The sequence below is a fragment of the Herpailurus yagouaroundi genome, unplaced genomic scaffold (assembly GCF_014898765.1).
Source record: "Herpailurus yagouaroundi ecotype Mexico unplaced genomic scaffold, PumYag 216, whole genome shotgun sequence".
In the NCBI taxonomy this organism is placed as follows: Eukaryota; Metazoa; Chordata; class Mammalia; order Carnivora; family Felidae; genus Herpailurus; species Herpailurus yagouaroundi.
Window position 1 is genome coordinate 15,832,587 of NW_024412447.1, and position 117,800 is coordinate 15,950,386.

A 117,800-nucleotide genomic window follows, 5' to 3' on the forward strand; every position below is an offset into this window, starting at 1 on the left:
AAATAAATAAACATTTAAAAAAAAATAACCAATGGTTTAAAGAAAAATAACCTGAAGTAGGAATAGGAGGAAACTTTCTGAACCTGAGAAAACGGGATCTATGAAAACCTGACTGTAGTGGATGGAATTATGCCACCACCACCCATCCCCCTGGAAAAATATATTCAAGTCCCAGCCCCCCTAGGACCTGTGAATATGACCTTATTTGGAAATCATATCTTTGCATTGTACTCAAGTGAAAATGAGGTCATAATGGATTAGGGTGGGCCCTAAATCCAATGACTGGTATTTTTCTAAGAGAAAAGGAGAAGGAGATTTGGATACAAAGACGTAGAAGAGACACTGGAAAGAAGGGCATGTAAAGATGGAGACAGAGATCAGAATGGTGCAACTACAAGTCAAAGAATGCCAAGGACTGGCCGGAATCACCAGAAGCTGGGAAGAGGCAAAGAAGGCTTCTTCCCTAGAGCCTTCAGAAAAAGCATGGCCATGCCGGCACCTTCAGTCCAAACTCCGGACTTCAGAACTGTGAGAGAATAAACTTCTGTTATTTCAAGCCATGACAGTTTGTGGTACTTTCTTATGGCCATGCTAGGAAATGAATATACCTACATCTAACACCATACTTAGTGGTAGAAGACTGGATGCTTTTCTCCTAAGATCAGGAACAAAGTGAAGATGTCCACTCTCATCACTTCTATTCAAAATTGTACTGGAGGGGGGCACCCTGGTGGCTCAGTCGGTTAAGCTTCTGACTTTGGCTCAGGTCATGAACTCATGGTTCCTGAGTTAGAGCCCCACATCCAGCTCTGTGCTGATAGCTCAGAGCCTGGAGCCTGCTTTGGATTCTGTGTCTCCCTCTCTCTCTCTGCCCCTCCCCTGCTCGTGCTCTGTCTCTCTTGTCTCTGTCTCTCTCAAAAGTAAATAAACATTTAAAAAAATTGTACTGGAGGGACTAGTCAGAGCAATTAGGCAAAAAAAAAAAAAAAAATGTATTCAGTTTGGAAAGGAAGAAGCAAAACTATTTATTAGCAGATGACATGACATTGTATGTAGAAAATCATAAGGAATCCACTAAAAAACTGCTGGATAAACAAATTCGACAGATTTCGAGATACAAGATCAATATACAGAAATCAATTGTATTTCTATATATTAACAGTGAACAGTTGGGAAATGAAATTAAGAAAAACAATTCCATTTATAATACATCAAAAAGAATAAAATAGTTGGGAATGAATTTATTAAAAGTAGTGCAGGGGGCGCCTGGGTGGCTCAGTCGGTTAAGCGGCCGACTTCGGCTCAGGTCACGATCTCACACTCCGTGAGTTCGAGCCCCGCGTCGGGCTCTGTGCTGACAGCTCAGAGCCTGGAGCCTGTTTCAGATTCTGTGTCTCCCTCTCTCTGAACCTGCCCCGTTCGTGCTCTGTCTCTCTCTGTCTCAAAAATAAATAAACGTTAAAAAAAAAAATTAAAAAAAAAAAAGTAGTGCAAAACTTGTGCCCTGAAAATTACAAAATATTACTGAAGGAAATTAAATAAGATCTTATTAAATTAGAAACATCCCGTGTTCATGACTGGAAGACTTAATATTGTTAAAATATCAGTACTCTCCAAATTGATCTACAGACTCAATACGTCATTATCAAAATCCCTACTGACCTTTTTTTGCAGAAATTGACAAGTTAATTATAATATTCATATGAGGATACAAGGGACCCAGAATGGCCAAAACAATCTTTTTTTTTTTTTTTCAACGTTTATTTATTTTTGGGACAGAGAGAGACAGAGCATGAACGGGGGAGGGGCAGAGAGAGAGGGAGACACAGAATCGGAAACAGGCTCCAGGCTCTGAGCCATCAGCCCAGAGCCTGACGCGGGGCTCGAACTCACGGACCGCGAGATCGTGACCTGGCTGAAGTCGGACGCTTAACCGACTGCGCCACCCAGGCGCCCCAAAACAATCTTGAAAAGGAAGAAAAAAGTTCGAAAACTCAGTTTCCAATTTCAACACTTGCCACGGTACTACATTAATCAAGATAGTATGGTACTGGCATAAAGTAGACATACAGGTCAATGGGGTAGAATGGAGTATCCAGAAATAAAGCCTTACATTTAGGTCAATTGATTTTTGATCAGAGCATCGAGATAATTCAAGGGGAGAAAACAATAGTTTTTTTCAACAAATGGTACAAAAATAACTGCATATTCACATGCAAAATAATAAAATTGGATGCCTAAGTCACACCATACAGAAAATTTTAACTGCAAATTAACAAAGTAAATCTTCATGACTGAGTAGGGTAATATTTTCTAAGATATGACACCAAAAGTGCAAGCAACAAAAGAAAAAAATGGATGAATTGAACTTCATCAAGATTAAAAACATTTCTGCTACAAACAATACAAACAAGAAAGTGAGAAGACAATCTAAAGAATAGGAAGAAAATATTTGCAGATCATATATCATACATCTGATAAGGGACTTGTATCATCAAAATTAAAAACTTTCGCTCCAAGAAAAATGCTGTTAAACCAAAGAAAAAACAAGATAGTACCTCACCAAAGAAGATAATACTTGGATGGCAAATAACCACATGAAAAGATGCTCAGCATTAGTCATTAGGGAAATGCAAATTAAAGCATTAATGAAACATACTATACACCCATAAGAGTGACTAACATTAAAAGACTGACCATTTGAAGTGTTGACAAGGATGTTCAGAACTGAAACTCTCATATACTGCTGGTGGGAAAAGTACACCTGTATGACACTTTTCAAAACTATTTGGTAAGTCCCTAAAAATTAAACATACACCTACCATGTGGTCCAGACATCCCACTCATAGGTATTTATCCAAAGGAAATGAAAGCATATGTGCATAGAAAGACTTGCCATGCGTTTTTTAAAAGTTTTATTTATTTATTTTAAAAGAAAGAGAGACCACAAGCTGGGGAAGGGTAGAGAGAGGGAGGGAGGGGATCCCAAGTAGGTTCCTCACTGTCAGTACAGAGCCCGATTCAGAGCTGGAACTCACAAACTTGAGATCATGACCAGAGCTGAAATCAAGAGTCGGGCACTTAACCAACTGGGCCACCCAGGCGCCCCTGTACGTGCATGTTTTATTTGTAATAGCTAAAAATTGGAAGCAACTTAAATGTCCACCAATAGACATCGGATAAACAAACTGGGGCATATCCATACAACGGAATAAAAAGAATTGAGCTATTGATACTTGTAATAACATGGATAAATCTCAAAATAATTATGCTGAGTGAGAAAAGCCAGACAAAAACAGATTAGATAGATAGATAGATCGGGAGAATGCTAACTAATATGATTGCAAAAAGCAGATCAGTGGTTTCTCAGTTATGGATGGGGGAGAGGCAAGAGGAAGGGATTATAAAGAGGTATAAGGATCCTTTTGGGTATGATGGATACATTCACTACCTTGATTATGGTTAATTTCATGGGTGTAAGTATATGTCAAAACACATCAAATTGTACACTTTAAATATTTTTGTATTATTGTATATCAGTTACATCTCAATAAAGCTAATATATACACTATATATATGTGTATTATATAACACACACACACACACACACACACACACACACACACACATATATACACACACACATACCTTTGTGTATATCCAGGTCCATTAGGGTTTTAACGGTGGGATTGTGAGCATTTGTTTTGTTTTGTGAGCATAAGTTTTTATTTATTTATCTTGAGAGACAGAGAGAGTGCAAGTGGGGAGGGGCAGAGAGAGAGGAAGAATCCCAAGCAGGATCCACACTGTCAGCTCAGAGCCCCATGTGGAGTTTGAACTCATGACATGTGTTCTGAGGTTATGTTTTAAAAAGTTCTTAGATTTTAGGGGTGCCGAGGTGGCTCAGTTAAGCATAGGACTCTTGATTTCAGTTCAGGTCATGATCTCACCATTGTGAGATTGAGCCTGACATCAGGCCTGATTGGGATTCTCTCTCTCTCTGCCCCTCCTCCTGCTCATTCTCTCTCTCTCAAAATAAATAAATAAACATAAAAAAAAAAACACCACACATAACTTCATGTCATTATCTATTGTAGGTATTTTCTAAAGTGAATGTGAATGGATTTTGTAATATATTCTTACTGAAATTTTTCTTGAGATAATTTTAGATTCATATGCAGTTGTAATAAATGATCAGAAATATCCCTTTACACTCTGCTCAGTTTCCTCTAGTGGTAACATTTTGCAAAACTATAGTATATCACAACTGGGATATTGACATTAATATAATCCAATGATCTTACTCAGATATCCCTATTTTACTTGTACTCTTTTTATGTGTGTGCCTATATATGTATTAAGTTCTACACAATTTAATCACCTGTGTACGCTCATGTACCCATCACAAAGTTAAGATACTGAAAGTCCCAACACCATGATGATTCCTCATGTTGTCCTTATATAACCACCTCCCCACCATCCCTGACCCCTGGCAACTGCTACTCTGTCCTCCATTTCTAAAATTTCATCATTTCAATAATGTCGTATCAGTAGAATCATACAACATGTAATCTTTTGGGACTGACTTTTTTTTCCCCCTAAGAATAATATCCTGGCAATTCAGCAAAGTCATTGCATGTATCAATAGTTCATTTATTTTTATACCTTGAGTTATATTCCATAGTATACATTTATACTGTAATATATTTTTAAGGGTCATTTTTTACATACAAAAATTATCATCATCATTCTGCTGCTTCCAAAGGGCACTGATAATTTATTTTGCCATTGTTGGGTGGCATGTTCTATAAATGTTAATTAGGTCATGTTACTTGATAATTTTGTTTAGATCACTGATACCTTTCCTGATTTTTCTGATACTGGTTCTGTCAATTATAGAGATAGGGATGTTAACATCTCCCATTATAATTTTGGAGTTATTTATTTATCCTTAATCTTTGCTTCATATAATTTGAAGCTGTGTTTTTAGGAACATACTCATTTAGGATTGTTAATACTTAATGATTAATTGATACTTTTATCATTATATAATGACCCTCTTTATCTCTGGTAATAGTTCTTGCCTTAAAGTTTACTTTGTCTTAAATGGATACAGCCATTCCAGATTTATTATGATTAGTGCTTAAATGGTATATCTTTTCCATCCCTTTTATGTCTTTATGTCTACGTCTTTATGTTTTAAGCGATTTTTTTGGTATGCAGCATACAGTTGGATCTTACTTTTTTAAATGCATTCTGCCTTTTATCTCTGCCTTTAATTGAAATGTTTAACCCATTTACACTTAATGTAATTATTAATACAGTTGTTTAAGTCTATTATCTTATTTTTTCTATCTGTATTTGTTTCCTTTTTTCTTGACTTCCTTTGGATCAAGAATATTTTAATATTCCATTTTATGTCATCTTTTAGGTTTTTAGATGTATCTTTTTTTGGTGGTTGCTCTAAGGATTACATTATGAACCCTTAACTTACTCCAGTTTGCCCTGAATTGATATTAGTATATCTTTTCATGTATAACATAACCACCTTACAGCAGTATAATTCCATTAGTATCCTCTTCCACTTTGCTATAAAACTAACAATACATTTTTGAAGTAATTTTTAAGTAATCTCTACTTAAAAGTAGTGAGTTGGGGATCCAACTCACACCCTGAGATCAAGAGTTGCAGGCTCTACCAACTGAGCGAACCAGGCTCCCCTACTCATTTGTCTTTAAGGAAATTAAGAAGAGTGAATAAAGTCTTCAATACATAGTTGCTCTTTCTGGTGTTTGTTTGTTTGTTTGTTTATTTTCTAAGTAGGCTTCATGCTAAGCATGGAGCCCAATGTGGGGCTACCCTGAGATGAAGACCTGAGCTGAGATCAAGAGTTGGGCACTTAACCCACTGAGCCACCCAGATGCCTCTTCTGGTGCTTTTCATTCCTTCCTGTAGACCCAAGCTTTCATCTTAAGTCATTTCCCTTCAGCATGAAGAACTCCCTTAGCCTTTCTTTTAGTCTGGGTCTTCTGGCAGTGAATTTGTGCAGCTTCATTTATTAAGGCTTGAGAATTTGATCCAATCTCAGTTACCATTTCTGCTGCATTATAGGATTAGGCAACCCTAGCAATTCCCTTGGAATGGACTCACCCGGTCCCCAAACTCTAGCAGCCACACTCTGGAAGTCTGAAGGGAAGCTGAGTCTGCTGGTCATCAAAGAGGCCCCGGAGAATATGGCTCTTGCAACTGATTTCCACCATGACCCATGGCCCAGTCTTCCTTCTAGTCATGCTCCTACACCAACCTTAGGGTCCCCTAAACAGCCTACTTGGGGCAGGAGTGGTAGACTATTGTATGGACTGAATGTTGTCTCTTGAAAGTCTGAGAGCGTCACTCTTCAGATCTCTTGTCTGACCTCTCTATGGACTACAGGTAGCAGATGATGGCCTCCTGGTGGTTAGAGAGGACCTGTCCTTCCTATCCATCTTCTCTGTGCTGATTATAGACTGGCCACTGGCAGGCACATTTCTCTGAGCCTCTCTCAGGCTCCCCAAAGTTTTGTTCGGGGATCTCAGCTTTTTCTAAGAGAACTTGGCTGCTCTGCTCTCATGAGTCCTAAGTGCCAAGGACATTTCCTCAATATAAAGGGTCATGCCCACTTTAGTGTCTACCGTCAGGGTCTTAGCTGCAGACTCTTTTGATTCGTCTGGGTTTTTTTCTTCACAAGCCCTCATGCTACCTCTTTGTCTTCCTCCTTCTCCTGAGTTCCCTTCCCCAACCCTGCAGGGACCTCCACACAGGACAAGCTTGCTATTTGCTGCAAGCAAACCTGGGGTCACAGTCTCTCTTCTGTCATGTGTGGGCAGCCAGACTGTCTCCTTCTAACTGGTTGCCATGGGGCATGTCCACTAATCCCTAACCCTTTGCAGCTTCAGCCTCTCCATCTATAAACAGGACTGTTGTGAAGGAAGATCGATCGTGTAAAGGCTTTAGCACAGTCTGGCACCAGTCAAGCCTCTGTGTTAGGTGTTATAGTTACAGTACTACCTGTGTTATGCATTGTGTTTATAGCCCTGCTCCCAGACGTCTTCCCTGACTCCCTTTCCAGCCTCAATTCATTTGCCAGAGCGTTGGTCCATGCGTGTCACCTGATATTCAGGGATGTGAGCTCATGTTTGCAGAGTACTGCTGGCTTTCACACTTGGCCTCCCAGGAAGCCACGTCAGGCCTCAGACCCCAGCAGGTAGATGCCAGGGACGTGCCACAATGCTGTTGCAGTTTAGAGGACCACATGGCTCAGAGCTGGTTTCATGGGCTTCCACATCTCTGTCCACCTGTGGCCCGATGCAGCCCAGTTATGGGACTTCTGTGGGAGAAGACAGGAAATGGCTGGGGGTCACAGGGATAAAGGGGATGAGGCCTTGCTTCCAAGGAGCTCTCAGTTGGGTAGGGAAGAAGACCCAGAACTCACAACTACAGTGCTCCCAATTTAGGGAAAGACTACTAGATGCATCTATAGGATCCAGTGCGACCACAGAGCTGGATATCTGGGTCATCTGGGAATCTCCCTGACATTGATGACATTGATGATGCTTGGCTAGAATACCAATGAATAAATGGGAAATAGTGAGACGGTGGAGGAAGGGCATTCCAAGCACAAGAAAGAGCATTTGAGAAGGATTGAATCAGCCTGATACATTCTAGGAACTGCAAGTGATTCCAGTCTGTTGGTTTCTATGATCTACGGCACCAAGACCAAATTGTTTCCCTTGACATGCAAAGCCTTTCGTAATCTTGCCCCAACCTACTTCCCACCGCTCCTGCCCACCCCACCCCTGTCCCTTCGTTACAGCCGCTCTGACCTTCCTGTTCTCCAGGCAGGCTATTCACATCCTGGCCTCCCAGGCTTTGCCCAGGCTACTCCCGTTGCAGGGAAAATTCGAATCCTCTTCTTTGGGGAGCTAACTCTCCTCTTCCAAGACCCAACTCAGGGGACATCACCAGAAGCCGTTGCAGGGCAGAAGTTGGATGCTGTGCCACCAGCACCTAGAAGCCGGCTTGTTGTTTCTGTTGAATAGTTGATCAGATCAAGGAAACCTTCCCCGAGAACCCCAAGCAGACACCCTTTCCACGCTGCCTTAAATGCTCCCAGAACACCTGTCCAAGCTTTGTCAGGGCTTCTTGAGGCACGTATCATTTCTTTTTCTTCAGGGTCTAACTCTACGCCCAAACGAGTTGAGGTGCCAGGCACGTGTTTGTTGAATGAATGAATGACCGGGCAGGCCTTTTCACCTTATGTATCCTGTGAGCCCGCTAGGCCTAGCTCACTGTCTCCAACGCCTGGCACAGTTTGTTGCCCTCAGCGCTGTCGCTCGGGCACCACCCTCACTGCCCCTACCCGGTCCTGGGGGCCGCCCTACCCTAAGCCACTCCAGGGAAGGCTCCGCCCACAGCCGGTGTTGGAGGGTGGAGGCAACGCCCACCTCGCCAGGCCGCCTGGGATTGGTGCGGCCGCCGCCAGGAGGCGGGCAGGGGCCGGGCAGGGGCTGACGCTCCTTGGGCCAGAAGAACCCCGCCAGGCGGCTGGCTAGAGGGTGACCGCGCGGCCAGGAGGTGGTGAGTGCCGGGCAGGCGGGACGGGAGGGACGCGCGCGGCGGGCGGAGCGGAGGACGCCGAGGACCGTGGCACGCGCCCCAGGCACTGCCCACGTCCGCCTCCCCAGGGCTGCGTTGGGTCCAGCGCCGCGCCGGAGCCCAGAGCCCGCCCCGCCCGAGGGACTCCACCCAGGGGTCGGAGGAGGTCGTCAGTCCCGGCTTGTCTTCCAGACCCGAACGACCGAGGCTCCTGAACGACGAGGAACCGCCCAACATGGCATCGGAGGTGAGTGGGACCTCGGGGACCCAGGTCCTCCGAGTCTCCAAACGAGGGGGAGGGGCGCTCTGGGACCCAGCCAGGGCCCGTGACCTGCACACGGGATTTCCCCATGCCGGACGCGCCGCCGGCCACCCTGCAGGTAATTGTCTCCTCTGGCTCCAGGCGGTGGGTTCCTCCTGGAGCACTTGCTAGAGCCTGGGAAAGATCTTTGCGCGGACTTCTACTCTCCCCCTCCCCGCTCCCCAGGGGCCTGTGTGGCATTCACCAACCCACACTGCTAGGGAAGGTGGCCTTGGCCTGACAGCGCTTCCGGCGAGGGGGCAAGAAAGGAGCTGCGCACTGATTCAGCCTCCTCACCTCTTCATTCCTGCTTTCCCGATGTCCTTCTGTCAGTCCCCACCCTGCGTCCCTTCTCCTGTTGTAGCAATTGTCATTACGTGGTAGAGTCCACATGACTATGGCTTGTGGAAAGAACCAAGAGGTAGGGGACCATGCCCTGTGGCCCCAGTGGCCCCAGTGCCTGGTGGCTTCCTGTCTCACTGGCCTCTCTTCTTTAGAGCCAGGGGGCTCCTGGGTTCTCTTCCTGACCACTGAGTGGCAGGAGTCCTAGGTACAGGTTCTTTTCCTTGGGCCTCAGTTGATTTATCTGGCAAATGGGAATAATAATAGATTTCCGCCTCCCTCTGTAAGGTACTGGATCATGAGGTCATTGTTTTGAACCCTTCAGGTGAAAGGGGCTGTTTGCTTGATGCCAATGAAGGAACCTGGAGCCTGGGAAACCAGAGATCTAGGTTCCAGTCCTTTTTGGTCCTCATTAGCTAGCAAGTCACTTCCTCTCTCTAGGCCTCAGTTTGTCCATTTGAATAGACTGGATAAGAATGCCTGCCCTGCTAGTTTCTGGATCAGGGCTTGGACTTTGGAGGCAAACAAATTTGGTTTCTGAAGCAGTCACTTGATCTCCCAGGGTAACAGTGCCCACCTCATAGGAGGGTGTAATAGCATATGTAGAATGCCTAGCACAGGGCCAAGTTGTTGGACTATAGTAGGTGCTCAATAAATGGTGGCTAATGATACAGTAACAACAGGTTATTTCCCTTGTGCATTCTTTTTTTTTTTTTTAAACGTTTCATTTTATTTTTTGAGAGACAGAGTGCGAGCAGGGGAGGGGCAGAGAGAGACGGAGACACAAAATCCAAAGCAGGCTCCAGGCTCTGAACTGTCAGCACAGAGCCTGATGCCGCGCTCGAACCCATGAACATGAGATCATGACCTGAGCCGAAGCTCAACTGACTGAGCCACCCAGGGGCCCCTCCCTTGTGCATTCTAAATTGGCTGTTGCTCATTCATTCCAACCTCAAGCAGTCCTGCTCCAAAGGTATCACTCTGGCCCTGATGTGTCCTAGCTTAGAGGAGTGCTCTCTCCCTGCACATTAGCCACCCCCCCCCATCTTCAGAGCCCAAATGATGACACCTCATTCTGACCTCCATCTGGGGTCTTTTTAAGCCTGCCAGTTGGGTGGGAGCTTGGCCCCAATACAGAGTGGGCTGCCTTCAGGAGGCCAGAGCATCAGGTGACTTTTGCTGGCCCCAGGCCGTCCTGTGGGTTGGTACTAATTGGTTTGGCTGCAGCCCCACTTGTTAAGTAGTTGTTATTACTAACAACTCAGGCAGGGAGTCCAGAGGCCTGCTGGAAGAGGCAGTGCCAGGTTTCTGGCTGAGGGGGGTGGGCTGGCTCTCAATCCTGGCTGGTTGGCCCTGGCCTGCTGGCCCCACTAGTCAGGACCAGGGACCCACGTGGTGCTTTGTGGAGATCTAGGCTTGGAGGGTAAGGGATGGATCTGGCTCAAAAGGTTGAGGGGGGTGGAGGCTGCTGCTGCAGGTCAGAGTCCTCTGGCAGCCAAGGCTGCTGGGCAGTGAGGAGGTCAGCTCACAGTCTGGGGCCAGAGCACAGTGGAGGCCCCCATGGTGCACACAAGAACCAGGAGTGGCTCTAAAGCGCCGCCTGGCTCTAGCGGCCCTCAGCCCCTCCCTTACTAAGAGAGGTTACTGGGTGCCAGGCACTGTGCTATGTATGAGCTTAGTAAATTTAATCTAATGAAATACTCACAAGTCTATCAGGTAGGTACTACTCTTGACTTTATATTATAGAGCGGTAATCCCAAGGCTTAGAGAGGTTGTATAACATGCCCACAATCAGGTGGCTGGGAGAGGTCCTGGACATTGCAGGGGGACAGAGGAGGACATAGGTCCCCAGAGGCCATTATAAACTCCCCCTCCACAGGAAAGTTGGCAGAGAAGTGACATGCCTACCTTCACCCAGGCAACACTCTCCTAATCCTTGGCATTTTGGGAGCTAAGGCAGCTCCCCATGTGTTCTGTACCCCTCCCCCATCTGTCATATGCTGTGGCCTATGCCCTCTTTCAAAACAGAGGTGTCTCTGTCCCACCCCTCTGCCCTTGGCTCCTGGAGGGACAGAAGGTCAGCTAGTGACCCTCTAGAAAGCCAATGATAACAAATGTGTCAGAGGTGCTCTCCAAGGGAGTGGTGGGGGTTGGGATCTTAGGCCCCACCCCAAGCTGTGGTAAAGAGATGCTGGTCATTTGAGTCTGATGGGGCCCCTCAGGTGCTTCTTGCCTGTCCCTGCCACAAAAGTTCAGGGTATCAGGGCTATCAGAGCAGCCCTGGTGGAATGTGGGGTTTAGAGCCTGCATTCTGCTGCAGATAGCTGGGCCACAGTCCTGGCCCTACCGCCCCCAGCAAGGGCAAGCCGTGTAACTGCTCTGTGCCTTGCTTTTCCCCTTGTTTCCCCAAGGATACACTTGGTACCTGCTTCACAGAGTTTCCGTCCGCGCATGCCAAGCAATTAAAGTTATGCCTGGAACACAGTGAGAATGCACTACATGTTAGCCAGGATTCTTATCGTTAGCGCTGGAATATCAGCTGGATTCAGACTCTGGACTCCAGAGTGACTTCTCCCCTTGGTCAGTGACAAAAGGTCCCAGAAACTCTGCTGTGGTCTCAGGGTGTCTTGTACCCTGCCATCATTTCCTTAGCGAAGTGTCACATGGTAGGAAAGAACCCTAAGTTCAGTGTCCAGCCACATTCCCACACTGACTCCCTGAGTGACTTCAGGCAAGTTCCCGATCCCCTCTGAGCCTCAGTTTCCTTGTCTGCCCAGCGAGAATAACCCTGCCTGCTGGTTCCCACTGCCATCAGACTTCATAACTCTCCTGCAGGCCCTTTGTGAGAGTCCCTGTCCTCAAGGGTGGGGAGGAGACTAACTGCTCCTGCTCTCCTGGCCAGAGCGGGAAGCTATGGGGTGGCCGGTTTGTGGGAGCAGTGGACCCCATCATGGAGAAGTTCAACTCATCCATTGCCTATGACCGGCACCTGTGGGAGGTGGATGTGCAGGGCAGCAAGGCCTACAGCCGGGGCCTGGAAAAGGCGGGGCTCCTCACCAAGGCTGAGATGGACCAGATACTCCACGGACTTGACAAGGTACTCTCTCCACCCTAAGGGCCACCCAAGAGCTCCTCCCTGTGGTCCCAGGCCCCTACCAAGTCCTGAGCACAGGTTACAGTGCTCCCCGTGCACGTCATTTCCTGTGATTAAATGTCGAGGTGCCCTTTAAACTGTCTCTCTTCATCCTTTAATGCCCGTGGCTCATGGGGGAGGGAGGGCTGGGCCTGAGCTGCTCCCTTGGGGGCGGTGACTGCACCCCCTGTGGAGCACTCACTGTTCCTGTAGAGCACCCCCAGGACTCAGCTCCTATACAGAGACAGTCAGTGATCAGAGTGGGAGTGCAACCAGGGATGGGGCCCTTTGACTATGGATGCCTGGCCCCTGGGATCATTGCCATCTGCTACAGGTGGCTGAGGAGTGGGCTCAGGGCACCTTCAAACTCAGCCCCAATGATGAAGATATTCACACGGCCAATGAGCGGCGTCTGAAGGTACGACCCCCTCAGGTCCCCCTGGCCTCCCCTCTTCACCTGGCCCTTGGTCACTTGGAGCATAAGCGCCATCATTCTGTTCCTTTCATCACTGGCAGAGTGCAGGCCAGACCCCAGAACAGGCGGCCTGGGCGGAGACGGCAGGGACCAGGAGTAGGGAGGGAGGAACCAGGGCGTGCCTGGGCTGACCCCACTGGGCCACGAGCAGGCAGACCCTGACCCCGTGCCTCCCTCCACCCCCAGGAGCTCATCGGTGAGACTGCAGGGAAGCTGCACACGGGACGAAGTCGGAATGACCAGGTGCTGCTAGCTCTTCTGCCCCATGCCCCATGCCTTCCCAATCTTGGGGGACCCAGGAGGCAGATTTGGGGCTCGGCAGTGGTCTGGTTCCCCAGTGAAGCAACACATCTGTCTCCCTGAGTGCTGCCTTCTCCTCCCCACAGGTGGTCACAGACCTCAGGCTGTGGATGCGACAGAACTGCTCTAAACTTTCTGCCCTCCTCTGGGAGCTCATCAGAACTATGGTGGATCGGGCAGAGGCGTGAGTCTCCCATGGACACCCAGGTGGCAGAGAGGGGCATGAGGGCAGCCGGGGGCTCCTCCCCTAAGACCTGCAGATCTAGGTGGCAGAGGTGAAGAGGGTCAGAGAGCCAGGCCTGGGGTTCATGGCATCCTGGAACTCCTAGACTAAGTGAGGCAAGCAGCCAGGAATGGGGGCATTTCTTGCTCTTTGCTACTCTCATGCCAGCCAAGCTCAGCAGGCAGGGCGAGCTCACCCTTTGCGGCTTCATAAGCAGGAGGCTAAGGCACTAGGCAGGTGCCCTGAAGCCTGAGGAAGGGGGCTGGCTGTGCCTGGGGCAGCCACAGTCACTCTTTAGCCTGCCTATGCCCTATGTCCCCATTCCACCCCCCATCCCCAAACCTGCTTCCCAATGGCCTCATCCCAAGCTTTGGCTTCTGTGGCCTCATGTCTTTGGCGTTGGCTTTGTTCCTTGCAGACCTGGCTACTTTGCTGCCGAGAAGTCCCTACCTGGTGTCAGAGATAGGGTTAACCCTTCCTCTTTCCCAGCTCCCTGTGACCTCTTTTTCACAGACCTTACCACCTGGGGGAAAACAAGGGCATAAGAACTGTCACCCTGGGGGTGCTGGGAGAAATAGGGAGTGACTGCTAATGACTACAAGGTTTCTTCTTTGGGATGATGAAAATGTTCTAAAGTTGATGTGGTTGATGAGTGTAGCTAAGGTGTACAGTTTAAATGGGTGAATTGTATGTGAATTATATCTCAGTAAAGCTGTTTATTAAAAACAAAAATAAGCCAGCACTGTGTGCCCTGCCTTACCCACTTTAAAGTGCCCCTGGCTCGGGGCGCCTGGGTGGCGCAGTCGGTTAAGCGTCCGACTTCAGCCAGGTCACGATCTCGCGCTCCGTGAGTTCGAGCCCCGCGTCGGGCTCTGGGCTGATGGCTCAGAGCCTGGAGCCTGTTTCCGATTCTGTGTCTCCCTCTCTCTCTGCCCCTCCCCCGTTCATGCTCTGTCTCTCTCTGTCCCCAAAATAAATAAACGTTGAAAAAAAAAAATAAATAAAGTGCCCCTGGCTCTTCTAGAGTCCTTGGGAGCTACTTGAGTGCGCACAAACATGACTCCCCGCCACGTAGCACCCACCATGTGTCTCCTCCTTTGCTTTCACCTCTGCTCAGCGCTGAAGACTTAATCACCTTTGGTCCTAGCCAAAGTCCTACTCCTGGGAGGCCCCATGGCACTGGCCTAGTCCTTGGATCGCCCCACTTCTGGCTGCTTCTTTTATGATGTGTTTGTCCCCAGGAGATCCCTTGCTTTCTTGTGCAGGCAGATCCCCAAGGATCTGGGGCTTGCCCTGCTTTTCTTTGTAGGGGCCAGGCCTGCAGGGTCCCAGGTGTCACAGGCAGTCCTTGCCTGAACTTCCTGTACCCCTCAGGCCCTGCCCTTATTCTTCCCCCACAGGGAACGTGACGTCCTCTTCCCAGGGTATACACACCTGCAGAGGGCTCAGCCCATTCGCTGGAGCCATTGGATCCTGAGGTGGATGGGTCGGGGGGGGGGCGCCCCCCATCAGGGAGGGGCTGTGATGGAAAGGAGGGCCCAGGATGCCCTGACCCTCTTGCCCCCTGCCTTCCTACAGCCATGCCGTGGCACTGACCAGAGACTCTGAGAGGCTGTTGGAGGTACAGAAGCGAGTCAACGTCCTGCCCCTGGGGAGGTGAGTGAGGCCCCAGTGCTCTGAGGGCCTAGTTGGGGGTAGTGGTTGCTATGTCACATGGTCCCTGGGGATCCACAGAATAGGAGGGACCAGGAAAGACAGAGGAGAACAGAAAGGCAAGTAACTGGCTTCCCTGTCCAGGGTTCTTCCGCTGTGGAAGGGAGGGGACCCTGCATGGAACCTCCCCCCCCTCCCCCCCCCCCCCAGCTCTCTCTAAGATGAGGACAAGCAGGCTAGTGAGTATGTCAGAGCTTAACCTCCAGAGAGGTTCCAGAGAGCCGTCCAGCTGCCCACAGCCCACCATTTCCCCACCGTGGGGACAAGTGTTCTGTCACCCGTACTGACTCGGTGGCAGCCCTGACAATCAGGGCTTGGCTCTGGGTGTGCAAGTGTGTATGTGCCAGGGCCTGCCTGCCAGGGCCCTGGTCACCTGGAATCGCCTATTTTTGCAGTGGGGCCATTGCAGGCAACCCTCTGGGCGTGGACCGTGAGCTGCTCCAAGCAGGTGAGGTGCCCTGCCCCTCCTCCCCAGGGAAATCCCCCTCAGCACCTGCCAGGTCCCACACACACTTGGAGAGGGCAGGAGTCTGGTTGAAAACTGCGTTTATTACCCATGGACACTGAGGCTAGAGAGGCCAGAGAAGGCCTGTGGCCAGGGTGCATTGTGCTGGGGAGTCTCAGGGCTCTTGCTTCCTTCTTGCGACCCAACCCCCATATCCTGCCCCTCCCTACTCTCCTCCCTGAAAGGGTCTTAAGGAGGGGGTGGCTGGGCAACCTGGTTTGGGGTAGAGGAGGCCCCTTCTTTCCCTCCAGCCCAGCCCTATTGCCTTCCTCATTTCCCTGTCCGCCAGAACTGAACTTTGGGGCCATCACTCTCAACAGCATGGATGCCACCAGTGAGCGAGACTTTGTGGGTGAGTCCTGGGGGCCAGCCCGCTTGTCCCCTGGGGCCACCCCCCTGCACTGTGCTCTAATTTGTCCTCTAGCCTCCTCCCACCCCAAGTTTGGTCCCACCTGGGGATTCTCCAGACTGAGCGAGGAACAAGAGAGGCCTGGTGACCAGAAGGCCTGCTCTCCCTTTCCTCCCACAAGCTGAGTTCCTGTTCTGGGCTTCACTGTGCATGACCCACCTCAGCAGGATGGCTGAGGATCTCATCCTCTATGGCACCAAGGAATTCAGCTTTGTGCAGCTCTCAGATGCCTATAGGTAAGTCCGGGCCCTGCCCTACCCCAGCTCTGCACCTGGCACACGGCTTCCCTCCTCCCCCTGCCACCCCCTGGGCACACCTGGACTGCATGCTGCTGGACATCCCCTGATCCAGACAGCACACCAGCCAAGAGGCAGGGGAGCCCTTTCAGCCTCAGCATCTCTGTCCCCAGCACCGGAAGCAGCCTGATGCCCCAGAAGAAAAACCCAGACAGCTTGGAGCTGATCCGGAGCAAGGCGGGGCGCGTGTTTGGGCGGGTGAGCAGGGCAGGGAGTGGGGGCAAGGCTCTGGGCTGACCCGGAGGGTCCTGAGGTCCAGCCTCCTGCTTCTCACTCTTCCTTCAGTGCGCTGGGCTCCTGATGACACTCAAGGGACTTCCAAGCACCTACAACAAGGACCTACAGGTGCGAGGCTGGGGCTGTGGATGAGGGGCCCATCCACACACAGCACATACACCGTATCCCAGTTCTCAGGGCCCCGGCACATCCAGGCAGGGGTTCACAGAATTGCCACCTTCTGTCCTATGTACCCAGCCCTTGACTGCCCTTGAGAGCTCTCTCCTCCCTGCTGGTGTGGGTTGTACGAGGTGCTGAGTGTTCCCAGTGGAAGGCAGTGGGCATGCCTCGGTGGGGGACAAGGCTGCTGGGCTCTCACTTCCTGCCACGTGCCTCCCAGGAGGACAAGGAAGCCGTATTTGAAGTGTCAGACACCATGAGTGCCGTCCTCCAAGTGGCCACTGGCGTCATTTCTACACTGCAGGCAAGCCACCCCCCCACTCCCCTCGACCCCTACACTCTGGGATGGGCATGCCAGGAGGCCATCTTGAGAGGAGATGAGAGTTGATGTGTCCAGAAGATCTGAGGCAGGGGGAGGTGGGTATGTGTTTGTTCCTGCCCCTGGGAACACTGAAGTGACAAAAGATGCTAGCTACAGTAGAATGGAACTGGGTTAGACTCCAGGGGTCCCATCAACTGGCCTGACCAGATTTCTTTTTTCGTCTTTTACTATGGGAAATTTCAGGATGCGCAGTTGAGAGAACATATCATGAACCCCTATGGACTAACATGCAGCTTCAACAATAATCAACTCATGGCTTGCTTTTGCTTTGGCTATCTTTACCCACTACCCACCACCTCGTTATTTTTAAGCAAATCCCCATCATATCATTTCATTCTTAAATAGTTCAGGATGTGTCTCAAAGCTGTGTTTCTCAAACTGTAGTCCCGGGACCAGCAGCCTCAGCAGCACCTGAGAATGTAATAGAAATGCAATCCTAGGTCCCACCCCAGACCTGCTGGATTCGAGACTCTGGGGGTAGGGCCCAGCGATTTATACAGCCCCCTGGTGGTTCTGATGTGTGTTAAAGCTAAGGACTCCAAAAAAGGGCCGGCAACCCCTAGTAGCACACTGAAACATTATCAATAGTGATGACAAAATGGCTCGAGCAGAGAGGGCAGAGTAGGCTGGATCAGAGTGGATCTGCCCAAGGCTGGGGACATCCTGGCTAATGGGGGTGGTGGTAGGCCGTGGGCCTGGGGCTGGCAGCTTCGCCACCCAGGGTCCCCAGGACTCACCACCGCCACCACTGGCGTCCCCCAGATTCACCGTGAGAACATGGCACGGGCTCTTAGTCCTGACATGCTGGCCACTGACCTCGCCTACTATCTGGTCCGCAAAGGGGTAAGTGTGGAGTGGCAGGGGTGGGGGTGGGGCCAGGAGATGGGGGTGTTGCCCAGGCTGGGGCTGGGGGTCGTGGGGGAGGACATGGACAGAACAGGGAGCAGAGGAAGGCCGAGTCAGTGCCGCCCTCGCCCTGGCTCCCCCAGATGCCATTCCGCCAGGCCCACGAGGCCTCTGGGAAAGCTGTGTTCATGGCAGAGACCAAGGGGGTGGCCCTCAACCAGCTGTCGCTGAAGGAGCTACAGACCATCAGGTACAGCCCCCTTCCCTCTGCTGCCTCCCAGGAGGTGGGCCTGGGCCCCTGAGGCCCCCGGTGGCCCAGCTGGGCCCTGGCCCATCTCCTCCTCCTTCCCCCAGCCCTCTGTTTTCAGCCGATGTGAGCCACGTGTGGGACTACGGCCACAGTGTGGAACAGTATGCTGCCCTGGGTGGCACAGCGCGTGCCAGTGTCGACTGGCAGATCGGCCAGGTGCGAGCACTGCTGCGGGCCCAGCAGGCCTAGAGCCCTCCCCACCCTGCTCCCAAATAAAGTGGGCCCAAGAGGAGACTGCTGCTCGTGTCCTGCCTAGCCTGTCTCTCTCAGCAGCAGGCTTCCAGGGGTCTGCTGAGCGAGCAGCGGGGGCCATCAAGATAGTGGAGAAAATAGACAGGGATGACAGAGTCACGGGAGGGGAAGGAGGAGAGGGGATTGTCCTCATTAGAGCCCCTACCCTGCTTGGGCCCCACACCCTTCACCGCAGGGCAACACAGTGACCTCCCGTCTAGGGTGTCTTGGGAGGCTTGGCCTCCTTGGAACCTTGGTGGCACCTGATGGGCTTGGTTAACTCAGTCCTTGTTCATTGTCCTTCCTTCCAGTGTCCCCCAGGCTCCCCTGCTCACATTCTCCCTGTGCTCACCCACCCTTTCCTGAACAATCAGGCATGATTACAGGGTGTCCTGTGTTCTCGTGGGGGGAATGATGTATTTGGTGGTAAAATCAGGCATCCAGGTAGCGTGTGATGCCACACACTAGGTGAGCTTCATACACAGGTGAAGATGTCTCCTTCACCCTAGAGAGTAATGTACAGATAAACTCCCAGCACTGACCATGAGGTGAGGGCCACAGATAGGAGGAGCCTGCCCTGTGTTGCAGTCAAAGATTTACATTTGGTCTGCAAAGGGCCTGAGGCCAGGCCTGGCACACAGTAGATGTTCAATAGCAGTGAGTCCCCAGAGCCGGCAGAGATCTGACCAAAATCCTGGTAAGAAATATCTAAAATTTATGTTTTATTAAGAACAAAGCTAAACTGAAGGAAGAATGAATAAGCCCTCCCACGTGTTTCCACGAGCAATGGAAACACAGTAAACTAAAGAACCAAAACTCTAGCAGTGGGGACACAACACCAAATTCCAAAAAAGGCCAAAGCCATGGGTCACAGAATGTTCTAGAATAGTGGCTCTGGAAGTGTGGTTTCTCCTCCCCACCTCCTCATCTGGGGATTTGTTTAAAAATGCAGACTTTCAGGGGTGCCTGGGTGGCTCAGTCGATTGAGCGTCTGACTTTAGCTTAGGTCATGATCTCGTGGTTTGTGAGTTCAAGCCCTGCGGTGGGCTCTGTGCTGTCAGCTCAGAGCCTGGAGCCTGCTTCAGATTGTGTCTCCTTCCTCTGCCCCTCCCCCCTCTTCTTTCTCAAAAAAGAAAAAAAAAAAACATTAAAAAAATTTTTAAATGCAGACTTTCAGGCCTTAATGAAACCTATTAAATCGGATTCTGTGTGAGGCCCAGCTGTTTTCATAAGGCCTTCAGGTGATTCTGATGTGCGTTCAACTTTGAAAAATAACTGGTCTCTAGAATCTTGTTACCCAGAGTTGCTACAGACCAGCACCTCACCTGGGTCCCAACCTGACCTGATTCAGAGTCTGCATTTTATTTTATTTAATTTATTTTTTAAATGTTAACTTATTGGGGCGCCTGGGTGGCTCAGTCGGTTGAGCGGCCGACTTCGGCTCAGGTCACGATCTTGTGGTCCGTGAGTTCGAGCCCCGCGTCGGGCTCTGTGCTGACAACTCAGAGCCTGGAGCCTGTTTCAGATTCTGTGTCTCCCTCTCTCTGACCCTCCCCTGTTCATGCTCTGTCTCTCTGTCTCAAAAATAAAAACATTAAAAAAAAATTAAATGTTAACTTATTTATTTTGAGAGAGAGAGAGAGAGAGAGAGAGAGAGAGAAAATCCCAAGCAGGCTCCACACCGTCAGCACAGAGCCTGATGTGGGGCTCGATGTCACGAAGCCTGGGATGATGACCTGAGACGAAATCAAGAGTCAGCCGCTTAACCGAATGAGCCACCCAGGCGCCCCAGAATCTGCATTTTAACAAACTCACCAGATGCTTGTTGCACATGCTAGAGTCAAAGTGCTGATCCAGAGAATGCCTAAAATCTAGTCTCAGAAATGAAGGGATTTATGTCCATCAAACAGCAGATAGGATTAAAATAGTAATTATAATACATCCTGCCATACCACCTCCATCAGTGGGGCACACCCCAATCTAAAGTGGGAGCTTTACGTTCAGACACTCCTATTAAAAGTTTCTCCTTAACTGGAACCAGCCTTCCACATGTGAGCCTAGACACATGCGGTCCAACTTGACCAGAAATAAGGAGTCTCTCCTGTCTCAGGGAGAGCAAGAATTTGTGTAACTTTTCTCCAGACTGTCCATACGTGGTTGAGTTACGCCCTGTGTCTGCCTCTTTCTATTCTGGCACCAATTGGCTATTTACACCAAAGCTCAGTGTGACCTTGTATTGGGTTCCTATTGCTGCTGTAACAGATTACCCCATATGGTGGCATAAAACAACATAAACATTTATCTTACACTTTGTGAGGTCAGAGTCTGAAATGGGTTCTACTGAGACAAAATCAAGGGTCAGCAGGGCTATGCTTTTTTTTCCCCAGAGATTCTAAAGAAGAATCTGTTTTCATGTAGTTTTCAGTTTCTAAAAACCATCTGTGTTCCTTGGCTTTGTGGCCCTTTCCTTCCACCTTCAAGGCCAGCAGCATAACTGCCATCTCTAACTCTGACCCTCTGCTTCCTTTGTCACATCTTCTGACTGACCTCTCTGCCTCCCTTTTATAAAGACCCTTGTGATTTTACTGGATCCATCTGGATAAACCAAGATCATTGCTTCATCTCAAGATCCTTAATCACATCTGCAGAGTCCCTTTTACCATGTTAGGTGACATATTTTGGGGATTATGACACTGGGGATTCATTCAGTCTACTACATTTTGTTGTCTGGCTCTCAAGGATTAATGTCCATCCCACATGCAAAACATTCATTCACTCCATTCTATGTTCCCCCAAAGTCTCAACCCCTTATAGCCTCAATGCAAGTTCTAAATCTTATCAGCTCAGAAGTCTCATATCTCATTACCTAAGTCATCTAAATTAGATACGGTGAGACTGGGTCTGATCCATCCTGGGGCAAAATTCCTCTCTATCCATGAATCTGTGAATCTCTTAGATTGTGGTTTGGATTAGAGTTCACACATACAAACTCAAGAAACAAATAATCTAATCCCAGAATATAACGCTTGTTTAAGCACAAGATAATACTTAGAGGCATTTCAATTTGAAAAGGAAGAAAATGGAAGGGAAAAAGGAATCACTAGTTCCAAGCAACTTTGAAATCCAACCCAGAACACTCCATTAGGTTTCAAGGCCTGCGAATATACATTTTCCCTGGTCTCTGAAAGTACGGTGTTCCTATGAAACTTTTCATAAGCCAAATGCTATAAAGTGATAAAGCAATTACCATTAATTTATATGGAAAACTTTTAATCATTCCCAGGCCCACCAAAATAACCTCTCCTAGGCTATTCTGATACCTTACCACGTATCTTGCTACTGGATGCCCAAAATAAATGAAGGCAAAGCACAGATGCTCATAGACACAGTTCAAAGCTATGGCGGCTCGATGCTGAGATGCTGAGTGTAGTTCTCGGGGAAGGAGCTTGGTGATGCCACTCTCACTGCTCTGGGTACGTGCTACCTCTGTAATGCTCACAGCAAAACAAAATGCTAATTTTGCTTTTTTTTTTTTTTTTTTGTCTTCTTGAAAGCAAAAATCTTTGGATTTCTTTTGGTTAGTGAAAACAGGTACTAAAGTAGGTCTTCCATAAAAGAGAAGTTGGATACAGGGGTGCCCGGGTGACTCGGTTAAGCTTCTGACTCTTGATCTCAGCTCAGGTCACCATCTCACAGTTCTTGAGTTTGAGCCCCGAGTCAGGCTCTGTGCTGACAGCGAGGAGCCTGCGTGGGATTCTCTGTCTCCTTCTCTCCCTGCCCTTCCTTCCCCCAATCGCTCTCTCCCTCAAAAGAAATAAACTTAAAAGTGAAGTGGCATAAGGCAAACTTCTGAAAAGCAGGGGATCCCTGTAATCCTCTCTGCCCTTAAGCTCTGTGCCCTGGGCCTGTACCACCACCTGCGGAATGACCGTTCCTTTTTCTTGAAGGGTAGCGCATCTTTACCATTGAGTAACATGTAAATATATGACCCTGTTTCCTGTTTGAGGAAAATCAGAAAGCCTTCCTTAATTTCATTTTCTCTCTTTTCCTTTTAGGCCTCGCTAGCAGTGTTTTTGCTGATGTAACATTCTCAAGAGCTTTGTATATGTCAGGGGAGTTCACTTCATGAGACAAGGGATTTCTCTACAGATCTTTCCTAGATAATCACATCTCTATTCCTGACTTCTGCTGAGATATCTGAGGGGATCTGGGAATCATGTGCCAGATCTCTTCAAAGAGCACTCTTAACACCAGAGTGCTCTGGTCTTTTGATCTCCAGGCACCAGCAAAAGGTTCAGCCACACCGTAGGTTTTCTCCCTAAAGCATGCTTGCCTGACAGTGAATCTTCTAATTTCAGAATCTTTTGCAATCTAGATAGACTGAGAATTTCCCAAATTATCAAGTTCCTTTTTGCTTAACAGTTCTTTTTTTTTTTTTTAAGGTTATTTATTTTGAGAAATTGTGAGCAGGGGAGGGGCAGAGAGAGAGGGAGAGAAAGAATCCCAAATAGACTTTACACTGTCAGTGCAGAGCCCGGTGCAGGCCTTGAACTCACAGACCATGAGATCATGATCTGAGCTGAAGTCGGCTGCTTAACCCATTGAGCCACCCAGATGCCCCTGCTTAACAGTTCTTACCTCAATTTATCTCTCTTGCATTCTATACTCTTAGCTTCCAGGAATGCTGAGAAAGCAAGTTCCTTGCAAAAGGGAAAGAGGTTGTCTTACTGGCTCTTACGCTAAACTTTAATCATCCCTTGTGGATGGGGGCAGGCCCCACATCACTGAGCCTGTTGTCTTCTGAACAAAATCCAGGTCTACAAGGAAGAAAAGAAGGGAGCAATGGCTGTGGGTTTAGCAGCCACTGATGTCCAGAACATATGATTACTGTTCTTTTGAACCAAGATTGCATTGACATCTACCACAAAGCAGGTAGACTCAAAGTCAAAACTCCAGAGTTATGTTCTACATGAGCACTGTGGAACTATGTCTCCTGTATTCTGTAATTATTTGAAAAAGTACAAACTAAAATTTTCCCTTGTAGAATTCATCCAAAGTTGGCTTGGTTCTCTGACTCCTGCAAGTTTGATCAGGATTTTATCTATTTTTCTCCTCTGAAATCACCAATAAAAATGATGAAGAAAGTAATGCAGATGACTGAAGCCCTATGGCATATAATCTGAGAACTTTTTCCAGCTTACTTTTTTTAAGTGTTTATTTGTTTTTGAGAGAGAGAGAGAGAGAAAGTTCAAGCAGTAGCAGCTTGACAGACAGAGGGAGATAGAGAGAATCCCAAGCAGGTTCTATGCTGTCAGCACAAAGCCCAACACGGGCCTCTATCCCACAAACTGTGAGATCAGTAATGCTGTCATCTGTTCTAGATTTTTCAAATATCTTACTGAAATCCAGATAGCCTTTGTTAGAGCATTCCCTCACCCAGGTCTAAAAGGGATTAAGAACGTTATCAAAATTCTGATAAAAAACTTTATCAAAAAGGGAGATGAAGTTATTTTTATAGGATTTGTATTTAGGTGAAACTATATTGGGTCCCAGTATCTATCAATTCTTTTTCTTTTTTCTTTAAAAAATTATGTAATGTTTATTTTTGAGAGAGAGACAGAGCGCAAGTGGGGGAGGGACAGAGAGAGAGGGAGACACAATCTGAAGCAGGCTCCAGGCTCTGGGCTGTCAGCACAAAGCCCAATGCAGGGCTCGAACTCAAGCTGTGAGATCATGACCTGAGCTGAATGCTTAACCGACTGAGCCATCCAGGTTCCCCTATCAATTCTTTTTCTAAATGCACATTCTCCACTCCTTTTACTCATTCATTCCTTTATTTTTTTAAATAATAGCACTATTGAGTTATAATTCATATGCCATGAGACACACTTTTAAAGTGTTCGGTTTAATGGCTTTTAGTATGTTGGTAGAGTTGTGCAATAATCACCATAATCAATTTTAGAACATTTCATCACCTCAAAAGGAAGCCCACCAGAAACTTTTGTGCTTCAAAGGAAAAGAAAAGACATTCATAAATGGGAGAAAATATTTGTAAATCATATACCTGACAAGGGTCTAGTATCCAGAATATAAAATGAACTTTTACAATTCAACAATAAGTTGAATTTTATTTTAATTTTATCTATTTGAATTAAAAATGGGCAAAGTATCTGAAGAGATATTTCTCCAAAGGAGATACAAAAATGGCCAATAAGCACACTAAGCAATATTGAACATCATTAATCATTAGGGAAATACAAATCAAAACCAAAATGAAAGATCACTTCATGTGCACTAGGATGTGAGTTACTTTTTGTATTTAGTATTAAGGAAAAGGTCCAACTTCATTCTTTCCCATATGGAAATCTATGTGTCTGAGCACCATTTGTTGAAAAGACAATTCATACCCAATTGAATTATCTTGGTACGCTGGTCAAAAAATAGTTGACCAGGGGTGGCTGGGTGGCTCAGTCAGTTAAACGTCTGATGCGGGCTATGATCTCACAGTTTGTGGAACTGAACCCCTTGGGCTCTGTGCTGACAGCGTGGAGCCTGCTTGGGATTCTCTCTGCCCTTCCCCCACTCATGTGCACTCTTCCTCTCTACCTCAAAAATAAATAAATAAAAACTTAAAGACAGTTGACCAATACAGGGGATGAATTGTATGATATGTGAATTATACCTCAAAAAAACTGACACCCCTCCAAAATAATCAACTATTATTTCTAACAAATAAGTATTGTATGGAAACCAATTTGACAATAAATTCATATTAAAAAAAATAAGTATTTTCTACATGGACCAGATATTGCACTCAATGTTTTAAGTTTATTTAGAGCTTGTGGAACTCATCTTCTTCCCTTTCTCGAAAATTTTCTGTTTCTTCCAGTCTCACCAGCATCCTGCTATCAGCCACCACATCACCCACAGAAATTCTACAAACTCACCTTGTTCTCAGTAACACCAATCTCTTACCAACTCCTGTTGCATCTGAATGTGCAAGATTGGGCCTAAAAGCTTAGCCAAATGTTCAGTTTTTCACTTATTTTTGCTCAACTTTCCCTCCCCTCCCCATGGCACCTAGACCAAAGCTTTCACACTTTCTTCAACCTCCTAACCTGATCTGAGCATTTCCCCCAAGCCCCTGGAAACCATTAATCTACTTTCTGTCTTTATTGGCTTGTCTACTGAATATTTCATATACATGGAATCATATCATATGTGGCTTTTTGCGCCTGTCTTTTTTCACTTAGCATAATGTTTTCAAGGTTCATCCACATTGTAGCATCTATCAGAATTTCATTCCTTTTGATGACTGAATAATACTCAATTTTATGATATAAAACATTTTGTTTAACCATTAATGATAAACATATGGGTTGTTTCCACCCTTTGGCCATTATGAATAGTGCCACTGAGAACATTCATGTACGGGGTATCTGGGTGGCTCAGCCAGTTAAGCATCCAACTTCAGCTCAGGTCATGATTACATGGTTTGTGGCTTTGAGCCCCACATTGGACTCTGTGTTAACAGCTCAGAGCCTGCTTCAGATTCTGTGTCTTCCTCTCTCTCTCCCTCCCCCACCCCTGCTTAAGTTCTGTCTGTCTCTCAAAAATAAATAAACATTAAAAAAAATTTTTTTAAAAAGAACATTCGTGCACAAGTTTAACAAAAACCTCTTAATAACTAAATCCCTCAGTCCTTATCCTACTTGACCTCTCTGAGATTCTAGACAGTGTTGACCATTCCTTCAAGAAATCCCCCCTTTTTAAATTAACCATAATATGTCACAGTTCTGAAAGTAATATTAACATATTAAAAGGATTGTACACTATGACCAAGAGAGATTTCCCCTAGAAGGCAAGGCTGGTTCAACATACAAAAATTAATCAGTGTGATATACCACATTAACTGAATGAAGGAAAGAAACCCCATATGATTATTTCAATAGATTCAGAGAAAGCACTTGAAAAAACTCAACAAACTAGAAATAGAAGGAAACTAACTCAACATAATACAAGCCATATATGAAAAACCTACAGCAAACATCATATGCAGAGGTAAAAGGATGGAAAGCTTTCCCTCTAAGATCAGGAGCAAGAAAAGGATGCCCACTTCTTCAACATAGTCCTAGAAGTCCTACCTAGAGTCATCAGGCAGGAAAAAGAAATAAAGAGCTTCCAAATTGGAAAAGAAGACATAAAATTATTTCTATTCACAGACAATATTGCCATATACGCAGAAGATCCTAAAGATTTCATTAAAAAACTATTAGAACTTGGGGTGCCTGCGTGGCTTAGTCGGTTAAGCGTCCGACTTTGGCTCAGGTCATGATCTCACGGTCCGTGAGTTCGAGCCCTGTGTCGGGCTCTGTGCTGACAGCTCAGAGCCTGGAGCCTGCTTCAGATTCTGTGTCTCCCTCTCTCTCTGACCCTCCCCCATTCATGCTCTGTCTCTCTCTGTCTCAAAAATAAATAAACATTAAAAAAAATTAAAAAAAACTATTAGAACTAATAAATGCAGGAAATTAGCAAGATATGAGGTAACACACAAATACCAACTGCAGTCCTACACACTAACACTGAACCATCCAAAAAATAAATTAAGAAAATTTTATTTACAACAGCATCAAAAAGAATAAAATACATATGAATTAACTTAGCCAAAGAGGTGAAAGATTTATACAATTATAACTACAAAACACTGCTGAAAGAAATTGAAGAAGACATTATAAAATGGAATGACATCCCAAGTTCATGGACACTTAGTGATCTACATGTTTAATGCAATTTTTAAGTCGAAATCCAAATCGTGTTTTTAGAAAAATAGAAAAACTCATCCTAAAATGCGTATGGAATCATAAGAGACCCCAAATAACCAAGACAATTGTGGGGGGGAAAAAAGTTGGGGTCTCATATTTCCTGATTTCAAAACCTACAGCAAAGCTATAGTAGTCAAACCAGTGTGAGGACACCTGGGTGGCTCAGTCAGTTAAGCATCCAACTTCAGCTCATGATCTCACCATTGTGGGTTTGAGACCCATGTTGGGCTCTGTGCTGACAGCTCGAAGCCTGGATCCTGCTTCAGATTCTATGTCTCCCTGTCTCTCTGCTCCTCCCCTGCTCATACTCTCTCTCAAAAATAAAAAAAAGCATTAAAAAAAAAAAAAACCCGGTGTGATAGTGGCATAAAGACAGACATATAGAGTAACAGAACAGAGTTCAGAAACAAACTCTCACATATATGGCCCAACGATTTTCAAAAAGGTGCCAAAACCATTCAGTGGGGAAAAATAGTCTTCACCAAATGGTGCTGAGAAAACTGAATATCCATGTGCAAAAGAATGAAATTGGACCCTTACTGAATACCATGTACAGAATGAACTAAAATGGATCTATGACCTAAATATAAGACCCAGAACCCTTGGAAGAAAACATAGGGTAAAAGCTACAGGACATTGGATTTGGCAATGATTTCTTGGATATGATGCCAAAGGGAAAAAAATAGATTGACTTAATAAAAATTTAAGAATTTTGTGCACCAAAAGACACTAGCAACAGAGTAAAAAGCAACCCACAGAATGGGAGAAAATATTTGCAAATCATGTATCTGTTAAGAAAATAATATCCAGAGGCTATAGTTAACTCCAATTCAACCACAAGAAAACAAACAGCCTGATTCAAAAATGGGCAAAGTCCTTGAACAGACATTTATCCAAGTAAGATATACAAATGGCCAATAAGCACATAAAAACATGTTTAGTATCACTAATCAACAGGGAAATGCAAATCAAAACTACAATGAGGTGGGGGGCACTTGGGTGGCTCAGTCTATTAAGCATCCAACTCTGGATTTCAGCTCAAGTCGTGGTCTCACAGTTTGTGAGATCAAGCCCATGTTGGGCTCTGTGCTGAACTTTCTTGGGATTCTCTCTCTCTCTCTCTTTCTGCCCCTCCCCAACTCGTGTGCATGTCCATGCACATGTGCTCCTCCTCTCTATCTCTCAAAAATAAATAAATAATCATTTAAAAAAACCTGCAATTGAATATCACCTCACACCCAGTAGGATGGCTACTATCAAAACCTATAAAATAGCTAGTGTTGACAATAATGTGGAAAAGTTGAAGGCACTTCGGTACTGTTGGGAATGTAGAAGGACATTAGTCACTGGATTTAGGGCCTATCCTAATCCAATATGACCTCATCTTAACTAATTATATCTGTAAAGACCCTGTGTCCAAATAGAGCCATTCCTATGGGTTAAATTGTGTCACCCCCCAAAAAATTGAGGAGAAAAATCATTGAAGCAAAAAGTTGATTCTTTGAAAAGATTGACAATATTGATACACTTTCAGCAAGACTATCCTAGTCTGGTCAGGTTGTTAGAACAAAACACCACAGAGTGGATAGCTTATATAAAACAAATCTGTTTCTCATAGCTCTGAAGATTGGATGTTCAAGATCAGGGTGCCAGCATGGTCAGATGAGGGCCCTCTTCTGGGTCACAGGTTTTTCATTGTATCCTTGCATGGTAGCAGGGGTGAGGTTGCTTTCTGAAGCCTCTTATATAAGGGCTCTAATCTCATGAATAAAGACTCTGCCCTCATGACCTAATCACCCCCAAAGGCCCCACCTCCTAATACCATCACATTGAGCATTAGGATTTACCATATGAATTTTGAGGGAACACAAATTTTTAGACCATGGCATAGACTTACACAGAAAAACAAGATATAAGTAACTAAGATCAGAAGTGAAAATGGGAACATTATTACTAAGCTTATAGAGATAAAAAGGATTATAAGAGAATACTATAAACAGTTGTGCACCAACAAATTAAATAACCCAGAAGACACGGACAAATTCCTTGTAACATGCAAATGACCTGAAGTGACTCAAGAAGAAATGGGAAATCTGAACACACCTATAGCAAAAGATTGAATCAGTAACCAAAAAGCTCCCAACAATGAAAAGTCCAGCACCAGATGGCTTCACAGGTGAATTCTACCAAATATTTAAAGAATTAACACCAATCTTTCTCAAATTCTTCCAAAAAATTGAAGAGGAGGAGACAGTTCCTAACTCACCCCATGAGGTCAGCATTACCCTAATGAAGACATCACAAGAAGATTACAGATCAATGTCCCTTATGAATATAGATGCAAAGATTCTTGACAAGATATTAGCAAATTGAATCCAACAACACATTAAGAGAATTATTCACCATGACCAAGTAAGATTTAGCCCAGAAATGCAAGGGTGTGATTCATCGTAAGAAAATCAATCAATGTGATACATCACATTAATAGAATGAAGACAAAAGCATATGATCATCTTAATTGGAGCAGAAAAGGCATTTGACAATATCCAACATTGTTTTATGATAAAAACTCTCAGAAAAATCATGTTTGCTTTGACAAGTAAAATTGGAATGATATAGGGAAGCTAAACATGGCCCCTGTGCAAGGATGGCACGCAAATTTGTGAAGCGTCCCATATTTTTGTCAACTATACTTTGATTTAAAAAAAAAAACAAACTCTCGGGACACCTGGGTGGCTCAGTCGGTTAAGTGTCCAACTTCAGCTCAGGTCATGATCTCATGGTTTGTGGGTTCAAGCCCCACATTGGGCTGTGTGCTGACAGCTCAGAGCCTTTAGCCTGCTTCAGATTGTGTTTCCCTCTCTCTCTGCCCTCCCCTGTTTGCACTCTGTTTCTCTCTCTCTCAAAAATAAATAAACATTAAAAAAAAAACACCCCTCAGGTGGGGCGCCTGGGTGGCTCAGTCAGTTGAGTGTTCGACTCTTGATTTCATCTCTGGTCATGATCCCAGGTTCTGGGATTGAGCCCGGCATCAGGCTCTGTGCTGAGTGTGGAGCCTGCTTGAGATTTTCTCTCTCTCTCTCTCTCTCTCTCTCTTTCTCTCTCTCTCTCTCCCTTTGTCTCTATCTCTTCCCCTTGGCTCCTCCCCTGCTCACGTGTGCACACATGCACACTCCCTCTCTCTCAAATCAAATTATAAATAAATAAATAAATAAATAAATAACTCAAAAGTAGGAATAAAGGGAAATTTCCTAAACATAATAAAAGGCATGTATTTATTTATACAATTACGATAATCTTTTTTATCGGTATCATAATACATTGGCTTATTAATAACTAGGGCGTTCTGCATATACAATATCTCATTATGGACAAGAAAATTTTAATGTTGATTATTTGCTAGATAAAGGGCATTTATGAAAAACCCACAGTAAACATCATATTCACAGACTGAAAGCCTTTCCCTTAAGATAAGGAACAAGACAAGGATGCCTGCTTTTACTGCTGCTATTCAATATTGTAGCCAGTGCAATTAGATAAGAGAAAGAAATAAAAGACCTCCAAACTGGAAAGAGATAAAACTATGTCTGTTCATGGATGGCAGGATTCTGTATTTAGAAAATCCCAAAGAATCCACGAGAAAGCTGCTAGAGTGATAGTGTGTTACACCAACCCTAGAAAACTAATACAGTCACATTCTGAAGTTCTGGGTGAACATGAATTTGAAGTGGGGAGAGGCACATTCAACCCACTACACTGGGCTTTCAGATTCCTTTACTGACATTTATTCCTTTATTCCTTTTTTTTTTAAGTTTATTTATTTAAAGAGAGTGAGCGGGGGATGGGCAGAGAGAGAGAGAGAGAGAGAGAGAGAGAATACCAAGCAGGCTCCTCACTGTCAGTGCAGAGCCCAATGTGGGGCTCGATCAAAACAATGAATGAGACCATGATCTGAGCCAAGACCAGAAATCTGATGCTTAATTGACTGAGCCACCCAGGGGCCCCTATTCTTCCATTTCTAATCTGAAGATCACTTTCCCAGACAGCTGAGGTGTAAGACAAGCTGCAGGCAGCCAGTCACTATGTTCTTGTTCCAAACACAACTTCAAAGCCTCTTATGATCACGTTAGCCTGTTTTTGTGTTTCCCCCTCTTGTCTTCTTATTGTAAACCAGGTCTCCACACGGCACTGGACCTGTTTGCCTTGTTTTCTGTTTCCCATCTGCTCCAGTTCAGCCAGAACGACTCCCCCTCCCCCACTCATTTGACATTACCCAGTAGAATTTGGATTTTGAGGTTTCCAGAGCCACCCTCCTCCTTAGAGCATCTACTGAACTCCGTGAGTTCAGCCACTCACTTCTGGATCATGTCTTAGAGTTGTATGCTTCCTGCCCAATATTCGAGACTAGGGATTGTCATTTTTGCTAAGGAAAGGGACTGTTGTGGGAGCAGGGACCTGGTTGATCTTCCCTAAAGGTGAAATCAGGAGTGGATCAGTTTGACAAGCTCCCTCCTCAGGGTCAGGACCCAAGCAGAGCTTTCATTCGCTGCCTTAGCTGATGCCTGTCCTGTGGCTGACCTTGAAGAATGCCCTCTGCACCCTGAAGTACCCGATGGCTCCCCGAGCCAGGCTTAGAGCTGGCCTGGGCTGTTGGCAACTGCTTCATCTTCAGTCCTTGCTCTGATAAATCCTCCCTCCTCCAGACAACGGGACATTCATCTCTTTTCTCTACTCTTACCCCTTTGAAAGTCCATCTCTGGGATGTCCTCAAGCATCCTTCCTATCGGCAGAGCAGCTCTGCAGTCTGGAAATGGGAGAGGAGGCAGCCCTGACCCATCTCCCTGACGTTTGCTCCTCAAAGGTGAACTCAGACCCCACAGCAGGCAGAGCCTGGAGATCAAGGGCCTGGATAGCGAGAACTTCAATACAAGTTCAAAACTTCCTCAGGGGCGCCTGGGTGGCGCAGTTGGTTAGGCGTCCGACTTCAGCCAGGTCACGATCTCGTGGTCCGTGAGTTCGAGCCCCGCGTCAGGCTCCGGGCTGATGGCTCGGAGCATGCAGCCTGTTTCCGATTCTGTGTCTCCCTCTCTCTCTGCCCCTCCCCCGTTCATGCTCTGTCTCTCTCTGTGCCAAAAATAAACAAAAAACGTTGAAAAAAAATTAAAAAACAAAACAAAAAATCAACCTCCTGACTCCCTGGGTTGTTATTTTTTCCTCCTCTTCCTTTTGTTTCCCCTGGAGTGAACTCTTAAAGAAAAAACAAAACAAAACAAAAAACGCCTCTGGGCATTTTTTTTAGGGAAGGGAGGAGAAAATGTGATTCCATATTTTCCGTAATGTTCTGCTAATCTTGAAAAAAATGTATAAAGTGACAGACCTAAAAACACTGATTTCGTATTCTCAATTCACAAAGCAGGATTATAATATAGACACATTTATTTTCAAACATTAAGAGGCAAAAGCCCAGGGGTGCCTGGGTGGCTCAGTTGGTTAAGCATCCGACTTTGGCTCAGGTCATGATCTCACAGTTTGTGAGTTCAAGCCCCACACTGGGCTCTCTGTTGTCCGGGTATACCTGCTTCAGATCCTCTGTCTTTGTCTCTCTGCCCCTCACCCACTGTCTCTCTCTAAAAAATAAATAAGTATTTTTTTAAAAAGATGCAAAAGACCACATATTATATAATTCAACTTACATAAAACATCTGGAATAGACAAATCTATACAAAATCTAGACAAAAAATAGATTAACGGTTGCTTAGGACTGGATGGGAGGGATAGAAGGATAGAAAGCAAAGAGCACAGAGTTTCCTTTTGAGGTGATGAAAATGTTCCAAACTTGATTGCAATGATGGTCACACACATCTGTGAACATACTAAAAATTATTGCATTGTATACTGTAAATGAATGAATTATGTGGTGTTTGAATTCTATTTCAATAAAGCTGTTGAAAAAAATAAACATCAGGGGGTGCATGGGTGGTTCAGTTAAGCATCCGACTCTTGATTTCAGCTCAGGTCATGATCTCATGGTTCATGAGATCAAGCTCCACGCTGGGCTCTGTGCTGATAGCTCTCTTTGCTGAATCCACTGCAAGAATGGGGACCATTTATCACTAGCCAGACTGTCCACATTCCAGAAATGTTATCACTCTGAAAGACCAGGTATTGTGAAAGCCCAGAGGAATCCTGTGGAGGGACCTCATCACTTTAGAAATCAGCCTCCTTGGAAAGAAAAGCAAGAGATTCTGGGTTGACAAAGAGAAACTGGTGACAGTTCACACAGTCTGTAGTCAAATATAGCACATGATCAAGGGTGTTCCACTGGGTTTCCATTAGGAGGAGGTCTGTGTGTGCTCACTTCCCCCATTTATATCTGTATTCAGGAGGGTGGGTCTCTTGTTGAAATCTGATTTTTCACGAATGAAAAAAATCAATCTGCTGGGTAAAGTGAGGCCCGGTATTACTTGTTCAGTATCTCAAGCCCAGAAAGTTACTGGCATTGAACTTGTACCAAACTCAGCTTCTTTGCTTCAGCAAGCTACAGCAGTTAATCAATCACAGGCTATCAGAAAAATTTTAGATGTTATCTGTCTCTTAGAAAGGAACTGATTGGTGGGCTGATGAAAAGATCTGAGGTCGTTCAGCTACAGAAGCAAGAAGTTGCCAAATGAGTCCCAGGACCTATTTGAGATAATGTTTAAATGCAATAAAATTTATCTATTGGGGAGCAAAATAGGAAGTCTCAGACTTGTGCTCTGATCAGCTGAGTATCCTGTGACTTGCTTATTAAATTCAAAGCTGTGACCATACAATCTTTGCAGGGACATTTTGTGTTGCTGCACTAGACCACGAAGGGAAAGCATTAGTATTTTCCTTCTTAGACATCAGACAGTCCTTTGGATGTAGGGTAATTTGGGAAAAGGAGTGAATGTGCCATCAACAATGGTAAATGTAGTTTTGGGTGTATTACCTTGAGTAAGTCATTTTACCTCTCTGAGCCTTAATTTCCTCATCCGTGATAGAGACAGAATAGTCATTTTATAGTCTTTCAGAGCCATAAGGATCCCTTAGCAGAATGCCTGCTCACAGGATTTCTATCGTTATTGTCATCAAGTGATAGGAATCCAGTGGGCACCCACACATACCTCACCTTTGCCCCAGTGATGCTCTGTAGGCTCTCACTTGGGGGTCAGGGACCATGTGATGGTAGTCATGGGACAAGGAAGAGGGTCAGCTGCCAGTAAGTCACAGTCTGGCGAAAGCCAGACAGCCAGGACTCTAGTGCTGTCCCCTGAGTACAAATGTGCTGACAGCTGCCATCCCAGGAAGAAGGAAAAGGGAGAGGAAACGAAAGACTTGGCATCTGAACCACGCTTAGAAAGATGACCCGGAGATCAGCCCAAACAGTGCTACAGCCTCCAAGACAAGCCTGGGAAAGTATTTCTGGGCCCAAGAGGCCCATAAGCAGAAGTGTGCTGCGGGATGGGAGAAATGCCCAGAAAAGTAGCTTAAGACAGACCTACAGTCAAATAGCAAAATGACTCCATGTTTCAGATACAAAATACCGGTGAATAAAGCACACAAAGAAACAGACCCGGAAAGATCTAGTCAAGATTAAAGTAAGCGAGGCCTCTTTGTGAACCAGACACAAGCAGAAGTGGTGAATAGGGAGCCACAGGGATCTGCCCTGGGTCAAGGGCAGAGCTGGTGGCCGAGCACTTCCCTTCTGCGGGGCAGCAGGAATTGAAAGCACCCATGTGTACCAGCCCCATGGAGGGCCCTCAGGATGCCCAGTAAAGGGGAAGATGAGCAGACCCACCAGGCCGCCAAGGCCACATCTCTATTCCTAGAACGCAGCTGGGCAGTCTTGCATGTGAGCACAGGATCAAGAACCGCCTGAGGAATGGACGGCGTGGAGTTGGTTGTGAAAGTGCAAAATGGAAACAGCCTAATTGCTGCATAGGAAAAGGGCAGGGGCGCCTGGGTGGCTCAGTGCGTTAAGTGTCTGACTCTTGGTTTCTGCTCAGGTCATGATCTAGAGGTTCGTGGGACCGAACCCCTGGATGGACTCTGCACTGACAATGCAGGGTCCTGCTTAGGAGCCTGCTCTCCTCACTCTGCCCCTCCCCGGCTCATGGTCTCTGTCTCTCTCAAAATAAAAAAAAAAAAAAAAAGGAAAAGGGCAAAATCAGTGGTGGTGTATTCACACAGTGGAATCTTCTCCAGCAATTAGAATGGGTGAACTAGAGCTATGTGTATCAGTGTGGACAGTTCTGGCCAAAGCACGTGATGTGGCTATGCATGGTCCTGGGGGTGGGAAAGTAGACCCATCCCCCCAAGGAAGGATGCTGCTGTCAACGAATGGTTTTTCAGTCTACCACAGGTATTCAGAGAGAGAGGAGCAAGGTCACTTCAGACTGCGACCAGTGTCAGGGATAAATCAGGGAGATGTGAGAAGGTGACTTGACAGGGTGCTAATTTATATTAGGTGTGTCAGAGAAGAACCGGCCCCTTATTCCTCTTGTTTAAAATTATCTTCTGGGGGTGACTAACTGGCTCAGTCAGTTAAATGTCTGACTTTTGATTTCGGCTCAGGTCATGATCTCACGGTTCATGGGTTCAAGCCCCTAGTCAGGCTTTGCACTGGCAGTGCAGAGCCTGCTTGGGATTCCCTCTCTCTCTCCCTCTTTCTCTGCCCCCTCTTCTCTCTCCACCCCCAAAATAAATAAATAAACATTAACTTCGATTTCCAAACTGTTCACTGGCAGTTGAGGGGCTACATCATCTGGCGGCCAATTCAGACAAGCTCTCTGACAAATATTTGGAGGAAAGTCTCAGATATAAGAGCAGGAACTAGAAGCCAGTGCCCAAGAGAGCTGAAACTCAGTAACTTGCCTACATTTGTTAGTTAGGCTAACGTTCTCCTTCTGGCAGATGAGTCCTTAGAGTAGAAAGAGTTTGTGCACCTGTATTTGGGAACATTAAAGAGGGAGCTGGTCTCATTCCCAGATCAGGTTTAGGGGCTGGGGAGAAGAAGATTTTGAGAGTGAGGTGGGTGGGGGCAGCAAGTGAGGAAGACAAACGGGAAGGCCAGGTAGAGATGCTCCAAAAGAACAGCTATGGAGTGGCAGGTGACCCCAGGAAGAGGCAGAGCATTGGTGGAAGAATGGCTTCCAGAAAGAATGAGATGAGGACTGCTAGATCCAGAAAAATGGGGCAGGCAGAAGAGATGGCTCTTCAGTGTGGTAAAGGAGCAAGTTTATAGTGAATGGGGATGGTGAAGGTAGGAGGAGATTGTGTTCTGGATGGAATCTCAGAGGCAGTGGGGTTTCAGAAATAAAGAGTCTAGAGTGTGGTCCAGTATATGAGCAACGACGGGAAAAGAAAGGACTAGTAGATCACAGAACTGAGCCCCAGGATGGGGAGGCTACTCACAGGGACAAGAAGTAGGATGGAGAAGGGGCTGAGCCACGGGCTGAATTGCACAGTGAGTTTGTGTGCGCAGGGAGAGTCTTGGAGACCAAAGGGGTGTGAGGATAAAGCTGTCTGAATGGGGTATTAAAGAATGAGAGGGGTGCCTGGGTGGCTCAGTCGGTTAAGTGTCCAACTTCAGCTTAGGTCATGATCTCAAGGTTCATGGGTTTGAGTCCCACATTGTGCTCTCTGCTGACAGCTCAGAGCCTGGAGCCTGCTTCAGATTTTCTCTCTCTCTCTCTCTCTGCCCCTCCCCTGCTCACACTCTGTCTTGCTCTCTCTTTCAAAAATAAATTTTAAAAACCCCACAAAGACAAAAAACAAACAAAAAAATGAGAATGAAGGCAGAGGGAAGGGCATGAGCGAAGGCACAGAGTCATGCAGCAACATGCTGTGTGCAGGAATCGAGGGGCAGGAATGGGTATGATGGTTGACAAACCAAGCTTTGGGGTTTGGATTTATCCTCAAAGAGATAGGGACCTGCTCATTTCTCCTATTCCTATACTCATAATTTTGGGATGTCTCCAGATACATCTTTGGATCTGCTCTCTACCTGCCTTCATTTCTTTGGTGACCACATAAATTCTCAAAGCTGACAACTTCCAAGTTTACATCTCCAGGCTCATATATTTATACAAGGCCAAAACCTTAGGGGTGGAGGTGGGGTGGGGAGAGGAAACTGGGCCAATGGGCTTTACCCACCAGGGTCTGTTTTACAGGTTCACCTTTCATTAGTTCTGTCCTCTTCCCCATTAGACGGTAGAAAATCAATTTGTATTAAAGCTGAAGGGTAAATGAAAAATCAATTTATTAATTTTAGGAGACAATAGACCTTTAATTATTTTTTGCCTGTTTTTTCAAAAAATTTTTTTGAAAATTCGGTTTTTTTTTATTTTAAATGTTTATCTATTGATTTGTCTTATAATTGATTTATTTATTTTGAGAGAGAGAGAGAGAGAGCTGGGGAGGGACAGAGAATGAGAGAGAATCCCAAGCAGGCTCCGCACTGTCAGCACAGAGCCTGATGTGGGGCTTGAACCCACTAACTATGAGATCATGACCTGAGCCCAGATGAGGAGTCAACCAATTAACTGACTGAGCCACCCAGGTAGCCCTATTTATTGATTTTTGAGAGAGAGCAAGCACAAACAAGGGAGGGGCAGAGACAGAGAGATACAGAATCTGAAGCAGGCTCCAGGCTCTGAGTGGACAATACAGAGCTGGATGTGGAGCTGGAATGCATGAACCACAAGATCATGACCTGAGCCAAAGTCCCACACTTAACCAATTGAGCCCCCCAGGTGCCCCTATTTATTTATTTTGAGAAAGAGAACATGGAGGAGGGGCAGAGAGAGAGAGGGAGAGAGAGAATCCCAAGCAGTCTCTGCACTGGCACTGACATCGCTGAGTCTGATGCAGGGCTCAAATTCACCAAATTAGATTATGACCTAAGCTGAAGTCTGATGCCTAATTGAGCCACCCAGGCGCCTCTGCCTGTTTGATTTTAAAAAAGCATTTATCGGGGCGCCTGGGTGGTGCAGTCGGTTAGGCGTTCGACTTCAGCCAGGTCACGATCTCGCAGTCCGTGAGTTCGAGCCCCGCGTCAGGCTCCGGGCTGATGGCTCGGAGCCTGCAGCCTGTTTCCGATTCTGTGTCTCCCTGTCTCTCTGCCCCTCCCCCGTTCATGCTCTGTCTCTCTCTGTGCCAAAAATAAATAAAAAACGTTGAAAAAAAAAGCATTTATTGGTTTGATTAAAAGAATAATGTTATGTTCATTGCAGGAAATTTCAAAAAACTCAAAAAAGTATGAGAAACAAAATGGAAATTATCTATAACACCAGTAATGCTTCACATCTATCTGTATTTCTGCGGATACAATATTTTGATCATAATGTATGTACTTTTGCATCCTACTTTTCTTGTTTTTATATTGTGAGAAAAAAAAACCCTTTAAATCTTGTCAGCTCCTAAAATATATTTTATTTTTACTATTCTGGGGACTCTGTTGGCAGTATGAAGGCCCATTATTAGGTTGCTTTGTTAAGTATAAAATCAGCAAAAAGTAAAAAAAATAGTAATTTTAAGAATCAGGTAACTGTACAAACAATTTTATCTAGACCAGGTTACTGGGGCCATAAGCCCCCTCTCCTTGCATCTTTATGATCCCACAACACCAACTGGGAGCCTTGAGCCCCTGGTTAGAGGTTTGGGGCTCAGGTGACGGTAGCTGGAGGCCCACGGTCAAGGCTACGGCCGCGGGGTGCACGCCACTAGGCACCGCAGAGACTTCGCCTGGGCTCACGGGCTGTCCGGCTGTTTCCCTGGGTCCCGCTCTGGCCGCAGCCCCGGACCGACCGTCCCGGGCGGGGGAGCAGTCGGACCGGGGAGGACAAGGCGGCGGGGCGGGCGCAGAGCCAGGGACCTCTGCCTTTCAGGACGGGAGCTGGAGGCTCGGGGTCCCTCTCCCCTGAGGGCCTAACCTCGGGCTCCCCGCCGGCCCACCCCATCCCCGCCGCGGCCCTGTGGCCAGCAGACAGTGGCGTCCCTGCGGCCCCAGAACTCCTCCGGACCGGGCACTCGCCCTCAACCAAAATGGCGCGGGAGGCCTCAGGTGGGGCACGTGACTTCGCGCGCCGCCCCGTCCGCCTCCAGCGCCGCTCCGAGCCCGGCGGTAAGCGGCTGGCTGTGAGCTGCCACGCGCGAAGCATGCTCCGGGGGCCGGCGGCGGTCTGGGCGGCGCTCGGCCCGCTGCTTTGGGCCTGCGGGCTGGCGCTGCGGGGCGGGATGCTCTACCCCCGGGAGAGCCCGTCGCGGGAGCGCAAGGAGCTGAACGGCCTCTGGAGCTTCCGCGCCGACTTCTCCGAGAACCGGCGCCAGGGCTTCGAGCAGCAGTGGTACCGGACGCCGCTGCGCGAGGTGCGGGCCCAGCGGGGGAGGTGGGCAGGGAGCCTTCCTCTGAGGTCTCGGAGCTGTCGGCCAGGAGGAGGTTAAAGCTGGACGGCTTTGGAGGCGTGGGATCAGACGACGGGGAGAGGGACTGCGAGGGAGGAAACGGATGGAGGGCCGGCCCGGACGTCCGGGGGGCGGCGGGGCAGGCCTCTGCTCCAGCCCGGTTCGGTAAGACTGGCTGAGCCGGACAGGCTCGCGGCGCTGGCACCGAGCTCGGGGGCGGGAGGACAGGAGGTGTAGGCGTCTTGGCACCAGCCCTGCCCTGGCGCGAAGGACCTGCGGTTCTGAGGTTCAGAGAGAGGACGGGGCTTGGCACCCACCCGGCCAAGGACTCCTCCCCGGCTCTCCCCTCTGACTTGGGTGGTGTCGGCGGGAAGTGGTGCTGGGCCTGTGTGCCCACTGGCCCTCTCTTCTCTCCTAGATCCTCTTTTGTCAGTCTTTGCCATCCGTTCCTCAGGGGAGGAAGAACTGGGTGCCGGGCTTGTGCCCCACTCACAGTTTCCTCAGCAGAGCAGCCCCTGCCCCCACCAGCTTCCTCCCCGGGGCAGTCGGTTGTCTTCCTCTTAGGGTCTGGTCTGAACAGATCCTCTTGCCTCTGCCTGGGTTGTGGGCTGGGCTCGCCCTTGTCCACAGACTGCCCTGAGAAGGAGCTGGCTGCCCCCCAGCCCCAGACACAAACCATGCTAGCAGGAGGATCTCTTACCAAGTTATACATCCATTCAGCCAACGTTTGAGTCTCTTACATGCAGGGCTGTGCCAGACCCTGGGATACAGCTGTGAGGGACAGAGGAAATCCCACAGACAGGACGTCAGGAAGGTCTTCCCCAGGCTGCTTCCAGGCTCACTGAGCTGTCCTGCTGGTGCCTAGCCTTCTACTGGAGATGTTCAGGGGATGCCCTGTCAGGCTTAGGGTCACCCAGTTCTGCCAGGTTGTCAGAAGGCAGTATCCCATGGGCCCCCAAAGGCCTTCCCTGACCATCCCTGCCACCCTCCACACTCTCTTCATAGAGCCGATCACCTGACAGCGGAAGCCTTGCTCACGGTTTTATTCCTAGCACCCAGAACAGCATTGTAGGTATTCACTGCACACCGTCGATCGAGTGACTGAGTGACCGCTGTCTGCTTCGTGGAGTTGTGCGAATTAAATGAGTTCCATAAACGGCATCAGTCAGTTGCTGGCAAAGAATAAGAATGGTGGGGTGGCCTGGAATCCCGGGGCCCAGGGGAAGTCATCTTACCCAGCCTTCTTCCTGCAGGCCAGGTGGCTGGGGGACGTGGCCCCTGGGGAAGGGGGTTGCCTGGGTCCTGGTCCTCGATTCCTAGGTGGTCCGGACCTGATCCCAGCCCTTCTTTCCTCAGTCGGGCCCCACCCTGGACATGCCGGTTCCCTCCAGCTTCAATGACGTGGGCCAGGATAGGCAGCTGCGCAGCTTTGTCGGCTGGGTGTGGTACGAGCGGGAGGCGACCCTGCCCCAGCGATGGACTCAGGACCTGGGCACCAGAGTGGTGCTGAGGATTGGCAGCGCCCACTACTATGCCATTGTGGTGAGTACAACAAGCATCGGGCAGGGCAAGTGGTCAGGTGCAGTTGCTGAGCAGCCTGGGGCTGCCTTGGGGTGTGTGGTTCCCAGGGGTCACCTGACAGCCTGCCTCCTGGGGTGGACTGGCGGGGGGGGGGTACACCCATGTTCCACACTGGGGTTGGTGCCCTGGGTCGGGGGAAGGTTGCCTGATCTGTTCAGCTGGAGCTTCATTCCTCCATTCCTGAGGCAGGGGGTGGCTGGTGGGGCCCTGAGCCCCCACATATGACACTTCTGTGTGAGGGAGTGCCTGTGATGGCCACCCTGACTTGCTGTTCCCTCCCCGTATCTCTCTGTCTGCAGTGGGTGAATGGGGTCCACGTGGCAGAGCATGAAGGGGGCCATCTCCCCTTCGAGGCTGACATCAGCAAGCTGGTACAGAGTGGGCCCCTGGCCTCTTGCCGCATTACCATTGCCATCAACAACACGCTCACCCCCCACACTCTGCCGCCAGGGACCATCCTCTACCAGACGGATACCTCCAAGTGAGCGGCACCCTGCTCCCCCCTCCACCCCACTCCCCACCCTGCCGACTGGTCTTCCCACTAGGGGCAGGGTGGCCCTAGCAGAGGTGAGGCCCTGGCTCTGGGAGGCCAGGGAGACCATGTGAGCTGAGGTCACAGTATCAGAGCAAGGTCCAAGTTGGCCATTGTTCTCCCATCCTAGGTACCCCAAGGGTTACTTTGTCCAGAACATAAACTTTGACTTCTTCAACTACGCGGGGCTGCATCGGCCCGTGCTCCTCTACACCACACCTACCACCTACATCGATGACATCACCGTCAGCACCAGCGTGGACCAAGACACTGGTAAGGGCTCCCTGCAGGAACTTCCCTCAGCCAGGCCCCAAGTGGCTCTGCTCCCTGTTTGGAAAGGTGCTCCAGGAGAAAGCCTCTGCCGGCATCTCTTCCCCCTCGGGGTTCCCATCCGCCCAAAAAGAGCTGAAATCCAGCCTGTCTGAACTGGCACGGGCAGCAGAAATCATTCATCTGGTCTGACCTCCTTTTTTGAGGGAACGAAGCCCAAGGAGAAGTGGGGCTTGTGTGAAACCATAGCTCAGGGTGAATCGCTTAGGATTCATGAGAATCTGTGTCCCTTCCCACTGTGCTGCCCTTGCCTCATCTCCCCTCACCGCAGGTTGGGCTCCAGAAATAAACGGTTGTTGGCTGAGGACTCCTCAGAGTGGTGGCTGCAGGAGGCTCTCTGTGCGACCCGGATCGTGTCCCTCCCTTTTTGGTCTGATCTTCCTTGTCTCTTGCAGGGCTGGTGGATTACCAGATTTTTGTTGAAGGCGGTGAACACTTTCAACTGGAAGTGCGTCTTCTGGATGAGGAAGGCAAAGTCGTGGCCCAGGGGACAGGGGGTCGGGGCCAGCTGCAGGTGCCCAATGCCCACCTCTGGTGGCCATACCTGATGCATGAGCACCCTGCCTACCTGTACTCATTGGAGGTAACGAGGTCTTTCGCCCCCACCCAGCAGCCTTGGCTTCCAAGGGGGTGCAGGACAGGTAGTCAGGTACACGTGGTCCTCTGAGCTTCCGGTCTGATTTTCTCACCGCTTGGTAGGGAGGCCCAGTTTTGAAGAGCAGGCACCAGGGGCAGGGTGAACGTTCCCCCTTGTTAATGGCAGAAGCTGGGAATTTCTGCATCTCTCTGCGTGCAGCCCCAGACGTTGGCCGTTGTGGTTCACGAGGGGCCTTCCCGCTGGAGGGTGGGCTGTGCGGGGCTCAGGCCAGCACGGATGCCTCACACCGGTGCTCGGCTTTCACAGGTGAGGTTGACCGCGCAGACGGCAGCTGGGTCTGTGTCTGACTTCTACACTCTCCCCGTGGGGATTCGCACGGTGGCTGTCACAGAGCGCCAGTTCCTCATCAATGGGAAACCTTTCTATTTCCACGGGGTCAACAAGCACGAGGATGCAGATGTGAGTCGTGGCTTCTGGGTTCCTGTGACAGGTGTTGCTCACCACTGCCTTCCGCGTGACCCCTGAAGCAATTGAGGGTGACTCAGAGCAGTGAAGCAAACTGCTTGAAACAGTTGCCGGATGGGGCCTGATGGGGCCTGTCCTTGTGCCAGATTGAGGGCTAATGGGGCGACCCTTCCGGGGCCTGGCTCCAGATGGAAGTGCATCTGGGACAGGGGAGGGAGGATCACTTGACTGTGCTCTCCCCTAGATCCGAGGGAAGGGCTTTGACTGGCCACTGCTGGTGAAGGACTTCAATTTGCTTCGCTGGCTCGGGGCCAACGCCTTCCGCACCAGTCACTACCCCTACGCGGAGGAGGTGATGCAGCTCTGTGACCGCTACGGGATCGTGGTCATCGACGAGAGTCCCGGTGTGGGCATCGTGCTGGTGTGAGTGCCCGCCGCCCTCCCTGCTCGGCCTGCCGGGGGCGCAGGCGCTGACGGCTCCTTTTCCTCCCTCTGCCACAGCGAGAGCTACAGCAACGTGTCTCTGCAGCACCACCTGGAGGTGATGGAGGAGCTGGTGCGCAGGGACAAGAATCACCCGGCTGTTGTGATGTGGTCTGTGGCCAATGAGCCCACTTCCTTCCTGAAACCTGCCGGTTACTACTTCAAGTGAGTGCTCCCTCTGCCCTGGGTGGGGTCAGGGGTGAGACCTCAGCCCTTTGGTCTGGGTCAGCCTTGGGTGGCAGCGCTGAGGTTGGCTCTGGGGCAGGCATGTGCTATGAGAGGCAGCGTCCACTCCCAGCCCAGGTGGGGGTGCCTCCGTACATGGTCACTGCAGGGCACCAAGTACACAGCCACCACTTGTGATTTCAACCCACTGAGCCCCAGTGTCCCTTTTTCACATCTGAAATGAGATCTAGGGTTAACTTTTTTTTTTTAGGTTTATTTATTTTAAGAGAGCGCGTGCAAGTGGGGGAGGGACGGAGAGAGGGAGAGAGAGAGAATCCCAAGCAAGCTCTGCACTGTTACCACGGAGCCTGACAGGGGGTTTGAACTCACAAGCTGTGAGATCATGACCTGAGCTGACACCAAGAGTCACATGCTTAACCGACTGAGCCACCCTGGGCACCCCTGGAGTTAACTTCTGCACAGAGTGACTTAGAGACATAACTTCAGGTTATGAAAAGAACAGTGGCCTGGCCCAACTATGATACAGAGGAGGGTCATTTTATATAATTACACGTGAGTGCATGAGCCAACTCCCCAGAAGAGCCAGTGAAGGGGTCAGACGCTTGCACTTAGATGTGGAACCGCCTGAGAACGCAGCTACAGATGCTGACAGTGGGGGCATCGTTTTGGTGACTGATGCCACCGGCGGTGTTTCCTTCACTGCTGTGCATTTATGAAGTGGTGGCTCACTCTAGGTAAAGTTCCAAGCCAAACCAAGTGTAGTCTTCTCTCAATTTTTATGTTATCTCCATTCCTGGGAAATTTAGTGCATGTTACACCTGCAAAAACCACTCGGTGATGCTTTGGGTTCATCTCTGTAAAGTGGCTTTATGAAACTGGATTATGTAGGCACATGATTATAAACAGGTTTTTCAATGACATGCACGTTCTGACTGTTTTAAGTTACATTATTAGACAGGATCAGCCCATCTTTTGTTCACGGTCCCATTCACTAAATGCCAGTAGGCTTCCGCCACCCTGGCATTACAGTGGACAGAAACCACACCTACGGGTGGTTTCCAGCGGTGGAACTTGGCCCACAGAGGGGGATCACTTCGCTTGGCTATAGAGGCAGCAGAGGCCATTCAGTGTCGTGGAGTGCTGAGAGCTGAGCCGTGGGTACAAGATGCGGGGCTCTGAGCAGCAGGCCCACTGGGCAAAGCTCTGAACGTGCAGCCTGGTGCCTTGGGGCACAGGCCTGTGTGAGCCAGGGCTGGGGAGACAGAAGTTTGTTGTGGAGCAGAAAGCACAGGTGTCCGAGAATGGGTGCCTGCAAGCTTTTCTGGGAGGTGGAGAGAAGGTGATGCATGATCGTTGGTGCAGTAGGGAGGTGGCCAGGGAATGGCTGGAGCTGCCTGGACATCAGGAGCTCAGCGAGGCTTCAAAGCTTCCCGGAGGCACACAGGTTGTTTCAGAGTGTGGCTCTGGGACTCGAGGTGAAGGGTGCTGTTCTGGCTTGAGGAACCGCAGCCCTCGTATGAGGAGAGCAGGGTGGGAAGAGTGTCATGGAGAAGGAAGCCAGCTGTGGGGACGGGGAGCAGAGGAGCAAGCTTGACCAGTGAACGGAGTGACCTGTGCTGCGGTGGCCTGTGACGGGTCCCCAGGCTGAGCCCCGAGCGCAGGCTGGGCCCTCTGTTGGGAGCCTCTTTCCGCAGCTCCTCCTTGGCGAATGACATGAAATGCTGTTTCTTCTGAGTATGGGGGTGACTCTCCAGTGTCAGTTAAGTGCCCTGCTATTGTCTCCCAGAGCCCTGTACCTCCCACTTGTAATGGCAGCATAGCGTTTCCCCGTGCAAATGTCTGGTCCCACTGCTCCTGTTCCAGTCTCCAGTGAGTGCCCGGTGCACACACAGCCCGCCTCCTCACACACATCCTCTACTCGTTAAATTAACATCCACGTTGGTCCACGCCCCACCCGTTCCCTGTTTTCAAGTGGTTTTTCCGAGATTCCGGCAGCGCCCAGCCCAGCCCAAGGACCCCAGCTGTGAGGGTGGCCTTCCCTCTGTGGGGGTGGGATTTGGGGAGCGAGAAGGAAAGAGGCCAAGGAACGTGATCTAAGGCTAGAAGACCGTGTTTGCCTACCGAAAGGAGTCTTCAAGGTCGGGAGGGAGGAAGGGTTTTGTCTTTAGTTTTTGGCTGTGAGACAGGGTGGAGAGAGAGAGAGAGAGAGAGACGGCTGTATGAGGGCCCTTCCCAGACTGATGAGCCTGTGTCTTCTGCCCTCTGTGGACAGGACGCTGATTGCTCACACCAAAGCCTTGGATCCCTCCCGGCCCGTGACCTTTGTGACCAACTCCAACTATGAAGCAGACCTGGGGGTGAGCCTGGGGGTCTCTGTGCCACTTCTCTTCCCTGCCTGTCCTCTCGCCTTGCTCTGATCCTTGCTAACACAGGCTGCTGGGAGGAGCCCTGAGCAGCCGGTCCAGACGCGTCCCTGGATGGTCTTCAGGTTAAAGATAACTAGCTGCTTGTTTGCCCAGCAGTATGGCTTCTCAGTCCAAGGAGGCTGGGCACAGGGAGGTTTCGTGCGTTCTCAGGTCAGAGTCAGGGTTTGATGCTCCGCGGTTTAGTATGCTTTTAAAGTGGCACAGGTTTAAGGGAGCTTAAAGTTGTCACTGTCCAGTGTTTCTCAAACCCAGCTGGTTGTCAGAACCACTCAGAGAAGCTCTTTGAAAGTACAGATGCCTAGATGGTGATCTAAGAAGTCCAGGCTGGCAATCTGAGTTTTTAAAAAGGGAACCCCTGACTGGAATCGAAGGGTCAGACAGGCTCACTTGGCTGGCTGGACCACACGCATCCCTCCCCACCCCCTGGCGCAGCAGCCCCTCGGAAACTATGTGCAGGGTTACACTGAGGCTGTAGATAGAACATGGCAGCAAGAGAATGTGTCTTCACCAGAGAACTGAAGGCCAGTCCTTAAAAGGAAAGCACTACAGAAAGAGAAAACATCTGCAGAAAGAATGGAGGAGAGAACGCAATGTACAAAATGAACTGGGAACACTCCTTTTAACATGAGCGTCCAAAGGCTCGTAGCCCTGGTGTTTCCCTTGCCATCTTTTGAGAACAGCCCCTTCAAAGAAGCATAAAGACTGTGCCCAAACACCAGCATGGCACAGGCAGGCACGGATGTCCTCAGAGCCCAAGTGGCATATCCTCTTTCTCGTCTTCTTTGTGGATGGGGCAGCCAGTGCCTGGACCACAGAGGGTTGCCAGGCTCACCTGGTGGGATGTGTGATCCGTGTGCAAGTGTCCACCCGCGGGCACTTCCCCAGCTCCCTCTTTCTGCCCGCTGCTTTCAGCCACAGTTTGGAAAGGGGCTCGGTCGCTTGGGAAGGTCGGACCACATCAGCCCCAGTACAGGCTTTCGAGACTGGCTTGTGTTCTGGTGATGGGAGAGGCCAGACAGTTGGCTGGCCTAGCCCTTGCCACTCAGTCCTGAGCACCGCACTGTGTAGACATGAAGGGTCCCGCCCATCATTGCCGCTGCCCTCCTAGGAGGGAAGTTTTCGGCCACTCTGTGGCCCCAGCACCAGCTCACGAACGACATGGTTCACCAAGACCTTTGTGGGGAAAAAAACCGCCTCTGTCCTTCAGTTGGGAACATTTCCCAGGTAAGGGAAGCCCAGTGACAGGAGCGCCACCGCCCCGGGCTGGCACCGCAGCTGGCTCATGGGGCGTCTGCTCTACCGCTCAGTCTCTCCAGAGCCCAGCTACAGCCAGGTCAGGAGCGTCAGCCCAGGATTATAGACTTGCCTTATTCAGGTCACTTCTATGTCTGCTACACGTGGGAGCACCTAGATCATTTTCTGCAGCCCCCTGTTGCCTCCTGTGCCGGAAGAGCCCCCTGAGTTTGTGAGCCCTAATGCTCTTACCGTCTTTTGGTTCGTGAACAAGTTTAATGCTCTCATCCTAGGCGCCGTATGTGGACGTCATCTGTGTGAATAGTTACTACTCTTGGTATCATGACTATGGTCACATGGAGGTGATTCAGCTGCAGCTGGCAACCCAGTTTGAGAACTGGTATAGGACCTATCAGAAACCAATAATCCAGAGCGAGTACGGAGCAGACACCATTGCAGGGTTTCACCAGGTAAGTGGTGTAGAACATCATTTGTTTTTTCACTCTCGGACATTTCCCCAAGCTGGAAATGTGCTCCTCTCCCACCCGTCACTTGTCCTGATGATCTCCATGCAGTGCTGGCTCACACCAGCCTGTCCTCCACACTCGCGGCTGCCGGACTCGGGCCTCCGCCTCGCTTGCTTGGTCCTCCTTACTGGCCTTGTTTCCAAAGAGCCTCCCCTAGCTGCCCGAGTGGTCTCCTGAACAAATCCGAATCTTGGGAGCCTCGTCATTGGCTTCCCCTGACCCCCACGCTAAAGCCCCAGTCTCTGGCCGGGGCAGTCAACGTCCTTTGCTCTCTGCCCTCTCCCAGGCCGTCCTCCTCCGCTTTCACTCCTGGGCTGTTTTCACTGTGCTTGTTGGCTTCCTGCTCTGGTGTGGGCTGTTCCGTCTGCCTGGAATGCCCACGTTAGCACCACCTTCACTGACTACGGGATTCTTACTGTTCGCATCTCAGCTTAGACATCCCCTCTTTGGTGAGGTTTACCCCGCCTGCCCTAGGCAGAGGAAACTGCTCCTTTTGCCTGGTCTTTGTGTCAGCGTTTCTCACTGGGTGCCATCATTATCTCTTTGGCCCCCTCCCTGACCAGACTGTGGGCTCCAAGAGAGAGACTGAATCCTATGTATCAGTGCTTCCCAAGCCCTCAGCAGTGTCCGGCCCTCAGTGGGTGCTAAATACTAATTGTTAAGGAAATGAATGAAATCTTGGAGCAAGGTTTTTTTTTTTTTTTTTTTTTTTCTGTTTATTTTTTATTTTTGAGAGAGAGAGAGAGAGAGAGAGAGAAAGGGAAAGGATCTGAAGCAGGCTCTGCACTGACAGCAGAGAGCCTGATGCGGGACTTGAACTCACGAACTATGAGATCATGACCTGAGCTGAAGTCAGACACTCGGCCAACTGAGCCACCCAGGCGTCCCCGAGGAAGATTTAATCACTAGCTTTTTTCTCTCTCTCTCTCTCTCTTTTTTATTCATTTCCTTCCCAAAGATATGATGCTTTATCTTGGGGATTTTTTTCATGTGGGTTCTTGAAGCACAGCCAGCCCCTCATCCCTACCCAGCTTCCTTACACTCAACTGTCACAAGTACCACATTCCTTGTTGACACATTTTTTTAAAAATTTTTTTGTAATGTTTATTTTTGAGAGAGAGACAGAGACAGAGTGTGAGTTGGGGAGGGACAGAGAGAGAGAGAGAGAGAGAGAGAGAGAGGAAGACATAGACTCTGAAGCAGGCTCCAGGCTCTGAGCTGTTAGCACAGAGCCCAACACAGGGCTCGAACCCATAAACCATGAGATCATGACCTGAGCTGAAGTTGGACGCTTAACTGAGCCACCCAGGTGCCCGACACACCTTTCTTAATATGCTTATCCTTGGTATGTTGAACAGCTACCTCTATGTGCTATATTATTCTGTTCATACCCTTAAATTCATCTTGCTTACCCAGAATGCCACTTTACAAACTGGTAAAATAAGGGAAAATAGCTTATGAAGACAGTGTATATGTACATCAGTTCTCTGTTTTTGAAAAGGTAACCAACTCTGAATGTTTAAGAAACTCAGTCTAGATCTAGTGCTGATAGGACCCTTTGCAGTGATGGAATATTTCTGCATTGTCCAAGAGGGTAGCCACCAGCCACATGTGACTCTTGAGGACTTGAAATATGACTAGTTATGACTGAGTTGACTTAGTTTAATTCGGTTTTAAGAATTAGACAATGCGGTTGTCTAATGGGTTGTTTCCATTAAAACAAAGTAAGAACATCTACATATACAACTTTGAACTGGAACAAACCTGGCTCAGTTGTACCGTTACATTACCAGTGTGTCCTCAATAGCATTTCTATCCTTCTCTTTGGAAAAGAAAGCCAAGGCCTACAGGGCTTTGTTCTCTTATAAAGTCACTGAAAAGCTCTATCCTTGAACATTTAAGATTTGAGTGCCCCTCAGATTGCCATGGGATGAAAACTGAGACCATCCCAAGAACCTCTAAAAGGTCATTATATCTTAGTACACAGCACACAGGCGCTCTTCACCAGGTACTGAATGAGTCCACAGACGTGGCCTCTGCCTTCGTTCGTCAGGATGCTTCTCACCTGTCAGGTCCTTGACGTCTCCTCAAGGGAACTTTGCGTGGCCCTTCTCAGCCCCACCGCTAACCACCCCCTGGCTCTGGCTCTGGCTCTGGCTTTGCACTCTGCCAGTCACCCCCGTTTACCCTCATTACACTAACACCTTGAGTCTTTCTTGTCGGAGTATAAAGCCTGCAGGGGCAGGGACACTCGCCTTTCTTGCTTGTCACTTCATCACCAGAGCCTCCATCCATACTAAGTGATTATTTGTCGAATGGACGGATGTGCTAAGTAGCAGCTGCTCACCCAGACCAGATACAGAGGAATTCGAGTTGAGTTCAAGTGAGTCACACTATTTCTCAAATCGTCAGCTGGCAGCTACTTAAAATGTGAGTTTTAAATTTATTATCTGAAGACTCATTTTTACTTCCAGTGTAGCTCAGCTTTCAGGCTGCACTGGTGAATAGAGATGGAAGATAAAATATCAAACTCTGCTTAGAAATAAAGCAGTTCCTAATTAAGGTTCCTTAAACAATCCCTTTTCTTTACTCTGGGCTACGCCACAGCCTGGCTGTGTCTCCACCCGCGCCCGAGTCCTGCAGTCACTGCAGCCCACCGTGGAGACGGGTATTTTGGTCACGTCACATGGATCTTTATTTTTATCTACCATTTACAATTCTGCCAGTTCTGCCTCTTAACTTCACTCTTTGCCTTGAATTCCAGGACCCACCTCTGATGTTCAGCGAGGAATACCAGAAAGGTCTGCTGGAGCAGTATCATTTGGTTCTGGATCAAAAACGCAAAGAATACGTGGTCGGAGAGCTCATCTGGAACTTTGCCGATTTTATGACTAACCAGTGTAAGTGGCAGTTGGGTTTGCGGAGTGTACTGTTCCTCATTTTTTCAGGTTGGCCTTTTAGTTCAGGACATTTGTTTGTAAGAGCAGTGGAAACGAGGGGGAAAGCTCTAATCAGTGTAGGCTACGTGAGGATTTCCTAGTTTGGCAAGCAGCAATCACTTGCCTGCTTCCCAGATCATTTCATGGTAAAAAAGCAAACGGAGGATGTATTATCTTGAGGCAAAAATGACCAACTTGCCTCTGTTTCACAACAGTGTGTGGAAAAAGTGGACCTAGCGTTGGATTCACGTGTGGGCTACACTTATTATTCCAGAGTACGGTACAAAGCCCGGGAAACTTAGTATGTTTTGGTGTGTTTTACATCGTTCACTTGTAGGAGGCAGGTTTACCAAATGCAAGTGTCAAAGTGTTTGGAATGTGGGAGGGTCTGAAAGTCTTCGGAGAGAATACCGTCTGCATTCTTTCTCAAGCGGGGAGACGTGAGGGCCACTTCAGTGCCATTCATCGTGGATCCCATTTCTTTCTATACCTGTAGGTGTTACTGGTTTCTTGATATCCCATAAACTTAGCATAGCGATTTGGGGAGGTAAGGAAGGATTTGGTAGTAGTGGGATTTACAACCTGTTATTCACAGGGAAAGACAAGTCTTTGGAAGGCGAAAGTTTAATGAAAAATTAGAATGGAAAGAGGAAGGTAGAGTAAAAGGAACAAGAACTCAAGCCTCTCTCTGGCAAGTGAGATTGACGGCTCCTGAAGTCTGGTTTCGTGAATGGATGTGCTGGCTCTGTGTAGTAAGAAATTAGCTGTGTGACTGTGGACAGATGATCTGACCCTGTCACAAGCCTGTAAGTGGGGATGAGCCCCCTGCGGGTCGATGTAGGAATTCATGTGATAAAGTGCTTGGCCCAGTGCCTGGCATTTGCTTCTCGTGGAAAGACCTTCCCGTTCAACGGAAGCTGTGGTTTCACCTGAGGTGGAGAGGAGGCGTGCTGGGAGCCTGTGGCCCGCTTCGCCTCCTTCCCAGCTTCAGCTGCTGCAGAGCAGCCGACCAGCCACTGGCAGCTGGAACCCAGCTGGAAGTCTGCCTGAGAGAGCTTTGAAATCTGGTAGATCCCACCGAGGCACCCTTGCCTGGTCAGGACCCCAGCTCTTACTAGGAGAGCCGTCTCTTTAGAAAAGGCCAGGCCTTTCTCAGGGTTAACTCTGTCTCAGTCCCCACTCTCATTACCGGGCAGCTCATGTTTCAAACCTTATTTTGCAGATAAAAGAAAAATAATTTTAGATTTTCCTCTAAGAGACAACAACAACAAAAATATACCAGGGAGCTGAGCTGTTTGGGGGAGCAGCAGGTTAAATCTTTAGCCTTACATTAAGTGGCCACTTCAGACCAAGCAATCCTAAGTTTTATAGAAAAGGACATTTCTGTTTCGTGCCCAGCTTGTCTCTAGGTTGGTTCCCGTTTGGCCCATCAGAAGTCATCTGAAATACCTTTTTGCCTTGTTTTTAGCACCGCAGAGAGTAATGGGGAATAAAAAGGGGATCTTCACGCGCCAGAGACAACCAAAAGGGGCAGCGTTCCTTTTGCGAGAGAGATACTGGAAACTTGCCAATGAAACCAGGTATCCCTGGTCAGCTGTGAAGTCACAGTGTTTGGAAAACAGCCCATTTACTCTTTAAAGCAAGAACTATCTCTGCTGACAAGAGCAGGTAGCAGCCCCTCCTCCACAAGTAAGGGGCGACTTCCACAGCAGTCCTGGACTGTGCATGGCCGACTGGGAAGTTTCTGGCCCGGATTTTGTACCAATTTACCAGAAGGGAATGTCAGAGGTGCAAATAAAAGCTTTCGTAGTGTGGGAATAAAGAGTTGTCTTAAAAGTGACCATCCATAAATGCGATGATCTGTATTGCTGGAAAGCATCTGAAATTCTTATGTGTTAGGCTGTTTTCACAAACTTAGCTGTGTACGGACTCTTGCGAAACTTGCTTCCACACTCACACCACGGCCGGAGTTGCTGGGTGCAGACGGCACTTCCGTAGGACTAGCCTGGCAGCCCTCAGGCCCCAGGGCCTGTGCAGCGAACCAGGCGCGTGAGGAAAAGACGACTGCTTCTTCAGCTTCACAGATGAGCTCACGTCCCAGTGAATTTACAGAAAGCGATGTTACTGGAATAATCGACAAGGTCTGTGTACCAATTTCCACCAAGTTAAGCTGACAAATAAGCATAAGAAAGGGAAGAGATGAAGAATGTCTGGATCAGAAGGGAGCTCAGAGCTTACCAGTTCTTCCAGGACATTATTCCAACCCCAGCCATAGTCTAGTCTTGACAGAAATGGACAGAGGAGCATAAAGGCCCATTAGTCCCTTCATATCCGACTCCACTGAATGTCTCTCTTAAAGAGGTCAGGCCTACAGACAAGTAGTCTAGGGCTTTGTCCTTTTGGATGATGCCACCTGTCTTGCTCGTAGAGGATGGTCTTATTCCTTATGGAATCACTCCTCCTCCTCTTCCAGAGGCTCCGTTAAGGCAAGTAAGGTACATTATTCCAAGATGGCAGAATCGGTCCTGGTTTAAAGCTCAATGCTGTGGGGGCGCCTGGGTGGCCCAGTCAGTCAAGTGTCTGACTTTGGCTCAGGTCATGATCTCATGGTTTGGGAGTTTGAACCCCGCATTGGGCTCTCTGCCGTCAGCACAGGGCCTGCTTCAGTTCCTCTGTTCCCCACCTCTCTTTGTCCCTCTCCTGCTCTCTCTCTCTGAAATATAAATAAACATTTAAAAAAAGGGGCATCTGGGTGGCTCATGTCCAGTTGCGTGTCCGACTTCAGCTCAGGTCATGATCTCACAGTTCGTGGGTTTGAGCCCCGCGTTGGGCTCTGTGCTGTCAGCATGGTCTCCCTCTCTCTCTGACCCTCCCCCAGTCATGCTCTGTCTCTCTCAAAAATAAATAAACGTTAAAAAATAAATAAAGCTCAATGGTTTGGAAAAAGGCTCCCTTTGGTGTCCAGTCAAATGGAGGACCGTGAACCAAAGCAGTTAATACAGAACTTGATTCACTTCACTTGTGGTTGATTCACATGTCTCAACACATACCCATTTGTATCCTTTCTTTCCAAACTCCAGGAAAGACAGTGAAGATCATTGAACCTTCTTTTAGTGGCCATCTTTAGACCACTTTTAAGAAATGCAGGTGTTGTTGGTTCAGATATGAAGTTAGGGGTTCTGGGGGTTACATGTTTGTTTTGTTACCACTGAACTTAAGTTCCTTGAAGGAAATCAAGTTTTGCGTTCCATTTAATGTCAAGGAATAACACAGAACTCTTTACTTAACAACATTAAAAAAAATTAAACACTTAAATGTTTTACAAGTTAGGAGTGGTAAGGTCCATTTCCTAAATCCTGAGGTTCTAGAGAACGCGTTTGTTGTATTCAATAAAATATGGCTGAACTCTATTTTAAATGGATTCATCTTCCTTGCAGATGTTACCTTTTTAGGGGACTGAGTGGAGCATTCAGGGGGAGCTGAAGTAAAGCCGTGGGCAAGATCTGATCAGCACGGGCATGTGCTTATAGAACTCTAAGCACTAATTCCTTTCTCATGAATTCTTGACAGCCATATAGATCATGAGCCCACACGCATTCCAGTACTGGAATCTCTTAAGATTTCTGCCTGTGTCTTCTATAAATTACATCTCATTTAAGGGAAAAAGAATCAACTCAGGACGCCTGTAGAAATGAAGTTACAGTATCAGCTTCAAGAATAGTTTGTAGGAAGACTGGATTCATTGCAGCTTTTTGTTTGAAATGTAATACTGCAGTGTAAGAAGGATGGCCGTACAGCTTCCACAGGTAACGTCTACATTTATTTTATACCAAAAAAGTTATGTGCAACAAATAAACATTCTTACATATTTACATTTGTTTTTACCAGTTAGCAAAACTGTGTCCTAAATCTCTGGTAAAGAATATTTCTATCTATATTAAAGGGGAAGTCTGCCCAGTGAACTCCACTTTAAATGAATGTTTACTCCAGAGCTGAAAGCACTAGTAATAAATATTTTCGATGGAACATACTATACAGATCATACACCTAATACTTAGGCCATGCTTAATACAGTTTTATAACAAAACATTTCACCTTTTCTGGGCTAATTATTTGTAAAAAACAAACAAACAAAAAAACCAAGTAGCCCGGATTCCCACCCCTGCCCCTTTTGTTTGATTGAAGGGTGGTTCTCACAGATTAGGAATCATTAGTGCTGCCTAAAATGTCTGAATAGAAATGTTCCACCAATGCTTATATCTCGGGGGAAAACCCATGAGGACAAAGGTTGCAGGTTAGGTATTCCTTCCCAATAGGTTGCCAATAATGATAGTGAATTTCTTGTTGGCATTTGTCCAATACAGATTTTCAAGACAAGGTCTGTCAGCATTCACTCACGTTAAGCAGTGGTTCTAATCTCAGTTACAAAGCAATTGCTGAAGATTACTTTGCACTTTTGCTGATAATCTTAAAGATATAAATGAAATACAAACAAATAAAAGCCAACAATTTAGGTTTAATTAGGTTTAATTACACTGTAGTCTTGGTCCTATATCCTACTTAGTAGGGTCCAAAGATCTCTTGTACCAAATGGCAGATCTCTGTATGAAACAGTCAATGCTTTCAACATCTTTAAAAGTAATAGATTTAAAGAGAGGTGACATACACAAAGGAAAAGTAATTCCTGGCACACAGCTAGTTAAACCTGAGTTATTTCACCAGTTTACCTTCCTGGAAAGCACCTAGCTGAAATGCAAAACTGAATGAAATCCTCCAAATCACCTAGATTGCCTAGAATTTATCATTTAACCACAGCTTCTTTCATTTCTTCAAATGATATGACTACACAGTAAATAAGAGGCTTCATTTGTTACATACAACTTATTCCCAAAACCAAGAAGCATGGAATAACTGCAAAAAACAGAAATCCAATTCTCCCTCCCCCGCAGTTTGTTCTTCAATGTCGGTGGCTGGTAATGTCGCAGTGTTTTAAATATTCAGTCTCAAAAAGTCATAACGATCCTCAAATTTTATAGCATGGTGTTTTCTCCTTCTTGGAGTGGAAGAGAGGATGTAGAGGGGAGCCTAAATTCTTCCAGGGCAAAAATATCCCAGCACCCACTGGGGTCCTGTTACTTACTGACATACTGGCATTACCCTGCTGTTACTTCAGGCGGCACACCTTCATCACTCAGTGAGAAAACAAAGAGATTAATTCTACTGGGCTCATAGGAATGTGGCAAAAAATTTTCGTACAACTGAAACAGTGGTGTTTCCCCCAAGGCTTAGGAAAGCAAAGGAAAATCTTGAAGGGTCTGGCTGAACGTTTTTACATTTTATCACATGAGAGTTGACATTTGCAAGAACACAACATCAAGACAAGCTTTAACTATACTCTGCTGATTGATACCAAATATGATGAAAATCCATTTGAAATTGGGACATGAGGAACTTATTTAGCACAACCAGTGTTATATATACCACAGAAGTCTTCACTGTTAACCTCTTCCATTCTAGCCTAGAAGAAAGAAGCAGTAAACTGCCTGGCAGACCGGGAAGCACTGCGATAAGGTGACCTCATTGTACAAGTCCTCCAACATTACGACTTGTTTCTCCACAAACACCAGACATCCGATCAATGCTTTCTAGAGTTCTTTAACTAGAAACAAGAACAATACACACATAATAAAACAGGCATTGAAATATTCACATTCATGGGAAAACAGCCTTGAAATCTGAATTCAACTTTTACAAAACCTGTTAAAACCCGTTGGAAGTTCATTACAATTCAGATTTTATACCTGCCTTGGGCCAGAAAAATACATTGCATCAATTAGGACAGTTAGTTGGAAACTGCTGAACAGTTGCTGACTCTACACAGTACGGTTTACAGAGCAGAGCCTGTCCCCTCCCTTCAAAAAGAAGGCTTATTAAAGAAAAGTCACCGGTCTATTTTTAACATAATGATTAATCTAACTGGAAGCAAAAACATTGCTACTACTTCTCAATCTAAGGAACAAAATGATTGTACAGAACCTTTTTATAGACTGATGCAGGCTTTCTACTTCATGGTAAGAGGAAGGAAGGACACTTCTGCCCAAGTTCAACACACAAAATATTTGGTTTGAGATTTAAGACAGAAGGCACTTTTAACATTCTGATATAAGGTGTTAACCATAGAAACATACTGTCACACTTTCATTTGTGTTTATTCAAATCACTCTTAAAACCTATGCATTGCGTAGTTACTAGAAGGAGTAGTGACACCATTAGTGTATTTTACCTTCAGATATTTCTACCCGTACTACTCCCGGTTATGCAAACTGAGCAGCGTGTCAGCCCTAAAATTTACAAATCTAGTATGGACTCTAAAACAATTAGAAACTAGACATCCAATTAGTGCAGAATTAAACAGGAAATACTACAGAGCTACCCAAGAGCAATCCTACTCTGGAGCAACTGGGCTTATACTGGTTATTTCAAGGTCCTAATACTGTTTGGTCGACTGGCACCGATGTTAAGGAAGAATATCTGCATGAAAATTCAACTGCTGTAAGAGACTTTACCTAAAAATGCCATGTTAATATTTCCAGCTTTTCTCCAAAGAAATCTACCCATTTCCCCATTTTTAGTGTCCTGAAGGCCTTGGATGTGAAGGTCTGGTCACATGACTCATTTGGTAAGGTTATAATCAATCCAGTTTTATCACTAGACACAGGCTTGACTTGAATGTCCAAATTTAGTTTCTTCCTTTCTGAGGAAGGAGATGAAAGGGAACCAACTACCCTATTATTTTTGCTGTCAGTGCTGGACCCACAGCTGTCAGTACTTTTCACAAGATGCTCTGTATGGACTTACTATTTTCACTATTTCTTCGGTCAACGTTGAGCTGACAATTCTTCATCGCTACACTTCAACTAAACTGTACAGTAAGTTCTGCAGGGATGGATCCAATATTTCTACCTTTATTTACAAATATCACATAAATGGATTCTAGTTGAATCTACATGTTTAAATCCATCGGCTAAAAACATATTACATATTGTAAACATGGCAATATTTAATACAGTATCTATTCTAAAATATTTTCATGTCATGATCACATTTGTTATACCTGAAATTGAATTTATACACATTAGAGAATTACTAGCAATGGTTGCTCACTTTACAATCAAGGGCAGGGGGCTAGGGCTACATTTTATTATTTCAGAAACATTTTCAAAGTAAAGTTAAAGCTTGTCTTTGATTGGCTCGGCATATCCTTTTTTTTTTTTTTTTTGTATCCATATTTAAAATGAAGATTGACACAAAATAGCTAGGGCCCCTTCTAATTTATAGGATTTTATAAAATCAGTTTAAGATTCTCAGGGAAAGTGTCTGTTGTGAAGAATTTAAAAAACAAAAACAAAAACAAAAAAAACGCTGCAAAATAAACTTAATGGAAAAGGGAACTTCAGGCCGTCAGTCCGGAGCTGGTCAGGCTGTCAGTCTTGCTTAGGCTGCAGCTGCCGTTTCCAGGCCTCATTCAAATAAACTAGTCGTTTGTAGTTGATGATAAGAAGAATGAAGTTCAGCACATATGTGATGACACAGATGATGCAAAACTCCTTCAGCACAAAGTACAGAATGTAGGCCAGGTACAATGACCCCACCACAGACACGATGGAGGACGTCATGAGGATTAAAGCTGCGACTGCACTTGCTGTCATGCCTGCAAGAGAAAGAGACGTGTGGCTCTGTCAGTCCTTGACAATGGCGAGAAAGTTTCTGAGTTAAAAGCTAGCACTCCATGATTTGCTGCAGCGTTGCAATACTGATTTTACTGCAAAATGCTATGGAATCTGAGAACAAAAGTTACTCATCTATTTTATTAAGATTATGCAGGGTGACTTTTGCACACAGAATACCAGTTTTATAGCTGCAGTGTTTTTGATTTGTCAGTATTCTAGGTGAAGTATCACTTCTATCATAAACTAGCTTTAGTTAAGTCATGCAAAGAAAATATGCAGTCTTGTAATCACATTATGCAATAAGCCAGTCTATAAAATTGACAGTCTCACCCCCTCCTAATGGATAAAGGAATGTGAGGACCACAACCTTCTCTCCCAAGCAGGACACGCTTCCCCTGGCCTTTGCACTGGAGGCTCCCCATGTGTGGGAAGTAAAATTTGCTTTCCATGTTTAGATCAAATTTATCAAAAATCCAAAATGGGAGATGATTATACCAATATGCTGCTGAAGAAGGGGAAAAAAAATTGTAGTAAACATTTCAGAAAGGGCTCACCCTGGAAGATAACGGAAACCACGTTTGGCCAGTCGGCCACATGTGGGTCAAAGCAGATCAAGAAAAAAGGCAGTTATGTGCACTAAACCAGGGCTCTCTCAGTGCTGACATCCTCACGTGTATTGTTTTGCAATTTCCCACAGCTAACAGAAATGAGAACGTGTGTGCTTATTCTCAAGGACAGAGGAGTTAGAGCATTTTACACTACCCTCCTACCCAACAACTAACGGACAAGGAAAACACAAAGAGGAAAAAATAATTGGTGGTAGGAGGTTTGAAGAAGTTAATTAAGGAGCTGAAATCCCCACCTCCTGTTGAATGAGAAGCTGCCTGGAGGCTATAGTCTCACCATAAAGGCCTGACTTGCCCACAGAACTGGTCAGTACTAAAGTATGACCTCTCATAAGACTCTTCCAGACTAAGATACTATTGGATTACTTACAGTGAGGGACTGGCCAACCTGGCCACCTGCTTTTGTAAATAAAGACTGACTGGAACCCAGTCACACTCACTCATTTAGGTAACATCTGTGGTAGAGCTGAGTAGTTGCGACAGCCAGCAAAGCCTAGATGGTTTTCTGTCTGGCCCTTTACTTAAACAGTTTGCTAACGTCATTGATGCTAAATGTCTAAAACTTCAAAAATTAATGCTGCCACATTAATTTTAAAAAGAAAGTGAGTTTCAGAATGATACGAACTGTTATTTACTTCCTCCATGTCACTCTCTTCCTTGAGATAATAATTGTTTTTACCTCCTAATACTGATGTGTGGATTAAAAGAGCTGATAGGTGGGGCACCTGGCTGGCAGAGAGTGCAACTCTTGATCTCAGGGTTGTGAGTTCAAGCCCCATGTTGAGCTTAGAGCTTAGTTAAAAAAAAAAAAAAAAAAAAGATAAATAAAGGAGCTAATAGGTACAAAGCACTTCGAATGCTCCATAAATACTGGCTGTTGGTTAAGTACTATTGTACCAAACCTGTCCTAATGTAACGTAATGTAGGCTGGTGGCTTGGGATACAATTCCCGGTGGAATTTACAATGTGCTGTAACTCTAAATAAATGACAGTACTATCAAACAATGGAATATTTTGCAGCTGTAAGGAAGGATGAAGACACTTAGTGGATGGCTATGGATATCAATGTATTAGTCAAGCAAAAAAGAAAGCAGAGTATATAGAACAGTATGTATAGCATCTGCCTTTTATATTTTAAAAGCAGGAAAATTAAGATGATATATTTGTATTTTCTTGGATATGCCTTGCGAAACTCTACAGCAACAACAAGCAGATACCAGTTGGGCATGAAAGGCAGTAGGAAGTGGGCAGGGGGACGAGGGGTGAGGTAGGCGTTTCGCTGGACAGCATTTTAATTTTTTTTTTTTTTACTTTTGAACTCATGAATGTATTACCTATGGAAAAATTAAAAATGCTGTCTCTCAAACACCTTAGAAGGGAGTGAAGATGATGTGCTCTGGAAAACTGTTAAATGAGCTCACATATATATGCCTTCAATGTCCCTCCAGACATTAAAAATGCATGTGAATGCACAAAATTGTGAACAGAAAAGATACATAGGATACATATGATTTAAAAATATATATATAAGGAAATTCACAAATCAAATATTATAAATAGAAATTTGTTCCATCTCTATCTCCAAAAATTAACATAGTCAAAAGCATGTTTTGGGCTATTTTAATTTTGGATTATATGTTTGGATTTATAGATTCTTCTTTAGAAATCCAAACAGAAAAAATAAATGGAATAAAAAATAAAAATCTCACTCCTGGCCTCCAACCACCAGACCCTTTCCTATGCATTCACATGCATATATGTAACATAAACTTGTATCTATTATACTATAATTTACTTTTTTTACTAACCTATGTCTTGATCCTTCCAGAATATACATGTAGACCTACTTTTTCCTTAAATGGCTACATAGTATTTTCTAGTATGGAGGTAACCTAATTTATTCAGCCATTACGTTTGAACGCTTCCAATTTTTTTGCTATTTTAAACTGTACTGCTGTGCATATCCTTGTGTATATTTTTGTATTTCTATAGGATATAGAACAGGGCAAACTTGATAAGGAATATTTAGAAAACTTAGATTCACAATTTGCCTCATAACAAATCAACTTCAGCTAGACAGAAGAGCAGAAAAGAGCTAGCAGATAATAGGGCAGAATATTAACAATTGAAGCCCAAAGATAAAAATGGATAGATTTAACTCTAAAAACATAAAAAATTTTCGTATGATCAAAATTCACCAAACTAACATAAAAAAGGAAAAAGAATGGGTAAAATGTTTCTAACAAATATGGAAATGGACTATTATCAGGATCCCATCAACAAAAGTGACAATGTAAGGAAATTAAAATGTAATAATGGCTATACTTTGTAACTACTGAATTAGAAATTTAAACATTAAAAAAAATCTATGTGTTTTGACTCATCCATCTCATGTTTGGAAATTTATTTTGCAGAACTAATTCAAGGAGGGAGGTGTGTGTGAAGGGGTCTTTAAACGATGTTGATTACCACAGTGTTAATGAGCATAAAAAAATTGAAACCTTGTTATCAACAACAAAAAACTGAAAAGGAGAAACAACATAAGGATTCATATAAAATTAAGTAAAAAGAACAGAAAGCAATGGGAATAGTGGAGGTGTAAAGGTGATGAAATTATGCACATGGTTCACTGTTAGTGTTTTCTCAGTGCGTAATAGTTTTAAGCAACCACACAGTATATAAAGTAATAAGAAAAAAAGTTTCCAGGGAAGACTGGAGTAATAAGTTCTCTGATTGGGACTGTTTTTTCTGGATACTATGGGATGTTGCCATCCTTGATTAAACACCAACAGATACCAAGTTCAGCATTAGCATCATCAAAATCTTAGGGAGCCAAATTTTCACAACAGAAAAATGTACTGTAAACTAGTGGTTCTATCATTAACATGCTTTTATTTAATATAAAGACATTTCAGGGAAAAGACACAAAGTACTAAATGGAATACAACAAAACAAACTTATTTTTGTATTGCTGTATACTTACCAAGTAATAATTGTAGTATATAAAATATAAGTCCAAAGACACTGTTTGGCTGGTTTAATACACCATCCTTTCCAAAAATGGAACCCAAAAGACCAAATCCTCGACCCCATCTGTAAAATAAGGAAAACCAATAACCCTATTTTGAGTCCTCCTATTTTTAAAAATATAAAATTACTTGAGAATGCCATGCCAATACACCCATCTGAATCTCTAAGTTGCCTATTTCTATATATTCTCTTATGCAAAAGGTAGGATAAAGTACTCTTTTTCTTTTTAAATGTTTATTTATCTTGAGAGAGAGAGCGCACACACGCACGAGCAGGGAAGGACAGAGAGAGAGGGAATCCCAAGCAGGCTCCGCGCTGTCAGCACAGAGTCCAACGAGGGGCTCAAACTCACAAACTGCAAGATCATGACCTGAGCCAAAGTTGGGTGCTTAACTGCTTGAGCCACCTAGGCACCCTCAAAGTACTCTTTCTCTGATGGCATTAGTATCTGCAGAGAAAGGGCTCTCTCAATTTAAGCCAGAGCCTCCTAGCAGCAGCAGCACTCACATTTTGGGCTAAAGAATTCTTTACAGTTGGGGGCGGTTCAGTGCATGACAGGGTGTTTAGCAGTATCCCTGGGCGCTGCCCACTAGATGCTAGTAGTACAACCCGCCAGTTGTGACAACCAAAAATGTCTTAAGACATTGCCAAATGTTCCTGGAGGGGGACAAAACCACCCCCATTGAAAGCCACTGACTTAAGCTGCCCTATTTCTTCATTCAAAGTCTGTAGATTGCAGTGTTGCTTCCTGACAAATTTCACCAGGATATGCAATAGGAAATGTATCTTGGGAACACATCTTTAAATGTAGAACAAGAGCAGAAACTATAGGCCCTTCCTAGAATCATACATACCTCAAGAGTAAAAAACTGACACACTATTTGTTCCATTGTTTTTATTTGCAGTTTAACCTCAAGTTTTGCATTTCACTTCGCATTTTCAGAATCATATTTTCCTATTTTTTAAAAAGATTACTTCTGATCTAATAAAATTTGATTCAAATATCAAACTAACATTTACTTCGGATGAAAACTTTTGAAGATAACTTTAACTACGAGCATGCTTTTTAAATACCAGAAAGAAAACACTAATGGTTTTAAGTCCATAGCAAAGCACTCAATAAAACCTAAACTTTGGTTTGGACAACAAACTACCTGAAGACAAGGATAAATAAGTGATTCTTTATTTGTCACACTATTTTAAAATTTTTTTAATGTTTATTTTTGAGAGAAAGAGAGAAAGAGCGTCAGTGGGGAATGGCAGAAAGAGAGGGAGACACAGAATCTGAAGCAGCCTCCAGGCACTGAGCTGTCAGCACACGACATGAACTCATGAACTGCAAAATCATGATCTGAGCCGAAGTCGGACGCTTAACCGACTGAGCCACCCAGGAGCCCCCATCACCCTATTTTAAAAATATATATATATTTTACAAGCAAGTGAGAGCTCTGAAGATTTTTACTGTACAGAGTTACACACTTTGAGGAACACAAAATAATCTCCACGTTTTTGTATTCTTTCACACATCAAATACTCATTGTGCATGTTCTAGGTGCAGATAATGGGTCAGGCATTGGAATCCAGGAGAGTACCAGTCAGAAGAGGTGGTGCCCTTGTGGAACTCTTATTCCATTTAGGGAGGAGAAGCAGTGAACAGGTGAACAAATGACAAAGTTATCTTCAGAAATGGATGAAACCATTAACAGATATGTGGGAAAAGTGAGGCGGGAGATTATTCGAGACCAGAGCTTCTGAAAATTTAAAAGTGCATATGATCACTTTGGGGTCTCATTAACATGCAGGTTTTCCTTTAGCAGGTCTGTGTTAAGGGCCTAGGACTCTGTGTTTCCAAACAAAACAAAACAACTCCCAGCTCAAGCTTCTAGTCTGAGGACCACACTCAGTACCACTCAGCTCTAGACGGAGAAGGGGTGGAGGGAGCTATTCTAGCTAGACGGTCAGAGATGGCCTTTTCCTGGAACTAAAATCCTGAATGAATTAAATCCTGAATGATGAAAAGCAGCCAATCTCAAGAGGAACAGCAAGCACAAAGGCCTTGAGGCAGGAATGAGCGATGAGTGTCCTAAGGCCATCAAGGCTGACACAGGATGAGGGAAGAATGGCAAGAGAATGAGGCACCCAGTCATTTACATCATTTATGGCCTTGTTTGTAGGCCATGATGAAGAGTTTGAATTTTATTCTAATTGCAATGGGAGGGCATTCAGTGGCTTTAAAATAGGAGATTAATATAAGCTTATTTATGATCACTCTTGACTACTGTGTAAAAAACAAACTGCAGGAGAGCAAGAGCAGACGGAAGAAACTATATGCAATCAACTTCTTAGCCCCACTCATCTGAAGTAGGAATTCAAATGTAAATCACCACCTTTGGCAATGGAAATAATTGGGCAGACTGCCAAAATTATAACCGGCAAACAGAATTTTTATATATTCCAAACACTGATCTCTAATTATTCACATAGGATCATGTCGATCTTTTTCCATAGAATGAATATATTGGCTTATCAAAGTAATACGTATATAAGGTTTAAAAATCAAATAACACTGAAAGTCTTACAGAATAGACACCCCATACTCCAGCCCTCTCCACACACAGTTCTGACCCCAAGAGGCAACGATTTTGATATCTTTTAACCTTTTTTCCCTATTTAATTCCACATTTCTAAATAATATGCTTACATGGCTATTTCTTGACTTCTGGATTCTAAATATCTTCTGATTTTCTAATACGGTAGACCAGAATGTTGCTTTAAAGAAACATTTTATTGTGGAAAGCGGTAAATGTACAGACGCAAAGTTAACAGAACAATCCATGTAATAATCTCATCACCCGGCTTCAAAATTAAACCTCTTTTGTTTCATTTCCACCTCTACCCACACACCACTCATGATGATTTTTAGTTACTTTTTAAATTTTAATGCACAAATCTTAACTTTTCTGTAATTTTTAAAATTTTTTTTTAATGTTTATTTATTTTTGAGACAGAGAGAGACAGAGCATGAACGGGGGAAGGTCAGAGAGAGGGAGACACAGAATCCGAAACAGGCTCCAGGCTCTGAGCTGTCAGCACAGAGCCCGACGTGGGGCTCGAACTCATGGACCACGAAATCATGACCTGAGCTGAAGTCGGCCGCTTAACCGATTGAGCCATGCAGGTGCCCCAACTTTTCTGTAATTTTGATGAATGGAACACCTGACTACTCCTGGATACATCTGAGTAGTCCTGGTATACTAATTCTGGTATACTTACTAATAGTGTGAAAGGAGAATTTAAGTACCTTTCCTAAACAAACAAACAAAACCCAAACATTCCAACACCAGAGAGTCTTCCCATCTCCCCAATTAAGTTGTTAGTTCCTTCCTGTCGATCCACACTCCCTTTACCACAAGCAGTAAGTACCTGGCTATCTAGGTTGGAATCCAACCTCAAAACCAAAATTAGATCTTTGGTCTTCCTGATCACACTGCTACGCCATTTCCCTCAAGTCACATTAAGTTGTAAAGTACAATTACCATTCTAGCATTTTCAACGAAACAGAACGATCACTTAATTACTTGATGAATATAATAAAGTTTAATAAACTTTGATGAACGATGGAATAAGTGTTAGCAAGTCAACTCACAAAGTAGACTGACATTATGTAAGATTATTTTCCTTGGAAAGGTCAATGAGAACAGATTTTCATAAATGACACTTAAAACTGCTAAGGGTGGTTGTAATTTAAAAACTTCTTAGTGAATTTTTTTCAAGTTGGGACATTTGAAAATACTGAGTTTTCCCCCACTTCTAAAAGCTATATGGAACTATATGAGATACATTTTATGTGCTAACTTTATTCCTGGCTTTATCTTAGTTTCTAACCATTTTCTCCTTGTCCCATCTATAATCACAATTCTATTATTTTACTTATCCCAGACCTGCCCCAAGTAATTTATGGAAGGAGGTGGGATATTAACCAATTGAGAAAAAAAAAATGTTCTCATTTTTTTTAAATGATGATCTTTTTGGTCATTAAAAAAATTATTTTAATGTTTATTTATTTTTGAGAGAGAGAGAGAGACCAGAGCACAAGCAGGGGAGCGGCAGAGACAGAGGAAGACAGAATCCGAAGCAGGCTCCAGGTTCTGAGCGGTCAGCACAGAGCCTGACGTGGGGCTCGAACTCACAGACCGTGAGATCATGACCTAAGCTGAAGTCGAATGCTTAACCGACTGAGCCACCCAGGCACCACTTGTTGGTCATTTTTTATTAAGTTTTTAATTTTAATTCCAGTGTAGTTAACATACAGTGTTATATTAGTTTCAAGTGTACGATATAGTGATACAACACTTCCATACATTACCCAGTGCTCATCACAACTGTACTCTTTAATCCCTATCACCTATTTTACCCAATCCCCCCCACCCCCTGCCTTCCCTCTGACAATCAGTTTGTTCTCTATAGTTAAGAGTCTGTTTCTTGGTTTGTCTTTTTCCCTTTGCTCATTTTTTTGTTTCTTAAATTCTACATGAGTGAAATCATATAGTATTTGTCTTTCTCTGGTCTATTTCGCTTAGCATTATACTCTCTAGCCCCATTCATGTTGTTGCAAATGGCAAGATTTCATTCTTTTCTTATGGCTGAGTAATATTCCATTTTATACACACACACACACACACACACACACACACCCCACATCTTCCTTATCCACTCATCTGTTGATGGACACTTGGGCTGCTTCCATATCTTGGCTATTGTAAGTAATGCTGCTATAAACATAGGGGTACGTGTATCCCTTTGAATTATTATTTTTGTATTCTTTGGGTAAATACCCAGTAGGGCAGTTGCTGGATCTTAGGGCAGTTCTATTTTTAACTTTTTGAGGAACCTCCATACTGTTTTCCACAGTGGCTGCACCAGTTTGCATTCCCACCAACTGTGCAAGAGGGTTCTTTTCCCCACATCCTGGCCAAAAGCTGGTTCTTGTGTTTTTTATTTTAGCCATTCTGACAGTGATATCTCACTGTAGTTTTGATTTGCACTTCCCTGATGAGTGATGTTAAGCATCTTTTCATGTGTCTGTTGGCCATCTGTATTCCTTCTTTGGAGAAATGTCTGTTCATGTCTTCTCATTTTTTAAATTGGATTATTTATTTCTTGGGTGTTGAGTTGTATAAATCCTTTATTTATTTTGGATACTAACCTTTTATTGATGTCATTTGCAGATATCTTCTCCCATTCATTAGGTTGCCTTTTAGTTTTGTTGGCTGTTTCCTTTGCTGCGCAGAAGATTTTTATTTTTTTTATATTTAGAAGATTTTTATTTTGATGAAGTTTATTTTTGCTTTTATTTACCTTGCCTCAGAAGACCTACCTAGAAAAATGTTGCCACAGCTGATGTCAGAGACATCACTGCCTGTGCTCTCTTCTACAATTTTATAGTTTCAGGTCTCACATGTAGCTCTTTGATCCATTTTGAGTTGACTTTTGTGTATGGTGTAAGAAAGTGGTCCAGTTTCATTCTTTTGCATGTAGCTATCCAGTTTTCCCAACACCATTTGTTGAAGAACCTGTCTTTTCCCCATTGTATATTTTTTCCTCCTTTGTCAAAAACTGACCATGTAATTTGTGGGTTTATTTCTGGGTCTTCTGTTCTATGGATCTATGTGTCTATCTTAATCCAGTACCATACTGTTTTGATCACTACAGCTTTGTAATGTACCTTAAAGTCTTGAATTGTGATACCTTCAGTTTTTTCTTTTTCAAGGTTCCTTTGGCTATTTGGGGTCTTTTTTTTAAATTATTTTTTTAATGTTTATTTATTTTGGGGGACAGAGAGAGAGGGAGACAGAGGATCTGAGGTGGGCTCTGTGCTGACAGCAGAGAGCCCAATGTGGGGCTCAAACTCATAAACAGCAAGATCATGACCTGAGCTGAACTCAAGTGCTTAACCAACTGAGCCACCTGGGTGCCCTGGGGTCTTCTATGGTCCCATACAAATTTTAGGATTACATTCACAAGTTTTAAACTTCTGATGACTTTTATTTATTTGCTTATTTATATATTGGAAATCATTTGCTTTTTTCTTTGGTATTTAAATTTTGTAATGTGTGATGATTTTGCTTTTACCATTATATTTTAACAATACAATTTAATAATAGCAATTGAAAAATTCTCTTTATACAACAAATACATAGATATTTGAGTTCTAAGTATGTGTAGTAAATTTAATCACCAAATTTCCACATGGAGAGACCTCCATTTCAGCATTACTTCCTGCCTCTTGACCCATCCCCTCACCTATCTCTTGCTAGGCTGGTAGCAAAAACTTGTTTGATTGATCAGTTTACAAGAAGGAACTGGGCATCTGTAGATCAGACCCTTCCGGATTCCTTCTTTGGGATCTATCTGAACAAAGCTGCATCCAAGACTAAACTTTTTTTTTTTTTAATGTTTATTTATTTTTGAGAGAGAGAGAGAGAGAGAGAGCGAGCACGAGCAGGGGAGGGGCAGAGAGAGAGGGAGACACAGAATCCAAAGCAGGCTCCAGGCTCTGAGCTGTCAGCACAGAGCCTGATGTGGGACTTGAACCCATGGACTGCGAGATCATGACCCATGCCGAAGTTGGATGTTTAACCAATTGAGCCACCCAGGCGCTCCTATTTTTTTTAATTGTGGTAAAACACACACACACACACACACACACACACACACACACACACACACACAATTAAATTTACCACCTTAACCATCTTTAAGTGCACAGTTCAGCAATGTTAAATATGCTTGCATTGTTGTGAAACATCTCCAGAACCTTTTTATCTTGCAAAACTGAAGCAACTGCTTTTCTCTCTCCTCCCAGTCCCTGGCAACCACCTTTTCATTTTGTTTCTATGAATCTGACTACCTTACTTTAGATACCTCATATAAGTGAAATCCCACAGTACCTGGCTTTATGTGACTGCTTATTTCATTTAGTACAGTTCCTTCAAGGTTCATACATGTAGCATGTGACACGATTTCTTTGCTTTTTAAATAAAAGGCTGATTAATATGCCATTTTCTGTGGATACCATACTTTGTTTATCCATTCATCCATTCAGGGACACTGGGTTGCTTCCACCTCTTGCCATATAAAGCTTGTTTGCTATTTTTTTTTTCTGGTACCCCAAACAATTACAACTGCTCTGGTAATTTTTCACCCATTCCTCTGACAGAAACAAGCCCTCTTGATAGTAAAGTTTCAGGTAAAGCCCAATGTCCAAGCAAATCAAAGATGAGGCCCTTCAACAAGAGCTAGGACATCCTCTCCTACCATTTTGTTGTGAGAGTTAACAGCATGGTTCATGGGAGGAAGATGGCCCTGGGTGAAGATTAAAAAAAAAAAAAAAAAAAAAAAAAGATATTTCTCATGGGTTATGATACATCATCAACTTAGTAACAATTTTTCAGAGGAAAAGGTACCATATAAATATCTACATTCATCCAGATGTTAAAGCTAAATAACAATGGAACACAAAAATCAGAGAAACAAAGAAGTTAATGTCTGGGTTTAGAAAAATCTTTGTCAAAGTTTCTTTTGAGGAAATGACCAGCTTGTACCAGGAAAGGGCCTCATTCCCAACCCACTGTGGACACGAGGTGTGGAACAAAACTTAAAATTTTTTCAGGATGAAAGGTCTGTTTTTTCACATTATCTCAAGAACCCAAAAGGGTCAAAAACCACTAAAAAGGAAAAATGGATCCTGGAAAACGCACAACAGTGGGATAATCCTTGTACTGGCCTAGCATGGTATCTGGTAATACCATATGTGAAAAAAATACTTGTGATTACTACTATAAAAATTTCTGAGAAACTTGATGGAAGACTTGTATTCTCATTTGGTAAGATTTTTTAAATTTGTTTTCATGATATTAGTTCTCTGATCTTGGAGTCACCCTTCTCAGAGGCAAGCACTTTCAACTCATTTGAGTGGTTTCTTTGGTATTTACCCAGAAATTTCTTTGTATACACATTCAAATGATCTTTTCAGATAATCTATTCAATGATGCAGCAAGCCACAGAGAAATACAGTCCATACCATGGTCTGGCCTTTGGCTTTCATGACACTGCTTAGTGTGTGGTTCTCCACAACCTTTGTTTTACTGTTGTCTCCGTAATTCAGCTGCTGCGGCGCTTCCTTATATTCTCAGCCAGCAAGCTTCCTTCACATTTCTTCCCTCCACCCTCAAGGTGAAGTCTTACGGTGACCATATTATTTATTTATGTAAAATTTAACAACTCTTTGAACTCTGTCAGTATTTTAATTAGGATTATTGTTGCTTTCTCTTCATCATCTGGTTACATTTACACAGGTTTTGAATGGTCCACCCCATCCCTTGTTTTCCCATAAGCCCTGGGAAATGTACTTTTTAAATGTACTTTTGATCAAAGTATCATTTACATATAGAAAACTACCCACAAGTGTATTAAACTAAATTTCCAGGAGTCTCCACTCCCATTTTCTTTTATTTGATGTTAAGTCACTTTTAAGCAATTAATTCCTAGTCCTGGTATTTTTAAGGTTCAATTCCATAGGAAATGCATTTTTTTCAGTAACATATTATATCAGAAATTCTATTAAAACTATAATTACATTTCTTTTTGTGTACAAATTGCTTTTCCTGGAGTTAATAATTCATTCTTACTTTTTCTTTTTCTATGCCACCATCATTAATTTTCCAAAATCCTTCTGAGCAATATTATCCTTTTTTTTGACACCCTAACATGTTTTTTATTTTTTAAGTTTTTAAAAACTTATTTGGAAATATTTTCAAACTTATAAGAAGTCACAAAAATAAAAATAGAACAAAGAACACCCATATATTCTTTAGAAAGACTCACCTACTGTTATTTTACCCCGTTTGCTTTTTTATTCCATCTCCCTCTCCTTCTCTCTACACATACACACACATACTGACTGTCATCCTAACTTCCAATCTCTTCCCTACCTCAAACCTTCTTAGGTCTTCCTTTTGCCCTTGGTTAATCACTTGTTTTGGTGAAACAATCTTTTAGTAGCTTCCCTGAGAAAATATTACACTGGAGGTAACATTTCTGAGATGTGGAGTCTTAAAATATCTTTCTTCCACCATCAGAGTGGATTGGTAGTTTTGGGGGTATATAATTATAAATTAAAAATAATTTTCCCTCAGGAGTTTTAAAGCCATTGTCCTTGAAAAACCTGCTGCCGTCCTGACCCTTGAATATGTCCTGTTTTTCTTCCTTTATGAGACTTTTAAGAAACTTCTTTTTAATCCTACTGATCTAAAAAATTTTTTTAAAGTTTATTTATTTTTGATAGAGAGAGACAGAGCACGAATGGGGGAGGTGCAGAGAGAGAAGGAGACACAGAATCCTAAGCAGGCTCCAGGCTCTGAGCTGTCAGCACAGAGACCGCCTGATGTGGGGCTCGAACTCACCAACTGTGAGATCATGACCTGAGCCGAAGTCGGACGCTTAGCCAACTGAGCCATCCAGGTGCCCCTAATCCTGATGTTCTAAAATTTCACAGGGGCACCTGGGTGGCTCAGTCAGTTGAGCATCTGACTTCAGCTCAGGTCATGATCTCACAGTTGGTGAGCTCAAGCCCCGTATCGGGCTCTGTGCTGACAGCTCAGAGCCTGCAGCCTGCTTCGGATTCTGTGTCTTCTCCTGTCTCTGCCCCTTCCCATGCTCATACTCTGTCTCTCTCTCTCTCTCAATAATAAATATACATTAAAAAAATTTTTTTTAATTTCACAAAGGATGTGCCTTGATATAGGTCTTAAGTTGTTCATTGTGAAGGGTCCTTGGTAGGCCCTTTGAATGTACAAATTCATGTTTTTCAATGCCAGAAATTTTGCACATAGTACCACTTAGCCAAATGTTGGACTCCTTAAACTGAACCTCTAGGGTTTTTTTTTTTTTTTTTTACCCCTTTCTTTTATTTTCCATCTCTTTTTCCTTTTACTCCATTTTCTTGGAGATTAACATGATGTAACTCTTCCAAGTCTTCTATTAAATTCACTTATTAAACTTACTGCTACCATATGTTTAATTTCTAAGTGTTCTCTCCTATCCTATGATTATTCGTTTACATAAATAGAATCTTCTTTGTTTAAAGATACCACTTATTTCTTAGATCTAATGAGATAAAACCATCCATTTTTATTTTAGGTTTACTTCTTGGCAGCTTCATTTAGTTTCTTCTGAGTTCCTTGGTGTCATCTCTCATATTGGGAGACTTTTCTCAAATGTATGAGGATCCTTAAGTGTCAATTCACTTGTAAGACCAAGGCATTAAAAATATGAATGTCAATTCTAGCCCTGGACAGAATACAATATGGCTATTCCAGCCTCTCTCTCTCTTCCCTACTGATTACAACTAAAAAATGAACAGAATACAGGAAGCAACTACCTGAGGATCCTAAAAAGTAAAAATAGCCAGTGGATAGAGAAGAAAGGTCAAAACTTGAATAAAAACCAGAACGGTGGAATTTTCTGAGGGTTTTTCCTCCTTTACCTTCTTCTTTTGAACCGAGGGTGGTATAAGTTGTGGAACTGTCCATGGGAAGAGATAATAAAAAAGCCCCACTTTCTGGCCAAAGGATGAGTAAAAGGGACCCATGTGAGTTGGAGAATGTGGGAGCTACCAAGTTTGTTTTCACATTTAATTTTTCCCTCCTGGTCTTGCCTAAAGGGAAGCAAGAGAACTGTACCTCAGGCATGGTTTGAGATACCTTGAATTCTGAGAGAAAAGCCTCTCTCTGTCTGGAAAAAATAAGAAAAGGGGCCCCTGTGGTCTTAAGTATGTGGGAGGAATCCTGTAATTTTTCTCTTTTCTCTCATGGCTTTACCCCAAGGGTAAAGTCAGTCACGTGGAACCGTATAACAGTAAGAAGGGCTAAAGCTCTCTGTGAGAAACCTGTCTTTTTAGCAGGAGGAATTGTGAAAGGGGCCACTGGGAGTCAGAGATTAGGAAGAGAATCCCAGCAAAGAGCAAGCCAAATAAGGGACCCTTAATTCTGAAGAGGAATTAACAGAAGTCCCAGAATCATCCTTGAGATGCAGCATGGAACAGATCCAAAGAAGCATAGCAAAGTCTTTGAGAACTAAACTACTGTATAAACCACCACTCAAGGTGCAGACTAACTGACTACTGAGTGTGGCATGTGAAGGGAAACTCAACCAGGAGAACACGGAAAGCATCGTCTATAGTGGGAGAGACAGAACCTGTAGTCTTAATCTGATTGAGTTAATTGCCAAAACAAACATCAACATCTCAGAAGATCTTTAACAGGACCCAAAGTCTAACAAAATAATATTCAAAATACACTTAAAATAACATGCCAAAATGACATAACGTACAAAGAATTAAAAAAAAGTGACTAACTCTCAAGGAGAAAAAATAATTAATAGATGTCAAGCCTAAAATAACACAGGTATTACCAGTATAAGATTTAAAAGTACATCTATATTCCACAAGGTGAAAGTAACCAGAAATGACTGGAAAGGTAAAAGTTCTCAGCAGAGAAGGAATCACTAGAAAAGGTCTAACAGTCATGTCATGGAAATCTAGAAGAGACTGAGGTGCACACACACACAGAGAAATACTGGTAAAAACTCCACAAATTTAGCCAAACATAAACATTTATAGACTTGACAAACTGGGTAAACATGAAAAAGTTGATAAATTCAAAGAACATCACACCCAGACACATCATAAACTGCTAAAAACCAAAGATTGAGGGGAGAAACTCCTGAAAGCATCCAGAGAAAAATAATACATTACCTTAAAGGAACAATAATTCAGGAGACACTGAAGGCATCTTTTTTTAATTAAGATTTTATTTTTAAGTAATCTCTACACCCAACGTGGGGCTCAAACTGACAACCCCGAGATCAAGGGTCACAAGTGCCACCCACTGAGGCAGCCAGAAGCCCATGACACCAAAGCATCTTTAAAGTACTGAAACAAAAAGAACTATCAACCAAAAATTCTATATCCAACAAGAGCATCTTCCAGGGATCGAGGATAATTGAAGACATTTCAGAAGCAGGAAACTAAAAGAATTTATTAACCACACTCTTGTACTAAGAAAAATGCTAAAAGCAGTTCTTTACATTGAGGGACAAGGATACGAGAGGGAAACACGGGAACTTCAGAAATTAAAGAGGGGAGAACAGAAATGGTATATATTTGGGTAAACATAATAGATTATTAGTCTCCTTATGAGTTCTTTAAAATATGTAAGACTATTGAAAACAAATGTTATAACATTGTTGGGGCGGGGGGTTCAATATATGTAGATGAAACACACATGACAACTATAACAAATGGGACAATAAAGGTCCCTTTATAGATGTAAAATTTCCATATTCTCCTTGGTTATTAAATACTAAATCTAAACAGAATATGAAAGATTATGTATATCATAATCTCTACAACTACCACTAAAAAATAATTCAACTAAAAAATAATTCAGAGATATAAACAAAAAGCCTATTGTGAAGTTAAAATGAAATATAAAAACATCCAGATATCCAAAAAAAGATAAGAAATCGGGAATGGATGAGCAAAACAAGAGAGGGTACAAAGAGGGGGAAAAAAAAAAGGTAGACCTAAATCTAAACATATCAAATATTAAAACTAAACAGTCTGGGGGCACCTGGGTGGCTCAGTCGGTTAAGCGTCCGACTTCAGCTCAGGTCACGATTTCACGGTCCGTGAGTTCGAGCCCCGCGTCAGGCTCTGGGCTGATGGCTCAAAGCCTGGAGCCTGCTTCCGATTCTGTGTCTCCCTCTCTCTCTGCCCCTCCCCAGTTCATGCTCTGTCTCTCTCTCTCCCAAAAATAAATAAACGTTAAAAAAAAAATTTTTTTTTTTAAAAACTGAACAGTCTGAACACATCAATTATTATGTTGTACACCTGAAACTAATATAATGTTATATATGTCAATTATACCTCAATAAAAAAAAAATCATCCCCCCATCAAATCAAAAGACAGGCATTGTCAAAGTGAACTCAAGAACAAAAAAGGACTGAGTATATGCTGCCAATAAGAAAATCACTTAAATATAACACAGGTTAAAACTAAAAAGATAAAAAAGATATGTCATACAAACAGGAATCTAGAAAAATCTAGAAAGCTGGATTAAAAAGGTTAAAAATGGTAAAGTTTGTGTTATGTATATTTTACCATGAAGGGGGGAAAAAAAACCTAGAGTGGCTATATTAACATAAAAAAAGTAGTCTTCAGAACAAGGGAACTTATCAGGGTATAAAAAGAGTATACAATGTTAAAAGTGTCAATTTAACCAAGATGACAAAACAATCCTAAATGTGTAAGCATCTAATAAGAGAACTCCAAAATACAGCAGTAATAGAACTGTAATAATAAATAAGTAAATTCATAATTATACTTAGAGACTTCAACAAATCTCTCAGTAAGTGATTGAACAAACAGGAAATCAGAAAGGATATAGAAGACCTGAATAGAAAATCAACCAACCTGATTTGACTTTTATAGAACATTCCACCCAACAATAGAATACATGTTCTTTTCAAATGCACATAGAACATTCACCAAGGTAAACCATACTGTAAACAAAACATAAACAAACATTGTAAACAAACGAATAAATTTAAAATAACTGAATCCATAGAAAGTATATCCTCTGACCATAGTGGGAATTAAACTAGAAATCAGTACAGAAATATACCTGAAAAATGTCACCAATTATTTGGAAATTAACACACTTCTAAAAACAAAAATCCACAGATCAAAAAGTCTTAAGGAAATTAGAAAATATTTTGAACCCAATGAAAACATAACATATCAAAAGCACTGGTATGCAGCTAAAGTAGTGCTTAGAGAGAAATTTGTAGGATTAAAAGAAGGAAGGAAAAAAAACTCGGGCAAAAATCAATGAAATTAAAGACAGAAAAACAGGAAGACTGGGGCGCCTGGGTGGCTCAGTCGGTTGAGCGTCTGACTCAGGTCATGATCTCACGGTCTGTGAGTTCGAGCCCTGCGTCGGGCTCTGTGCTAACAGCTCAAAGCCTGGAGCCTGTTTCAGATTCTGTGTCTCCCTCTCTCTCTACCCACTCCCCAGCTCATGCTCTCTTTCTCTGTCAAAAATAAGTAAACATTAAAAAAAAAAAAATTAAAAAAAAACCAGGAAGACTAAATGAAATCAAAAGCTGATTCTCTGATAGAAAAAAAACTAAAAAACAAACAAAAAACTGATAAACCACTAGCTACAGTTCATAAAAGGAAAAAGAGAGAGACAAGGAAAGAGAGAGATATATACACAGACACAAAATATCAGATATGAAAGAGAGGATATCATTACAGACAGGTATAGACATTAAAAGGATAAGGGAATACTACTCTATGCCCATAAATTTGACAATTTACAAATAGAGCAATACTTTGAAATTCACAAATCCTAAAACTCACTCAAGAAAAAACAGAATCTGAATGGTTCTACTAATAGTTTAAAATCTTTCCTCGAAACAAAAACTCCAGGTCTAAATGGTTTCATTGGCAAATTCTAGATAATATAGAAGGAAGGAATAATACTAAATTCGATACAATCTCTTCCAGAAAACAGAAGAGAATGGGACACTTCTCAACTTCATTAATTTGAGGCAAGCATTACCTTGACATCAAAACCAGACAAAAACATTACAAGAAATATTAAAAGAAACAAAACTGCCATAGACCTGAATCACTCATGAAAAGACACAAAAATCCTCAACAAAATATTATAAATCAAATCCAGCAATACACAGAAGGGATAATGGGAGCACCTGGCTGGCTCAGTTGGTAGAGCATGCAACTCTTGACCTCAGGGTTGTGAGTTCAAGCCCCACGTTGGATGTGGAGCCTATTAAAAAAAATAATAATAATGAATCATGGAATCTACCCCCAAAACCAAGAGCACACTGTATACGCTGTATGTTAGCCAACTTGACAATAAATTATATATAAAAAAAATAAAACAAAATAAAAAGAAGGGATAATGTATCATGACCAAATGGGATTAATTCTGAAAATGCAAGGCTGGTTCAACATTGAAAAACCTGTCAATGTGTTTCATCATATTAACAGACTAAAGAAGAAAAATCACATGAGGATTTCAATAGATGCAGATAATGCATTTGCTAAACTACAACATCCATTCATGGTTTAAAAAAATGTTCAGCAACTGAGAAGGGATTTTCTTTGACCTGATAAAGGTTATTTAAATATATTAAAAAAAAATCCCTACAGCTAACATCACATTCAACAGGGATAAATTCTTTCTAAGATCAGGAACAAAAGCAAAGTCTGCTCTCACCACTCCTTTTCAACATTGTGCAGAAGTCCTTCAGTACAATTATGGAAGAAAATAAAAGTCACACAGATTAGAAAGTTAGAAATAAAATTCTACCTGCAGGCCACATGACTGTCTACATGGAATCCTAAGTGAGAGGATAAATATACAAAAAGATGATAGACCAAATACAAAAATAGAACTCTGACCTACAAACTCTGCAGCAACTAGTTGAGGAAGCCAAACCACAACTTCTAGAGCTATTGACTGATTCCAAACATCCAGGACTTGATCAATAATTGTCAGCTTCTCTAATTTTTGCCTCCACTTCTAATTTAGGACCAACCAGAGAAAACCAAATACGCTCCCTTAACCAATCACATAGGATGCCCCACTGCTAGTCAGGCAAGCTTCCAGCTTCCCCATACCAACAACTTCCAACAAGGACAACGTGAAGCTTTCTTTTTCATTAAAAAGCTTTTATATTTTCCTTTTAGATTCCCTTTTGAGTCTGTACCAAATGGAAGTAATGGTGGCTGACACCTTACTTGTTCTCATTTGGGTGATCTTCATGGATAGTATGTTAATTCTCCTCAGACTGATCTATAGAATCAATGCAATTCTAATCAAAATGCCAGTGAGATTTTTTCTGTAGATAGTGACAAAAATTTATACAGAGAGGTAAAGGAACTAGAAGAGCCAAAGCATTTTTGAAAAAAAGTGTAGGGGCGCCTGGGTGGCTCAGTTGGTTGAGTGCCCAACTTCGGCTCAGGGCATGATGTCATGATTTGTGGGTTCGAGCCCCACATCGGGCTCTGTGCTGACAGTGCAGAGCCTGGAGCATGCTTCAGATTCTGTCTCCCTCTCTCTCTGCCCCTCCCCCACTCATGCTGACCTTCTCTCTCTCTCTCTCTCTCTCTCTCTCTCTCTCAAAAACAAACATTTTAAAAAATTGTTTAAGAAAAAAATATACCTGGAGAATACATATTAATTTCAAGATATTCTAAAGCTATAGTAATCAAGATAGTACTGGCAAACAGGTAGATACAGATCAGCAGAGCAGAATACAGAGCTCAGAAACAGACACGATTGATGTTTTTGTTTTTTTCACAATTGAGGTTTTTAACTAAAGTACAAAAACAACTTAATGAAGAAAAAAATCTTCAACAAATGGTGCTGGGATTATTAAACATGGATATGTGAAGGAAGGAAGGAAGGAAGGAAGGAAGGAAGGAAGGAAGGAAGGAAAAGAATGAAAAGAAAAGAAAAGAAAAGAAAAGAAAAGAAAAGAAAAGGGAAAGGAAAGGAAAGGAAAGGAAAGGAAAGGAAAGGAAAGAGAGGAAGAAAGAGCTTTAACCCATTATCTCATACCTCAAGCATAATTCACAACAGAGAAAATTACCAAAGTGGACTTCGAAACTTAAAACAGTTGGTCTTGAAGGTAGTGTCAAGAAAATGAAAAAATAAACTCGAGACTGGGAGAAGATACTTGAAAATTACATATCAGGTAAAGAACTTTTATCCAGAATATATAAAGATCACTAAAATCTCAACCATGAGAAAACAAACAACTCAATCAAAAAAGAAAAAGCAAAAAATTTAAATAAAAACATCACCAGATATATAGAGATGGCACACAAACATATGGAAAGATGTTCAGCATCTTCAGTCATTAAAGAAATGCAAATTAAAAATCTAATGACACACTACTACATACATAGCTACCAGAATGGCAAATAAACAAAATATAACAAAACTAAGCATACACATCTAAGTGCCGATGAGGATGTGAAGCAACTGGAACTCATACATTTGTTGACGGTCATGTAAAATGGTACAGCTGTTTTGGAAAAGAAATGATTCGTTTCTTATGAAGTTAAACATACATGTGTCCTATGACCCAGCAATCCTGCCTGTTTATCCATGAGAAATGAATACTTATGCTCACTCAAAAATTTGTTTGCAAATGTTTATGGTAACTTTATTTATAATTGCCAAAAATTGGAAACAACACAATTGTCCTTCAACAGATAAATGGTTGAACAAACCAATCACTCAATATCACTCAATAATAAAATGAAAGGATATATGCAACATATATCCATGTTGTATATGCAACAACCTGGATGAAACTGCAAATACATTATAATAAGTTAACAAAATGAGACTCAAAGACTGGGTACTGTAAAATTCACTTAAATGATATTCTGGAAAAGGTAAAACTATAAAGACAGAGAATAGATAAATGTCTGCCAGGGATTAGGGATGGAGAAGTGTGGACCTCAATAGGGAACTGTTCTGATGTGATGGGACTGGTGGGCACCTGGCTGTGTGCATCTGTTTAAACTCAACAAAGTGTAAGCAAAATAGGGAATTTCACTGTATGTAAGTTTAAATTAATTCAGTTCGAAACGCAGAATGGAATTTCTATTATTGGATGTGGTTTTGTCAACATTATATGTTATCATAAGTAGATAATTAGGCAAAGAGCTATCAATTGTATCAGTAAGGGTCCCTGAATGTCAGTATCTGTACATATTTTACCTAGAAAATAAATTTCTGTACAAAATAAAAATTCCACCAGTCTCCTACTGCTAGAGGTAGGGATGTTCTTACAGCTGTGTCTACTTTCCTATTCTTTCTGTCCTTGTAGTTTTATACAATTTCTTTTATTCCTTTATTCTCATTTCCTTGGGGGTTCCTGAGGGTTCAGAGATAAACACATGCATAGAAGCTATTATGTTTACCTGGAAATTACTCATATCTTATCAAATACATATGTGCCAAGCAGGTGGTATCTGAAGCAGTAGGTAGGAATTGTGAAGATGGACGGAGAACACATGAATCAGAGTATCTACCCCCAAGAAGCTTAGTCTTTAAAGAATGGGGAAAAGTCATATTCAGAAACAGAAATACTGTAAAGTACCTATGTATCTAAGTGAAGAGAGCTTAATTCTGCTTAAGAGGGTTAATAGGTAATTGGTTGGGGCGCCTGGGTGGCGCAGTCGGTTAAGCGTCCGACTTCAGCCAGGTCACGATCTCGCGCTCCATGAGTTCGAGCCCCGCGTCAGGCTCTGGGCTGATGGCTCGGAGCCTGGAGCCTGTTTCTGATTCTGTGTCTCCCTCTCTCTCTGCCCCTCTCCCGTTCATGCTCTGTCTCTCTCTGTCCCAAAAATAATAAACGTTTAAAAAAAAAAATTTAAAAAAAAAAATAGGTAATTGGTACACAGCAGAGATTGATTGGGGTGGGTGGGTGTCAGAACTGAAAGATAAGACCAGTTAGGAGACTGCTGTGTCCATGAAATGTGAAGGTCTGAACTAGGACAAAGAGCACAAAAGATGAACTCAAAAGAAATTCAGAAAGAAAAATGGACAGATTTGACAACAGAATTGTGAGGGAGTAATGACTGGATAGATGGTGAGGCCACTCATGAGACGACACAGGAGGAAGAACAGTGGATGACTGAGTTAGGTTTTTGTTTTTGTTTTTTAATGTTTATTTATTTATGTTGAGAGAAAGAGGAGAGAGACAGAGAGAGAAAGAGAGAGAGAGAATCCCAAGCAGGCTCCTCACCGTCAGTGCAGAGCCCAACACAGGGCTCAAACTCATGAACCGTGAGATAATAACCTGAGCCAATATCAAGAGCTGGTCGCTTAACTGACTGAGGCACCCAGGCGCCCCTGAGTTATTTTTAACATGTTGAGTTTACACATATCTCTGAGCCACACAGATAGTTGCGTTTAATAAGAGGCCCAAAATAAAAATCTAAATATTTATAAATGGGTTTAAACTGTGGATTTAGCAGTGTGGTTCTAAAAACAATAGCCATGAAAAAGATAGCTCAGGGAGAGTAGTTTTTTAAATGTTTATTTATTTTTGAGAGAGAGAGAGGAAGACAGAGTGTGAGTAGGGGAGGGACAGAGAGAGGGAGACACAGAATCCAAGCAGGCTCCAGGCTCTGACCTGTCAGCACAGAGCCCGACGCCCGGCTTGAACTCACAAACCTCAAAATCACTACTTTAGCCAAGTAAGACACTCAACCGAGCCACGCAGTCGCCCCAAATGTTTATTTATTTTTGAGAGAGAGACAGTGCGAGGGAGCGAGAGCGAGCATAAGCAGAAGGAGGGGCAGTCACAGAATCTGAAGCAGGCTCCAGGCTGAGCTGTCAGAGCAGAGCCCAACACAGGACTTGAACCCATGAACTGTGAGATCGTGACCTGAGCCAAAGTCAGATGCTTAACCAACTGAGCCACCCAGGTACCCTGGGAGAGTATTTAGAAAAAGATTATATAACGAAGGAGTCCATGAGGGTGACTGAAAACTGGCTAGCGCAATAGGAGAACCAGGAGAGAGTAAGAGGAGTGAATGAAAGAGAATTTAAGGAAGAAAACAGTCTTCAATATCAAATCCCAAGGAAAAGATTAGTAAGATACAAAGTGAAAAGTACCTCCTAGATTTGGCAATTAAGCTAGTGATTAACCATGACTTAAAAGAATGGGCAGGTCTTAGGGGTGCCTGGAGGGCCAACTCTTGATTTTGGCTCGGGTCAGGATCTCATGATCATGAGATCAAGCCCCACATCTGGCTCTGTGCTGGGTGTGGAGCCTGCCTAAGACTCTTTCTCTCTCTCTCTCCCCCTCTGCCCTCTCCCCACCCCCCAAAAAAAGAATGGGTAGGTCTTTTTTTTTTTTAATACTTATTTTTGAGAGAGAGAGAGTGAGCAAGTATGAGCGGGGAGGGGGGGGAAGGGAGGGGTAGGGAGGGGAGGGCAGAGAGAGAGGGAGACACAGAATCTGAAGCAGGCTCCAGGCTCTGAGCTGTCAGCACAGAGCTCGATCGATGCAGGGTTCAAACTCACGAACCCGAGATCATACCTGAGCCGAATTCGGATGCTTAACTGACTGAGCCACCCAGGTGCAACATCACTTTAATGTTGGTATGCCCAATTCCAATGTGGGGCAGGGGGCTTCTTATCCCCCACAAAACCAAGCAATTCTTGAACACAAGCAAGCAAGCTGTCTGAGAATTCAACTCCATTCCATCACTACGTGGAGATTCCAGATTCCACAGATTAAGGGCTAAATCCTACAAGACCGCCTCCAACCTCAACTTCAGAGGCCAGATGCCAGCCCCAGCAGCTCTCTGAACCTAGTCCTTCTTGATTTTTAATGGAGGCTTCATTACATAGACTAGCCCAAAAAACTCCAAAACCAAACACCAGAATTGATTAATCTAAGAGGAGAAAGAAATCAGTGGGAGAAAAAGAAATCGTGAGATATTATTTTTAAATCCAAATATACCAGTAATTAAATTAACCATGTGAAAGGTCTATTAAAATATCTGCTAAAACCACTATTATCAAAACTTGTGGGATTTAGTTAACAGTACATATAGAGAGAATTTTTAACCATAAATGCATGCATTAGTGATCTAAATATGAATCTCAACCAATTAGAAAAATAAAAGCAAATTAAACCTCTCCAAAGTAAAAGAAACTAATATAGTCAGTGAAATAGAAATAAGTATAATGGCACAAATCAAAGATTAACAAAAGGAATCAATGCCTAGAAAGACCCATCTTTAATTAAAAAAAAGAGAAAAACAATTTCAAGAATGAGAAAAAGCACACCATTTACAGAAGCTACTTAATGTTCATTTTTCAGATCCCAGCTTTTGACCCTTGACGGGGGAAAAGCCTCCCCACCCCTCCTGTCAGCTTCCTAGGGTTTTTACTCTCATACAACCAAGCTCCTTCCTTGAGAGCTTTTCTTGGATTCTGCACATTCATTTATGTGCTATTAGTGTCTCCCATGAGTCTATGCTCCATGAGAGGGATCCCTCACTGTGACTACCCACAGTCTAGCACAGTGTACAGTCATTTATTTAACAAATACTGAGTGCCCACCATGTGCCTGGTACTATTTTAGGGGCTCAGAATACAACAAACAAAACAGACAAAATTCTATGCCTTACATTCTCATGGAAGGAGTGGCAAGCAAACAAGTAAAATATATATGTCGGATGGGGAGAAACAGAAACAAGGCAGGGAAAGGGGAGTGTGGGGCTGAAAAAATTACGTTTAAAATTTAAAGTCAGTGAGGTGAGAAAGCAAACTATACCCACCTGGCAAGTTTGAAGAACAGTCAAGAAAGCATGGATGGAACAAATTGAAGGCGAGAGCAACAGGAGACCAGGAAAGACAAGGAAGAAGAAAGCAATAGGAGACAAAGTCAAAAAACATCAGGGCAAGGGTAGCAGCAGATCATACAGGATGTTTAGGGCATTATTATGACTTTAGCTTTTACTCTCAATGAAATTTGTGGGTGTGGCCACTGTTTATATTAAATTTTTTTTTTTTACTGTTTATTTATTTTTGAGAGAGAGAAAGAGAGAGTGTGAGTAGGGGAGGGGCAGCGAGAGAGAGACACAGAATCCGAAGCAGGCTCCAGGCTCTGAGCTGTGATCACAGATCCCGGTATGGGACTTGAATTCATGAGCCGAAGTCAGACACTTAACGGACTGAGCCGCCCAGGTGCCCCGCCACTGTTTATAATTTAAAAGGATCACTCTGGCTGCAATGTTGAAAACAGTCTGAGGGACAAAGGTGGAAATCAGGAGTCCAGTTATGAGGCTACTACAATAATCCCCCAAAAAGACCATGGTGAGAAATGGTTAGGCCTCGCATAAATTTTGAAGGTACAGAGAGCCAAGCAAGACTTGCTCACAAATTGCATGTGCAGTGTGAGATAAGGAAAATGGTCTAAGATGATACCAAGGGTTCAACTTGAGCAGTTGAAAACAGAAGTTGGTATTTTCTGAGCTGGTAAAGAGAAGGCTTTGGAGAGACAGAATTGAGGGAGAATTCAGTTTTGGACACATTAAGTTTAAACTGCCCTTTATTAGCCAAGTGATGAGATGTCAGATAGGCAATTAGAGGAGTCTGCAGTTTAAACTAGAGATAAAAATTTGAGAGTTGTCAGCACATGGGTGGTATTTAAAGTCATGACACTGAATGACATCACCAAGTACCCTTTGACAAATGACTCAATTCATCAATCAATGACTAATAAACAAATGACGTGGCCCTCTGAGCTGTCAAGGATCAAACAGTTTTGTTGAACTTTGGGGACTTGAACTTCAGTTGGAGTGAAACCACAACTATGCTGCTTGTTGTGTTTTTTTTTGTTTTTTTGTTTTTTTTTTAAGAAGAATCTTCTCAAATATCACCTCCAAGGGGAAAAAATGTATAGCCAACATCAGGGCAAGTTTCCTCAGTTTCCTCTTACTTGTTCTCCAAAGTTGGTAGATTTCCTATTTGACACCATGTTACCTGCATTCTAACATGCATTCTATATATACCTTGAAATGGATGCTGTACATATCTTATCAAATCCTAGGGGTAAAAGTAACCTTTGTTGAGTGCTTGAAGATTATCCCAACCATTCATTTTGATGGGTATTAATTGGAAATCAACCTGGGCCATCAGAAACCTATGCCTTTGGGGTTGCCTGGGCTCAATCAGGTTAAGTGTCCAACTTCGGCTCAGGTCGTGATCTCACAGTTCGTGGGTTCGGGCCCTGCATCGGGCTCTGTGCTGACAGCTCAGAGCCTGGAGCCAGCTTCGGATTCTGTGTCTCCCTCTCTCTCTGCCCCTCCCCCGCTTGTGATCTCTCTCTCTCTCTCTCTCTCTCTCTCTCTCTCTCTCAAAAATAAATTAAAAAAAAAAAGAAATCTATGCTTTTGGACAACATTGTCCATCCTGTGTAAAAACTGCTTGCATTGAGTTTCAGCTGGCATTACATCTGGTAATTTCTAAAGGGAACAGTCATATGATAACTGCTTTACTTTGTTTGCTATAGGAATATTGCTGAAAACACTGTCTATATCTGTGTCTTTTATGCGTAATCCTACAAGAAATTTCTTTTATAATTATAACATATAGTAATATAGTAGTTTATAATTAACAGTAAGAAGCAGGATAAAACTTCCTGGGGATGGGGCGCCTGGGTGGCGCAGTCGGTTAAGCGCCCGACTTCAGCCAGGTCACGATCTCGCGGTCCGTGAGTTCGAGCCCCGTGTCGGGCTCTGGGCTGATGGCTCAGAGCCTGGAGCCTGTTTCCGATTCTGTGTCTCCCTCTCTCTCTGCCCCTCCCCCGTTCATGCTCTGTCTCTCTCTGTCCCAAAAATGAATAAACGTTGGAAAAAAAAAAAAAAAAAACTTCCTGGGGTTATAGTTATGTTTCACATCAGCATTTCTTAAAAGTGGCACTACTGACAGCTGTGACCAGACTCTACCCACTAGATGTCAGTACTACCCTACCCTTCCCATGCCCGGTTGGAACAGCTAAAACTATCTCCACATGGTCAAATGTCCCCTGGGAGGCAACATCGCCATTCATTGAGTACCACTGCACTATATCTTAACAGAATTTTGGCTTACAAAGGTGTATGTATTTATGTCAAAACTCAGAGAACATATACTATCAGTGTGTTGCACCGTGTGTATTTTAGCTCAAAAGAAAACAAACTACAAACACACAGTGAACTCTAGTTAATGATATACATGCTAAAGTATTTAGGGTTTTTCAGTGATGGTTGGATAGAGAGATGGATATTTGTATAGTCATGTATAATGTATAATGCAGGCATAGTAAAATGTTAGTGGTAGAATCTAATTGGTGAATATACAGGCACTGTAAAAAGCTCTTTAAACTTTTCTGTATGTTTGAAATTTTTCGTAAGATGTTGTGCTATTGTCATTGTTCCATTACATAAATCGGGTACCCAGTGGAGCCAGTTCAGAAGCACAGGGATACTTGTGCATTGGAAAGGATCAGCTGTAAGCACTGTGATCTTGGAAAGTCACAAGTTATACCACACGGTATGTTGTCTCTGATGGCTCCTTGAAGAAGAAACAATGCTCTACAGCTCCGCTATCACTAATAACTTATATCAGCAAGTTCACACTTCATAAGTATTTAAGAACACTTTAAATAATCTGAAATTTCAGTTAAAACTATAAATGCCGGGGTGCCTGAGTGGCTCAGTTGGTTAAGCGTCAGACTCTTGATTTTGGCTTAGGTCACGATCTGCACTAAGTGTGGAGCTTGCTTGGGATTCTCTCTCCTCTCTCTGCTCTCCTGCTCGTGTTCTCTCTCAAAATAAATAAATAAACATTAAAAAACCCCACAAAACCCTGTAAATGCCTGCACACTGTTTCGTGAATGCACTGTAAAATACTTGAAAATTAAAATGTAATAATGACTAAATATGTTATATTTCTTGTTTCTAATAAGGCATTTTTACTGTAGTATTGTCTTACTATGTAATTATATTCCAATACTGTGTAATGTGCTCTGTTGTGTCATATAATAAGTATCAAATCCTTTTAAAAGATACAGTGAAACCGGTTATTTCCTACAGACTTAAGTACTAGTGCATATAAAGCCTACAGCTTTACTGCGGGCAATACAATCATCTAGTCCACTGACTTTCAAAGCATGGAACACAAACCAGTGGTGGTCTATGAACTCTCTTATTGATTCATGTTGAGATCAGTTCAGAAACTGAAAGTAAGCACTTAGAAACTTTTACAGAAGTGTAACATTACCATGACATCAAAGTGCATTAGTGGATTGTCTTGTTGAACAGAATACAGACAGATCCAAGTGTGGACAAACTCATGTGGTGAGTTGTATATGGCATTACATGTGCTAGGCAAGCATAGAATCAAGTTACATGTGAGATTTTAAGGTAATCTTGCCAGCTACCTGAAGGTGTATAAAATTCTGAGAAAATGCACAGGCTTATTCATTTTCATAACTAGTTAATTTTATGAACATTTTCATCTTAATCAAGCCTGCTTTTTATTTTATTATTTAACATAATTAGCTAAATTAAAGAAGTGAAATTTAGATTACTGTAACCTAATTTACTGAACAAGCTTCAGTGGATTTTTCAGCATCTTTTTAGTGGAAAAGACACATCTTTTCTGAATGCACCAGCGGCAGTTAAAGAAATGAGAATGAAGGAAGTGGTTCTGAATAGATGTTATTCTGCTAACAGAAGCAGATATTCAGTATTTCATCCATAAATGTTTGTTTTACAGGCTTCCTATCCTAGCACTTTGGACTGTTAAAACTAAAATGGTAAATACGATTGTTAAGAAACAATAGAATAACTAAATCAAAAATATTTGCTTGGAAATATTGGGTAAATCTGTATTTTTCGAAGCTAGCACAGCTTACCACATTTAGAAACTAATGATCTGGAAGAACCAATTTACAAAACAATACTTGCAAAGTATTTTTCATTGTACCTGGACAAGTGCACAGATATTGCTAATATGTTGTTTAAATATGAAGGAAGAACTCTTGCTCTCAGTGGAACAGCCAGCAAACACAATCAGAGCTTTGAACTGGATAAAACTATGAAGAATTACACTGCCAACACAAGTGATCTGGAGTTTTACAGAGAACAATGTTCTGATGGCACAACTGATATGACAAGAAAACATTCTGGAGTAATTTTCCAGATGAAGCATCAGAAAGTAAATCAACACACTGGTTCTTTTGTTGACAAAATCTTGTTACACAAAAAGTCAGTTTAACTCAACAGCGGGTTTAGTGTCCTAATAAAAATCATGAAAATGTAAAGCATCAAAGATTATTTTATTATGTAATAATAAAGATGTATCTTATAAAGGATTACTAATGGATTAATGTTAAAACAATGTTAATGTTAAAACAATGGCTACTGGGGGGAAGTTGAAATTACAAACTCAGTGTTTTCTGTGAGATAAAAAACGAGTTTCATTCCACTTTTCAAAGATGGCACTGGATAACCAAGTTGTATAATATCTTCAGTACTTTTAATGATCTTAAGCCTTCCTTACAAGGAAGAAATGCAACTGCACTTGTTTTTGGTTAAATTCTAAATGAATATTCTGAGCTTGATGAAACTGTTTTTAAGATCACTTCTTCTAATTCCACCAGCATAATTAACATGTTCTCTGTTTATTTTTTAATAGAATACACATTTTATTTTTTATTTTTATTTAAATTTAACATTTTATTTTATTTTTGAGAGAGAGAGACAGAACATGAGTGAGAGAGGGGCAGAGAGAGAGAAGGAGACATAGAATCTGGGACAGGCTCCAGGCTCCAAGCTGTTAGCACACAGCCTGATGCAGGGCCTGAACGCACGAACCGCAAGATCACAACCTGAACCAAAATTGGACACTCAATTGACTGAGCCACCCAGGCACCCCTTATTTTTATTTTTGAGAGAGACAGAGAGAGAGGCAGAGGGAGAGACAGTGAGAATCTTACGCAGGCTCCACACTTACCGTGAAGCCTGATATGGGGGGCTTGATCCCACAACCCTGGGATCATGACCTGAGCTGAAATGAAGAGTCAGATGCTCAACCAACTGAGCCACCCAGGCACCCCACAAATCCCTACTTTAGAGTACTATTAAATAAAAGCATAGCAACAGTTTAACCCTATGTCATCATCTGAAAGTATTGCCAACTTCAATCCAACCTAGATAACAAGCAAGACATAAGCTCATTTGTCACATTTAAACTTTAAGTACTGATAAGACAATGCTTGTTCCAGGTATATGTTAGGTGTCTAAAATACCCAACTGCTGGGGTGTCTGGGTGGCTCAGTCAGTTAAGTGTCTGACTCTTGATTTCAGCTCAAGTCAAGATCTCAGTCATGAGATCAAGCCCCACATTGGGCTTTGTGCTGACAGCGCAAAGTCTTCTTGGGATTCTCTCTCCCTCTACTTCTGCCCCTCCCCTGCTTGTGCTCTCTTTTTCTCAAAATAAGTAAATAAACTTTAAAATAAATAAAATACCCAACTGCTATTTATCATAACTTTATTTTTATAATTTTTTTTTAGGTAATCTCTACACCCAACATGGGGCTCAAACTCACAAGAGTTGCATGCTCCACTGACTGAGTCAACCAGGCACACTTCTATTTCATAACTTTAGATACAATTACCAAATAACATAAAGTTAAGAGTGTAATAGAGAAATTTACCATAGTAACTGACTATACATGCACAGTTTTTATAATTCTTCACATTATTTTACTGATTATACTATTAAAATGCAATTTTGTCAGTTGCATAAACTACTTGACCTTTTATTTAGCATGTGTTGTTTGCATTTATTTTTTGATAAATGTTTTTTGTAAACTATCAGTCCATAATAGATGGGAAATTTTAAAAACTCATCTTCTACTAGTTTGAAAAACACTGGGCTAGCCTAAGTAGCTACTTGTATCTTGAGTTTCTGTCAAGAGTAAATCCACATAAATCCTGAAAGAATCTCTATTAACTGAAATTTTAAAAACACTTGAAGTAAACTTAAATTATTAAATATTTGGAAACTTTCAAGTTTCCAAATACAGAAAAATGTCTTAACTGGTTGTTGGTATTCATATGCAGAGTAGTTGTGTCCTCCCTTTATCAGAGGAGTTCACAGGTCTGGCATATTGCTTTCTTTTTTCACAGTAAAGTAAGAGAACCTGGACTATAGCATATTTTCATATTTAATCCAGCATTTCAGCCACTGAAACTACTGTCTCCAATGGAAAAAAGAAACTGATGAGGATTCTCTTAAAAGCAAAACCTCCCCAGCTGAGATTAACAAAATTGTATTTGTAAATATCAACATGTTCTGATTGTAACCTTAGACTCCCTGAAGTGTAAGTAAATTTGAACTTGAAAAATAATTAAACACCTGGTCCAGAGATCTGTAGATCATTAGGCTAGCTAATATCAATGAAAATATTAGACCTTCCCCCCATGATTTAAAAATAATAGTGGTATTCACAGTGGCATATATTGCCAGTAATTAAAACTGGACACTGGGAGATGTACTGTGGATTATTCAGGAATATGAAAGCAAATCTAAGCCACTCTTTTTTTTTTAATGTTTTATTTATTTGGAGAGAGAGAAAATACAAGCAGGGGAGGGTTAGAGAAAGAGGGAGAGAGAGAGAATCCCAAGCAAGCTCTGCACTACCAGTACAAAGCCTGATGCGGGGCTCAAACTCACGAACTGTGAGATCATGACCTGAGGCAAAATCAAGAGTTGGACACTTAACCAACTGAGCCACCCAGGTACCCCTAAGCCACTCTTTCAAGACATAAGTCAGTGTTGGGAAGAGGATACCTGAGGCCATCGGAATTATTGCTACCATAAATAGTTTTCAAGTATGAAGGGAAAAAATTTTAAACCTCCATTTTAACTTAAAGTTTTAATGATTAATTTCACATTAATGTGAAAAGAAATAGAATTCTAGCAGCTACATGCACAAAACTGAGGTTCAGTCCCATTCCCTTCAAATCACCTATCTTGAGTCAATACATTAAGATTTGTTTTCCATCCCTATACAAGGATTCTTACAACTAGAAAAAAAAAAAAAACTTAAGCATTCCTTTGTAGCTTTTTTATTCATCACAGGTTAAATGGTATCACTCCAAAATGCAATCTCAAATCTCTTTCATTCTGCAAAAGTCTCTGCTGACCTCTCAGGAGAAAATGTAAACCACAAATTATGGATCTCCTTCACTTTCTGGTACACCACTACCACTACTGTTTTACTTACTTTGTTTATATCGTCTGTGTCTGGCATTAAATTGGACTTCAGGAGAAAAGGAACTCTCATTCATCTTTGGGTTCCCAGGTCAAAATTCTAAAGTATAAATAATTAAAGAAAGGAATAACCAATTCTTTCAAGTTCCCAATTGCCGTCCTCTAAAGAATAGGTATTTTGTATTCAAACTTTCATTACTTTTTCTTTGACCAGTTCTCTACCTTCTGGGGTCTCAAAAAGTAGTTGAAGAAGTAGATGCTGTCTCGGGGCGCCTGCCTGGGTGGTTCAGTTGGTTAACCGTCCGACTTGTGATTTCAGCTGAGGTCATGGTCTCACAGTTTGAGAGTTCAAGCCCCCCATTAGGCTCTGCACTGACAGTGTGGAGACTGCTTGGGATTCTCTCTTTCTCCTTCTCTCTCTGCCCCTCCCCTGCTCTTGCTCTCTCTCTCTCTCAAAAAAAGTAGATGCTGTCCAGAATCCTCCCACAGAACAATCTTTGCAAATAAAAACTCCTGAGCCCTAACTTTGTACTACTAAAAGGCTGTGATTCCACATTTTAATTGTGTCAAAGTGAAGTAAGGGAACAAATAACAATACTAATACTAATACTCCATTTTCTTTTCTTTCCCAGCCCTAAACTATTTTAAAATGTACTACACAGTGAAGTTTAAATACCCTAGAGCTGAAAAACAGACATAAAATCTGAGTCTCAAATAGTTGATATAAATTGAGAGGAAAGTAATAAAATGCACAGAGCTTAATATTTTTAAAGAATCTCAGAAAATTCTGCATATGGGGAAAGGATTAATAGAGATGAAAAGATTTTCAGAGATGAATAACATGACTTGCCAAATTTAAAACAGCAACAGAAGTAGTGAGTAGCAGATAAACTACTACCAAACAAAAAGTGACATAAAACAGTAAATTGATAAATTATCCCACAATAATAGAACAACAAAAAGGACAAAACAGACTAGTAAGATGAAAGAAAAAAATGTTAGAAATATTATACAGATCAACCTTACCAATAATAGTTGTAGAAAGAAAAAAAAAACAGTATTTATTCTTTTAACAAATTTATTGAGCATACAGTAAACTATTGCCAGGCACCAAGGAGGCAATAGTGAACAAGAGTGATATGGAAAAGTTCATATTCTAGAACAAATAAAGCTGAAGTAATAACCAAGGAAATGAAAACTAAACTATTAAAGTAGGAAGAAGGAAGGAGGGAGAGAGGGAAGGAGGGAAGGAAAAAGGGAAAAAAAAGTGAGAGAACGAAGGAGAGAAGGTAGTTGAAGCAAAAATAAACGTACACATTTTGTGTTCTAGCTAAATTTAATGCAGAGATTGGCAGAATTTTCAAACTTCAAAGATAAAGAAGTATCCCATAAGCATCAAGTTACAGTTTAGAAAACAATCTGATTGGCAATGTTTAATACTAGGCATGTAACAAGGAAAAGGTTAAATTGGCACTCCTATACACTATAGGGGGAGTGTAAATAGGCACAATTTTCTAAAGATTAATTTAACAATCCCACTTCCAGGAATCTAGCTTAAGAAAATAATCAATGATGTAAAGATTCACATAAATGTGTACAAGGGTGTTCAACACAGTATTATTTAAAATGGCAAATTGAAAAACAACCTAAATGGCAAATTATCTAGGATGAAGCAAATTACATTTTGGATATTCAGTGGAATACTATACAGACATTAAAAGCTCTTTTCAGGGGCGCCTGGGTGGCGCAGTCGGTTAAGCGTCCGACTTCAGCCAGGTCACGATCTCGCGGTCCGTGAGTTCGAGCCCCGCGTCGGGCTCTGGGCTGATGGCTCAGAGCCTGGAGCCTGTTTCCGATTCTGTGTCTCCCTCTCTCTCTGCCCCTCCCCCGTTCATGCTCTGTCTCTCTCTGTCCCAAAAATAAATAAACGTTGAAAAAAAAAAATAAAAGCTCTTTTCAAATATTTTATTATATGTCAAAATGCTTGTGATCCAAACAAATGGAAATGAAGAGCATGGCCTCAATTTTTTTTCTTAAAAAAAAAAAAAAAAAAAAAAAACAGCACATATTTATGTATAGACATTTGGATGAATATGCATGTGTACACATACATATTTATAAACAAAAATCAACTGGGAGTGCACTAAAATATTAATAGAGGTAATTTTTTTATCTCTTTTACTTTGCAAAGCTTTTCAAGACCATTTACATTTAATGTAATGACAGGTTGATATGACTATGTTTAAGTCTAGCATCTTGCTGTTCCCTGTTTGTCCAAACTGTATTTTGTTCTCTTTCCCCTCATCACCTGCCTTCTTTTGGATTAACGGAGAATTTTTTTAGGATTCCATCTCCACAATTACTTGATTAGCTATAATTCTATTTAATTTTCCTAGTGGTTACTCTAGGTTTTACATTGTATCTTTTTTTTTAATTTTTTTTCAACGTTTTTTATTTATTTTTGGGACAGAGAGAGACAGAGCATGAACGGGGGAGGGGCAGAGAGAGAGGGAGACACAGAATCGGAAACAGGCTCCAGGCTCTGAGCCATCAGCCCAGAGCCTGACGCGGGGCTCGAACTCACGGATCGTGACCTGGCTGAAGTTGGACGCTTAACCGACTGCGCCACCCAGGCGCCCCTACATTGTATCTTTATATTACCTTTAACTTAGGCTGCTTTCCCATAGCAGATAAAGAGCACCTCATGTATTATTTAAGAACTTTCTAATCATATATTCCCATTTTCCTCCCATCTTTTTGCTGTTGTCATACATTTTACTTCTATATGTTATAAAATCCACAATACGTTATTACTTTTGCTTTAAAAACCAAGTATCTTTTTTTCCCCCAAAATATTTATTTTGAGAGAGAGCACAAGCAGGGGAGGGACAGAGAGAGAATCCCAAGCAGGCTCCGCACCACCAGCGCACAGCCCATGCAGGGCTCAAACCCACAAACCATGAGCCAAAATCGAGTTGGACACTTAACCGACTAAACCGCCCAGGTGCCTCCCAAGTATCTTTTTAAAGCTACTAATTCCAGAACACTTCCATCACTCCGAACGTAAACACCATACCTGTTAGTCACTCAATTCAATGATCATTAAAGGAATTAATAATAAATATCTTTATATTTACCCCACATTTACCACTTCCGGTACTTTTCAATCCTTTGTAAAGATCCATATTTCTACCTTAAATAATTTATCTTTTGCCTGAATAACTTCCTTTAACATTTCTTGTTGTACAGGTCTGCTGGCAACAAATACTCTCAGCATGAGTTTGTTCAAAAGTCTTTATTTCACTACTATTTCTGAAAAGTATTTTCCAAGATAAGGAATACTAGGCTAACAGTTCTGTTTGTTTTTAAGCACTTTAACGATGTCTCTCCACCGTCTTTTGATTTGCTAAATTTCTGATAAGAAATCTGCTGACATTCTTGTTACCTTACATAATGTGTCTTTTTTCTCTGCCTGCTTTTGAGATTTTGCCCTATCACTGGTGGTCAGCAATTTGATTATGATGTATCTTGATGTGGTTTCCTTTATACATATTCTCCTTGAGATTTGTTGTGCTTCTTGAATCTGTGGGTTTGCAATTTTCATCAAATTTGGAAATTTTCTGGTCATTATTAAAAATGTCTTTCGTTCTCCTCCCTCCCTCTTTTCTGGGCTCCAATACACATATGTTAGACTGTTCTTGTTCCTGACTACTGTTCCTGTTCTAGACATTGATGATCTGCTAATTTTTCCTCACATTTTTCCTCTGTCGCATTTTGAACAGTTTCTACTGTTACATCTTCACGTTCACTGATCTGCTGGTGCCTCATTTGCTGCTAATCCCTTGAGTATATTTTTCACTCCATTTCCATCTCTGGAAGTTATATTGAGGTCTTTTTAATATCTCTCCATTATGTTAACCATTTCCTCTACCTACCTGAACATATAAAGCATATTTAAAAGAGCTGTTTTAGGTGTGCCTGGGTGGCACAGTCGGTTAAGCCTCTGACTTTGGCTCAGGTCATAATCTTGCAGTTGGTGGGTTCGAGCCACACATCAGGCTCTGTGCTGACAGCTCAGAGCCTAGATCCTGCTTCAGATTCTCTGTCTCCCTCTCTCTCTGCCCCTCCCCTGCTCACACCCTCTCTCTCAAAAAATAAACATTAAAAAAAAATAGAGCTATTAAAAGAGCTGCTTTAATGAACTTTTTTATTCCATCATCTCTGGGTTTATTTCCATTTTTTTATTTTTCTGATTATTTTCTAATTATAGGTCCTATTTTTCTGGTTCTTTGCTTGCCTGGTAATTTTTTAATTGGATGGCAGGGACACTGTGAATTTTATGTTTGGGGTACTAGATTCTGCTATATTCCCTTAAAAAGTGCTTGTTTTTGTTCCAGAACACAATTAAGTTTCTTGGAATCATCTGGATCCTCCAAGGCTTGCTTTTATGCTTTGGTAGGGCAGGTCCAGAGCAGCCTTTATTTTAGGGCTAATTTAGCCCTATAACCAAGGCAATATCTTTTTGATGCCCTACATATACTGTGGCTAGTGAGAACATACACTATTCCCAACCTTGTGTGAGTTTCAGCCCACTCTTTTTCAGTGGAGTTCTTTTTTTGGCTTCAGGTAGTTTCTTCTTATGCATGTGAAGATCAGTGCTCAACCAGACTCAAGGGTACACACCTGCATATCTCTGGGGTTCTCTGGGCAACTTCTCCTCTCTTACATTGTGCCCCACAAGTGAGAGCTGCCTTTGCCCCATCAAACTCCCATCTCTGTCTTCTCAACTCAAGGAAACCATTGGGCTCTATTTGGGTTCCCCTCTCCGCTCTGCAGCCTGAAAAACACCTCCCAACAAGAAACTGGGGCAACCACAGAGCTCGGTAAATTCATTTCTCTTCTTTCAGTGATCACAGCCGTGTTGCCTCTTATCCAATGTCTCTAAATTGTTATTTCATATGCTGACTTTCCAGTTGTTTAAAATAGCAAGGTAAATTCAGTCCCTGACATTCCATCGTTGCTGGACAGAATCAATTTTGTGATCAACTAGTGATTTCACAATTTCTTATCTAAAGTATTCATCCAGAACTCTCTTTTTTAGTACCTAACAATGCTAACTACTCCTTTTTTTCTTGGAATTTGTTCCACTCTTAGTTTGACACTAAACTCTTAATTCTCCTGCTTCTCTATGATTTCTTATTCTTGAATCCCCAAATATAGGCAAATTTCCAAAGTTCTGTCCTTGCCACATTATCTTCTCCATCTGTGCAGGATTCTCACCATGTATGATTTCAACAAGCCCTACAATTGCATTTATGACCTCTTTCTTTTGCTGCTGACTTTTAACACAAGAGAAGCATCACATGTAACTGGCTCTGGACTTTTTCATTCATGAACAGAATACAAAGAAAAAAAGCAGAACACAAAATGTAAAATCTCAACTCCATTTTAAAATGTGAGAGTTCATATATATACTTTCATAACACGTAACCAAAACAAATAAACACACACACCCAGAAGTTAATTCAGTTAAAATGTTAAGAATGATAATCTATTCTATGGATAATTTTTTCTTCTATATACTTTTCTGCATTTTCTACACAGGCACACATAAACACACACACATTGGCATACACTAAATTTATAATGAAAACTTATTTTCTAAATCCCCACTTCCAGCTCACAGCTTCGGCATCTCAAACCAATATAGGCCAGCATCTCAAACCAATACATATTCAAAGACTAGTCACATATCTTCCACCTACAGCCTGCTTGTCCTTCTCTGTTCTGTTTAATAGTACGAAGTCCTCTCATAAACTTCAGTCATTTCAACTTGTTCCTCTGTCCCCACACTCAGTCAACAATCCTAATAGAATGAGTCTCAATTCATGGGAAACAATATTACTGCAGAAAGCTCTAGAATGAGACCCCCCCCCCGCCCCACCCTTTTTTTTCCAGGTCAGAGATACAGGAGAAATCTGCAAAGAGGAAGCAATGCCCTTGGCATAGAACCAGGTTGTGCCAGGGGTAAAGAGGTAGACTTTGAGGAAAGGGCCAAAGTTGGACAATAAGCCCAGGAAAAACTACTGTACTGAGCAGACTAAGAGTCAAGAGGCTAGGGACTTAATGACCCTCTATTCTGGTGATACCTATACATGAAAACAAGGAGAAATATGTAGTAAAATAAAACTTTAAATGGCACTATGGTATAAATCTGTTTTGCTGACAAAACTGGCATTAAATGATGGTTGATGTGAATAATACACACTACCAACTTTTACATATAATTAACCAGCTCTGAATGATAAAGTCTTACCTTTTTATTCTAATGCTCCTTTAAAAATAGGTAATAGGGGAGCCTGGCGCTTCAGTCGGCTGAGCATTGGACTTCGGCTCAGGTCACAATCTCATGGTTCACAAGTTTGAGCCCTGCATCAGGCTTTCTGCTATCAATGTGGAACCCTCTTCAGATCCTCTGCCCACCCCACCTCCCTCTCTCTTAAAAATAAACATTAAAAAAATAATAGAAATCAGTAATAAATGAACAAGGTACAGAATTCAAAGATCACAAAATACGATGTCTGAGCCTTGAGGACATTATGTTAAGTGAAATAAGCCAGTCACAAAAATACATACGAATATTTTATGACTCCACTTTTATGGGGTATCTAGAGTAGTCAAATTCATAGAAACACAACATAGAATGGGTGATTGCCAGAGGTAAAGGGGAGGAGGAAACGAGGAGCTGTTTAATGGGTTTGAAAAGTTCTGGGGGCACCTGGGTGGCTCAGTTGGTTAAGCATCAGCCTTTTGGCTTTGGCTCAGGTCATGATCTCATGGTTTGTGAGTTTGAGCCCCACTTCGGGCTCTGCTGACAGTGTGGAGCCTGCTTGGGATTCTCTCTCTCTTTCTCAAAATAAATTAAAAAAAATTTTTTTAAGTCCTGGATACTGGTTATACAATGATGTGAATAAAATTAAATTAAGAGTACTGAATTGTACACCTGAAATGCTTAATACAGTACATTTTATATTATGTGCACTTTGCCATTATGAAACTTTTTAAAATTTAAAAGTATACAAGTATTCAGGGAAAGTATCTCCCATTTTGTTCCCCAGCCACCAACTTCTCCCCAGAGAGCCAGCATTAATATATTTTTCTATACTTCCAGAAATATTCTATTTATATACTTTTTATGTAAATGACTTAAAAAATATACCCACACAAAATACAGTTGGTCCTTAAACACAGGTTTGAACTTTGCAGATTTAGTCATAATAAAAAATTTTTTTGATGAATACAGTACAGTACTGATGTATTTTCTCTTCCTCTTAAACATTTTTTCTCTAGCTTATATATTTGTATAATATACAAAATATGTGTTAATTCACTGTTTTTGTTATGTTCACAGCAAGCCTTCCAATTAACAGTAGGCTACTAGCAGCTAAGTTTTGGGGGAGTGAAAAGTTACACACTGGAAACGCAAGTCAAAACTACAATGACTTCATACTAGTCAGAATGGCTAGTATTAAAAACACAAGAAATAACAAGTGCTGGCAAGGATGCGGAGAAAAGGGAACCCTCACCCAGTTGGTGGGAACGTAAGTTGGTGCAGCTGCTATGGAAAACAGTTTTCCTCAAAAAATTATAAATTCTGTATGATCCACTAATTCCACTGCCCATTTACCCAAATGAAAACACTAGTTTCAAGATATAGGCACTCTTATTTACTGCAGTATTATTTATAATAGCTAAGAGCTGAAGGCAATTTAAGTGCCGATGGATGGATGGATGGATGGATGGATAAAAAAGATGTGGTATATATGCACACTGATGTATGACTCAGCCATAAAACAGAACGAAATCTTGCTATTAGTGACAACATGGATGGACCTAGAGGGTATCATGCTAAGTGAAATCAGAGACAAATACCACAAGATTTCATTTATATGTGGAAAAATCTAAACAACAAAACAAATGAACAAACAAAAACAGAAAAATTCTCAAGAGAATTTTGCCAGAGGGAAGGGGGGTTGAGGGGACAGACAAAACAGGTGAAGGAAATTAAGAGGTACAAACTTTCAGTAATAAAAAAAGTCACAAACAGGGATGAAAAGTATAGCAAAAGGAATGCAGTCCATAATATTACAACAATGTTGTATGGTGACAGAGTGTAACTGCATGTATAGAATTGTGGATTATTTTGAATACCTGAAATGTAACACTGCGTGTCAACTATACTTCAATTTTAAAAAATGCAAATTGTACTACACAGGTGGTCAGTGCCCCTAACCCCCATGTTTTTCAAGGGTCAACTGTATTAGCATACTACATATATCATTCATGCACCTTGCTTGGTCTTTTAAAAACATCTTAAGAGATGTTTCTAAATTAGTTCACAAAGAACTCCCTTTCACTTTTTAAGAGCTGCTATTCATTCACTCTATTACATTACCATTAATTATTTCACCAGTTCCCCACTGACTGGTAACTAGATTTTGTCCCAACTTTTGTTATGATAAGCATGGCAATGAATGTCTTCATACTACTTAACTGCCACATACAGGAGTGTATATGTATGTATTCGTGTTTACAAGCACAGAAAAGAACTGCTAAAAAAAGGGGGGGGTATGTGCATTATGACTGTGTATATACATGCTATTATCTATTTAGAATTTGTTATTGAATTATAGCATACATTCAGAAAAGTACACAAAAGCTTGATGAATTTTCCCAATGTAAGCACAACTGTGTAACCAGGACCCACATTAAGATATAGAACACTACAAGCCTCCAAAAGCTTGTCTTGTGTTCCTTTTCAGTGAGGTAACACTACTCTGACTTCTAACAACATAGCTTTAATTTTGTGTTTTGGAACTTGTATTTTTGTCTGGCTCTTTCACTCACCATTATGGTTGTAAGAACCATCTATTTTTGTGTGTAAATTGTAACTCATTCATTCTTGTTCTCTGTAATATTCTATTGTATAAACACATCATAATTTATTTATCCTTACTACTCTTGAAGTACATACATTTTTAATTTTAATGGATATTATCAAACTGCTCTTCAGAGTTTAGAATCCTACCATTACTATATGGAACTTGATACTTCTCTACATCTCAGCCAAGTTAATCAAAATTTTTGATCTTTGCCAATCTAATACATTAAAAACGTTTCCAATATAGTTTCAATTTGCTCTTATTATGGCTGAAATTTCCTGTTTAAGAACTATTTGTGTTTATTTTCAACTGTCTTTTTTTAAGTTTGTTTGTTTGTTCGTTTGTTTTGAGAGAGAGAGAAGAGAAGGAGAGAATTCCAAGCAGGTTCCACACTGTCAGCGCAGAGCCCAATGCAGGGCTCGAACTCAAGAACCATGAGATCATGGTCTGAGCCGAAATCAAGAGTTGGATGCTTAACTGACTGAGCCACCCAGGTGCCCCATTTTCAACTGTCTTTGAATGTACTGTGCCCACTCATCTGTTGAGATGTTGGTCCTTCCTGTATTTATTTAAAAGGATTCCTGTCGGGGCGCCTGGGTGGCGCAGTCGGTTGAGCGTCCGACTTCAGCCAGGTCACGATCTCGTGGTTCGTGAGTTCGAGCCCCGTGTCGGGCTCTGGGCTGATGGCTCAGAGCCTGGAGCCTGTTTCCGATTCTGTGTCTCCCTCTCTCTCTGCCCCTCCCCCGTTCATGCTCTGTCTCTCTCTGTCCCAAAAATAAAAAAAAATAATAATAATAATAAAAATAAAAGGATTCCTGTCTTTTCCTTTTCTTTAAAGGAAATTAGCTCCTTGAAAATGATGCACAGCAAATATTTTTTCCCAGTTTATCTTTGGCATTCCAACTTCATTTATGCTAGTTTTTGCCATGCACAGGTTTTGTCTGCCTTTATGCAAATTAATCAACTTTTTCTCTTTATGGTTTCTGAGATTTTATAAAACTTAGAGCAACTGGAACTCTCATATGTTGCTGGTGGGAATGTAACCTGGTATACTCACTGTGGAAAACAGTTTGGCAATATACACTAAAATTAAACATATATGTAGCCTATGACCCACCACTTCCACTCAATTCCAAGAACAAATGAGTACTTAACACCCAACAAACACATACAAGAGTGTTCTAAGCAGTTTTATTCATTTTAGCAAAAAAAAAAAAAAAAAAAAAGTAAACAAAAATTTCTATCAATGATAGTGTGGCATATTAACACAATACTACACAATAAAAAAGAACTGCTACATGCAACATAAATAAATCTCATATAGTGTTAAGCGAAAGAAATGAGACACAAAAGAAGACTTAATATATTGATTTATTTGAAGATCAAAAACAGGCAAAACTAATTGATGGCCAGAGGCCCAAAAAGCGATTACCACCAAGGGGGTTGGTACTGACTAGGAGGCAAATATAAGGGAAACTTTGGGGGTGCTAGAGAGTCTATTTCCTGATCTAGGTGACAGATCTTGTTACACGTGTACAGATACATAAAAAATATTGGCCCTTTAAAATATGTGTACTTTCCTTTTAAAATTTTTTTTAAATTTTTTAAATTTACATCCAAATTAGTATATAGTGCAACAATGATTTCAGGAGTAGATTCCTTAGTGCCCCTTCCCCATTTAGCCCATCCCCCCTCCCACAACCCCTCCAGTAACCCTCAGTTTGTTCTCCATATTTGAGTCTCTTTTGTTTTGTCCCCCCCCATTTTTATATTATTTTTGTTTCCCTTCCCTCATGTTCATCTGTTTTGTCTCTTAAAGTCCTCATATGAGTGAAGTCATACGATTTTTGTCTTTCTCTGACTAATTTCACTTAGCATAATACCCTCCAGTTCCATCCACGTAGTTGCAAATGGCAAGATTGCATTCTTTTTGGTTGCTGAGTAATACTCCATTGTGTGTGTGTGTGTGTGTGTGTGTGTGTGTGTGTGTGTGTGTGTGTATGTATGTGTATATATATACCACATCTTCTTTATCCATTCATCCATCCATGGACATTTGGGCTCTTTCCATACTTTGGCTGTTGTTGATAGTGCTGCTATAAACATGGGAGTGCATGTGTCCCTTCGAAACAGCACACCTGTATCCCTTGGATAAATGCCTAGTGTGCAATTGCTGGGTCGTAGGGTAGTTCTATTTTTAGTTTTTTGAGGAACCTCCATATTGTTTTTGAGAGTGGCTGCACCAGCTTGCATTCCCAAAATATGTGTACTTTCCTATCTGTGAATTGTATCTCAATAAAAGCTTTTCTTTTTTTTAAGTGAGATGGCAAGCTAGCTTTCTTTTTTCTCAAATGGCTAACACAATATTACTTACTTATCGAAGAATTCACTGTTTTCACCTTCATTACCTGTGACATTTCTATAAATGAGGTCACAGCACTACTCTCAGCTCAGTTCTGGGGATAACCTACCTGCTCCGGCATGCTTAATCACTTCAGCTTGAACCCTGACTTTCACATTACTAATTCTCCTTCGTGAATTATTGATTTTCATATTTTATAAAAAATTCCATTTGTGTTCTTTCATATAAACTTTAGAATCATGTTTTTAAAAGCCTGTGGAAATATTTTTTTTTTAATTTTTTTCAACGTTTATTTATTTTTGGGACAGAGAGAGACAGAGCATGAACGGGCGAGGGGCAGAGAGAGAGGGAGACACAGACATGGAAACAGGCTCCAGGCTCTGAGCCATCAGCCCAGAGCCCGACGCGGGGCTCGAACTCACGGACCGCGAGATCATGACCTGGCTGAAGTCGGACGCTTAACCGACTGCGCCACCCAGGCGCCCCAAAAGCCTGTGGAAATATTAACTGGGATTACACTGAATTTACAAATTATGTTTGATCAACTCCAAAATACCTTCAATGTAAGATGTACAATTTTATGTAGCCCTAAAAAAAGGACATTGCCACCCTGACATAATGCTGCCTTGTGACTGAGGATTTTTCTTTTAGGCTTATTAAAATAGCTCTTTTAGCATATGCATATGAATTGTGCTTATAATGAAAGGAAAATAAGTAAAATAAACAGGTTAAGATGTTCATAAATAAAACTTCTTTACCACTACCACATGGCCAGAAGTGACTAGAAGGTATCCTCAATTTTAAGGCATATCTCAATTAAAAAAATTTTTTAATGTTTGCTTATTTTTAAGAGAGAGAGACAGAGACAGAGCATGAGTGGGGCGGGGGCAGAGAGAGAGAGGGAGACAGAATCCAAAGCAGGCTCCAGGCTCTGAGCTGTCAGCACAGAGCCCTACACAGGGCTTGAACTCGCAAGCCACGAGACCATGACCTGAGCCAAAGTTGGACGCTTAATCAACCCAGGTTAAGCCCAGGCACCCCAAGGCATATCTCAATTTTAGAAATGACAAGACGCAAAAGTGTATTTAGCAGACAGTCTACAGGGATAATGATATCTTTCCAATGTGACAGTTATCCTATCTAAGAAAAAGTTATGTTTCAGCATTTATTCAATTCTTTTATGTCCTTCAGTGAAGTTTCACATTTTTCAGAGATACCCTTAGTCTTCTCGTTAAATGTTTTGTTTTTTTTTTTTAATGTATTCTGATATAGACTTTTTTCACTTTAAAAATTCTGTTAGGAAGATGTGCAAAACTGCTGTTTAGAAATCTACAAAACATTACTGAGAAAAAAATTAAAGAAGACCAAAACACACTGAGAGACAATGTTCATGAACTGGAAGATGCAACTGTGTAAATATTTCAATTATCCCTAAACTTATTCAATGCCAATTCCAATCAAAATCCTAACAAGTATTCTTGTAGAATCTTACAACCCGATTCTAAAATGTATATACAAATGCAAGGAGCCAAAAATAACCAAGATTTATTATTTACTATTTATCAAGATTTATAAAGCTACACAGTAACTCTCAAACCTGAGATTCTAAAGAGCTTCAGTTCATGTGCTTTTATCTATTATATTTATCACACTTGAAATTAAAATAGAAAACTGAAATATTTGTTCACTTAAAGATAACAAGAGGGGTGCCTGGGTGGCTCTCTTGGTTAAGCTTCCGACTTTGGCTCAGGTCATGATCTCGCAGTTTGTGAGTTCGAGCCCCATGTCGGGCTCTGTGCTGACAGCTCGGAGCCTGCAGCCTGCTTCGGATTCTGTGTCTCCCTCTCTCTCTGCCCCTCCCCTGGTTGTGTTCTCTCTCTGTCTCTCAATAATAAATAAATGTTAAGAAAAAAAAATGTTTTAATTAAAAAAAAAATAACAAGAAATCCATTACATATTAACAGAAATAAATTCTTTATGAAAAATCACTATTTTCCAAAACAAAAACTTAGTGAAGAGTCACATCTGGCTTAAAAGGAGACAGTTTTTGTCTAGAGATAATTAAAAAAAAAATTCCATAGATTGTTGACCTAAATGTGAAAGACAAAATGTAAGAGAAAATATCTTTATAGAGAATATCTTCAATACCAAGATACAAAAAGCTGATTATAAAGGAGAAGGTTAACTATGTTAAAACTAATAATTTCTGGGGGCGCCTGGGTGGCGCAGTCGGTTAAGCGTCCGACTTCAGCCAGGTCACGATCTCGCGGTCCGTGAGTTCGAGCCCCGCGTCAGGCTCTGGGCTGATGGCTCGGAGCCTGGAGCCTGTTTCCGATTCTGTGTCCCCCTTTCTCTCTGCCCCTCCCCCACTCATGCTCTGTCTCTCTCTGTCTCAGAAATAAACATAAAACAATTTTTAAAAAAAACAGTATTGTCAGAATAACAGCTTCTGACTGAAAAGTTGCATAAGAGTACTTTCTGAGGTGATAGGAATGTTCTTCTGAGTAGTGGCACATGCACATATAAAAAAATTTTCAAGTTGTACATTTAGGACTTTTGCATTTTACTGAAATACACCTCAATAACCCACAAAAATCCATTACATATATACCAGAATGGCTAATAAAATTTAATAGACTGACAATTCCAACACCCGACAAACAGGTAGAACAACAGGAAATCTCATACACTGTTGGTAGGAATCTAAATTATTGGAATCACTTTGGAAAACAGTCTGGCATTACCAACTAAAATTGAAGACACACAAAAATGTTCATAGCAGCATTATTCATAATTGCTGCAAAGTGAAAACAACTTAAATGTCCATCCAAAAAAAGAGTGAATAAGTTAATTGTGATGTATCTGTATAACAGAATAGTCAGCAATGACACATAAACTCTAGCTCCGTAAAACATGGATGAATTTCACAAAATACTGTTGAGTGAAAGCAGCCAGAATAAAGAATACAAACTAAATGGTTCCATTTAAATGGAACCGTTTACAAAGTTCAAAAAGCAGGAAAAACTAAACCAAGTTTAGATGCAACCTCAGGTAGAAAAGTAAGAAAGTGAGTATCATAAAAGTCAGGACAGAAGTTAGTTACTCTTGAGAAGGAGGAAGAGTATATTTGATAAGGAGGGGGTTAAGGGAGGGCTTTCTGAAGACAATAGTCTATTTGATGACCTGGATGTTGGTTACAAGGGTTATGCTTTGTCATTACTACGTCAAAAAAGATGCACAGCTCAATGTCTCTTCCATATGTGTGTTACAAATCAGAACAAAAAAGGTTAAAAAAAAAATCAATGGGACCTGGTGATTGATTGGATTTGGTGGGGGAGGGGAGGGTGGAGAAACAACCAAGGACAACTCCCAGGTTTCTGACTTGCACAACTGCTGGGGCAGTGATGCCTTTCACTGGGATCAGAAAAAGCATTTTCAGGGTAAGAATATTAATTAAATCTTGGACACATTAAACTTATAGCACTTTGGAGATACCTAACTAGAGATGTCCAGCAGGCAATTAGATATGCAGATCTAGAGGGGCGCCTGGGTGGCGCAGTCGGTTAAGCGTCCGACTTCAGCCAGGTCACGATCTCGCGCTCCGCGAGTTCGAGCCCCGCATCAGGCTCTGGGCTGATGGCTCAGAGCCTGGAGCCTGTTTCCGATTCTGTGTCTCCCTCTCTCTCTGCTCCTCCCCCATTCATGCTCTGTCTCTCTCTGTCCCAAAAATAAATAAACGTTGAAAAAAAAAAAAATTTAGATATGCAGATCTAGAGTTCAAAAGAGAGATATAAATTTTGAGGCTACAGACATAAATTTCCAGGCTAGAGATATAAATTTTAGGTTCATCTGTGAGTGATGCCATGAACACGGACATGACTGTTTAGAGAAAGAAGACTAACAAGAGGGTAGGGCTGATTCCTGGTAAACCAACATAATGGGTAATTGCAGGAGGATAAGCCAGTAAAGAAAGCTGAGAAGGAACCAAGTGGTAGGAGGAAAATCAAGAACATGTCATGAACCATTAAGCAAGGGAAGAGAACGTCTCAGGAGTAATAAGTCACCCACTGCAGGTGGATGCATACTTAAGAGAGAATATGGCTTATGTGCAATACTCAGCAAGCCAGTTTTTATTCCACCTCTTTCTGGTTGATTTGAGACAACAACCCAAGAGAAAAACCAATGCTTCTGAGAATGGCTGAAAGTTTCTATGTTATCTTTAGAAGTGAGCAATCAAGGCCCTTCTCACTGTTCTTTCTCCCTGATTCTCACGAAGGAAGAGGACAGATTTGAGAGCACTGATTGGGTCTGTGTGATACTGGGTAGAATCACCATTAAAAGTTCAGCACACGAGTACAGGCTCACTTTTCTGCTTCTTCTACATGACTAGAGTGGTATGAGAAGCCCTCAAGAGGGTTTCTCTTCTCTAAGTGACAGCCAGGGCCAAACCTACTACTTGGGCAGAAAAGGCCTGAGGCGTGTGGCCAAGGCCAGATCAGCAGTCAGCCAAAGCAAATGTGTGCTTTGGTTACACAGCCCTGGGCACTGATAGGAATGAGTTAGAGCAGGCTTTGCTCACATCACAAAGGAAAAATCTAGCCATGTTTGAGAGTTGGGGAGATGAAAGGGGTCCATATCACAGCCTGTTTTAGTTTGAAACAATTTAAGACTAACTGGATTAAAAAAAAAAATTTTTCCACATGAACCCAGCTGGGCTCATTACATTCTTTTGTCTTGGGAGTTTGGTACCCAAGTCCTAGTTAAGAATAAATGCAAAGTATTTTAGTTTTTCATTTGTAAGTACAAATATTTAACATAAATTTCTTCCTTGGGGTGCCTATAGACTTGAAAATAGTGGTTGCAGACTAGAGAAAATTGTTCCTGGGATCCATGACCAGGAATACCATCATAAAATTTCTCAATTTACAGCACCACATAAATCACATACAAAACAAGACCACAATGGGCATCTAGGTTAAAATGATAACAGATTAGTAACTCCAGAAATAGACACAATATGTTACTTGATGGGAAGTTTTGAGTAAAGGTTGACTCCCAAATTCATCTAAAAATTAAGTACAATTCTAATCAAAATCTCATTGGGATGTTTTTTAGAACTCATCAAAATAAATTCTAAAATTCACCTGAGATGGAATAGCCAAAACATTTTTTAAAATAAGCATATTTGCCCTATCAGATATCAAATTACTATTTAAAACCACAGGGCAGATGTGGACTATAGTAATGGAAATGTGTGGAAACACAGACAACATGTCACTGAGAATCCAGAAAGAGGCCCTATAGAATACAAGGAAATTCTTGTGGTACTTCAAATATGGTCAAGTCAATAAATTGGGAGTTAGGCAAAAGTCTATCAATTTAGAAAAAAGTTAGATCCCTACCTCACACCACACACAAAAGTATATTCCATTCAAACTAAAGGAGCTAAATATGAAAAAAATTTCAAACAAAATATATGAAAGTTAAAAAAAAAACAACCACCTTGGAATGCTACAGATTTTGCTGAACAAGATTAATGAAAGAAAAAAAAAAAACATGTTTTAAAACAATAGCTACATTTTATGAACATTTACTTTTGTGCCAGGTGCTATACTGTTTACAGAAACTGGTGCATTGGTACACTTCATATTCACAATAATCCTGAGTTAGACACTACTGTCACCCTCATTTTATGAAGAGGAAACTGAGACAAAAGAGAGATCAAGTTATGCAGCCAAGATTTCAATCCAGGTACTCTTGCTCTATAGAAGTCTGTGATATTAATTTTTAACACAATGCACAAGCAGAAATAAATCAAACTTATAAAACACAGTGTAGTTGAGTATACTCCACCTAAATTCATATTTTGTCATGGATCTTCCACTATCTTACTTCTCAAATACAATGATTATTTATTTTTTTTTATTTTTTAGAGAGAGAGCGTGCACAAGCAGAGGAGGGACACATACACAGAGACAGAGACAGAGAGAGAGAGAGAGAGAGAGGGACAGAGAGACAGAGAGAGATATACAGAATCTGATGCAGGCTCCAGGCTCTGAGCTGTCAGTGCAAAGCCCAATGCAGGGGCTCGAACTCTGAAGTTTGAGATCATGACCTGAGCCAAAGTCGGACGCTTAACCAACTGAGCCACCCAGACGCTCCTCAATGACTATTTTTAAAATTTTTTTTTTCAACGTTTATTTATTTTTGGGACAGAGAGAGACAGAGCATGAATGGGGGAGGAGCAGAGAGAGAGGGAGACACAGAATCGGAAACAGGCTCCAGGCTCTGAGCCATCAGCCCAGAGCCTGACGCGGGGCTCGAACTCACGGACCACGAGATCGTGACCTGGCTGAAGTCGGATGCTCAACCGACTGCGCCACCCAGGCGCCCCATCAATGACTATTTTTAAAATGGTCAATAACCACACAACAGTGAAAATAGCATCCTTGAAATTCCCCTAAGTTATAGATGCTCATAATTAAAGCAACTTTATAGTTTATAATCTAATAGTTTTAAAAATTCTTAGTAAAAGAATTTTTCCAAATGAAATTTTATGTGGATCTATAATGAGAAACAGATTAAAGTAGTATTTCATTCTATCACTGTATTTTATTTAAGTATTTACAGCTTTTTAAGTGTTTTTATTTATTTTAAATAGGCTCCACGCCCAACGTGGGGCTTGAACCCACAACCCTGAGATCAAGAGTCTGATGCTCTACTGACTGAGCCAGCCAGGCACCCCCTTATCAGTATATTTTAAAAGCTCAAGTTTATAACATTTACAATGAAGGTGTTCTGATTAACACAAACTAAATTATGGATGATTGGGGCAGTCAGACGTGTTATGTTTTGATTGCACAGTATCAAGAAAAGCCCGATCCAAAGAGATTAGCAGTTGCAAATGATAAAGACTTTTTTTGTCATTTTTTTAATAGTGCATTAATGCTATCTAAGGATTTTATTATACCTGTCCAGAAGTCTAAGTAGAAGAACATTCCTAAGTTAAATCTCTAATAATAAATCTTAAAATATGTAATAATAATGACATGACATATTATGCATAAAGCAGTCACATGTAATAGTATAAGGCAGTAAGAGTTCCATAATAGTGAATTTGCTGATATAATTTTACATGAGCAAACAAGCACCGGCCTGAATTTTTAAAATACCAATATATAGCTGTAATTCTTCTAATCAATAGTATTTTTTAGAATTCAAGTATATACACAAAGAAAGCAAGAAACTCTATTATAAGGATTGTTATCCTGAATGGTGGTATTATGGATAATTTTAATTTTTTTTTTTTTTATCTTAAGAGAGAGAGAGAGTGCATGAGCAGGGGAGAGGCAGAGAGAGAGGGAGGGAGGGAGAGAGAGAAAATCCCAAGCAGGCTCTGTATCCGCAGCATGGAGCCCAACACAGGGCTGATCCCCCAAACCGTGAGATCATGACCTGAGCCAAAATCAAGAGTAAGACACTTAACCGACTGAGCCACCCAACTGCCCTAGGATAATTTTAATTTTGTCCTTTTGCTTATTTTCTCTCAAATATTCTAAACATGTTACTTTCCCCCTCTTCTTTTTTACTTTTTATCTCAAAATAACTATAAATCACAGGGATTTGCAAAAAATGCACAGAATGGTCCCCAGGTCACTTTTCCAAACTTTATATCTTGGTTAATATCTTGCATAACTATAGTACAATATCACAATGAGGAAACTAATCTTGGTTTTTTTTTTTTTTTTTTTGAAAGAGAGAAAGAGGAAAGAGCAGGCAACAGGCAGAAAGGGAAGGATCAGAGGATCCAAAGTGGGCTCCACGCTGACAGCAGAGAGCCCAACACAGAACCCGTACCCACAAACCTCAAGATCATGACCTGAGCCAAAGTTGGACATTCAACCTACTGACCCACCCAGGTACCCCCAGGAAACTAATCTGGGTACAATCTAGAGTTTACTGAGATTTCACTACCTGCATGTTTGTGTATGTGTGTGTTTCTGTGCAATTTTATCACATTTGTAGCTTCATGTAACCACAACTGAAATACAGAACTGTTCCTTCCCCACAAGGCTCCCCTCAAGCTACCTGCCTTAACCAAGCCATCCCTTCCCCCATTCTGAACTCCCTGGCAATTACTAATCTGTTCTCCATTGCTGTAATTTTGTTATTTCAATAATGCTATATAAATGCAATCATACAGTATGCAACTATTTAAGATTGGTACTTTTTCTCACCTAGCATAACTATCCTGTGAGATAACCTGGCAGTATAAATCAGTGGTCTCTACTGTGTTAAAAAACTTAGCATGTTATGCAATTGAGTATATATAAATGTTTATAATGTTTTAAAGTTTAACATGTTAAAATGTGAATCAAATGCTTATGAAATCCCTGTTGTACCACCACACAACTAGGAGTTTGGGGAATGAATTTTGAAAACAGATAATCTAATACCAATCTAGTGCGACTGAATACAAATACTATATAGAAGAGAAACCCAAGGCTCAGTGCTTTTAAGTTTTGTCCAAGTTTACAAGAACACATGGTTTATAAGAATGACTGGTTTTGCATTTTTCAGGACAAGCTCTAGATTCCAGTCCTTTCCCAACCCAGGTGGGTCTATGTTACATCCAAATATGGCCACTTGCTAGTCCCCCCAAAGGGCCACCATTTTCTGCCTTTCCCAATACTGTTCCCTAGAGTCTTCCAAATTGTCAAGGAAATGAATCCCTGTTAAATTCCTACTTCTGTATGGTGATTTAGCCAGCATCACACCCCAGGCCCAATTCTCCTGACTCCATGTACAGTAGGTCCATGACTCAACATCTCTCTCAGAAAGGGCTACCCCACCCTAGTATGAATTCAAACCAACTTTCTCCCCTCCCCGCCTCTGGTGCCTAGATGCCCTTTATCTTCCTTTCCTTGGCAATTATGTTAAGTCTTCCTGATAGCTCACCCCACTGCATACCTGTTCACTAAGTGTGACAAACTCCTTATCTTCACAAGTTGAGGATTAGAAGGCAACCACTCCAGAAACAACTTCTTATACCATACCTTCATAGAAATGTCCTTACTTTTCTAAAAAAATTGCTCTAAAAAAGTAAAAGCTATAATACAAACACTAGGCATTTTGGCATACAGATGTTTAAAAAAAAATGGCACCAAGGTTGGCATAGTTTAAAAAATTTGGCTGATATGGGCATCACTGTGTCAACATTAGATCACTCAATCTAATATTGAGACAGATTGCCTGGGTTAGAATCAGGCCTCTGCCATCGTATTATCTAAACCAAGTTTCATTTGTATTTTGTGCGCCTGTTTTCTCATCTGTAAAACAGTGATAAAAGCACCTCATAGGACTGTTATGAGAACTAAATAATACAAGTAAAGCATTTAGAACACTGCTTAGCACACAGTAAGTATTATCTTAAGTTTTCACAGTTATCTCTAATGCATGGCCGTCTGGTCACCCTTTGTGGATAGGCCTCCTTTCCTCTTGTACTCTAAGTTTGTACTGCTTCTGAAATTTCCATACCAAGAAACAATAGTAACATAAGAACTTATATTTTATTTATTAGGTTCATATCAGTCAAAACAAACTACTAGAACAAGTTTTCTTTTACATATCAGCAATTAATAACAACATAACAAATGTGAATATAAGCACTTAAAATATGTGATGGAAAGAATGCTAACAAAAAGTAAGGTACACATCAGAATATATAATATGATAATTTATGTTTAAAAATGGGGGTGGCACCTGGGTGGCTCAGTTGGTTAAGCGTCCGACTTTGGCTCAGGTCATGATCTCACAGAGCATGAGCTTGAGCCTCACATCAGGCTCTGTGCTGACACCTCAGAGCCTGGAGCCTTCTTCGGATTCTGTCTCCCTCTCTCTCTGCATCCCCACCCCACTTGTGCTCTCTCTCTTTAAAATAAATAAATAAAATAAAAATGGGAAGAATAATACGGTCATATTTATGCTTGTATGTGCACAAAAAGCTCTGGAAAGTTTCACAGTTGCTGATGGAGGACAACTGCATGTTTGGGTGACGGGGTTATGAAGGAGATTATTCACCATATATGCTTTAGTATCTTTGAATCTGAAGCAGCAAATGCATTATCTATACAAGAATTTAACTGAAAAAAAATGTAGGCGGGGTCTCTAAACAAGTACTCTGGAAGCCAGGCTTCTAGTCCCAATCTGCTGTAACTGTGTTACCCTGGGCAAATCGTTTAACCTCTGAGTCTAGGCGGACAAAGCGAGGAGCACCAAAAACTTCAAGGTTCTATTCTAAAAATGTAAGATCTCAGGGTGCCTGGCTGAGCATGTGAGTCTTGATCTCAGGCTCATAAGTTCAAACCCCACGTTGAGCAGTAGAGCCTACTTTAAAAAAAAAAAAAAAAGGAAGATTTCAACAAAGGAGTAGTAAGTAGATGGCACTACTACTTTTTTTTTCTGTCATGAGAGAGGTACTAAACCAACCTTTTGCAAAAGAAGGCAACTTTTTGAGGAGTTGATGGCTTTCAAATACTATTTTACAGCTTTTAAAAATGTAGAATTGCCAAGCCTATTAATCTTTAAAGATAACTTGTAGTATTCTTAACAAAAAAAACCTTTCTTAGAAGGGGGTCTAATGTAACTTGCAGAAAATACCTATAAAGAATATTCTGCATATCATATTGTTTCTCTTGCCATGCTTCTGAAATTGTTTTAAATGGACTTTAAGTCTTTATACTATGGCATGGAGGGAACAATAAAGTATAATAATTTACATTTAAAAAATACACAAATGACTGGGGCACCTGGGTGGCTCGGTCGTCCGACTTCAGGTCAGGTCATGATCTCACGGCTCGTGAGTTCGAGCCCTGCTTCGGGCTCTGTGCTGAGCCTACTTCATATTCTGGGTCTCCCTCTCTCTCTCTGCCCTCTCCCGCTCATGCTGTCTCTGTCTCTCAAAAATAAACATTAAAAAAATTTTTTTTAAATACACAAATGACGATACCTTAAACAAACAACTTACATTACTTAAAGGCATTTATTATCAGATACTGCAAAAAAAGTAACATCTCCAGTCAATGGCAACAGCCATAATTGAGTATATAATTTATTCCAGGTACTATCCAGGTATTCACTGTTAATCCCACCTATCATTGTTAATCCCACCATTCTCTGGCAAAGCAGGTTTTAACAGCCCCATTTACCATATGTAGCAATGGAGGCTCCCTGAAGGTAATGACCAGCTTGAGGTCACAGTCTAACAAGCAGCAGAACTAGGAGCCCACCAAGAATCGTTGGATCTGAGCTCTGCACAAAACAGGGGCTACTTAATGTTGGCTGGAAGGCTGGTGCAGGTTTGCAACAGACTTTTTACTGATTTATATAAAAATGAGGAAAAATAATAAGAAAGGAAACTTTTTAATAAAGCTAAATGATTCAATTTTATTTCATTTTACTTTACAGAGAGATGGTATGGGAGGGGGCAGAGGGAGAGAGAGAATCTGAAGCAGGCTCAGCAGGGCCTGATGCAGGGTTTGATCCCATGACCCTGGGATCATGACCTGAGTTGAAAGCAAGAGTGGATACTCAACCAACAGAGCCACCCAGGTGCCCCTAAATGATTCAATTTAGAGGTCTTTTATTCTGAAATTCTGTCCTCTCAAATTATTTGAGTTAAAATATCCTTTTTTAAAATAAAATGATAGTGAATGTAGCTAGTGATATGTTACTGTTTTTATTGGCTACACCTGACAATACAAAACAAAACAAACAAAACAAAACAAAACAAAAATTGGTAACTCCACTGCACCCAATTTGGGGTGGTGGTGGATAATTTCTTCTTTAAAAACAATTTTTTTAGGTTTATTTATTTATTTTGTGAGAGAGAGAGAGAGACAGCGTGGGTGGGTGGGGGAGGGGGGGCTGGGTAGCAGAGAAAGGCAGAGAGAAAGACTCCCAAGCAGGCTCCTTGCTGCCAGTGCAGAGCCCCACGTGGGGCTTGAATCCATGAAACCTTGAGATCATGACCAGAGCCAAAACCAAGAGTCGGACGCCTGACAAACTGGGCCACCAGGTGCCTTCTTCTTCTTCTTTTTTTTTTTTTTCTTGCTTAATTTTTATTTGAGAAAGAGAGCACACTCAGGGATGAGGGGAAGAGGGAGAGTGGGAGGGAGAGGGGGAGGGAGGGAGAGGGAGAGAGACAGAGAGAGAATGAATTTTAAGCACAGGCTTAAGGCTGTGCTCCATGCTCAGCACAGAGCCCAACGCAGGGCTGGATCCCATGACCCTGGGATCATGACCCAAGATGAAAACAAGAGTCAGATGCTCAACCAACTGAACTATCCAGGTGTCCCAATAATTTCTTTCGAAATCCAAAGTCTGGAAACTATTCCCTTAAGACAATGATGCCTTCCTAAATACTAGAGGACTTTACAAACACACATACATCCCCACCTAAAATTCTCTCTTTAATCTCTATTCTGTTTGGATTAAGACACTGAAGGACTGAAAAATGAGAATAAAGTGGGATTTAGCAATCCAAAGTCACATGAGTTAACACTGGGGGGGGGGGGCTTACTTTAGGATTCATCAGGTAACTTTCCTTATCTTTTATCTGCAATTCTACTCATTCTAACTTGGGCTCAGACTTCCTTTTCCTAAAATAGTCACATTTTTAATACCTCTACTAAGTGGCAATCAACAATTAAGTCAAAGAAAAAGAATTACTTGAGGTCTCCAATAATCTGATTTTATTTAAAGACTCTCTGAAAAAATAAAAATTTTTAACAATGTTTATTCTAACTATATACAAAAAAAAAATTGGTCTATAAATCAGACTCAAGCCACTTTAATTTCCAAATTTCTGTGCCTCCATTAAACACACACACACACACACACACACACACGGTATACACATATACATACATATATATATATATATATATATATATATATATATATAGTTTTGTAAGCAGTTTATAAACAGGCTGATCAAACTGGATAAATTTCTTGAAAATAATTTTATTGTGTATAAGGCAAATAAGTTATTTACTCCTTTTGTTAGCCACGTTTTATTTCTTACCTATCCTCCTTTAGCAAGCATCAAACTTATTTTATGTAACTAAAAGTTAGTTGCAATCACAACGTATTAAATTCACATTTAAAACTACGGTTTTTAAGATCCAGTTATTTTTAGTCTTACTTTTATATTACTTTATGGTGCTTTATTAAAAATTTTAAAAAGAGCACAAAAACATGGACCTTAAATGACATATAACTGAAAATACTTAGAGTCTGCACTTATTACATGGTTCAAAACATGCCTTCTCAAAGGAAAATCAATTTTAAGAACTTAACCACACAGTTTGGGTAACATAAAGCAGTCTTTCCATGCCCACGTTAAAAGGCCCAGTTAAATTTATTATAGACTACAGTGTTTGCAAAATCTAAAACTGGTAATAATTCTGCCTAAACTCCATACTCATCTAATATCAAAAGTTATTTTTATTTCTTCTTTTTAAAAATTACTTAAAATACACTGCTGGATAGTCTTTTCACTATATATTTATTCAACTAACTCTGGGTGCAAGCTACTTTTAAGTGTAAAAGTCCTTTCCAATGGAAGTGAAAATAACATAAAAATGTTTGCATAAAATACACTCAGTGGCTCTCAAAGAGACGCTGAGTCTATTAAGTCTATTAACTTGGTTCAAAATACCCAATCAAAAATGTTAGCTTTTGTCACATTGATATATTTTAACTGTTAACTAATATCTACATTTTAAACGCACTGTGTTTAATGTAGCAATAATGATGACTATTTTCTCACTAACGCAACAGGATTTTAAGGGCAAATGAGATAGAGCTGTCTAACTGGAAAAGACTGGCAGCCTGCAGTTTGTAAATAGTAACAAGACAAACTCCCATGCTTGCTTCTTCATGTAATCACCAATATGTAGGTCAAAATAAACTAGTGAGCTATACATTACCATCTACCTAGCAATTACGGATCAACAGGAGGGGAAGAAACTGTTCAAATATGACTACTGTTAAGAAATGCAAATACTAAGCATCGTATGTCTTTATAAAAATTGTAACCTATCAATTCTGAAATCATTTTCACTTTTGCTACTTTTAATGAACCCTCCTCACTAATTTAAAAAAAAAAAAAAGCCGCCACTTTAAGATGTAAATTCCTCTTTTTTTCCAAAGTAACTTGCCTTGGAAAATCTAACGCAGAAAATAAAATATAACAGATAAATCACTACAACATTTTAAAAAACCTAAAGTTATCAGTAAAAAAAAAAAAACCAAAAACAATCCCTCCACTTAGGCAAGGCGTGTATTTTTAATCTTCTATGGGTATCCCATTATACTAATCAGCAACATTTAAAAGTCACCAAATGCTCCAAACACTACCACTACACATGACATACTCCCTTTTACTCAAATGAAGCTTAAACTAGACCCAAACTCAGGCCAGTTCCCCCTCTCAGGCACAGTGAAATATACGAGGGCGAATCCAAGAAATCAGATATGTTAAGTGCCGGTATCTTCTTCCAGAGTAGGGTCAAATTCGTGTTTGCCTGCAAATGTCACCGTCTCAAGAAGTCTGCAAATTCTCATTAGCGCTATAGAGTACAAAGAGGCCTGACCACAGAAACACCTGTCCTAGCACTGAGAAGACAGTGGGAAATGCAACCCAAGCCCACGCCGGCCGCACAGCCTCCGGCTGCAGCGAGCCGGGACGAGGGGTGGACACTGACCTCACCGCTCCCACGGCAGGGTCCCACACGCTCGACCCGCCTTCCCCGGCGAGAACCAGGAAATCTGTCAAGCCGGCCGGGACCCACCCTCCGCGAACCCCTCTCGCTCCTTCCCAGCCCGGCCCCAGCCGGCCCAACTGCTCCCGGTCCGCTCCGGCCTCCCGGCTGCACTCTGCCACCTCATCCCTCCTCGCCGGTCTCGCGGCCCCGCCGCCTCCACCCCGGGAGCCTGAACTCGGGCCGTCCCCCGGGCCGGAGCCCCCGGCCGCCGCCCCCGGCCCCGGCCAGGCTCGCAGCGCCGTCGGTCCCTCCGCGGCCCGGTCCCCGCCGCCCCCCAGG

General features: G+C 42.6%; 3 protein-coding genes, 2 non-coding genes and 1 pseudogene across 9 annotated transcripts; 4 read left to right on the forward strand and 2 right to left on the reverse strand.

Moving 5' to 3' along the window:
• Positions 1–8,512: 8,512 nt before the first annotated feature.
• ASL (argininosuccinate lyase) lies at positions 8,513–18,499 on the forward strand. Of its 3 annotated transcripts, none has more exons than XM_040456228.1 (17): positions 8,513–8,616; positions 8,827–8,881; positions 12,180–12,374; positions 12,745–12,828; positions 13,072–13,128; positions 13,272–13,369; positions 14,809–14,886; positions 14,987–15,064; positions 15,517–15,569; positions 15,916–15,978; positions 16,157–16,271; positions 16,445–16,529; positions 16,617–16,676; positions 16,948–17,031; positions 17,872–17,952; positions 18,099–18,205; positions 18,310–18,499. In XM_040456228.1, exons 2-17 carry the CDS (start codon positions 8,870–8,872, stop codon positions 18,452–18,454), a joined length of 1,395 nt encoding a protein of 464 aa, XP_040312162.1. In that variant the 5' UTR covers positions 8,513–8,616; positions 8,827–8,869; the 3' UTR covers positions 18,455–18,499. The 3 variants fall into 3 exon arrangements, with proteins under 3 accessions (XP_040312162.1, XP_040312160.1, XP_040312161.1); XM_040456226.1 differs by having other exon boundaries at positions 8,525–8,616; positions 8,724–8,881; XM_040456227.1 differs by lacking the exon at positions 8,513–8,616 and having other exon boundaries at positions 8,678–8,881.
• Positions 18,500–28,564: 10,065 nt separating this feature from the next.
• Positions 28,565–34,567, forward strand: LOC121017458 (60S ribosomal protein L9-like; annotated as a pseudogene).
• On the forward strand, positions 29,897–30,000 carry LOC121017850 (U6 spliceosomal RNA). Its single transcript, XR_005784922.1, has one exon. It is a non-coding gene; the product is annotated as a U6 spliceosomal RNA (small nuclear RNA).
• Positions 34,568–39,442: 4,875 nt separating the features above from the next.
• On the forward strand, positions 39,443–52,884 carry GUSB (glucuronidase beta). 3 transcript variants are annotated; one of them, XM_040456229.1, is made up of 12 exons: positions 39,443–39,708; positions 41,101–41,286; positions 41,625–41,806; positions 41,988–42,130; positions 42,583–42,770; positions 43,092–43,244; positions 43,495–43,673; positions 43,752–43,898; positions 46,192–46,276; positions 47,872–48,048; positions 50,870–51,005; positions 52,513–52,884. In XM_040456229.1, the coding sequence occupies exons 1-12, from the start codon at positions 39,499–39,501 to the stop codon at positions 52,680–52,682; spliced, it is 1,956 nt and encodes a 651-aa protein (XP_040312163.1). In that variant the 5' UTR covers positions 39,443–39,498; the 3' UTR covers positions 52,683–52,884. The 3 variants fall into 3 exon arrangements, with proteins under 3 accessions (XP_040312163.1, XP_040312164.1, XP_040312165.1); XM_040456230.1 differs by lacking the exons at positions 39,443–39,708; positions 41,625–41,806 and having other exon boundaries at positions 41,169–41,286; XM_040456231.1 differs by lacking the exons at positions 39,443–39,708; positions 41,625–41,806; positions 41,988–42,130 and having other exon boundaries at positions 41,220–41,286.
• A 1,961-nt stretch (positions 52,885–54,845) lies between these two features.
• On the reverse strand, positions 54,846–63,975 carry VKORC1L1 (vitamin K epoxide reductase complex subunit 1 like 1). The gene is made up of 3 exons (XM_040455663.1): positions 63,910–63,975; positions 62,384–62,519; positions 54,846–58,755 (listed from the first exon to the last, which is right to left on the reverse strand). The coding sequence occupies exons 1-3, from the start codon at positions 63,973–63,975 to the stop codon at positions 58,529–58,531; spliced, it is 429 nt and encodes a 142-aa protein (XP_040311597.1). The 3' UTR covers positions 54,846–58,528.
• Positions 63,976–109,360: 45,385 nt separating this feature from the next.
• On the reverse strand, positions 109,361–109,433 carry TRNAK-CUU (transfer RNA lysine (anticodon CUU)). The gene has a single exon. It is a non-coding gene; the product is annotated as a tRNA-Lys (tRNA).
• Between the last annotated feature and the right edge of the window lie 8,367 nt (positions 109,434–117,800).

Bases quoted from the DNA above. Each gene is read 5' to 3' on its own strand.
- GUSB (XM_040456229.1), top strand. From the start codon at position 39,499: ATGCTCCGGGGGCCGGCGGCGGTCTGGGCGGCGCTCGGCCCGCTGCTT. The intron at 41,807-41,987 runs GTGAGCGGCACC...CTCCCATCCTAG, and splicing joins TACCAGACGGATACCTCCAA to GTACCCCAAGGGTTACTTTG. The intron at 46,277-47,871 runs GTGAGCCTGGGG...CTCTCATCCTAG, and splicing joins ACTATGAAGCAGACCTGGGG to GCGCCGTATGTGGACGTCAT.
- VKORC1L1 (XM_040455663.1), bottom strand. From the start codon at position 63,975: ATGCACAATGAGTATTTGATGTGTGAAAGAATACAAAAACGTGGAGAT. The intron at 62,520-63,909 runs GTGTGTAACTCT...GACTCAAAATAG, and splicing joins ATTATTTTGTGTTCCTCAAA to GGTTATTGGTTTTCCTTATT. The intron at 58,756-62,383 runs GTAAGTATACAG...TTTCTCTTGCAG, and splicing joins TATACTACAATTATTACTTG to GCATGACAGCAAGTGCAGTC.
- ASL (XM_040456228.1), top strand. The intron at 13,370-14,808 runs GTGAGTCTCCCA...CTTCCCCCACAG, and splicing joins ATGGTGGATCGGGCAGAGGC to GGAACGTGACGTCCTCTTCC. The intron at 16,530-16,616 runs GTGAGCAGGGCA...CTCTTCCTTCAG, and splicing joins CGGGGCGCGTGTTTGGGCGG to TGCGCTGGGCTCCTGATGAC.